This window comes from Elaeis guineensis, chromosome 15, assembly GCF_000442705.2.
Source record: "Elaeis guineensis isolate ETL-2024a chromosome 15, EG11, whole genome shotgun sequence".
NCBI lineage: Eukaryota > Viridiplantae > Streptophyta > Magnoliopsida > Arecales > Arecaceae > Elaeis > Elaeis guineensis.
In genome coordinates this window covers 52033611-52177789 of record NC_026007.2, presented here as the reverse complement: position 1 = coordinate 52177789, position 144179 = coordinate 52033611, and the positions used below count along the sequence as shown (strand labels likewise).

Genomic DNA, 144179 nt, shown 5'->3' with positions numbered 1-144179 from the left:
GATCCTTTGATCTGTAGTGTTATGACTGTTCACAGCAAGGCTATTGAGTTTGACTGCACATTCTCTTGATCCATAGCCATTCAGATTCTTACCGTATATGTTGGCTACAGTAGGTTCAGGTTCACTGTTAGGAGTAAGATGCATCTAAAAGGAATCTATCGGTCTTGGTAGAAAAAGAGAAGTCCTATGTGATTCACGAGACTGAGTTCAGAAAGTCTTTAGTCAAAGCATGTGTGAATACTGAAAAAGAATTTTCATGAAATTCACAAGTAAACTCGAGTCGAGCCAATCTAGCATATGACTGATGATGGGATCTGACGAGTTTTTCATGACCTCCATCAAGTCAGAACTAACGATAGAAAAATTGAATCATACAATAAGTATACTTAGGAATTCACACTTTTATTCTACTGGATTGCTACTACATACTGCTAGGTGTCACTAATGGATTGTAGGACTCATCAGATGTCATCTTGATGATCAATGATCTTTAAAGGATAGAGTTGGAATTGTTCCAATCCATTGAAAGGAGTTTTGATGATATTGTGATGGAGATCATAGTATATCTCACTACTAGATAGAATGAAGCCTATGAGATCACACATTAAGGGATTTAATCTTGAATTAACTAATTAGACTTGTGAAGTTCTAATTGGATCAAGATTTAGTGAAATCCTATTAGATTTAAGAGAACCATGCTAGCACATAGTTAAATCCAATTCTTCTCTGAACTTTGATTCCTTATTAGATAAGGATTAGATCAAGTCCATAGCCTTGAATCTAATCTAAATTCATTTTGATTTGGATTTAGCTGAGCACCTATTTGTGGGCCCAAAAAGATTAGATTAGGCCAATTAGTTGGCAAAAAAATCTTCTTATCTTCTCCCTGGATTTTTCTTTTGTGGTGAGGATTAATTGGAAAGAAAGAGGAGGCGCATGCCTCTCTTTTTGAAAAGATCAAGGGTGCATATTCTTGAAGTAGGCGAATGAAGGAAAGAGGGCCCCATCCCTCTTTTGTTTGGATGTGGAAGGAGAGAGAGAGAGGGGGGCCACGCCTCCTCTATTGTGTGCTTAAAACCCTAAGGGGGTGTCAAGAGTTGGCACCCCAACTACCTACCTTAAACATCATATGGCACCTCCTCATCTTGCCTTATAAGATGAGGGCACCACATCCACTTGACTTTTAAGGCAAGGATCTTTTCAATTTGATCTGATTTTTTTGAAAAAAAAAAATTAGATTAAAAGGCAAATGACCTTATGAGATAAAGACCAACCTTTTTAGCCTGAATGGATAATGATTTGGAATCAAGAAAAGGCCTATTTAAGGAGATAGTCTCTTAAGATTTTTAAAAATTAAATTTTTATGATTTTAGATCTCTCTCTCCTTCTCCATGCTATGTCTCCTTCTTCTTCTCTTTCCAATGCCCAAGTGTTGGGCGTTCCATCTTCTCACACGTCCAAAGGTGAGGGTGATTGCTTCTACATTAAGAACGAGAAGAAAGGTTATTGTTCAAGTGTTGAATTCACAGTCAAAGATTAAAGGTTGATCAAAGATTCAAAAGACTGAGATCCTACTTAGAGAAGAAGGATCTACAACAAAAAAAAGATTTAAGATTAATCTCGATGGATACCTGTAGAGATCGGACACATGTACGGCTCAAGAACCTTCAGATCCAAGATCATTGGTTGCAATGTATTTCAACCTGTATAAAGTATTGAGATCCAATCTCAATTTTAATTTTTAATTTTTAGATTATATGCATATTTTAGATCTAGGGCTCAGATAGATGTAGATTAGATCTATAGCATGTGGGGTTAAAGGGTTTAACCTAGATCTGTTTTCACTGCTGTTTCAAAATGTTTTGAAATGTATGCATCTAACCCTACCTATTTTCTAATAGTGGTATGAGAGTCAGGTTCTTTAAGACATGTATAATTTGATTTTCATGTTAGATCTGAAAGTTTAGAGATTTAATATTGATTTTATGCTGGTATAAGATTGTCCTGGTATAGGGTTTACCTCCTATATTGAAAAAATTATTCTAACATAAGATTGATCGATTTTGAGAATTATTTTTTAAATATGTAAATCAATCTTTTAGATCTAAAAATTAATGTATATGATATATCTTTATTCATATTAGAGAATGATTAAATGTTCGCATCGAACTGGTATAAGATTATCCTAGTATAGGGTTTACCACTTATATTTAAAAGGTTGTCCTAGTTTGATGCGAATCAATTTTTAAAAAATATTTTTAAAAAATTTAATTCATTATTTTAGATCTGATTATGCATATATTTGATATATATAAATTTAATTTTAGATCTAAAAATTAATATATATGTGATATATGTTTATAGTTTAGATCTAAAACTTCATATATATAATATATAACATTTAGTTTAGATCTGAAACTGTTTCAAGATCATAAGTCACTAATGCATGCAATGAAATATAATCTAAAAAAATATTTTTAGAATCTGAAAATTATGTTATTGCATGTGGGTATGGGTTAAACAAATTATATTTAGTGATCAAACTATAATTATGATCAATTGATTAGATCAGGCTAGAACCCATTGTCGATTTTGAGCAATTGATTGAACCTAATCAATTATTGGTTAGGATTAGATCAAAGAGGCTCAAAATCGATTTTAGTTATAGTTGACAATATCGATTCACATTTTGATGTGTATTGATTAACTCAAGACTTAATTTAGCTCAGTGGTTAGGATCCATTTCAATAGGTTAATCAGATCGATTCTAATCGATCAATTTGGTATCTAAGGTAAGTATCTAGATGGTGATTATTTAATTGATTCCATTGTCTGATCTGATCAATTCGTTGGTATCTAAAAAAAGTAATAGGAGGATCCCCACTCATCTTAACTTATCTAATCATTTTTGAGAGATTTAGTTTCGTACTAGGTTACTTATTGACTTGAGTTCACCCATGCTGATTAGGATGATCAGACATATGAATGTGCTGACCTAAACTTGATCAGTTGGATATCATATCTGCTGATATAGAAGAGATCTAAACTTAAATCTTCTTACAAAATATTAAGTCTAGAGGTCTTCCATCGATGTAGAGATGCATGTGCCTTCCTGGCGTTGGTCATTCTCAGCTAGCTATAATGATTCAGTTGCATCGAAAAGGTACAATCACTTTATTGACATTTGATGTCCTGGGATAGAGATAGGGTTAGGCCCAATAACTATTAGGTGAGCATCCCAATGACGGTTTTGCGCCCACTAGTGAATGATGGGTCAGACTTAACTAAAAAATATGCTAATAACTGTTAGGTAAGGCCACAGGACTTAGAGATAAAACTCACTGCATCTTACTTAGTAAAGCAATGGACAAGATGTTGTCCACTCATTCATCTATGCTCATCAATAACTGTTAGGTAAGGTGTGTATAAATCAGTGAGATCGCGTACCTATTAGAAATTGATTGTATATAGATTTTTATTTCTCCATCCGATAAGTGTGAGAGATTCAAAAAAATAATGAGAGTCTTATTTATTTTTTAAAATCTCTAGAATAAATATTTAATAAGTACAAATATCTAACTAGAAACTATTCTCTCTGCAAATAATCATGTTGAGTTCCAACCCTTTAGTCCGTATTCTTGACACAAATAGGTTGATCGAAACGAACTACAAAGACTGACTCTAAAATTTGAGAATCATTCTCAGTTCTAAGAAACTAACTCATGTCCTAGATCAGGATGCACCTATATTATTGGCTCATCCATCCCCTAATCAATAAGCCACACTTGAAAAATGGGTGGATAAGGACAATAAGATGAAGTGTTACATTCTAGCGTTCATGTCCAATGATTTTCAACAACAGCATAAAGACACGAGAACTCTCAAGGAGATACTGACTCATCTGCAAGAGTTGTATGGTGAGCAGAGTCACACAGCTTACTTTGAGATCTCTCGAAAATTATTTAGAGTAAAAATGCATGATCGACAGTCCGTCAATGATCATTGTTTGACAATAATTAAGGATATCGAAGAGCTTCAGAAGCTCAAGATGAACATGGATAAGAAATTACAGATGGATCTGATTCTTCAGTCTCTTCCTAATTCATATGGATAGTTCATTATGAACTACGATATGAATATGATTGATAGCACTTTAGCCGAATTGCTGAACATATTAGTAATAGCTAAAGGCATCTTGAAAGGTTCAAGAGGTATGGTTCTGACTGTGGAGCAGACTTTCTCTAAGAGAAAGTCTTCTTTCAAGAAAAAAAAGAAGCCTGTAAAGAAGCAAAAGAATGAGACCAAGCTCAAAAAATAAGTTTCGAAGAAGGCTGATGATAAGAAAAAGTATTTCCATTGTAATATCGAAGGTCACTAGAGAAGGAACTGTTCGGCATACCTGACGACTATGAAGAATAGAAAGAATGATGGGCTTTCTAAAGGTACATCTGATTTACTCATAATTAAAACTAATCTAATGATTTTCTCTTCTTCTAGTTGGGTTCTAGATTCTGCTTCAAGTGCTCATTTGTGCACTTCTATACAGGGTCTTAAAGAAGGTAAAGGACTGAGGGAAGGTGAGACCACCCTCTGGGTTAGCAACGGAGCAAGAATTGCTGCTGCAACCGTCGGAATCTACTCTCTGTGATTACCATTAAAAATTAGCTTAATTGGGAAAGACTTATTGGAAAACGTAGGCGATTTTATCCATGTATTTTAAAAATTTTTCAAATAAATTATAGTAGAAAGCAAATAGATTAATCAAATTAATCTAACATGCATATGATCTAATCATCAAATCAACCTACTCTAGGATCTATGACATGATATGTTGCATATAAAATCTGAAAAATATTGAAAATAAAATCTGCATGCATGGATGTAAGCAGTAGATCATATCTATAACTATCTGAATTCAGAACTCGATATCTAAGCGTGGATTGATGATCGTCGCTGCTGGAAGATATGGTAAAGATGATTCTTACTGGTTGCTCAAAGCTGCACATGCATCTGGCCACTACGAAAAATCCACTCAAAGCTCCGATCTGATCGGTCTTCTCGGAAGTGCTAGCTCGTGCTAATATCTTCTTCTTGACTGATCTAAATTTTTTTTTTAAATCTCTAAAACTTTTTTAGAGATTGAAGATGGACTTCTAGAAAAGATGAGGATCTAAAAAAATATGGAGAAAAAAACTATTTTTTCTCTTATTTTTTCTCTCTTCCCAAACCCTTAGGACCAAAATCTTAGAAACTAGATTTTTGCGCACACCTAAGAGAGAGGACTCTCCTCTTTTTTTTTCACAAAGAACCCATGACCCAAAGCTTCCTCATGTGAAGCCCTCTTCCTCTGGTGTCTTACACACACAAGAATGAAATAAAACTCTTTTTATTTCAACATGTAAGGAGATGGTGATGAAGAGTCCTAGACATCTTGGACTCTTCCATAGTTATCGCACCTTCATAATTTTCATGACCAAAATAAATATGGGACACCCCAAGACTTATTTTTTCATGTGAAAATAGATCCTAATCTGATTTTTCATAGTGAAAAACCTTATTTTGTTGCACAAAATAATGGAATAAAAAGCAAGTGGCAGCAAGAGTTGTAGATAAAGTCAAACCTTATCTTATATGATATCCTATTCAAATCAAATTTGACATACCATATAACATCAGATTTTATTAAAATTTGGATGTGAGATAGAGAAGGAAAAGAGCTATTTGCCCTATAAAAATCTCACACAAAAACTATTTGTGCATGGAGAAAATTGGCATCAAAAGTAGAAGGCATAAGGGAGAAGAGTCTAATGTAATATGGACTCTTAAATTCCTAATTTGAATCCAAACCAAATCACATCTGGTTTAGCCCAAATAAAATATATGAAATCCAATCTAATTAGGTTCATAAATTCTTAATCAAATCTTAATCAAATTAAAATTTGATTAAATCAAGTCTTAATCAAATCAGAGATAATTCTTCCTTAGCAATTAGGTCATCTCATAACCTAAATGGGTCAAACCTAATTGAATCTAATTCAATTAGATTTTATCTAATCCTCTACTTAATTAAATTAAGTTAATTAGTAATTTAATTATTAATTAATCTTTTATTAATTTACTAATACTTGGTGAATAAATTTATTGTAACTTTTGCATAAGGTTAATCATCAATCGAATTGACGATTAAGCCCTTGAATGATTCTCAATCATTGATCAGTCACATGATCAGTCAAAAAATTTTTTTGAGTGTGATCCCATAGGTTCGAACCTAAATTGATAGTACAAAAATAAATTTTTGAACCAATCGATGTAACCATCCAGCAATGGTGACCCGACATCCAGATAGGTCGAATGATGGTGAAGCAACATTCAAGAACCTATTGACGTATGGTTATCGTATAATTTATCCCTTTAATTTTTATGCTTGAGGATAACTTAGAATTTAATTGTCAATCCTAGATAAGTCATCCATATTGTATTTCAATCTTTCAAATCTATCATATAGATTATCTGAGCTTATGTTTGGCTAAATTGAAATACATTGATACATCAAGTTCTACTAATTCGAAGGGGTCAATCCCATCTTGACTCACATACCGACTTGACAAATACTTGACTATACCCAATAACCTTTCATTACTGAATTTAAAACTCAGTTAGTTCGGTATCAAAGTACAGTGAGTTGCTTGCAAGTCACCATGGTGATCTCAGATCAGAGGGATACTTATACCGTATCCTTCGTGAGCTACTCTTGACAGCAGAGTGCTCCATAGTTGGTCACATTCAGTGACGATGTACTCATACATCTCACTTGCATGCCATACCAGTATCTCTACATCATTTGATTATGAGGACAACCAACGCATATAGCACACAATGATCCTATACTTGATATCGCTATCATCCTAATAATAGCATATCATTTGATCGCGAACCAGTTTAAGAATTATACGATAAATCTTCCTTTATCAATTAAAATAATCCTAAAGACTTCATCACAATATAGGAGTTCGTTAAAAAATATAACCTTATGATGAAGATGGCCAAATAACTTTTATTATTGATCAATTCACATTCATTTATAATTAGCACAATTGATAAACACTTAATTTAAGTCATTTAAAATAGAAAATTATATTTAATTTATTTTATTTATTAAAAATTTGATGCTTCTTTTTATATTTTATAGGAAAGGTGATTGTTGATACAAAAAATCTGATTTGCAGATCAAAAAGACTCAAGTTTGAAGAAAATTGGACTTAAAATAAAATTAAAATAAAAGAAAGACGCATACGGTATTATAGAAAATGAAGATACTATGCGAAGAACCCAAAAAAGATATAGGCGTCATTTTAAAGAAATAAAAGTTTCTTTTTGTAATCAAAAAAGCCTAACAGCGAGCGCGAGCATGCGGCAGCGCGGGCGCGAGCGCGAGCGCACGGCAGTGCGGGCGCACGGCATGGCAGGTTCGCGGACGTGCAGTAGCGCAGGCACGCGGCATGGCAGGTTCGCTGACGTGCAGCAGCGCGGGTGCGCGGCAGTGCGGGCGTGGGCGCACGGCATGGCGGGTTCGCGGAGAGTTGTGCTGGCGGACACAATGGCGAACAAACGGACGGTAGATGGATCTAAAAATTAAAGAAAAAAATATAATATTTGAAAATACTTCAAGAGAAAAAATTTGTATTTTCTTTATCTGCTTGTGATCTTTCCATCTCATCCATCCATCTTTTAGTCCTTAGTATTTTCTTTAGTCCCACATCTGAAAATCATGTAAAACTCCTCCCTCCTAACACCTATAAAAAGGTTCTTGTACTCCCATTTGAGGATCATCCCAGAAATCCTTCTAGAGCCTTGCATAGAGGAAGAGAAAGGGACTACTCCATGAGCAGCTAGGCTAGCAGTCTCGGGAGTGGAGAAGAAATTTTGTAACGACACAGAGTTGATTTATTATTCTAAACTTTCTTGTATTTCTTTATATGTAATAAAGATTATGCTTTTTATTTAAATTGTCATGAGTTCTTTATTTGCTCTCTTTCATATGCTTTTATTTATGCTTTTCTATTAGATTAATATTAGGAACAACTTTTACTTTCCAAAGATGCACCATGATCTATAGGTACGGGGCGTGCCGATGAAAGAAGAATTATTTACCTAGTACTTTTCGGAGACGCACTGTGATCTACGGATACGGGGTGTGCCGATGAAAGATAGGTATTTTTTTTAAGATTAATCGCATCTATTTAATTAAAAAAAAGAGATACAACTCTACTAGTATAAAATTAATTCAAAACTCCCGAGCTCTTTATTTTCTAATTACATCAATTTTAAGATAATTTATTTTCTAAATCAAAACAATGCTTCTTTCTTTTATTTTGCAATCTCAACTTAGCCCAAGATCCCTGAGGATACGATCTCGACTCATCCTACCTACGTAGTGAGTAGAGTTATTTTTGGTGCTATCAACAACTACGCATCAAATTTTGACACCGTTGTCGAAGATCTTGGCACGGTTGAATTAAAAAAAAAAAATCATTGACATTTCATAACACTTAACTAAAATAGCGTAACCTCAAATATAAAAATTTCTAACTTGATTGGATACTTTGTTTCTTTACATTGCATCTCCATAATTAACTTTAAGGGCGCAACCCAGTAACTAAGATAAGGTGGGGATTTGATCACCCTTTCTTGGCCCACAAGTCACTCCCTTATATTTGCATAAGCTAGACCTTAATCTAAAATTAATTAGATGTTAACCCCTAAGGATTTCGAGCTCATTAGGACAAGTGACCCTGAGAGTTGAACCAGGTTAGACTTGGTTAGCTAGCTGGTGTCTAGGCAAGTGGTTTGCAGGACGACTGGGCCCGAAGGAAGGTGATTTTTAATTGGTTCCATTCGCTGACCTGACTAATTTAATTAATGTCTAAGGAAAGCAACGAGGGGACTCCCACCAACCTTACACTTATCTGGCCAGTTGGTTGGTCAAGTTCCGACTTGGAGGGCTTGAAGGCTAACTACAGTTAGGAGCTGTCTAGAACTAGAGTAACTTTAGGATAGAGAGTCCACTGCGTACTAACTTGATTGTAATTAAAATCTAACCACAACTAATTCTTCAATTAGTTTTAGGACTTCTTAGGATCTCTTCTTTAGAAATCTTTTCTCTCTTCTCTTCTCCTCTTAATAAAAAAATAATAATAATCCTTAATAGACTAGGATAGTCCTATATAGACCTTTTAGTTGCATGTTAGGTCGACGATCACTAAAATCCGACTTGCAACCATTAGACGAAGAATTAGAAAAGATACTTAGGACTATCCGAGTTAGAAACATGGCTGCACCTGGTGAGGCTAATCCTCCACGCTCATTGAGAGAATATTTCACTCTATCCTCGTATACCTACTCTCCATGCATTCAAGCACCTCCAGTAGAAGCTACCCAATATGAAATTAAGTCTAGCATTATTCAAATGTTACCATCATTCTATGGACTTAGTAACGAAGACCCATACAAACACTTGGATGAATTTCTTAAAATTTGTTCCACAGTAAAAATTCAAAACTTCTCCGATGATGCCCTAAGGTTGAAACTGTTCCCTTTCTCACTTAAGGACAAAGTCAAGCATTGGTTAAACTCCTTAGACTCTATAACCATTTCAACTTGGGAACATCTTCAGAGAGAATTTCTCAAGAAGTACTTTCTAATTAGAAAAATAAATCAAATTAGAAAAGCTATCACTAGTTTTTCCCAATTGGAGGGTAAACTTTTTCATGAGATATGGGAAAGGTTAAGGGACCTTATTCGTAAATGTCCACACCATGCTGTCCCTAAATGGCAACTTTGTCAGTATTTTTATGATGGTCTATCGGAGAAACACCGACAAATGGTTGATGCATCATGTGGTGGGACATTCATGCTAAAGAGTGAGGATGAAGCCTGGCAGCTCTTTGAAATACTTAGTGAGAATTTCCTATATCATATGTTTGCCACCTCTAGAGAACAACCCATGCTTCAACAAAAAAAAAGTAGAATTTATTAGATTGGAAACGTCATAGATATCCACAGTAAGGTAGATGAACTGTCCCAAAAATTAGACCGTATTCTAAATACTGGACAATCCCCGATTCCACCTAACTCAATCCAAGAAGTTTATGCATTATGTGCAAGTCTGAACCATTTTGTTAGTGAATGCCCAGCCGCACCTCAATTTCTTGAGTTTGTGCACGAGCAGGTTCAGCAAGCTCAAGTCCAACAAGCTCGCAGATCAGAAAATGATCCATATTCGAACACTTATAACCCCGGCTGGAGAAACCATCCAAATTTTTTTTGGAGACCACAACCAGTGGTTGGCCCTACCGCATCTCGACCTCAATATCAGGACCCAACATATAGGCATGGACCATACCATCAATTTCAAAATGCTCCTCAACCATCTACTACTGGTCACAGCTCAGCTTTTAAGAAAAAAGTTCTGAAAGCACTAGAACGATTAGAAGTCAACACTCAGACCCTTAACTCCCACACACAATCCATTGCTAAGCTGGAGACCCAAATAGGTCAACTAGCGACTGCATTCAGTAGGAGGGAAGGAGAAAAATTATCTAGCCAACCCAAGAGCAATCCAAGAGGGTAATTTGTGATTGAGAGCTCTAATACCCCAGAAGCTTTTTCTGAACACACCAAATCAATCATGACTCTGAGAAGTGGGAAGGTCATTAAACACACTAGTAAAACCAATGAGACCGATCCTAAACCTCTAACCGAAGCCAAATCACCCAAGAACAAGGAGGACCTTAAAATAGAGAATGAACCAACTGCACTGGAATCATCTTACTTGCCTAAAACCCCATTTCTGGATGCCCTGAAAAGTCCTATTCCTGTAGATAAGAAGGGAGAAAAACTCGACGAGATGTTGGAATTGTTTAAGCAAGTCTAAATTAATCTTCCCCTTCTAGACGCAATCAAACAGGTCCCTGCTTATGCTAAATTTTTGAAAGATTTATGCATCCAAAAACGTAAATCTAGATCACAAATCCCAAAGAAAGTACGCCTCACTGAACAGGCTAGTTCTCTCTTCTAGCATGCCACTCCTCCAAAGCTTAAGGACCCAGGAGCCCCCATCATTTTCTATGTTATAAAAGATTATCACATTGAAAAAGCTCTTCTGGACTTAGGGGCAAGTGTGAATCTTTTACCTAGTTCGGTGTATGAACTTTTTAGATTCGAAGAACTGAAACCCACATCAGTCACACTGCAATTAGCCGACAGATCAATTAAGGAACCACATGGAATGCTTGAGGATGTCTTGATCAAGGTAGATGAGTTTTACTTTTCAGTTAATTTTCTGGTTCTCGACATGAAACTAAGTGACAACCCAAGATAAATTCCCATTATCTTAGGACGACCCTTCCTAGCTATGGCAAATGCATGCATTAATTGTAGGACAGGAGTCATGGATGTATCATTTGAGAATAAGAAACTGAGACTGAATGTGTTTGGTGCTTCTCAAGGACCATCAATGGATAGTTGCTTCGAAGTAGATACACTAGAAGACATTATAGAAGATGCAACACCCATAATTCTAGCACCAGACCCCTTAGATACTTGCTTGGCTCACTTTGGAGTGTATGACTTTAAGGGATATATGAAAGAAGTTAACACCTTGTTGGATACACCACACGATAAAACCACTCCTCCATGGACAATCAAGTATGAGCCATTGCCCACATTAGCCAGTACACCAATAGTCCCATCTTTAGAATCATCACCTACGTTAGAATTGAAATCCCTTCCTGCTACGCTCAAGTATGTATTTCTAGGATCCAATGACACCCTCCCGACAATCATTGCATCAGACTTGACCCCTAATTAGGAAGCACAATTGGTTGGTATTCTGAAGGAACACAAAGAGGCTATCAGTTAGTCCATTACCTATTTAAAAGGAATTGACCCCTCCATTTGTATGCACCATATTCATTTTGAGGCAAATGCCAAACCCCATCGAGATATACAGAGGAGATTGAACCCAAACATGCGTGAAGTAGTAAAGAAAGAGGTGGTAAAGTGGTTAGATGCTGGAATTATCTATCCCATATCCGATAGTAAATGGGTCAGTCCCACTCAAGTAGTACCTAAGAAATCAGGTATTACTATGGTTGAGAACAAAGAAGGTGAACTGCTTCCCACTCGCATATCATCTGGATGGCGAGTATGCATAGATTATAGAAAACTAAATGCCGTTACTAGAAAGGATCATTTTTCATTTCCCTTCATCGACCAAATCTTAGAACGATTAGCAGGACAAAGTTTCTTCTATTTTTTTGATGGTTATTCAGCATACAATAAAGTACCTATATTTTTGGATGACCAAGAAAAGACTACCTTCACCTGCCCCTATGGCACCTTCGCTTTTCGGCGTATGCCATTCAGGCTCTGCAATGCACCCGCTACATTTCAACGGTGCATACTGGCCATTTTTTTGGATATGGTGGACAAATATCTTGAAGTTTTTATGGATGATTTTTTTGTATTTGGAACCACCTTTGAGGATTGTTTCCATAATCTTTTCAAAGTTCTTAAACGGTGTATGGAGACAAATCTCGTCCTAAGTTGAAAAAAGAGCCATTTCATGATGCAGAAAGGAATTGTATTAGGACATATTATTTCTGAAAGAGGGATCGAGGTAGATAAAGTCAAAGTTGAGGTCATTTCAAAACTACCACCCCCTACTTCGGTCTGACAAATACGATCCTTCTTAGGTCATGTCGGATTTTATAGACGCTTCATCAAAGATTTTAGCAAGATTTCAAGACCCCTGTGCAATCTGTTGGTCAAGGACACACCATTTGTCTTTGACGAATAACTTTTTGCAATCTCCTCTAGCCATCCTCCATGGTTTGCCCATTTTGTCTTACTTGTCAACAGGACAAGTACCTTCTCACTGGACAAAACAAGAAAAGGATCGATATTTCTCATAAATTAAATATTATTTTTGAGAGGAATCTGAACTATTCAAATACTGTCCTGACCAAGTTATTCGTCGTTGTGTCTCCGAGAGTGAATTCCAAAGCATTCTCACTTTTTGCCATTTTTCGGCATGTGCGGGATATTTTAGTGGAAGAAAAACTGCAGCAAAAGTGCTACAGAGTGGATTTTGTTGGCCAACGCTTTTCAAGGATGCACATGAATTTGGCCAAAGTTGTCTGCAATGTCAGCAAACAGAAAATTTATCCAAGAAGGATATGATGCCATTGACCCCCATTTTAGTAGTAGAAATCTTCGATGTTTGGGGGATTGATTTCATAGGACCTTTTCCAGCCTCATTTGGATTCGAATATATTTTGGTGGCAGTTGATTACGTGTCAAAATGGGTGGAGGCAATAGCTACATGGACTAATGATAATAAAGTTGTAACTAGTTTTATCCAATGAAACATCATTAGTCGATTTGGCTTCCCAAGGGTGATCATTAGTGATGGGGGGACTCATTTTACGAATAAATATTTTGAAGTACTTATGAAAAAATATAATATTATACATAAAGTGGCCACACCATATCACTCCCAAACTAATGATCAGGTAGAGGTGTCAAATAGGGAGATTAAACATATCCTAGAAAAGACGATTAGGTCCGATAGAAAGGATTGGTCTCTTCGCTTAGATGATGCATTATGGGCTTACCGTACAGTTTTTAAAACCTCTATCGGTATGTCACCCTATCGATTAGTTTATGGTAAAGCTTGCCATCTGCCGGTTGAATTAGAACATCATGCATTCTGGGCCATACGAATGTTTAATTTTAACATGAAGAATGCAGGTTCTAATCGAAAGTTGCAAATCAATGAATTGGAAGAACTTCGCAATGATGCATACGAGAGTTCATGAATTTACAAGGCTCAAACCAAAGTATTTCATGACAAATATATCTCTAGAAAATCGTTTGAGCTAAATCAAAAGGTATGGCTTTTCAATTTCAGGTTACGCCTTTTTCTCGGTAAACTTCGATCCCGAAGGGATGGACCTTTCATTGTCACACAAATATTCCCACATGGAACAATTGAAATTCATGACCCCTGGAATGGCAATACATTTAAGCTAAATGGCCAACGTCTGAAGCCATATGTAGATGAAATTGCACATAAAGAACGAATAGACACCATCTATCTGTGTGATCCACTTTATAATGAATAATAAACTTGACGTCTGACTGAAGACATAAAACTTAGCACTTGTTGGGAGGCAACCCAACGATTTCATATTTTTTTTTTTACTTTACTGCAGCTGCAGAAATTTAGAATAAGAGCCTATTAATCAATGAAGCTATCTTCAACTTCCGAAGCAAAATTATCCCAGGTGCACTCTCTCCTTTTATTTTCTTTGCTTTCCTACTCCATTGAGGACAATGTAGATTAAGTTGAGGGGGAAAAAAAATTAATCAAATCCTCAAGTATGGTCAGAAATAATTAGTTTTGTGTATTCGAATTTTATTTTGATTAAGAGTCAATTAGGCATCCTAATCAATGAATAATTAACGGTCAAGATAATTTTAGAGATACTGAGGAATAAATTATTAAGAAAACCCAATGAATGGTAGGGTTTAGACTAGATCAAATTTTAAGAGTGATTCTACAATCCTCTTCTTACTGATCTCAATAAAGAATCTGCTTCATGAGAGATTGGGTGGAAAGGTCGAGGTATGCAAAAAGCCTCCTTAAAATTTACTTTAAAAAAAAAAAAAGCACACACATTGGTTTCCTACTAAGTAATCGGGCCCCTTTGCCTAAGTAAGCGTTGTGGTTCACGTAAAAAGGTGGGCAATGTTAAAAAAAAAAATAATGGATAATAAGGGGACTAAATTGCAAGAAGATAATAAACCTCTCTCACATTAAGTTAGAGAATTTAAAGAGTAAAGTGGGAAGTTGGTGAAAGAAAAGCTCTTAAAATTTTTTTAGTTGATACTCAGCCACTAATTGGGTCAAATGATAATCCAATGAAGTATCTTTTTAATGGTCTGACCAGATATCATCTATCTTTTGGGATGCCTAACCTAACTTTTTATTCAAGATCGAGTCGGTACACAATACTGATATATCTATTTTACTCGAGGATGAGTAAAATTCAAGTTGAAGGGTGTGATAAATACTTAATTTAAGTCATTTAAAGCAAAAAATTATATTTTATTTATTTTATTTATTAAAAATTTGATACTTTTTTTTATGTTTTACAGGAAAGGTGATCGTCGATACAAAGAGTCTGATTCGTAAATCAAAAAGACTCAAGTTTGAAAAAAATTAGACTTAAAATAAAATTAAAATAAAAGAAGGACGCATACGGTATTATAGAAAATGAAGATACTATGCAAGAAATCCAAAAAAGATATAGGCATCATTTTAAAGAAACAAAAGTTTTTTTTTGTAATAAAAAAAGCCTAACAGCGAGTGCGAGCGCACGGCAGTGCGGGCGTGAGCGCGCGGCAGCGCGGGTGTGCGGCAGTGCGGGCGCGGGCATGCGGCATGGCGGGTTCGCGGAGAGTTGTGCTAGCGGACACAGTGGCGAACAGACGGACGGCAGATGGATCTGAAAATTAAAGAAAAAAAAATATAATATTTGAAAATACTTCAAGAGGAAGAATTTATATTTTCTTTATCTGCTTGTGATCTTTCCATCTCATCCATCCATCTTTTAGTCCTTAGTATTTTTTTTAGTCCCACATCTGAAAATCATATAAAACTCCTCCCTCCTAACACCTATAAAAAGGCTCTTGTACTCTCATTTGAGGATCATCCCAAAAATCCTTCTAGAGCCTTGCATAGAGGAAGAGAAAGGGACTACTCCATGAGCAGCTAGGCTAGCAGTCTCGGGAGTGGAGAAAAAATTTTGTAACGACACAGTGGGTTTATTGTTCTAAACTTTCTTATATTTCTTTATATGCAATAAAGATTATGCTTTTTATTTAAATCGTCATGAGTTCTTTATTTGCTCTCTTTTATATGCTTTTATTTATGCTTTCCTGTTAGATTAATATTAGGAATAACTTTTACTTTTCGGAGACGCACCGTGATCTACGGGTATGGGACGTGCCGAGAAAAGAAGAGTTGTTTACCTAGTACTTTCTAGAGACGCATCGTGATCTACGGGTACGGGATTTGTCGAGAAAAGATAGGTATTTTTTCTAAGATTAATCGCATCTATTTAATTAAAAAAAAGAGATACAACTCTACTAGTGTAAAATTAATTCAAAACTCTCGAGCTCTTTATTTTCTAATTACATCAATTTTAAGATAATTTATTTTTTAAATCAAAACAACGCTTCTTTCTTTTATTTTGCAATCTCAACTTAGCCCAAGGTCCCTGAGGATACGATCTCGACTCATCCTACCTACGTAGTGAGTAGAGTTATTTTTGGTGTTATCAACGACTACGCATCAACAATCGTCAAACGATTGACTTTAGGATATATTTCCCAACAACTCCTACTTGGACTAAAGTTAATCAGTATAGTATCATATATCCATCTTCGATTTATCATCTCGAAACTTCTACATACCGAGGCTTTAGTAAATGGTTGATCAGATTCTCCTTTCCGTCGATCTTCTAAAGTTCGACATCATCTCGATCCATAATTTTTCGAATAAGATAGTAGCGATGCAAAATGCTTGATAAACTAATAAGACTTCAGCTCCTTGGCATAAGCTATGGCTTCGATGCTATACAATACAGCAGAACTATCATCGAAAGGTGCCACTCCTAGCTTACCAATGAATCTATACAATCACATAGCTTTCTTGCAAACATCGAATGCTGCAATGCATTCAGCCTTGCAAATTTATCTAGCTATATTGTTCTGCTTGAAACTTTTCCAACAGATTGCTCCACTATTTAGGATAAAGATGTATTCCGATACGTTCTTACTATTATTATATCTAACTAAAAAAATTGAAATCATACTCTATAATTTTTAAGTCAGATTCTCCATAACTGAATCACCAGTCCTTAGTATTTCTCAAATACTTAAGGATGACCTTCCAGTGATTCTCATCCGGATCTTACAGGTATCCACTCACTACCCTAGTGAGTATACCATATCTGATTTCATACATGGTGTACATGATAGAACAAATTCTACTCATAAACACCCTATGTATGTAGATAGGGATAATTTAAGCAGCTTCTTAGATCTATCTCTATAGATCTTCGTCCCTAGGATGAGGGATGCTTTTTTTCAAATTCTTTATGGAGAATAATGATAATAGCGAAATTTTTATTCCCTGTAATATAAAGAATATTATTTTTTATTAAAAAAAAATTATTCATATATAAAATAAGAAATACACTCACAAAACTATTAACCCATTTGTATTTGTAGGATTTTTCTTTATTCTCAATGAAGCCATGCATTTTGATCACTTATCAAAATACATATTCCAACTCTGAAATATTTCAGCATTGCCTCAGGAGAAAATATCTCGTTATGATCAATACCATAATGTTGACGATATCCTTAGGCAACCAGACAAACTTTGTAGGTCTCCACCTTCTTGTCTGTGTTCTCTGATCCTATTGAGGATCCACTTATACCTTATGGATTTTATCCCTTCGAGTGGATCAACGAATGTCCATACACCGTTAACCATTATGGACTCCATTTCAGACTTTATGGTTCCAAGCCACTAATCAGAGTCGGACCTCTGCATGACATTCATATAGGTGATTAGATCTTTGTTGTTCTTATCAAGTTCAACAGGATCACATCTCAGAACTAGAAATCGAAGTATCTATTTGATGGATGTGGTACTCTACCGGATCTCCTTAATGATGCTTTTACAATAGATTCTGAATTTGATCTAATCAAATTCAGTTCTATGGGTTCACAAGATTATGTCGGTTCTTCTTCCTGTCAAACTTCATAAGTTTTACATTAAAGGCATCAGTTCCTTCACCAAGGTACTCCTTTTATAAAAGGAATGCCGAACAACTTTTGTTCATTTAGTAAAGTAGAAGTTATATCTCCTAGATTCTTTAGGGTTATCCTATAAAATAATACATATAGCACCGGGATCCAAGCTAATCGATCTACAAATCTTGGATATAAAATAAACACTTTCAAACCCTAAGGTAAGAAAGTATTGGCTTATGTCAGGTCCATATCTCATATAGAGTCCTTACGACTGATCAGTTTGAAAGTCAGTTCAGAACATGACAAGTAGTCTCAAGAGCATAACCTTAAAAGCAGACTGACAGACTTGTCAACTCCATCATAGATCGAGCTATGTCTAACAAAGTCAATTTCAATAAGAGAAAATTTTATTCTCTTTTAGATATATAAAAAACTCATCAAAAAGGTATACTCCTCTTGGTCTGACCAAAGAGTTTCAATACTCTTTTAGTTTATTTTTCTATCTTATTAAAAAATTATTTGAACATTTCAAATAATTCAAATTGATGGCAAATATATGTTCGTAGATCCAACACATCAGTATGTATCAGATTCAAAACATCATTGGCTTGTTCACTTTTTTCAATAAAAGATGACTTGGTCATCTTACTAAGGAGATAGGATTGACATGTTGACAATGATTCATAATCATTGACTTCGAGAGCTATCTCCTATTGATCCTATTCTTGTTAAATGACCAAATCTAAATTGTCAAAGGTAGGCTTTCATGACATTATCTACTTTAAGGTTTGTTTGGTTGTGTACATTACACTAACAGGCTGTATAAATATCATTTTTTTAGTTATCCATCATGATTTTGAATCATTTATAATGATATCACAAAAATCATTAGATAATAGTGATAATTACTAAAATGATATTGTTAGAATTGAAAATAAGCTCGATGATTTCTAAAATCAGGATTGGAATATAACTTCCATCTTCAATGTTTAGGAACCTCTTACTGTTTTCAAACTTTCTACTAACCTAAAATCCCTGCAACAAATTATATGGACTTTCAGTATCCAATACCTAAGTAGTAGTATTACAGATAGAGAAAACTCAAGGTGTTATCATATAAGTACCTTGTCCAGCAATCTTTTACTGATTTCTCTTCTTTAGCCTGTTTGGGTCAAGGGACTCTGTCAAACTAAGTTAACCTCAGACTCTTTTGTCAGTTTGAGCTCATTAGCCTAAACATGTCTTTTTTATACCTTCTTTTCTTTTTCTTTCTCAAAAAATTATTGCCTCACTAAAGATATATCTTCAGAGGTGCAAAAGAATTCCTTCAATATTTGAAGGATTTTCTCCCACTGAGCATCATCAAATTTACAACTAAATTCATATTTTTCGCTGCTCTCAAAAATATCACATGGTGATATGATCATTTGGCCACTTCTGATAAGTATCTTTGATCACATCATATATGTTGGATGGAAAAATTTTAAGTGCTGAATCTATAATCATATTTAAGATCCATTCGTGCTCTAGAACTATTTTTAACTTTCGATACCATCTATCGAAGTTGGGTCCTATAAATCAGTCACTGTCAAACAGTGAACGGAGCAACAAATAGCTAGCCATAACTGAAAGAAAAATACTAGATCTCTATGTTTATGAATTGATTAAGCCTAAGGATTTGGACTTTAATCTAAAGATTCTCCCACTATTTTAGTCGAATTGGTAGTCTCTATCTCCAATCTAAGAAATTACTCTAATTCCTTAGCAGATACTAGAATCCATACAGATTGCACATGAGCCCAACTTTGACCGGCTCATCCATGTACATCTATAGGTGGGTTCTTAACCAATTATTTTAGTAAATAATTTTTAGTAATTAATTTAGTCTCAGATAACTTTTCAGTTGACTTTGATCTTCTCTGCAAGCCCTAGTTAGATCCAACCATTAACATGAGCGTTCTCAAAAATCTAACTACCAAATGATTAGGTCTGACTTTGACCGGCTAACCTGACCACTTGTTAGAGAGACTCGATTGAGTCATTATATTATAAATGATAATTTCAATAGCAGATGAACATCAGACCTTTGGGCCTCCAATGATCATCATACTAATGGACCTATTATCACCCAACTTAATAGGAGGCTATAATCTAGTTATCATCATAACCAGCTCATTTTAAGAACCTAATAATTTAAAAGATTTAATTTATGAATTGAGAAAAGAAGAAATCAACCAGTAAACCACAATCCTCCTACTGACTTTACCAGGTCATTAAATTGGATTAGAGTCATACTGATTGAATTGGCACCTAGATCAGTCACGCTGTTCAACCTTAATGGTATGGGTCAATTCGAATCACTTAGCAATCTAATCAAGACATAATTCATCAAATTAGCCAGGTTAGTGAGATCGATGGGAGGAACTGTTAAGCTTATCTTAGACACCATCAAAATGACCAAGTAAGTCACTCCCAATTAAAAATCATTAGTTGAAATGCCAAACTTATCTTAAATACTAATTGATTAATTAGTTTCGATTTGATCAGCCTAATGATTTGGATTCAAGCACTGAGCCACAATCAAGATCCATTTGGTCTAATCAAAGATATGGACTTGACCATCTACAACTATTGTATTAGAAAAATCATGATTAATCTAATTCAATATTTGGTTAGACTTAATCAATTTCTCTACATGGTCAATTAATTCTTTGCTTCTAACCTAAGGTCTAACCCAATTAAAAGAACCTAATTTGAGCTAACCCATGCCTTCATATTTTATGCAATATCATTAGATCTTAAATCATAATTCTAGATCTAATCGATTTTATACTTAATTCTTAATTAAGTTTAACATCAACATGGGTTTAGGTTTAGGTTTGAAATAATTTTAATTTTTTATTTTGTAAATAATTTATAATAAATTTTATATAAAAATTTTTATTCTAAAATTAGATCGACTCAATCAATATTGAGCTGACTACGTAACGGGACTGGGTCAACTCAGTTCAAAACTGGGCCAGCTCAGTAATTGTGAGAACACGATTCAAAGAGTTTCAGATCTAAAAAATCTTACATAATTTTAAAATAAAATTAATCATAAATATCTTTTAGATCATATCTAAAATCTTTATGATTTGAAATTTTATTTTTTTTTGATTAAAATAATTTTAATATATAGATTAGATATTTTATTTTTCATACAACTTTGTATCACATATAACAAACCTAGGATTTCAAGATCTAGAATTTTATAGAAAAATAAGTTCTTCCTTTCGCATTCTTCTTCATGGGATCTAATCATATGATATCCCTACATGCTATAAAAATATCCCATCGAATTAAAAGAGAGGGCCTTTAAATTTTTCTTACTTCTATGACCGGACGGCCTGGTGATCAACCCAATCCAAGTACTTGCTCATCAGATCATTTAATCTAATCATATATGCTTGAATTTAGATCTAATCTAAATTATATCAGATCTGATCACAATCTTATATCATATCTAAATCAGATCATAAACATCACATGCAACACATAAAATTAAATTTTATTAAAGATCAATACAAACTAAGATAATCTTTTGACTGTAAGGGATAAACCCTATAGTAGGATAACCTTAAGTCAGTTTGTATGATCAATCATTAATTAAATTTAGATCAAAATATTACATATCAGATCTAAATAAAATTTAAATTTAATATGCACATATAATATGTCATAACAAACTTAAGCTCTAATACCACTGTTAAAAAATGTAGACAATTTTATGTATGTATTTTAAAAATTTTTTGAATAAATTACAGTAGAAAGTAAATAAATTAATCTAACATGCATATGATCTAATCATCAAATCAACCAACTTTAAGATCTATGACATGATATGTTGCATATACAATCGAAAAAATACTGAAGATTAAATCTGCATGCATGGATGTAAGCAGTAGATTATATCTACACTTATCTGAGTTCAGAACTTGAAATCTGAGTGCAGGTTGACGATCACCACTATTGAAAAATATAGTGAAGATGATCTTTACTGGTTGCTTATAGCCGCACACATATCCGATCTCTACAGAAAATCCACTCGAAATCCCGATTTGATCGATCTTCTCGGGAGTGCTAGCTCGTATGAAGACCTTTTTCTTGGCTGATATGGATTCTTTTTTAAATTTTTAAAATTTTTTTAAAGGTTGAAGATGGACTTCTGAAGGAGATGAGGATCTAAAAAAAAATATGAAGAAGAAACTATTTTTTTTCTCTTCCCAAACCCTTAGGACCAAAATCTTAGAAACTAATTTTTTGCGCACACCTAAAAGAGAGGACTCTCCTCTCTTTTTTTCTTAAAGAACCCATGCCCCAAAGCTTCTTCACATGAATCCCTCTTCTTCTGGTGTCTTACACATACAAGAATAAAATAAAACTCTTTTTATTTCAATGTGTAAGCAGGTGGCGATGAAGAGTCCTAGACATCTTGGACTCTTCCATAGTTGTCGCACCTTCACAATTTTCATGCCCAAAATAAATATGGGACACCCCAAGACTTATTTTTCTACATGAAATTAGATCCTAATCTGATTTTTCATGATGAGAAACCTTTTTTTGTCATACAAAATAATGGAATAAAAAAGCAAATGGTGACAAGAGTTGTAGATAAAGTCAAACCTTATCTTATATGGTATCCCATTCAAATCAAATTCGAACATACCATATAATATTAGATTTTACTCAAATTTGGATGTGAGATAGAGAAGGAAAAAGATCTCTTTGGCATAAAAAAATCTCATACAAAAACTATTTGTGCATGGAGAAAAGTGGCATCCAAAGTAGGAGGCACAAGGGAGAAGAGTCCAATGTAATATGGACTCTTAATTACCTAATTTGAATCCAAACCAAATTACATCTAATTTAGCCCAAATAAAATATATAAAACTTAATCTAATTAGGTTCATAAATTTTTAATCAAATTTTAATCAAATTAAAAATTGATTGAACTAAAATTCTGATCAAATCAGAGATAATTCTCTCTTAGTGATTAGATCATCTCATAATCTAATCGGGTCAAACCTAATTAAATCTAATTCAATTAAATTTTATTTAATCCTCTTTGCTCAATCAATTTGAGTTAATCAGCAATCTAATTGCTAATTAATCTTTCATTAATTCACTACACTTGATGAATAAATTTGTTACAACTTTTGCAAGGTTAATCATCAATCGAATTGATGATTAAGTCCTTGAACGATTCTCAATCGTTGATCAGCCACATGATCAGTCAAAAATTTTTTTGAGTGTGACCCCATAGGTTCAAACTTAAGCTGATAGCATAAAAATAAATTTTTGAATCAATCGATATAACCATCTAGCAATAGTGACCCGATGTCCGGATAGGTCATCGAATGATGATGAAGCAACATTCAAGAATCTATTGGCACATGGTTATCGTATAATTCATCTCTTTGATCTTAATACTCGAGAATGATCTAGGATTTAACTGTCAATCCTAGATAAGTCATCCATATTATATTTTAATTTTTCAAATCCATCACATGGATTATCCAGGCTCAGATTTTGTTAAATTGAAATACATTGATACATTAACTCCTACTAATTCGAAAGGATCAATCCCATCTTGACTCACGTACTGACTTAACAAGTACTTGACTACACTCAGTAACTTTTCATCATAAAATTTAAAACTCAGTTAGTCCGACATCAAAGTACAGTGAGTTGCTTGCAAGTCACCATGGTGACCTCAGATCGGAGGGATACTTATACCCATACCCTTCGCAAGCTACTCTTGACAGCAGAGTGCTCTACAGTTAGTCATGTTTAGTGACGATGTACTCCTACATCTCACTTGTATGTCATATCAATATCTCCACACCATTTGGTTATAAGGATAACCAACGCATATGACACACAATGATCTATACTTGATATCGCTATCATCCTAGTAATAGCATATCATTCGGTCGTAAATCAGTTTAAGGACTACACGATAAATCCTCTTTTATCGATCAAATTAATCCTAAGAACTTCATCATAATATGAGAGTTCGTTAGAAGATGTAACCTTGTGATGAAGATGGCCAAATAACTTTTATTATTGATCAATTCACATTCATTTATGATTAACACAATCATCAAATGATTAGCTTTAGGATATATGTTTCAACAAGACTATTATTATGTACTTGTAGTCAGTAAGAATTTAATTTTCATATCTATGATGGCATAGGATAACTATAATTTTTTTTTCAATAAAGATATGTGTGCAATTTATTTTGAAAATAAAATTATTGTACGTACTTTCTTGATTAATGATCCTTATCATTTGCATATGGATGCGAGTGTTAACATTAACGAATAAATTATGAATACCGTGGGGTATAAAAGACCTAAAGATAGAATTAGCTAAAAGTATCTATGGCACTTTAGGCTAGGCCATATAGGAGAAGACAAACTCAACAAATTGGAGAAAGATAGTCTTCTCAGACTATTGACTTTCGAGTCTTATCCAAGTTGTGAGTCCTGTCTTCAAGAAAAAATAGCTAAGCTGCTTTTGTGGGATAAGAGAAAAGGACCACTGAGATATTAGTCCTGGTACACACTGACGTGTACGGTCTATTCGATGTATAAGCTAAAGGAGGCTATATCTATTTTATAACTTTTACTAATGATTATTCGTAGTATGATTTTATATATTTAATGCATCGTAAGTCTGAAATCTTTAAAAAGTTCATAGAGTTTAGACATGAAGTAGAAAAATAGACTGAAAAATTTATAAAGGTTCTTCGATCATATCAAGGAGGAGAATATCTTAGTAAAAAATTTCAGACCTATCTCAAAGATAATGACATAGTCTCATAGTGGACACCTCCAGAGATGCCTCAACTCAACGGAGTATCCGAAAAGAGAAATTAGATCTTATTAGATATGGTCCAGTCCATGATGAGCTTCACAGATTTTTCTGTCTTTCTTTAGAAATATGCATTATTTTCTGCAATTCATCTTTTGAATCGGATTTCCTCTAAATTCATTTCTACCACACCATATGAGTTATAGCATGGTAAGAAGCCAGCTCTTGAGTATCTCAAGATTTGAGAATGTTCGATCCATGTCAAGCGACAATAGGTGGACAAGTTGGAAGCTAGATCTTTTAGGGCTCACTTTATAAGATATCCTAAAGAAATCATGATATACTACTTCTATCTTTCTGAGGATTACAATGTGATTGTGAGCCATCATGCTATGTTCTTAGAAAAGGAGTTTATCCAAGATGGAGGTAGTGGGAGGAGGATTGAGCTCAAAGAGAAGGTCTCCAAAAGGTATCAAGTCCAAAAATCTGAATCCAATAGTGAGCCAGTAGATGTGGTACCTCCTCCACCTCATCAATCAAGTAGGATCTTCCATCCTCCTGAAAGGTACTTAGGTATTCTTATAGAAGATTTAGAGAAAATATTCCTTATAGGAGATAGGGACATTAGGAATGATCTCAAGACCTACGATGAGACGATGTTAGATATTGACTCTGAGAGATGGATGGAAGTGATGAAGTCAGAAATTGACTCCATGCATTCCAATCAGGTTTGATCCTTAATGGATCCACCTGAAGATATAATATCTATTGGGTGTAAATAGATTTACAAAAGAAAAATTGGGTCAGATGATAAGATAGAGACCTATAAGACAAGGCTGGTTGCGAAAGGTTATAGCCAACACGAAGGCATTGACTATCATAAATTTTTTTCATCTGTGGCCATACTGAAATTCATCCACACTCTGCTTGCGATTGCAGTATTTTATGATGATAAAATTTGACAGATGGATGTGAAAACTGTCTTTCTAAATGGATATCTTGAAAAAGATATCTATATGGAGTAACCTTTAGGTTTCATATCTAGTGATAATGATCACATGGTCTGCAAACTACAAAGGTCCATATATGGACTCAAGCAAACATCTCAGAGTTAAAATATTTACTTTAATTATGTGATCAAAATATTTGATTTCATCAAAAATAAGGAACCGTGTGTATATAAAAAAGTCAGTGGGAGCACTGTCACATTCCTCATATTGTACGTGGATGATATCCTTCTGACTAAAAATGATATTTTCATACTGACATCGGTCAAAGTATGATTATCAAAAGAATTCACTATGAAAGACCTAGGAGAAATTTTCTACATTCTTGGTATAAAGATCTATAGGGATAGATCTAAGAGAATGGCAGGACTCTCACAGCAAATGTACATAGAGGAGGTGCTGAAAAGGTTCAGCATAGAAAACTCCAATAGGGGTCTCTTGCCCCTTAGGCATGGTATTCATCTCTCCAAGAAGATGTATCCTAACTCACCTAAAGACATCCAACGCATGAGCAAGATCCCTTATGCTTTGGTAATAGAGAGTCTCATATATATCATTTTATGTACATGATCTGATTTAGCCCTTACTGTGAGTGTCATGAGCAGATATCAGGCGAATCCAGATAAAGAACACTGGATTGCTGTGAAAAATATTCTTAAGTACCTGAGAAGGACTAAAGATTTGTTATTGATTTTTGGTGAACTATCAAAGTTGAAAGTTGAGGGATACACCGATTCAGACTTCATGACTTATGTCAATGATAGAAAGTCTACATCGGAGTATGTTTTCTTGTGTAATAGTGTATGGTTAGTTGGAAGAGTTTCAAGCAGCCAATCATTGCAGATTCGATCATGAAAGTCGAGTACATCACCACCTTTGAAGCTGCTAAGAAAGTTTTTTGGTTCAAAAAGTTTGTTGCGAAGCTGGATGTGATGCTATCAGATGCCATTGCATGGTACTGCAACAACAACGGCATCATAGCCCTAACTAAGGAGCCCAGATCTCACCAGAAGACCAAGCATATAGAGTGATGGTTCCATACCATACGCAAATATCTCGAGAAGAAGTTGGTCGAGGTGTAGAGAGTCGACTCCGTGCAAAATATGACAGACCCGCTGACCAAGCCTCTCAGCTAGCAGAAAATCGAAGCTCACCTTGAGAAGATGAATCTTAAGTATATGGCCAATTGATTTTAGATCAAGTGAAAGTTGGTTAGATGAGTGCCCTAGAAGTCAATTGTTGGTTGACACATTTTGTATTTTCAAGACTTACCTTTATACTTGTAATATTAATAAAGGACTTTTTATTTCAATCATATTTATGTGTCCATGATTTGTCCTAAAAATTAACAAAGATAATTTTGTATATTTTTAAAGGTATTGAGAACTTGAGACATACATTATTAGTGGTTAGTTTTTAAATACTTTCGATCAAAAGATCGTCACGAAGGACAGTGATCAATCTATTTAAAATCGATGCATTATTCACCTTTCTTATGGATAGTTGAGTCTCGAATTTGCAGTGTAGGGATATTAAGGTGAGTGCGGATGATTGTTAGAGAATAACTTACACTAAGCATAACCAACACAAAAAATCACTTGGATGTCTACTTACTCATTAGTAGTTATCTTGATGCTGCAGTGGTGTGAGTGGTCATTTGACCTGCGGTGTCATCGGCTATTCACAGCAAGGCTATTGAGTTTGATTGTACGTTCTCTTGATCCCTAACCATTCGGATCCTTATTGTGTATGTTGGCTACAGTAGGTTCAGATTCGCTGTTAGAAGTAAGATGCATCTAGAAAAAATCTATCAATCTTAATAGAAAAGAAGAAGTCCTATGCGATTTATAAAATTGAGTTCAAAAAGTCTTTAGCCAAAACAAGCATAAATACTGCAAAAAAAAATTTACGAAATTCACAAGTGAACTCGTGTCGAGCCAATCTAGCATATGATCGATGATGGGATCTGACGAGTTTTTTATGACCTCCATCAAGTCGGGACTCATGATAGAAGGATTGAATCATACGATAATTGCACCTAGGGGTTCACACTTTCATTCTACTGGGTTGCCACTAATACTGCTAGGTGTCACTAGTAGATTGTAAAATTTATCAGGCATCGTCTTGACAATCGATGACTCTCGAAGGATAGAGTTGAAATTGTTCAACCCATCGAAAAAAATTTTGATAATATTATGATAGAGATCACAATATATCTCATTATCAGATAGAATGGAATCTATGGGGTCACACATTAAGAGATTTAATCTTGAATTAATCAATTGGACTTATGAAGTTCTAATTGGGTTAGGATTTAGTGAAATCTTATTGGATTTAAGAGAACCATGCTAGCACATGATTAAACCCAATTCTTCTCTGAACTTCGATTCCTTATTAGATAAGGATTAGATTAAGTCCATAGCCTTGAACCTAATCTAAATTCATTTTGATTTAGGTTTAACTGGACATCTATTTATGAGCCCAAAAAGATGGATCAAGCCAATTAGTTGGTAAAAAAATCTTCTTATCTTCTCCCTTGATTTTTCTTTTGTGGCAATGATTAATTGGAAAGAAAGAGGCATGCCTCCTTTTTTGGAAAGATCAAGGGCGCATATTCTTGGAGTGGGCGAATGAAAGAAAGAGGGGCCCACCCCTCTTTTGTTTGGGCATAGAAGGAGAAAGAGAGAGGCCATGCCTTCTCTCTTGTGCACTTAAAACCCTAAGGGGGTGCCAAGAGTTGGCACCCCAACTACCTGCCTTAAACATCATATGACCCCTCCTTATCTTGCCTTATAAGATGAGGATGCCACATCCACTTGACTTTTGAGGCAAGGGCCTTTCTAGTTAGATCTGATTTTTTTGAAAAGAAAATCAGATTAAAAGACAAGTGACCTTATGAAATAAGGACTAACCTTTTAGCCTCATTGGATAATAATTTGGAACCAAGAAAAGGCCTATTTAAGGAGATAGTCTCCTAGGATTTTTAAAAATTGAATTTTTATGATTTTAGATCTCTCTCTCCTTCTCCAAGCCATCTCTCCTTCTTTCTCTCTTTTCAACGTTCAAGTGTTGGGCATCCCATCTTCTCACACGTCCAAAAATGAGGGTGATTGCTTCTATATCAAGAACGAGGAGAAAAGCTGCTGTTCAAGTGTTGAGCTCGTGGTCAAAGATGAAAAGTTGATCAAAAGTTCAAAAGGTTAAGATCCTATTTAAAGAAGAAGGATCTATAATGAAAAAAAGATTCACGATTGATCTCAGTGGATACGTCGAATATATGTGCAGCTCAAGAACTTTCAGATCTAAGATCATCGATTGTGATGTATTTCAACCCACGTAAGGTATTGAGATCCGATCTCAATTTTAATTTTTAATTTTTAGATTATATGTACGTCTGAGATTCAGAGCTCAGGTACATGTAGATTAGATCTATAGTATGTGGGGTTAAAGAGTTTAACCTAGATCTATTTCTGCTGCTATTTCAAAATATTTTGAAATCTATGCATGCAACCCTATCCATTTTCTAACATGGTTTCCATCATGGGATGGAGACTTCGGAGGATCGATTTAGGCCCATGGAGCAGCAGATCTGGGATTGCCTCGAGGATTGGTAAGCCAATACCTTCTTTATGATAGACAGAACTACCCTTGTGAGATCAGTCCTAAGGTCCATTCCGATTTACCTCTTAGTGAACACTATTATGTCGAGCTCTTGTCTTAAGGGGCTGGAGTAGCAGTTTCAAAATTTTCTACGGAGCTCTCGACAGGATGGTCATGGCCTTCACTTGCTAGCCTGGGAGGTGGTCTACCAGCCTATAAAAGATGGAGACCTGGGGATTCAGTCTCTGCTGGTTAAGAAGGAGGCTATAATTGCTAGACCTGTAGCTAGATTCCTCACCTAGCTTGATTGCTTGTGGAGTAAAGTGATGCAAGCTCAGTATGGGACATGGAGCAAGGGGTCCAGATCTGGATTGATCGCGACTACTCCATTTGAAAGAAGATTTGTATCTGTGTCCTGACAGCGGTGGCCCAGTTCAGATGGCTAATTGGAGATGGGACTTCAGTTGATGTGAACCAAGATGCTTGGATTTCTAGCTTCTCCCTCTTAAGATGGCTAACCTATGTCAATATAGAGGTGGATGATGACCTATGGGTTTGTGATTTGATCACTGCTGATTGTAAAGGTTGGAGGGCTCAAGATATCACCCATCTCTTCAGCAGTCAACTTGCTGATAGGATTCTTACTATCTCGATTCCTGTCCATCAAACCCAAGACTTGAGGGTGTGGGGCTGGTCTTACTATCCCAAAGTTCCTGTAAAGGATCTTGTCGAGATGAGTAGACTAATGCCAGATAGGAGGATCGAGGCTGCTTAGATCTCAAAAATAGCTATCCATCCTAGGATTAGACTTTTCCTCTAGAACATTGCTTGGGATCAGCTTCTGACGTGGATGCTTTTTAGGATAGAGGCATGGAGCTTCCGACTACCTGTTCGATCTACGATTGGAGGATGAGTCGATGGAGCATGCCCTGCTTCATTGTTCAAGGATGAGGTTGATCTAGAGGATTGCAGGTGGTCAGCCTTAGGCGATGAGTAGTGTGTTGGGAATAGTGTCCCAAAGCCAATCGTCAGCCTATTGACGGTTGTGCTCCTTTTGTATTAGTACATGAATTATAAATAAATAAAAATTATTTTGATATTTTTTCATCACAAATATTTCATCTTCTAATGAACTCCTGTGTTGTGGTGAAGTCCTTAGGACTATTTAGACTCGACAAAGGAGGATTTGTCGCTTAGTCCTTAAACCTGTTCGCGACCAAATGATACGTTGTTACCAAGGACGACAACATTTATCGAGCATAGGTCATTGTGTGCCATATGGGTTGGTTGTCCTCATAACCAAAGAGTGTGGAGACACTGGTATGGCATACAGGTGAGATGTAATGGTACATCTCCACTGAACGTGACCGACTCCGGAGCTATTTCTGCTGTCAAGATTTGCTCCGATGGGATATGGGTATAAATGTCCCTCTGACTTGAGACTGCCACGGTGACCTGCAAGCAACTCACTGCACTTAGGCACTGGACTACCTGAATTTCTAATTCAGTGACGGAAGGCTACTGGGTGTAGTCAAGTACTTGACTTGTCGGTGCATGTGTCAAGATGGGATTGACCACTCCAGTTTAGGAGCTGTGTACAGTCGTATTTCAATTTAGTAAAACTTTGATCAGGGTAGTCCTAGTGAGGAGTCACAGGACTAATTGAGTTGAGCACGATTCGGATGATCTCATCAGGGTTGACAGTTTAACCCTGAGTCGTCCTAAACACAGGAGTCAAAAGGGATGAATTATATGGTAACCATATTCACGTAGGTTCTGAATGTTGCGATTGTGACTATTCGACCTATCCGATCGTCGGGTATCATTGCTAGATGGTCACTTCGATTAGTACAGAAATTAGTTCCTGTGCTACCGACTTAGGTTCGAACCTGCGGGGTCACACACATTAGAGGTTCCTTTCTGATCTGATGGCTGATTATGAGTCTTATGTGTCTGAGACTCTATGATTCAGAATTAGGATTCTCTGATCATGAGTTCCACACATTTTGGATACCGGGGTCAAAATTTTGAATTTTAAATTTTGAATTTGAAATTTGAACTCTTTGATCAGGATTTCATATCGATGGTCTCTGATGCCTAATTGCCCATCGGATTTGGACTCAATATTTATGAGAGGTTTAATTAGTGATTTGATCGTTAATTAACTTAATTTGATTGAGTAATTATTTTTAGATCAAGTCCAATTGAATTGGATTCAGTTTGGATTGACCCGATTAGGTTAAGTGTTGATCTAATCGCTAAGGTGGTTTAGTCCTTGATTTGATCAGGGGTTAGGCTTAGTTAATTCCTAATTTGATTAGGATTTTATTGAGCCTAATTAAGTCTAATTGTGTTGGATTTAATCTGGTCTAATTATGTTTAACCTATTTTAATTAGGTTGGCTCAATTTGAATCAAACCACCTTGTTTTAAATTTCCTGCGCCACCCAACTTCCTTGCGCCCATTTGAATTCATGAGAAGAAATTTTCTCATGAATTTTCTCCCACACAAAGCTCTCTCACGCTCATATTTTTGCGTGCTAATTATTTGGATTAACTTGGTTTGTTATCCATCCAAATTCAAAGGGGTTTTGAATTTGAATGGATAACCAAATAACCATGCACCAGCTTATCCTCTTTTGTGTGCCCCATATTCCATACGAGAAATGGTTTCTTATGAAAGTCTCCATGCATAAAAAAAAAGGCCACGCCATCTCTTCTTTCTCACACAAATGGATGAGGATAAGATTAGTTGACACTTGAATTCAAATTTGATTTGAATTTAAGTGAGCAACCATCTCTTCTTATCCACTCACATGCTTTCAACATCTCTTGCGATGTTTTATAAAATGAGAAAGGGAGGGGGCATGGGCAATAAAAAGAAAGAAGAGATAAGGGGCGTGGGGAGGTTCTAGAAAAATTTTGAAGTGTTCAAAATTTACCGAGAGGAGAGAAAAAGGAGAGAGAAGTGGGCGCAGGGTTTTTGGTGTGTACCCTAAGGTTTCTACCTAGGGTTCGGGAAGTGAGATTGGTGTGCCACGAGTGTCGTGAGTCCATCAAATTTTAGAGAGAGATCCATCAGCCTCTCAACCAATCGTGCAGATGATTTGAAGCATCCGAGGAGTCGGCACACATCGATCGAAGGAGTTCGATCAACATCAGCCATCAAAAGGGTGAAATCACGAACTAGCATTCGTGAGGAGCCGATCAGACGAAAACTTCATGTGGATGATCTACAGAGGTCAGACACTAGTGTGGCTATTACGTGATGATTAGAGCCCTCCGACGGTGATCAGATTGCGGTGATCGACTACCCGCAAAAGGTGATGTGTTCTGAACACAGTACAGTAAAAAGTTTACTGTTTCAAATTTGAATTTTAAATTTAAATACATGCTGTTGTATCATATTTAGATCCTAGTGTAGGGTTAATTAGTATTAATTAATGAGATTAATTAATAATTTTACTGTAAAATAGTAATATTGAAAAAGTTTTAAAATTACTATTTTGCCCCTGCACTGAATTTTCGCTTCAAATGGTATTAGAGCATGGTTCTAGAATATGATATACATATGCATGTGTAGATTAAGGTGTAATCTGTAAGTTTAAATTTGAAATTCAAAATTTAAAATTTGAAATTTGTTATAAGTTTCAAATTTGAAATTCAAAATTTGAATTTTGAATTTTGAAATTTGAATTTTGAAATTTAAAATTTAAAATTTGAAATTTAAAATTTAAAATTTGAAATTTATTTGAAATTTCAAATTTAAAATTTGAAATTCAAAATTTAAAATTTAAAATTCAAAGATTGAAAATTTAAAATTTAAAATTTGGTTGAAATCTCAAATTTGAAATTTGAAATTTGAAATTTGAAATTTGAAATTCAAAATTCAAAATTTAAATTTTGAAATTGGTATATTTAGATATACTTGATCCAAGTAGCAAGTAATCTAATTGGGTTGGTTGCCATGGCCGTCCGGTCATAGGAGAAAAGTAGAGTTTAAAGGCCCTCTCTTCCCATTCGATGGGGTCTCCTATGGCGGTAGGGGTGCCGATGCAATTATATCCCATACCGATGAAGCAGCGAAAGGACTTAATTATAAAATTTATCATGAATGTGTTAGATTAGATCTAAAAAAAAATTTATGATTTATTTTGAGTTATTTTCTGTTATGAAATGAGCAATAGGATTGCTGTTTATGAATTGTGCTGACCCGTTTGTGAAATGAGTCAACACATTTGGTAAACAGAAAATAAAATCTTTCAAAATTTAAAAATTATTTTCAAAATGCCAAACCCTGACCCATCAGCCCAAGTACTTAATTAAAAGAATTAAGTGTTGTCTAGTAGGTCTAGAATTGTGAATTAAGACCTAAGACAATTGCATAAACTTGTGGGTCAATGGGTTAGATGAATTAGGTCCATAATTGGGTTAGACCTAAGGTTAGCTTAAAAAATGGACTAAATGGAGTAATTGGTCAAATCTAATCAAAAGTTGAATTAAATTAGGTCAAGGATACTCTAGACTCAACTTCAATAGTTGTAGTTGAATGGGTCCATATCTTTAACTAGACCAAGATGGACTTAATTCATGGCTACGCGGTGGAGCCCTATTTACTAAGTTGATCAAAATTAAAACTAATGAACCGGTTGGTGTCTAAGGTAAGTTCGGCAGTTTTGACCAGTGATTCTTAAGCGGGAGCTACTCGCATTGATTCAATCATGGACGAGTTAATGGCAAATCTCCACCACTGATCTCACTTACCTGGCCAATCTGGTAAGTTAGATTTTGATTAGATCATTTGGTGATTAGAGCTCACCCATGTCATTAGGTAAATCAGTGTGACTGATTTAGGTGCTCCTAATGCCAGCTTTAATTAAATCTTTTTTTAATTTGACTTGGTGAAGTTAGTGGGAGGATTGAAATTGGCTGGATGATTTCTTCTCTACTATCCTTTAATAAAATCTTCAAAAATTATTAGGTCCCTAAAATGATTAAGTTATAATGATAACTAAGTCAATGCCTCCCATTAAGTGAGTGATAATGAGTCCATTAGTTCAATGATCATTGGAGGCCCAAAGGCCTGGTGCTCATTGGCTAATGGAATTATCATTCATAATATGATAATTTGGTTGAGTCTTTCTGATGGTGGTTAGGTTGGCCGGCCAAAGTCGGGCCTGATCATTTATTGGTCTGATTCACCAAATTAAGTCATGTTAATGGTTGGACCTAACCAGATCTTTTCAGTGGAGGCCAAAGCCTACTGATTAGGTTCTGGGGCAAAATCAATTACTAGAAGTTGTTTAGAGAAATAACTGGTTAAGAACCTACCCATAGATGCACATAGGTTGACCAACCAAAGTTGGGCTCGTGTGTAGTTTGTGTGGATTCTAGTACCCATTAAGGAATTAAAGTAATTCCTCGAATTGGAGGTTGAGGCTACCAGTTCATAAAAATATTGAGAAAAATTTTAGACTAAAGTCCAAGTCTTTAGTATTAATTTATGTACTAATAGAGGTCTGGTTTTTCTTTATACAACTATGGCCACTACCCTGTCGCTCCGGTCATTATTAGATAATGATAAGCTCATGGGACCTAATTTCGATAGCTGATATCGAAAATTGAAAATCGTTCTTGAGTATGAGCGAATCCTTTATGTAGTAACGGATCCAGCACCTGAGGAGCCAGCTCCGAACACTAGTAAGGTGATCTGAGACACTTACCAGAAGTGGCTCAATGACCGCACCACCGTCCGATGTATTATGTTGGCAGCAATGAATGACGAGTTCAGCCGCAGGTTTGAGAATGCCCAGCCACAGGAGATGCTTCAAATATTGAACGACTCCTTTGGCACGCCTGACGACGTTGAAAGGCACAAAACTAGTTGTGCCATTTTCAATGCTCGGATGAGGGATGGGGCCTCAATCACTGATCATGTACTGTATATGATCGAGATGATTGAGCACCTAAACAAATTGGATTTTCTTCTGCACGAGCAGCTCGGTAAGGATGCAATCCTTAATTCCTTGCGCAAGTCCTTGCTCCCATTCCTTACTCATTTCGAATGACAAAGCCTGCAGTAAACTACCACGGGTTGTTGTGGTTGCTGCAGAATTTTGAGAAGGATCACCAGCTCCATAAGGAGTCGGTGAATGTAGTGGGAGGGTCTTCTTCTTGTCGTCGACCCTTTGGGAAGGGGAAGAAAAACAAGAAGAAGAAGAACAAGAAGGTGCAGCCTCATGCTGGGACGGTTGCACAGGGTCAGACCAAGAAGCGCAAGCCCGACCAGATCCAGGCGGAGTGCTTCTTTTGCAAGAAGCAGGGGCATTGGAAGAGGAACTGTCCTCAATACATTGCCTCCCTGGATCCAAACAGGCCGAAGAAGAAGCAAGGTAATTATATGATAACTCCTTGCTACTTTTCCATTTGTGATACTACTGCCTGGGTATTGGATACCGAAAGCCCTTATCATATTTGTAATTCGATGCAGGGTCTGCAGGTCAGTAGGAGATTTGATGAAGGCGAGAGGTTCCTGAACGTTGGAGATGGAAGCAAAGTTCTAGTTCTAGCTTTAAGAATCATGAGTTTTGTAATCAATTCTCGTAATGTAATTCTAAGTGAATATCACTATTGTCCAAGTTTTTTATTAAATATTATTTCTGTAGACCTTTTGGCCATGTACGGTTATGATTTTTTAATAAAAAGAAATATTTGCCATATCATTTTGAATGGTGTTACAATGTTTGTTGGATAATTAAATAATGGAATTTACTTACTATCACAGCCTGTTAATGTGGTTCAAAACTTCGGTAAACGTCCTAGAATAGATAATGTGTCAGAAGTCTACCTTTGGCACTGTAGGCTAGGTCATATCAATAAGAATAGGATAAACATGTTGGCTCAAGAAGGAATTCTTGAACTTGGTGATTGTGAATCACTTCCAACCTGTGAGTCTTGTCTTCTTGGAAAGATGATCAAGTCACCTTTTACTGAAAAAGGTGAGCGAGCCAGTGAACTCTTGGGTCTGGTACATTCTCATGTATGTGGACCTATGAGCTCAAGTGCAAGAGGTGGATATTCTACTTCATAACCTTCACAGACGACCTATCAAGGTATGGGTATGTCTACTTAATGAAGCATAAGTCGGAGTCGTTTGAAATGTTCAAACTATTCCGAAATGAGGTGAAAAAATAAACTGGAAAGTGTATTAAATTTTCTCGATCTGATCGAGGAGGTGAATACCTTTCCAATGAGTTTCTGACGTATCTAGGGGAGAATGGGATTCTCTCTCAGTGGACTCCTCCTGGAACACCACAGCATAATGGTGTGTCTGAAAGGAGGAATCGGATCTTATTGGACATGGTTCGATCTATGATGGGGTTTGCTGGTCTGCCGATCTTCCTCTGGGGATATGCGCTCAAATCGGCTTGTTACCTTCTAAATAGAGTTCCGAGTAAATCTGTAGCCAAAACGCCATATGAGATATGGATAGGACGTAAGCCAGTACTCTCGCACCTTAGGGTTTGGGGGTGTCCGGCTTATGTTAAACGTTTAATTACAGACAAGCTTGGACCTAGGTCTGACAAGTATAATTTTATAGGGTACCCAAAAGAGACCAAAGGGTATTATTTCTACCTTGCTGATGAGCAAAAGATGTTTGTCAGCCTTAAGACAATCTTTTTAGAAAAGAAGTTCCTTAGTGAAGGAACTGTTGCTTCTAAGGTCGAATTTAACGAAGTTCGACAGGTGAAAAAATCGACACATGTTACTGAACCTGAACCGGATTTGATTAGATCAGATCCGGAGCCCATTGATTATGCACCCTTAAGGCGGTCTGGTAGAGTACCACATCAACCGGACAGATACTATGATTTCTTGATCCGAGATGGCGATCCTGTCGAACTTGATGAAAACGATGAGGATCCGATCACCTACATGGATGCAATGCAGAGACCTGACTCTGAGAAATGGCTAGAGGCCATGAAATCTGAAATGGAGTCCATGAAGGTCAATGATGTGTGGACATTGGTTGACTCACCCGAAGGAGTGAAACCCATAAGGTGTAAGTGGGTCTTCAAGAGGAAGAGGGGCGCAGACGGAAAGGTGGAGACCTATAAAGCCCGTCTGGTTGTCAAGGGATATCGTCAACGTTATGGTATAGACTATGACGAGATGTTTTCTCCTGTGGCAATGCTCAAATTCATTCGGATTATGCTTGCGATAGCTGCCCATCTAGACTATGAAATCTGACAGATAGATGTGAAGACAGCTTTCCTAAACGGAGAGCTGGACGAAGAGGTGTATATGATACAACCTGAAGGGTTCACATCCACAGATGAGTCTAAGGTATGCAAGCTACAAAGGTCCATTTATGGACTTAAGCAGGCATCTCGGAGTTGGAACATACGTTTTGATAGGACGATCAAAACGTATGGCTTCGTTAAGAACGGAGAAGAGCCCTGCATTTATAAGTGGGCTAATGGTCCAGTAGTAGTATTTCTTGTATTGTATGTGGATGACATTCTCTTAATCGGGAATGATGTCCCTGCATTACAGGGAATAAAGATTTGGCTATCGTCACAGTTCTCCATGAAGGATCTGGGAGAAGCTTCCTCATCCTAGGGATGAGGATCTATAGGCATAGATCCAAAAGGTTGCTTGACTTATCCCAGTCCACGTACATTGATACTATGCTGAAAAGGTTCAGCATGGAGAATTCCAAGAAAGGCTATCTATCGATAGGCCATGGAATTTCTCTCTCGAAAAGAGATTGTCCGACAACACCTCAAGAGAGAGAGCGTATGGGTAGGATTCTATATGCTTCGACAGTGGGATCTATCATGTACGCCATGACATGTACACTACCAGATGTGGCATACTCACTAGGGATAGTGAGTAGATACCAATCTGATCCAGGGGAGAATCACTGGAAGGTTGTTAAAACCATCCTGAAGTATTTAAGAAATACTAAGGACCAGTGGCTTGTATATGGTGAATCGGACTTGAGACTTATAGGGTTTACAGACTCTAATTTTCAGTCTGATCACGATGACAGTAAGAGTGTGTTAGGATTTATTTTTACCCTTAATGGTGGGGCTGTCTGCTGGAAGAGTTCCAAGCAGCATACTGTGGCTGATTCAGTATGCGAGGCGGAGTATATTGCTGCATCAGATGCTGCCAAAGAAGCGGTGTGGCTGAGAAAATTCATCACCGAGCTCGGAGTAGTACCCTCCCTTGTTGGTCCAGTTTTACTCTACTGTGACAGCTCTGGAGCCATTGTTCAGGCGAAGGAACCGAAGGCACACCAGCGGACGAAGCATATTCTGCGCTGCTACCATCTCATCCGGAAGATCGTGGATCAAGGTAATGTCGACCTTCAGAAGATCGACAGGAAGGAGAACCTGACCGACCCATTCACTAAAGCCATTGCGGTGAAGGAGTTCAACAACTATAAGTCGAAGATGGGTATTAAATACTGCACCGATTGGCTTTAGGCCAAGTAGGAGATTATTGGGAATAGTATCCCAAAGCCAATCGTCAGCCTGTTGACGGTTGTGCTCCTTTTGTATTAGTACATGAATTATAAATAAATAAAAGTTATTTTGGTATTTTTTCATCACAAATGTTTCATCTTCTAATGAACTCTTGTGTTGTGGTGAAGTCCTTAGGACTATTTAGACTCGATAAAGGAGGATTTGTTGCTTAGTTCTTAAACCTGTTTGCGACCAAATGATACGTTGTTACCAAGGATGACAACGTTTATCGAGCATAGGTCGTTGTGTGTCATATGGGTTGGTTGTCCTCATAACCAAGGAGTGTGGAGACACTGGTATGGCATACAGGTGAGATGTAATGGTACATCTGCACTGAACGTGACCGACTCCGGAGCTATTTCTGCTGTCAAAATTTGCTCCGATGGGATATGGGTATAAATGTCCCTCCGACTTGAAACCTCCACGGTGACTTGCAAGCAACTCACAGCACTTAGGCACTGGACTACCTGAATTTCTAATTCAGTGACGGAAGGCTACTGGGTGTAGTCAAGTACTTGACTTATCGGTGTGTATGTCAAGATGGGATTGACCACTCCAGTTTAGGAGCTGTGTACAGTCGTGTTTCAATTTAGCAAAACCTTGGCCAGGGTAGTCCTAGTGAGGAGTCACAGGACTAATTGAGTTGAGCATGATTCGGATGATTTCATTAGGGTTGACAGTTTAACCCTGAGTCGTCCTAAACACAGGGGTCAAAAGGGATGAATTATACGGTAACCATATTCACATAGGTTCTGAATGTTGCGATTGCGACTATTCGACCTATCCGATCATCGGGTACCATTGCTAGATGGTCACTTCGATTAGTACAGGAATTGGTTCCTGTGCTACCGGCTTAGGTTCGAACATGCGGGGTCACACACATTAGAGGTTCCTTTCTGATCTGATGGCTGATTATGAGTCTTATGTATCTGGGACTCTATGATTGAGAATTAGGATTCTCTAATCATGAGTTCCAGACATTTTGGATACCGGGGTCAAAATTTTGAATTTCAAATTTTGAATTTGAAATTTGAACTTTTTGATCGGGGTTTCATATCGATGGTCTCTGATGCCTAATTGCCCATCGGATTTGGATTCAATATTTATGAGAGGTTTAATTAGTGATTTGATCGCTAATTAACTTAATTTGATAGAGTAATTATTTTTAGATCAAGTCCAATTGAATTGGATTCAGTTTGGATTGACCCGATTAGGTTAAGTGTTGATCTAATTGCTAAGGTGGTTTAGTCCCTGATTTGATCAGAGGTTAGGCTTAGTTAATTCCTGATTTGATTAGGATTTTATTGAGCCTAATTAAGCCTAATTGTGTTGGGTTTAATCTGGTCTAATTGTGCTTCACCTATTTTAATTAGGTTGGCTCAATTTGAATCAAACTACCTTGTTTTAAATTCCCTGCGCCACCCAACTTCCTTGCGCCCATTTGAATTCATGAGAAGAAATTTTCTCGTGAATTTTCTCCCACGCAAAGCTCTCTCATGCCCATGTTTCTGTGCGCCAATTATTTGGATTAACTTGTTTGTTACCCATCCAAATTCAAAGGGGTTTTGAATTTGAATGGATAACCAAATAACCATGCGCCAGCTTATCCTCTTTTGTGTGCCCCATATTCCACACGAAAATGGTTTCTCGTGAAAGTCTCCACGCACAAAAAAAAAAGGCCACGCCATCTCTTCTTTCTCGCACAAATGGATGAGGATAAGATTGGTTGACACTTGAATTCAAATTTGATTTGAATTTAAGTGAGCAACCACCTCTTCTTATCCACTCACATACTTTCAACATCTCTTGCGATGTTTTATAAAATGAGAAAGGGAGGGGGCGTGGGCAATAAAAAGAAAGAAGAGATAAGGGGTGTGGGGAGGTTCTGAAAAAATTTTGAAGTGTTCAAAATTTACCGAGAGGAGAGAAAAAGGAGAGAGAAGTGGGCGCAGGGTTTTTGGTGTGTACCCTAGAGTTTCTACCTAGGGTTCGGAAAGTGAGATTGGTGTGCCACGAGTGTCGTGAGTCCATCAAATTTCAGGGAGAGATCCATCAGCCTCTCAACCAATCGTGCAGACGATCCAGAGCGTCCGAGGAGTCGGCACACATCGATCGAAGGAGTTCGATCAACATCAGCCATCAAAAGGGTGAAATCACAAACTAGCATTCGTGAGGAGCCGATCAGACGGGAGCTTCGTGTGGATGATCCGCAGAGGCCAGACACTAGTGTGGCTGCGACGTGACGATCAGAGCCCCCCGACGGTAATCAGATTGCGGTGATCGACTACCCGCAAAAGGTGATGTGTTCTAAACACAGTACAGTAAAAAGTTTACTGTTTCAAATTTGAATTTCAAATTTAAATATATGCTGTTGTATCATATTTAGATCCTAGTGTAGGGTTAATTAGTATTAATTAATAATTCTGCTATAAAATAGTAATTTTGAAAAAATTTTAAAATTATCATTTTGCCCCTGCACTGAATTTTCGCTTCATAGTGGCCCTTGGCTGTATCTCTTTCTGGATGCGATCCGTCAGAATATGACCAAGGACTCAACCTGGGGTGGTGGGATGGCATACATCACCTATCAAATCTGACCTTTTAGGAATAGCATGGTCTTCGAAGTCGAGGTTGTGCTTGCGCATCGGGTGCTGGAGAGAGCCTATTGCTTGGCTGCGGAGTATAGCCATTTCGATGCCCATAGCCTATCTCTTGATGTCCGAAATTTCTAGGACTCCCTTACTGCACCTGCAGCGACTCGGAGAGTTTTTTTGATTTTTTGAGAGCCCCCTCCTTCAGGATTTGTCAAGGTCAACTTTGATGGCAGTGTTAGGGATGGCAAGGGTAGTGTAAGATATATCATCCAGAGTCTGGATGCCAGACTATTGGCTATGGCATGCTTACATCTTTTGGAGCCTTCCATCCCGAGAGTAAAGCTTCATTGCTGCTTAGACGGGTATCATCTGTGTGAGGCAGGAGTTGTGAACGGAGAGAATTTTCATCAAGGGTGACTTCGTCATAGTCATCGGCTAGATCCAGAATAAGAGAAGTATCTGAAAGCTCATCCGCTCCTCCACAACATCTAGAGATCCCTTCATCATTTCATTGCTACGTCTGTTCAGTATATCTTCTAAGAGGTGAACAACATGATAGATTGGATTGCATATTTTATCACCGAACACATCGAAGATTAGATCTGGCGTCAAAGCGATGTTTGCCCATGAGTCCTATGGGATATTTTTATATTCTGATTTTTTGGATTGTATTCATACTAGAATGGTGTGATCACCCATTTGTACCAAGAAAAATTATGGAGGGTTCTTTTTTTTTTTCTTTTGGAGGGGTAAAGTTTTCATTACACATATCATTCTTTTGTGATGGCATTCTATTTATTTAGTTGTATCTTTTCCTATATCTTATAGAATTTTTTTTTGTTCTTTTTGTGGTGCATATATACTTATGATGCTTACTAAAACTTTGGAATTGTATATTTGCATTCATTATATTTTGAATTCATAAAAGTGATATGTTGGGATATTGGAGGCACCGAGTAAATTTATATCAATTGATAATATTATACTATTTATATATGTCTACGTCTTTTGCACCAATTAACAAGTTTTTTTTCACCAACCACCCTCTTTAATGAAAAGTTATTGAGGATTAGGATTTTTCAACAACTAAATTATTTTTTATATGGTTATGCTTACGGCTGGTTAAATTCTAAAGCTTTTCTCATATATTTTTAGTTAACAATTACTGTAGTTTAATTAAAAGATTGAGCAATGGTATAATTCTATGCATGCATAAAGAAAATTGATTGCTATTTCTTAACTGAAGATTTTTTTTATTGTAATCCAGCTTGATGAAAATTGATTTTTTTTTAATTGTTGCACGTAATGGTTTTTTTTTTTTTTTTTTGGCAGGGTTCTGGATATTAAAGTTCCAGAAAGTAACTCTCGTTGGAGATTACGAGGAAGAGAATTACGGCACATAAGTACATGCACTTGTGCATATTCGTAAAAGCTTGGAGCTTAGCTTTTTATCAAGATGAGCAGAGCACCAAAACCTGTTTGAGCTTGGCTCATTTACCATCTAAGCCGAGTCTTGACCTATCTCCTCAATTACCATACTGGCTGCTACTGATAATATCTTTTATCAATATGCCTGTTCACCATCTTCATGTAGGCATACTTAGCATAAAAATGATGATTAAGATGGCAGACACAAATGTTCAGTTCAGGGACCTTCTCTGTTGCAGCAGAAGATTTTTTTTTTAATAGATAGCTCATTACCCAAACTCGTTCAACCCGTTACGATGTTACCCACAAAGCCAGCAGTGGATGGATTTGTCATACAACCATGAACAGTGATGCCATATGAAAGATCATAAATTACACATTCACATCGAAGCTCCCCAAGTGCACCATCAAAGTTCTGCAGTTCAGAGCATGCCAGCAGACTGCATGTAAATAGCAACATAGAGAATTCCTGATAATCTTAATGTCTGAAGTATGTGCGTGCGCGTATCATGCTTGTCATCCCAAAGAACTCATGCTGGTACTTACTGCATATAAGGTGTAAAGAATGCCATCTTTTGAACGCAGTTGCCTTAAAAACATACAATATTTCAGACAATGAACAAATCTATGCCTCCTAATTACAAGGATCACTAGTGCATATGGCAATTTGTCCAGGTAGTGGACTATAAAATATGATCCTCAACATGTTTTGCCCATCATAAGGCCAATTTGTTCTTGCATAAAAAATACACATCAAATTTTTCCAAAAATTCTGGATTTTCTTTTCGCCCTCTATCTGTATAATTGACAAAGTCATAAACTATTGATTTCCTCAAATTAAAGCGAAGGGAAAAACTTGTTCAGATTGTAAGGGAGGGAATAAAATTCTTCGCTTCTTGGATCTGTTCTATAAGATCTGAACTTTTCCCACCAATGCCAACCTCTATCCCTTCTTGTGGATGCTACCCCAAGCAGGAGAGTGCAATCCAAGAAGTAAGCAACTATAGCTGCCACAGTTGCAGGTGATGAAAATATCACGTTGACAATGTCGTTAAACTGCAACATACAGGGAGTTCTCAGTCCAGCTTCAATGTGAACAAAATCAAACAGGTCAGAGGAAATCAACAAATAAGAGGCAGTAGAGATGCTGCACAGTTGCATCAACATTTGGTGGTGACGCAATGCAACTGCAAAGCATAGGTGGAGATGAACCAACAGCTGGTAAAGATGATTAGCAGGTCCTTAAAAAAAATTATCATTATTGATATTTTTCTTTTCTTAAAAAATTTGAATGGTCAAGGGCAGTTGCTGCACAAGAGAAGCATTTAACAGTTATGCAGTGCATAAAAACTCATCATATGCCTTTAGAAGAAGCGTAAAAAGAAAATATAGGCGTAATCTAAACATTCACTTACTGCTCTTGAACGAGTGCGGGCTGGGCCATAACCAGCCAGTATTTCATATTCCTTGAAGTATTCTGGCACCGACAAGCCCATAAACAAAGAAAAGCCTAGTATAAACTTCGTCCGCAAGCTGTTAAGATTGCAGAACTGAAGGAAGCCAAGCCCAGCAGAAGCTGCTTGCAAAATAATAAATAATGGTCATAAGTTTTAAAAGGTAGAAAAGGATGAAGCAATAATTGACATTGAATGGAATTTCCACACTGATGAGAAAAGTTTTCTACTATATTTCTTCTTTTTTACTTGAGTAATTAAATCATATTTTAAGGAACAAATAAGTTAGCGCATAGAATGATGTATGGCAAACCTGTTGCAATTGAAGTTGATAAGTTTTTTTTTTTTTTCAAATTGCGGGCAACAGTAATGATTATAGATTTAATCAAATGCAAATAGGGCTGAAAACAGATTGGATTTTAGTACATCCATATCTGCATCTATATTTATTCGGTGCAGACAAATATGGAAATGGATATTAAACATGCTAAAATTTATTTCCATATTTGTCCTAAACAGATAGAGATGGGAATTGAATCTTAGTATCTGGATATTCAAATTTGAATCTGAATAAAAACTTAGAATGTGTATCAGTCCCCAAAACTAATCAGTCTGTATCTCTAAATCCAAATGATACATATTTTTATATGCAAACCTAATTCAATCATGATCCAAACTTGGATTGGATTTTATCCAACACATTTTCAGCTGAAGATTCAAATGCCACTAAAAATAAAAATTAATCATATTTTGTAAACAATATTTTAGCAAAAATATATTTGGTGGCATGCAAATAATGACAGGAGGATCAGAATTAGAATCCAGACACAAACCAAACATGCTGCCAGTGAATATAACAGATAATAGATACCTTAAAATTAAAAAAAAAAAAAATTGTTATGTATCAAAGTGCATAGCATCCTGCAGCCCAAAGTGGAAATATTATTATTGGAAGATCATTCTAGATTTCTACCACTAGTGTGAGCACACGTAATGCACCTAAAAGAAACACTCATGGCTATGATGATATGATACCATCTGAGCAGAGAATTTTTCCAACTATTTATGAATCTTTATAACTACAATCCACTTTTTGCAGGTACACTTCACCAGTTTATCTCCCATAAATAAATAGATCGCAAGAACTGAAACAAAAAGACTGCAACTATAAAAGATGCAAGTATCTATTGAATGCGTGGGTTCAGTCATCCAGGATAAGGTGTATGTGTCATAATAGAAGACATGATTACTAAAATGATTCCACTGTTGATTCCTAAAGACATGTTGTCATTGTTAAGAATCACCTGTCAGTGCCATAGAGCTTCAGGTCATTAGTGACATTTTGATTATGTGAATGCATGTATCTTTATAAGTATATAGGCATATGTGTCATAATAGAAGACATGATTACTAAAATGATTCCACTGTTGTTTCCTAAAGACATGTTGTCATTGTTAAGAATCACCTGTCAGTGCCATAGAGCTTCAGGTCATTAGTGACATTTTGATTATGTGAATGCATGTATGTTTATAAGTATATAGGCATAATGCATATACATACATATATACACATACATAGGCAAGTACATGACAGGCCATGTGAACTGTTGTAACAAAATCTCCAAGAACCTTCAATCAATATTTAAACTATAAACGCACTCTTAGAATAAATGAAATTCCACTCCTTCATGGCTGTAGTGTTTTGTCTAACAACCATAACCATTTTTGCTAACCACCATAACCATAATCAACAAGGTTAAATGAAACAATTTAAATTCTGCTTTACATATATTTTTAAGTAAATAGTGCTAATAAAGCTATATGTTATGAATACAAGCCTCTTAAATCCCTTTTCACCACTCCCATCTAGAGTGTATCAGGCCTTACTCTCCTCTTTCCTCACCAAAGTGCACAAATCAAGCCCCTCTTGTTACTGGGCTTCCTCAATCTTTGTTGCACATGTTCACACCATTTTAACCAGTCCATTTTAAAATAGATTTGTTCAACTCCAATGCTTTTTTCCTTGTTTCCCTCTCTATCCTTCCTGGTCCAATAACAGATTCAATTTAGCATTCTTGTCTCTATAGCACAGCTTATTTAACTTGGCTATCTTTATGATCCATTGTTCCAATTTGGAAAGCATGACAAACCTAATCATTGTCTCACATAATTTGATCCCTCATATTTTAAACAAATAAATATGAAAGAAATTATGCTTAAGTGACATCTAATCTGAATAGAACAGTAATATTACCTGTACTAAATTAATTTTGTCAGCCTGAATGAGAAGGTTATAGATGCTTTACAGCCTCCTAAAAATGTGTATTTGAATTAATAAAAATGAAGGAAAAAAGTAACCAAACAAAATCTCGGTTGTAACCAGCATTCGAAATCTACACCACTAATGGCTTGCATGCTTGTCTGAACAAAACAAATAGATGTGCCAATCAGCAACAACACTTTAAACCAAAAAAAGGATATCATGCAGAGAAATGAATAATCACTGGAACATCCATGCAGAGAATCACCTACCAGCATAGGCAAAGAGTATGCAGTACAAAGCAGCAACAATGGGCAACGGTATTGATGCAAGAAGTGCTCCAAACTTTCCTGGTTAATTTTGGACAGTATGCAAATATTGCATCAGAATAACATTACGCAAATAATGGTATCTACTTCCACCATGTATATTAGAAAAGCACCTAAAATGGAGAAGAAAAGCATAAAACAAGCTGCTATATGAATAACTCTCCGGCTTCCAACTCGTGTCAATCCCAAGAGACCTGCATTTTCACTGTTCAAGTAACTCACTAGTAAGTTGTTTCACATTTAGCCACTTGCAAACAATTTTTTCTTTATTCTTTATGAACAACCAGAGCATTTTAGCTTATTACACTGATGCTGCTGAGCCATTTGCAGTACCAAACATTCCATCCAACAATATACCTATTCCCTGAAACCCAAATTGTGTGAGAAACAATAGTAAAAACTGTGCTATAAGTAATGGCAATTAACAGAAGCAGAATATCTTGTCACCTGCCAGCCAATGCCCCGACTAAAAATGGCAGGTGGTACAGGTGTAGCACTTGCAAATCTTGACACCGCAATGAGAGTACCAGTTGACTGAAAATGAAGAAATTGTAATTAGAAAGTTAAAATGGTAATGGGCAAACAATGCAATGGTTCCAACTGGAACCAATTATATTGCCTTCTAGCAAACATACAGTACATTTAACTAATCTTAAAGTGGAAGAAGTGCAAACCGTGCAGAACTAACAAACCTGCAATTATATTTCAATCTTGGCATCTATCCATAGAAAAATCCTGAACTAAAAGGATTGTCAATTTGTCATGCTTCCATAGAAACTACCCAACTTGGACGTCTGTGAGACATCTGTTTTACATGGCCAGCCCCTTTCATGGCAAATACCACTTAGGCATGTCTAAATTTCCTAGAATCCTAGAAAATTTATACATCCAAGTCTAAGGGCATCTTTATACTTGCTAAGCCAAAGCCTTCCAAATTATCAATGTGCTTTCAATTCACAGCCTATTACAGGCCACAAATGAACATTCTCAACACATTTTGTTAGTATAGACTCCAAATACAATTCTTCAACTCTATGTATCATTGATATTATTTAAAACTCATGATAAAGGTAAGAGAGATGCTGATTTGTAATGCAACTCCAATCTAGATAATCAGCAAAAGCTACAGATAAGGCTGAAACAGGAAGATTAAGATATTAAGCGAAGGTATGGTTCAGACAAGAGTGGCAAGGATCTCTAGAAAATGCTTAACTATCTTGGGTAACACAGCAAAACTCAAAAAAGTTGGTCTAAAATGATTAATCAAGCTATTTGTGAATTTATATATCCACTTCAACCTTTAGATATTTGACCAAATTTTCTTTGGTGCCAACCTATAAGTAGAACACATGCATGATTATTTCTATCTGGACTGGCTTTCTGCCATTTGTTCCAATAAAATGTTTTATCCTCCATCAACATAAATACTTTCAAATTAAGGACTAATGTCATTTATTTGAGATAAGCTTTATGTTTTCTTTTAAGACCAGAGGGAGTTGAACTGTTGCACTATGGCCAAGTAGCCTAGAAACAACCTGCTACAGCTTTGCCTAGAAGGCCAGCCAATGGTGTGGGTGCAGCGTAGCAAACCAACTTCATAACTTATCCCCAGGCATATATCCTACCATCATCATAGTATCTCATTTCAACATCCCAAACATTTAGGCCCCACTGCCTCCTTAAATGACAGTCATTCAATGCCATCAATGGAATGATGTTCATCACCTCTAAAATAACAGGGAAAGTTAGAGCTGAAGTGTCAATTGCGACATGATCATGCACAACTTCAGTTCAAGGATTTGCTTAATTTGCAATTCAAATAATCTTGGAACCAAGTTTAAGCAATTCCTGTCCAGCTCATGCACAGCTCAGCATAAACCCCATAAAATGTATGAACATTTTAGATTCTAGATCCAACAATCAAGATGCTGTCTCCAATAACAAATGATGGGTGGGAAACTGAATTTTTTCTCCAAAGGAAGATGTGTGTAAGGAGAAAATGCAACATGAGTGATGAAGCCCTTGAAAGAGCCATGCATGAACAACCCATGTTCTGTTCATGACAATTCTAGTTGTTGTGGAAGTTCTGAAGTAGCAAATTTAATCAAGTTGACCTTGAGTCAAGCAAAGCCTAGCTAGCCAAATCTCGCTTAAGTTGACCTTGAGTTAAGCAAAGCCTAGCTAGCCAAATCTCGCTTGACTAGAGCCCTACAGAGCACAATCTCATGATTTCACATGTAAAAGGAATGATGATTTCATTGTTTGCCACTTTCATTACAGAAAAACATGTAAAACCATCAAACATCTTGCTGCCATTATTGCTACCAGTCAATATGTCAAGCTTGACCCTTCACTGTTATCATCTACCTGCTGTCCTCTTTCAATTTCAGAAATAGGGATTTTATTGTTTCATCTTCATCAGCACAGGTTCAACTTCTATATGCCTTATATATAGTCCATTTATTAATTTGCATCTGTGATTGTCATTGTAAGAATATCTTAACCATGGAAATCCAAGCAAAATATCACAAAAGGTCACTTACAAGAATGTCACACCATGTACAGCAATCCTTTCTGAAAGTAATAACTACCAAGCATCATAATGTTGATCCATGCAAGATGATATATGTTTTGATTCTTCTAAACATTTAGGTGAAGTTCTGTAAAGCTCAAGCATCATAACATTCATAAATGATGGTAATAAACAAATATTCCACCTGGTTATTATTTTTTCCACCATAATTTCCCACTTATAGTTATATGTGATATCTAAAATTAACCATCATGGAAGCCATCAATTCTGAACATAAGCAAACCCGGATAATAATCAATCTCATCCTGATCTTCATCAATCTCATAAGATTTTTTTCTCCATATGTTCTATCAAAACCAAAAATAGGCTACCCAAAACAAGGTGTAGTGTCACAAAATTTACACATTTACAGCATGTATTAGCATTGCAGTCTGCTATTGAATATTAGTATAGTGACCTTTCCTTCATCAATTCTTCTAAGATCCTTTGTGTTGTTATCATTAGTGGTCATGGTATTCACTGCTTCACTACAGTCATCCCACAATACAAAATGAAAGATGTGTTACAAAATACTCCTATCTCAGAACTCATGCATCTGGTATCTTTGGCATTCAAATGCCATTCTATTTTTGGTTCTTAAGTACCATTTTCTTGGTCTCCAAAGGGGTGGTACCATAAGCAGAAGCTAAATGAGGTCCAATGACACCAGAATCAAGTTACATAATGATGATTTATAATTTCCATTGTGAGTTTGACAAACTAGACAAGTCTTAACTAAGCTTAAAATATAAGATGCTTAAGTATTATGAGAATTTTTGGCAGTCTCAGGCCTCAATGTGGATGATTATATATAATATGATTTTACCATAGTATCCATCAATAGGGATCTTTAAACTATTGAAACATTATTATCTAAACTATAAGGGCCTGTTTGGATGGTTGGGCCCAAAATCTTATAGAATTCGTGGCCCAAGCATAAAAAATAATGAACTATAAGCAGGTCAGGCTATTTATTTATAAGTATCCAGAACCATTTTTTGAATGGGCTGGCTCGGATCCCATAGGGAGAAAAAAATGATCTCAGCAGGTCATTTTTTTTCTCCCCATGGGATCCAAGCCAGCCCATCCAAAAATGATGCTAGACACTTATAAATATAAAGCCTGGCCTACTTATAATCCAATATTTTTTATGATTGGGCAATGAATTCCATAGGATTTTAGGCATAACCATCCAAACAGGCCCTAAAAGATTTTCACAGAAAACCCTAACTTATAGCTGGTCACATCAGGTTCAAAAAATAGCTCATCATTCAGGTAAATTCATCATTTGTTCATTTTCCCTCCAGATTATTATCATTATAACTGGTTGACTAAAGCAAAAACATCCATTTATTTAACCAGCTCTGTAAAAAACAGATTCCTGAGACACCAGTTGGAAAAGGAAAGACAAGGAGAAAAAGGCCACTGCAATAGATATTATCATACTTGGAGGGTCAAAAAATGCAAGATGTCTAAACTTCAACTGAATTTAACTGAAATACGGAAAAACTTCCAGTAGAGTCGTACTGGTTCTGCTGGAAATACACTTGTAGAAAAGCAAACAATGGATACGGTCTTGGTAAAAGATTGAGAACATGGCAAAATTGAATGTTCCATAGTCCTTGTTTTGGCATCCGCAAATTTACCAACTAGATTCTTAGAAATCTATGCAATATGATCTGGGATAATCCCACCAATGATACATGCAACATTTGCCGTCTTCAGCAAAAGACAGCAACTGTTGACATAATTCAAAACCGATTCAAGAGAAAATTTTCTTCTGAGTGCACAACAAGAAATAACATAAACAACCTTGTTTCAAGATGTCATAGAAAAGGTTAAGAGACAATCAAATTAATGAATAACAAGTGGAGCTAAGTAGCATCTACAATATACAAACCTCAATTAATGAAGCAAAGGAAGCAGCCATCATAGCAAAAACATCCCCTCCATCAAAAGTGGGACCTCCCCATTGAAATGGATAGGGAACTTTTATCCTGCATGTAATTGTAGAAAAAAATATATTAACCCATTTTTATTTTGAAAGTAACAGTAGTAGTGCCACCTTCCAAATTCAGGCACAAAACCTCTTCCTAGCACATACCCTGAGACACTGCCAACAGGCAGACCCATATCCCATTGGGAGAAAAAAATATCTCATCATCTTAAATATTTATAAAGAAAAGAAATGAAAAAAACCTTTTTTTGTGCAATTGACTTGTATCTGCATTCTAGTGGCAACATTAAGCCACTATTCATTGTTTTTTCTCTCATAAAAGTAACATAACACAATTCACAATATTAATCATATTTAAAGTGCTTCTTCTGATCTACATTTGATACCGCAATCAGCATGTCTCAATGAATAGAAAACCAATTCAAAGTGCATCTAATCAATAGCCATTATTTTTCAAAAGAACATTGATTAAGATTTGTTAAATATTTAATGGAAGAATTACTTTCGAGTCTCACATCAACACTTCCAAATTACTAGCAGAACAGATTAAATAGATATGTGTATGACAAAAGAGAAGTTGCAGCACCACAGCCTATGTTGATGAAAAGATTCAAGTAGATTTCATTAAAGCCCAACTCCCATATAAAGATCTAAGGCTATATTCCCAACGCAAATAAAATCTTGAAAAACTGTTAGGGAAAGTACAAATGAAAGAACCATGTGTTAACTATGTCTTAAGGAAAATCACATCATCAAAAGAAGATAATTCGAAAAGGTATCTCTACAGAAAGTTACAGGATCCAGCTAGTCTATAGTATGGTTGTTGCTTCTATATGAACAATATGGAAAACATAAGGGGGAAAACTACATATGACGTCAATTTGAACAAAAAAGAAAAAGTGAATGCCAAGTAATAAATCCAACCAATTGGAGTTGCAATACCATTCGGAGGCACGTATTAGGCCAGAGCGATCTGTACGGCAACTAAACTGTGTCGCTGGAGGCCTATGTTTATAAGCACCAGCCACAGTCAAAATATGCGCATAAACCCAGACTATTACAATGGTAATTAGCACCGCAAACCGATCAAAGAATACTCTCCCTCTGCTAATTGCATGCGGAACATACTGCAGATCATGAACACCCCAAGTAAACAAAGTCATACAGTAGAACCATTGATATTAGACTGCAAAAGCACTCAAATAGTAATTCCAAACAACGAATCACTTAGGTCATACAAACCCAATTACCTGCGAGAAGAATATTAACAGAACAAGTGCAGGGAGCCCAACTTCAACACATCTTGCCAACTAGAAGCATAAACCAGGAACAGAACACACCAATCCAAGAAATGAGACCATTGTGTTGATCACGAACTAATGAACAGGAGGACCCCTTAAAGAACAGAGATTACTCACATTGGGAAAACCAATGTAGAAAAGTCCAAGGGCGGCAAGAGTCACCATGGGAACTGCTGCAAGGGGGCTAAGAAACCTAACCCCGACGAAAAGAAAATCAATACTAAATGGGAGGGAGAAAAGAGGATCATAAAAACAGAGAAGCAGAATTCAAAAACCAAAACAAAAAAAGAAATTTGCCCAAAGTTTTATTCCCGAAATCCTGATATCCAGTAAACCCAATTACAAAGAAGGATAAGAAAGAAGAAAAAGAAAAGTAAAGAGACCTTATAACGATTCTCCAAATGCCAAAGAACCCAACAATTATCTGAAAACTGGAAGCAGCAATCAGAGCCCCCTGTATCGCCCGCATCGTATGCACAAACCTCTGATGAAAACGAACATAAATCATCCCCAATATATTTACAAAAATAAATGAAGAAAGTTGCATATGATCTAAAAGAAACAAACCTCATATGGATCAATGATGAAAATGAAGCGCCTGCTGAGAATAATAGAGATGGTGGGGAGGAGATAAGTGAAGGAACCCCCAATCACAGCCGGAAGCCGGGTCCCAAAGAAACCCTGCAGCAAAGTGTTGATCCCGGCAACGAAAAGCAGCGTCTGAATCACCCTTGCCTTCTCCTCCTGCAACCATTTCGTCCCAAAAAACAGTTCAAACGGATGAAACAGAGAAAAAGGTGACACCTTTGATTCAAAAAGGTCAAGAGAGAGAAAGATAGAGAGAGAATCAGAGAGAAACTCACGTCGCCGCCGCCCATTTGGGGTACGAGGATCGTAGGGATAAGGACGGTGGTGCCGAGCATCACCAGATAGTGCTGGAATCCCAGAACAATGGCCTCCGCTGGAGATAAAAAGAGAAGCAAATAAGAATTGGCAATGCGAAGGGAAGAAGAGATAGAGAGGGAAAGAGACTGACGCCATGGGGGAGGGCTAGTGATGCAGAAGTCGATGCCGGGAAATTGCTCTTTAACGGGGTGGGGTACGAACTCGTCCAGCTTCGCCGGGGGAGGCGCCATCGCCGCCGCCGCTGCCGCCGCCGCGAGGTCTCTCTCCCTCTCTCTCTCTCTCTCTCGTTCGCTCTCTCTCTCGCACCTCCGGGACTGCGCGCGAGCGTGGAGAAGGGAACGCACGGGAGAGCGTTAGTTTATAGCGCGCTCCCTCCGGCGCTCTTTCTCCCTCCCACTGGAATTAATTAAGAGGATTAATTAGCCTCGTTGGGATGTTTATTCTTGTTAATAAAGTTAATGCTCTTTTTGCCTTCTTATTAAACGTTAACCACGGGAAATGGAGGAGGTAAGAGAAGGCAGGGAGGCTCGAAACCATGGGATCTAGTGGGAAGGAAATTGGTTTAACTACCATTTGACTGATCGTCACACGCATCTTTGACCTGTATTCTGATATTTTCACCTTGCTTTTTATCTGGTGTTCATTAATCTGTCACATTGGATGATTGATGCCCAAAGTAATGTGGGTCGTTTCCACTTTTCCTCACATATGTCATGCATATTCTGAGCATTATAAATTTATAGGCATAATACAGTTATAGAATCCATTATATTTTATGAGAAAGATACGGATATGTAGAATCTTTGAAGTATCCATTGTTTTTCTTAACTTAGCATGCAAAGATGCAAAGCATGGATGCACACATAATTATAGCTGTCTTACAACAATTTCTTTGAAGAAATTTTTGCACGAGATATTAAAATTTTTATAGTTTATAAGGATTTAATTTTTTCGATAAAAACCTCACATAAGTCTCCACATGAAGTACGGGCATAATCCATATATCAAAAACATTGTAATGTGTTTCATGCCATAGATTGACAAATCTGTCACTACTTAAAATTTACAAGCTAAGAAAGAAGCTAACACATCAACTTACAATCACCAAAAACTATTCTAGCTGGATATTTAAGTGAATTTTTTATGTTATAAATGCATAGTTACCTAAATAAAAATATTACTGAGGGGTAAAAATTGATTACCATAAATGGAATAGAAATTAGACGGAAAAGAAAACTGACTGTATCCCATAATATCCTTATTTGCATTTGTATAAATTTAAATTGAAAAATTAATGATCTTTTTCTTTAAGTCTTACAACATTCTTTTACAAAGTTTTTGTAAAAGCAAATGTTGTGAGTCCATAATTTAGATATTACTCTATATTTTGTGAGTTTGTTTGTTGTTATAAAAAAATAGGAATACATTCCTTGAGCCCTCCTTTACAACTTATGTAGATCTAAATGTCTAATAGAGTTTGTAACTTTTTTAGCCTCTGAAAATAAGTAGACCATATTATACTTCCAACATGGTCATACACCTAATCCCACCTATCAAACTCTAGATGATTATACAAGATAAAATAAGTATTAGTATCAATTAAACTCTATGTCAATAGTGGCAAGTGAATAATTAAGTCATCAATTTATTCCCTTAATAATATATATATAGATATAGATAGAGAGGGGGGGACAACTTTCCTCCCCCCCTTTTCTCGTTGTCATCTATTTTGACGCACTCTTCATTCAATCAATATCTTTTTTTATTATTATATATTTTTTAGAGTAACTTACAATGTCCTCCCTTGAAGTTTGAGATAATTACAGATTCTCATCTAATATTTTGAAAATATACATTCTACTATCTAACTTTTGCTATATACATGATATGTAATCCTCTACGAATATTTTTTTGTTAAATAAATTATCAGTCTATTTGATAATTTTTATTAATATCATCACTATCTACTCTATTTGAGTCTTAAAATATCTTATAATTTTTTTAAATTTTTAAATTTTATATTTTATATTTGACTAGGGGGTTATGTGTATATTTTCAAAACGATGGGTGAAATCATGTAATTATCCCAAACCTTGAGAGAGGTCAAAATAATTTATTCTATTTTTTATAATAATTTATAGCAATCAACTATGATAATTTTTTCTATACAACTTTTACATCATATAAAACACATAAGTATGAATGTATACATAGTTGTTCTCAATTTTTTTTCTAATAAAGGCAACTTTGTAAGAGTAACCAATCTCATTACTAAAAAATTATAATCAATTCCATTCAAATGCAATAAAATAACATAAACAACTATTATACATAGATATTTGGTATGTGAAATAATGCATTTTATAGAGAAGAGTGTACATAATAAAACATACAAATGATCAATTTATCTGGAGCAAATATTATTTATACACTCTAGATTAAACACAATCTACTTGTCTTTCTCTTGGTCTTAATATTTATGAAGGGCTGTACTATTCAGAAATGTATAAATTTTAGAAAGAAAAGAGGTGCATATTCTATGGATAAAGGTGGAGTTTAAAAGATATTGATGTATAGACCCCCGTCTCATGAGCTCATACGATGTAAATAGATATAAATAGAAATATATATCATTTTTGAGGTTTTAAGTAGATAACTTTTGATTCTATTTATTTTGTTAATCATCCATCGCATCATTCTTTCTCGTCTAATCTTTCTATTTTTATTGATAAATATGGTGAATAATAAACATATATTAGATCCTGAATTTATGCTCCTAATACACCAAGCTAATAAACATCACAAGTCATAAGAGATCCCAGCCTATAGATTATTTTGCTCAGAGATTGTCCTTAATTTGCTACCATATCCACTTCTTTATTAGCTGCTCCATTAATACAAAAAGTTCATATTATGATAAATCAGAATTGGCCATATATGGAGCACAAGAAATAGCTTTGCATAAGATCTATGGACACCAAATGCTACATGGTGTTATAATATCCCGGAATTTGCATTATAAAAAATGTTATCAATTATTAATTTCTGGCCATATTGTAGAGAGGGGCTGATAACTTTCACTCATTTCTATTCAGGAAATTACTTTACCAAGTATCATGCCAAGTTTGAGATGCATGAATCTGGCTATCATCCATGCTATGCCAATATCCGTGCTATGCCAATCAAAGGAATTAAAAGAGCACAGAAGGGGAGTCTGTCGTTAAATGAGAGTGATTCTATCACTTCCAGGTTTCTTTGGAATGTCCTTCTTGTAATCCTAAAACTAACATGTTGCTCGGAGGTTGGCCAAACCACACCATCCTAAAACTAACTCAACGCCCACGTCAAGTTATAATATCTTATTTGAACGGGCTTTTCTGAGGGACGCCCTTCCGAGTTTCTCTTCTTTATTTGGACTATAATACCCATAGGCAATAAAAATTTACAAGCCAATAAGGCTTTTGGTGACCAGATAGCTATGAAATATACAGTCTTCTTAAGTCATTTGATATGAAGAGAGGTCTCTTTCAAGGGTGATATCATGTACGCATGGAATGAACCGCCATGATGTCGTTGGTTTGGGCGAGAAGGTCCAACAATCGCGTGGCAGAGAGGGATCACGCTTTGACGCTCTAAGTAGGTCGCACGTGACGATGACACTATGGTACCGCACGGTAAGAGTAAGAAACCATTCACAATGATTTATCGTCCAGAGACCGGAGAATCAGAAAATTATAGAAACAATCCCGTACATTAGGAACGGCAACGGATTAAATTGATCGATATTTATATTTATTTTATAATTAAAAATTTTATATTCATATCCATCTTATATTTGATTCGAATCAGATCAAATAGAAGAGTGTGTCAGATTGGATTGCATAGATAAGAAGAATTAAACCAAATCAGATAAGAAACTCATCATATAAATATTATAAAATAATTATAATTTTGAAAAAAAGATTTAAATTAAAATTATATAAGATAAGATTCGAGATGGTATATATCATTACTCGTATTCAATCCGAATCCATTTTGAATGAATTTTTTTAGAACACGTGTCCTGGATTTTAGTTGGATCGAGTAAAAACTCATCTCATTTAGATTGGATTGGATCGACCACCGACAAGTCGGTTAAAATTATCATACCTATTTCTCCTTTTTGAATTTGAAAAATATGAATTAGATCGCATAGGTGATACAATGTGATCCCAAGACATCAGCTATCAATGATGTTAAAGTACCAGCTATCAACGGTATTAAGATACCAGCTAAAATGGCAAAATTATCATTGTCATTATCTTCGATTCAATTTTCAATATTTTCGCAAGCCTTTCATTGATGGTGGATGTGGACCCATTAAAAGCATGGAAGCACTACAAGTCCAACCTAAATGCCTCCATATCTCTTGATCCATGACAGCCTCCTTGAGAACTCTCCTATTCTCCCACTTTTGCCACCTTCCCTGCCTCCTCCTTCCCACCAACTCCAAAACCCCTTCTCATCTCCTCCATCATTGCGGGGCCCATGGATCCCACCTCCTCTGTCCCACTTGTCACCTTTCTACTTCAAGTCCCGACCTTCACGAGTTCGTGACCTGGCCAACATGCTAAGCCACATCGAGCCCTCAACACCGTCCTCATCAGAAAAAGGTGTCTCCCTATTGTTGTGATTCAATTGCATGAAGAAAAATTTTTACTAAGCTGCTCAACTCGAATTAACCTCTCAAAAGAAAATTAGAAATGATAAAAAATTTGATGAAAGTAAGATTTTTGTATCCTATTTTTTTTCACTGATGATCATAAACTGAGATTTATAGCCACATTATAAAAGTGAAGTTCGCTCTTGCATATTTGGGGGTTGGATTTCTTTCTTAGTTCTAATAGGACTTATTTTTTTAAAATAAATATGAATAATACAAATAAATTCAAAAAAAACTAAAATTCTATAAAAATATATCTCGAGTTTCTATATTAACTTTACTTTCTATTGCTCCACTTGATTCTCCTCAAATTAAAAGATATGCTAGTCAAAAATCTTTCACTATAATGAAAATGGCCATTAGTGACATTTTTAAGTATGACTATAAACCAGAAAGAATACCGTAAATATTTTTACCTATATTTTTATGGTATTTTATTATGTACCATCTTAAGATGGTGCTAGCAATTAATTATCAGTATTTTTAAAAAAAATATCGATAAAAATTTTTATTTTAGCGATATATGTAAGTACCTTTAAAATTTTAATATCGATATTTTTTATATATTGATAAAAATTATTTTAAAAAATTAAATATTCTACAATTAAAACAAAGAAAGGATTCAAACCAATAATCTCTTATTTAAATAGCAAATTCTTAACCACCAACCAATAACTTATATTATTAACATATAAATATAATTTATTTAACTTATTAACATACATTCATGTTATTAAATAAGTAATGTTAAGAATATATATATATATAATAATATATTTTATGAGATCGATATGACTAAATCAAGCTCTATATAAAAATTAATAATTTAAAATTTAATGATAATTTTTTAAAATTTTATAAATTATGATATTATTTACTGGTATATTAGTTAAATGCCATAATAATAGTTCTAGTTTTCTACATTTTAAGTAATATGCCGTAAAATATAAATTTATAGCGATATTTATAATGAGTGCTGTTAATAAAAAAAAATTATTAAGAGATAGCGATATTTTTATCAAAATACAGCAAAAAAAAAAAAATTTTAGTGATATTTAATAAGAAATGCCACAAACAATTTACCACAGAAAATCATTTTTATTATAGTATTTCTCGAAAAAAAAAGGTGTGACTAATCCATTTCAAGGCCCAAAAATGTAATTTAGGCCTAATCACTAAGGACGAGGCACCTCTTAGGGGATGGTGCTATATCATATATCTTGAAAAGTTATTGAATTTCAAAAAAAAGATTATCTTGATTAGATATCGTATGATCAAGTTATGACTTTCAAAAGTTTGGTTAATAATATGACTTTTTAATATAATGGATCTTATTGTTGAACACTGTACATTTCTATCTGTAGCAGTTAAAGTGGTCTATATCGAATTCGATGATCTTTCTAGATCAGGTTTTCTCTATTTAGGAAATTAAGTTCTTGCTAAATTAGAACTATAGGTGGAAAAAATGTTTGCTTCCTTATTTCATAACTAAACAACTTGACTTTCCTTAGAGATAGTTTCTACCCTTGATTTTTCTTGCTAGTTGGTAGATATTTATCTATAAACATAAAAGACAGCTTTACTATAAGAGCTGCTAATGCTTATATTGAAAGTGTCACCTATTGAGACACAATTTTGATGAGTTGGGCAATCTTATTTTTTGGTTGTATGATACATCCTTTTGTCTCATCATATCCATCGAAGTAGAACTAGCGATCATATTTGGCTCTATTTTTTGATGTACTTAAAGCATGAATAGCTTTTCCCTTATTTATTTGTATTGATTGCATGTTTGGACTATAAACTAAAGCCTTCACAGATATAGAAAATTGAAGCTCTAATATCAACTTAATCTTATTGGATAGAAAAAAAAATTTCTCAACCCACTCAATTTGAATCTCTCAAAAAAAAAAAAAGAAAAAAATGAAAAAAAAAATGGAAGTAGGGTTTACATCCCCTTTTATTTCATTTATGATGATAAAACCGAGGTATATGTAGCCTCTATCTATATAATGTGAGATCCATTCTTATACAATTCGAGTCAAATTTCTCTCTAGTTCTAATAGAACTTATTTTTTCTAAATAAATATGACTAATAAAAATAAATTCAAACCAGCTAAAATTCTATATGAGGTAGATCTCAACTTTTATACCAATTTTGCCTTCTATTGCTTCATCCGATTCTTTTCATATTAAAACATATGTTTGGTCAAAATATTTAAAAAAATATTTAATTTGATCGATCTATTTTAGGATCCAAATTGTAGAATTTAGACATGATCACTAGAGACATGGCTATCTTTTGGGGGGTGTCATATCGTATATCTATAAAGGTTACTCAATTTTAAAAATGGATCATCTTGATCAGATATTATATGATCAAATTATAGCCTTCAAAAGTTTGATTAATGATTCAGCTTTTCAATGTGATGGATCTCTTTTTTGAATCTTGTATAACCCTATCCATACTAGCTAAAATGGTCTACATTGAATTTGATAATCCTTTTAGATCATCCTGAAGCCTCTATAAGGTAGACCATTTCCATGATGTTTGGATTACTCCACTCTAACCAATTTGATGTTTCGGTCAAGATTTTCGAGCAGCCCTTTCACCATCTTCCACTCTCTTCCATCATCATCGATTACTTCCATCTTTGTTGCTAGGATGGATTTTCAAGAAATTCAGTCTAGTTTAAATCTAATTTTTTGCCTCTTTGCTCTGTGAAGATATATGTTGTGGAATATAGGTATTAGATATTGTTGATTTGGAACTTTGAAAGTTCACTAGGGATTCGGAAAATATTAGTGGCTTCCCATGGTGGGTTGGAGATATTGGGGGAGGATGGCAAAGAGAGTGGAGGATTGATGAGGATGAGGTGTGGGGAATCGATGGTGGCAAAGAGATAGTGGTTTCTAATAGCCTTGAAAATTTATCTGTTGCTTCACCAATTGAAACCACCCATCTCTTGCTAACAATGGTTCTACAGGGAAAGTTCTATCGAAATTAAGCTAGAGATGCAAGACCATCACGGGCTCAACCTATTAGGAAATAAGCTCATTGGTGTGCTACCGTTGATCATTTGGGTACTTTATATAGGTGTCCTTCTCTAGCAATCGCCTTATCAAGTGGATACCATATGGGATTGGAAACCTCTATAGGGTGGATGTTGATGTTTTTAGTGGTGTTGATTGAGGAGTAGGGGATGTTCCGATCATCAATCTTGTCGAAAGTGGGGAAGATGTCAAGGAACTGAGAAGAGAGATAGTTGAGTAGTGTCAAGCAAAAGTTAAAAATTGGAGCTACCAAATTTTTGATAAATCAAGGGTGACCTTATCTCTATGAATTTGTGATATAATCTAATCTACAATTCATGTTGCCTATCAATGAAATCAGAATCTTGTTGTGAAAAAGTCCCACATTGGATAGATTAAGAACTTTAATGATGTTTATATACTCATACATTCATCCACCTACTAGTTTAAGTCTTTGAATTGGATCTTAATATGGTATTAGAGCCCATGATCCTTCTTGCCTACAAATATCTCCATGTTCCTACTTACTAGTCTATGCATTGCCCCTCACTCTAGGTTCTATCCTTCAGGTTTCATATGCGAGAGAGGATGAAAAATAGTCCCATATTGGATAAATTTTAGCTAAATACATCATATATAGATAGTCAAGATAGTTTAATTGCATAACTCAAATGATAGACAGGTGTTTGTATAGCCTTGCCTAAATTTTCGGACTTCGGGACGCAATCCGTTTTAAGTTTAATTTTTCATATTATTGCTTCATAAATAAATGGACGAGCCAATAATTGAACACTCTCCTATAACATAAATAAATGATACATAATATCTTATTTTAAACTAAAATCATTCTAATTTGTCTTTTACTTCTACATCTTTCTTTCCAAATAACAATATATGAAAATAAGAAAATTTTTTTGTACACCACCTGCAGTGTAGAAAATTAGACATAGAGTGCACCGACTTGTCTGATTGGATCACATAGCTACCACTTTTCAACACATATTTTATATCCACAATTCTATTTTTTCGTTTCAAATTTTGAATGACAAAAATTGCCTTCTCTTCTGAAAAAATTATGATATCTTGTACCGATATTATGATATCCTACATTAAAATTATGACTTTTTACACAAGTTGTCATAATTTTTTCACAAAATTTCATAAAGAAAAAAAGATATTTTCATCATTAAAAAATTTTATAAAAATTTTTCAATGACAAAAATATCCCTATCAAAATTATGATATCCTATGAAAAAAAATTATGACATCATATGTGGGAAGTTATAATTTAGTGAAATAGCTGCTAATACTATTATGGAACGTAGAGATACAATATTTTTTGAAGATGTTTTTCCTTTTAAAAATAAAATTTCAAACAAAGTGAATAATAGTTTCGGAAAAACATCTATTTCAGAAATAGAGAAACTTCAAAGTGAAACTGAATTTCAACCCAGGAGAAGCACTAGACCTAGGAAAGAGAAAAAACCTAGGTGATGAATTTATTACCTTTTTGTCAAAGGGAGATCCTATTTCATTTGATGAAGCAAAGGCTTTTAAAGATGCTTCTTTCTGGAAGGAGGCAATAGATAGTGAAATGCAATCTATTACATCTAATAAGACATGGGTTCTAACTGATCTCCCATCTGGGTGTAAAGCCATAGGCTGCAAGTGGATTTTCAAAAAAAAAATTAAAGCCTAATGGAACTATTGATAAATATAAAGCTCGGTTAGTAGCCAAAGGGTATAGCCAAAAAGAAGATATTAATTATATTGATCTTTACTCTCCTGTTTCAAATTTCACTTCCATTCATATGCTTGTTGCTTTGGCTTCTATTTATAAACTTGAAGTGCATCAAATGGATGTTAAAACAGTATTTTTAAATGGTAATTTAGAGGAAAAAATATATATGAAGCAACCTAAAGGATTTGTAATGCCAAGATTGGAAAATAAAGGATGCAAATCAATAAAATCCTTATATGGCCTAGAACAAGCACCTAAACAGTGGCATGCTAAATTTGATAATGTAATTATATCTAACGGTTTTCAAGTTAATGATGCTGATAAATGTCTATATAGCAAGGTAAAAGGAATTGAAGTGTAATTTTATGCCTTTATGTTGATGATATATTGATTTTTGGAACTTGTTTAGACATTATTCTTGAAACTAAATCGTTTTTAGCAAGCCAATTTGACATGAAAGATATGGGCCAAGCAGATGTAATTTTAGGCATCAAATTGATTAAAACATCTGAAGGATACATTATGTCTTAGTCTCATTATGTTGAAAAACTATTAAAGAATTATAACTTCCTTGATTGTAAATCAGTTTCAACTCCTTATGACCCTAGTTCAAGATTAAAGAAAAATACTGGTGATAGTATAGGACAATTAAAATATTCTCAAATGATAAGTCTTAATTATTTAGCTAACAAAACAAGACCCAATATTGCCTATGCTGTAGGAGGGCTTAGTAGATATACTAATAATCCAAATCAAGAACACTGGAATGCACTTGAAAGAATTTTTAAATATCTTAAAGGAATTTTGAATTATGGATTACATTATATTGGCTACCCATCAGTTTTAGAAGGCTACACCAATGCAAATTGGATAGCTGACACCGATGAAACCAAATCCACGTGGATACTTATTCATGTTAGCACGTGGAGCTATTGATTGGAAGTCGTGTAGGCAAAAAATTATTGCAAGATCTACTATGGAGGCTGAATCTATTGTCCTAGATTCAGCAGCGAATCAAGCCACTTGACATAAAGATCTTTTGGGAGGTATACTTTTTGTTCCTCATCCAATTTCAACTGTGCCTATTTATTGTGATAATCAAGCAACAATTGCTGTATATAATCAAGTAAACTTTAATAGTAAAATTAGGCACATTAGAATGAGACAAAAATCCATAAAAAAACTAAGAGATTGTGGGACAATAAGTTATGACTTTCTAAAGTTAGAAAAGAATTTAGCTGATCCTTTCACAAAAGGGTTAGCAAGAAAGCAAGTAGTCGATTCATCAAGGGGAATGGGGCTTAAACCCATAATTTAAGCATTCGTCGGTGGCAACCCAACTTCTTTGGATGGAAAAGCCTACCTAGAGGTTCAATGGGTGAAAACAAACCGATTGGAATGCCTGTAGAAGCCCTTATCTTATGCCCCTTCCTCTGGTGAAAGTGCTGGACTGTAATAGTGATAGGATGAGCTATGCTCTTAATAAGACCAAGGCATATATTTATGCAGGGTTAGAGTTACAGGAACCCTTGGAGGTCTTACCCATGTGAGTGTGATTGTGGGGATGCAATCTATGGGAAATGGGACAATCCCTAAAGAAGTCATGAGACAAGATACATGCGCAAACCCATCTAGAACTCAATGACAGATGACTATACTGTGTGTGCTTTGGTTTTATGTCTGCACAGGAGAGTTCAAGGTTCAAGACTTCGTTCACTTTGACTCATGTCGATGTGGGCTATTGTCACTAAGAGAAGGTTCAAGTTTGGAAGACACCCTTTTCTGATGCATAATATCAGCTGCTTGAATATTTCTTTTGTTATGTAATTTTATCAAAAGTTTAATCAAATGTGGGGTTTGTTAGAAACTATAGGTTTCTTTGGCTTGATTTAAAATTGTCCTCTTGTATTGTATGCTACTTTACTTTTGTCCCATATTGGATGGTTGCAAAGCTTTGCATGTGCTTATATATTGTCTTGCTCTATCCCTACTTGGTCGATGTTTTATAGGTTTTGGTGTGCTCAACAACATATGCACACATGCATGCAGCACGGCATGGCCGTTTGGACGGGCGGCACGTGCACGAGAGCCGACCTTTTAAGATATTCTTTTTCCCAAATTTATTTTTAAATATTAGAAATGTATTATGTCGCCTTACCTGCCAGAGGCCTTTTTTGCCACCTTATTTAATTGTTACTGGACCATTTGGAATTTGAAGTGTCAAGAGACGCTTCCCTGTCCATTTGACTTCCTAGAGACGTCCAGACGCCTCTTGCCTGCTCAGCCTTCCCACCTCTTCGCCTACCCTCCACATCCTATAAAAAGCCTACCCCGATTTCCCCTACAGGCACTCATTTTGTTCCTTCTTCTCCCCTGTCTCTCTGGTTCTTTTCTCTTAACTTTGGTGTTCCTTTTCTTTTTGCAAGCAGCTTGAAGTTCTGTCGAGTTCGACGCTTCTCCGGTGTTGCACCGAGGAGAAGTCCGAGAAAGGAGGTTGGCGTATCTTGGGAGAAGCATGCCGTGAAGCCCTGTGCACTACAAGGGGGCACTAATCTTCTCCAAAGACAGCAACCATACGTGCCCTTCCTCTTTGATCTCGGTAACAGTAACTCTTTCTTTTTGCAGGAATTATCTATCTTGCAGATTTTATTGCCTTCATCAAATTATTTTTCTATCAATTACAAACAATGAAAATCATCTTACAATGCTCTTTTCTTCTAGTAGGAAATAATTTAGAGATGACAAGAAAATATTAAATATGGCTAAGCTCTCAATATGAGATAAGAGGCATGAGAGAAGCACATCAGAAAACTCAGGTGCTTTGTGTAAATCAAGGATGATATCGTGATTACATACTTTGGTTGAGAAAGATTTGCAGTTAACCAAGAAATATGGTCCCATTTAAGAACTAAAGTTTTCTCATGCACAAGAAATAGGAAATTTACAGCATGTCATAAAACCGAACTTAAGTTATGTTGTGCACATTGTCAGTAGATATAGTTACCTTGGTGCCTCTCACTGGAAAGTAATTAAAAGAATTTATGCATCAAATGAATTAGAAGCTAAAATTTGCACTTCAATCTAATGAGCTTAAGATAAAACACTATTCATATGTTCTTCTTCATCAAGTTGCGGAGAGAAATTAATCATACATATAATACATTTGATCCATCAAGGAGATAATTCCACAAAAATATGTCATAGTAACTGGCGACAATCCACATCGTACCAATTGCGGGTCATGGAAAATTTTGGTGATATGAACAAGAATTCTCGTAATTATTGGCCTTGGGGTGCATTCAATTACAACCGGAACTTAATAATAGATTTCCATTGTTTAAGTATAACATGACTCTTGTAACGAAGAGAAACCAAAATCAAATGCTGCCAACTTGGTAAATGTGCTGCGACGGGGAATAGGTGGAAGAGATGGGCGTACCTTCGCTGTCTTAAGGAGCTCCCAGATCGAACTGATGGCCGTCGTCGTGTCCAGCGGCGGCGAAAAGGAGGAAGAGAAGCGAAGAAGACTGGCGAAAAGCGGGCGGTGTGACTTTTAGAAGAGTAGCAGAAGAGAAGGCGGATCATTGGTAGTGGGCTGGGACCTGGGGACCCACATATTTGCTCTTTAATTGAAACCGGCCTTGAGCTGGAGACCAGGGCAAATGTTGGAGCGTATGCACGGTGGATATCGCGCAATCAAGAATGTGGCGTGTTATCCACCGTGGGATTTGGCAGGGTTCGTTGGACCTGGTCCATTTAATAATTAGAGCTTGGGCTGGGTCGAGTACTGAAAAGCCTCTTGTATCAGTTGGCCGGGCGCAAGTATCCAATAACGATAACCAAAATAAAAATAAATAAATAAAGTAGAAGAAGAGAGAAGCAAATAATAGCAGAAGGAATAATGGAAGAAAGAAAGAAAGACGGGAGGTTGGGAGGGAGACGGGGATTTTGGTTCAAATTATAAAATCAAATATAATTCATTTTATTGGTTGGATTGGTTCAAATTAAAATTCGCCATCTTGATAGTAAATTTCGTATCCGTATCATTTTATTATATAATTGATATATAGTATAGTACCAGATGACAAGATATATGAAATATTGATATGATATGTGATTGTATATCAATTTAGTAATAATGATCGGTACATTCAGTATGATATGGTATTAGGTATTACAGCAAATTTTAGTTCCAATTTCTAAGCTGAATTTATTAGCATCTAAAATTTATGAGCTTATATCCAACTTTTTTTAAAAAAATAAAACATATTTTCAACCTATTTTATTTTTATTTTCATAATTTTGGACTTCTTTTATTTACATAATTGAATTTTTCAGACACTTTTTCTTTGACCAGCGGGATAAACTCTAGCATTCGACATCCAACCTTTGTCCACATCCATTTAATCTTATTTTTAGTGTTATGTACATATTCGATATACGGATGGATTAATATGTCCAAGATGGCCAACAACACAAGCGGCCAGAAGATTTTTAAATTTATCCACTTTTGCGAAAATGAGTAAGTAAATAAAAATGGCTCTGGTTAGTAGAAACCAAAAAAAAAGATAGAAAATGCAAAATCTCCTTTAGCGTGAGTGAACCTGTCATTAAACCCTCACCTGACATATCTTGGGCCCAACCCTATCTTCACCCCACAACAGTAGAGTGATTGCTTCTCTTCTAATGCAACTGAACCACTGTATCCAATCAAGAACAATCAATATTGAAGAGGACATAACACTCTACAATGATGTAAGATCCCTCGACTTAATATTATTAAGGAGATTTTATTTAGGTCTCTTCTACATAGTCACATACGTCTTATATAAATGATTGGTCTAGTTCAGATCAGCACATCTCATATTTGACTAACCAAGTTTAAGTTAGCATATCTTATGTCTGATCAAGCTTAGTCAGGTCAGCACATCTTATGTCTGATCCAACCTAGTCGGCATGGGTGAACTCGAGTCAACAAGTAACCTAATACAAAACATAATCTCTCAAAATGGCCAGATAAGTTCAGATGAGTGGGGTCCCCCCGTTACTTTTCTTAGACACCAACAAATTGGTTAGGTCAGACAATAGAATCAATTAAATAACCACCATCTAAATACTTATCTTAGACACTAAATTTGTTGATTAGAATCGATCAGGTTAGCCTATTGATCTGGATCCAAAATACTGAGCCAAATTCGATCTTGAATCAATCAATTTACATCAAAATATGACTCGATGCGACCGACTATAAATAAACTCGATTTTGAGCCTCTTTGGTCTAATTCTGATCAATAATTGATCAGATTCGATCAATTGCTCAAATCGATAAGGATTCTAACCTGATCTAATCAAAGAACTTAATTATAGTCAATCACTAGACCTAATTTATTCAGTCCATACCCAAAACCCTATATTTTATACAATAAATTTTAGATCTTAAATTCTCAATATTAGATCTTTTATAATTCATATCTTAATTCTCAATTAAGTGCATTATGATCATGGGTTTAGTTTAAATGTTCAAATAATTTTAGATCTAAACTACATTAGATTGTATCTCATACAACATTTTGTCTATAAAATTAATCGACTCACCTTGGACTCAAGTCAACTCATCTGTGATGAATAGAAATTCTATAGCCTCAGCCTGCATAATCGAGTTAGCTCATCAGTAAATCGAGTCAGCTCACTAGGATCTCGAGTCGATTCAAATAAAAATTGAGTTGACTCGGTTGGTTGAATCGCTACCCATTTCATGAAAATCGATCCAATTACCAATTTGATTTATGTGTGATTAAATTATTTTATGGATCAGATAATTTTAATTTTAATTAACAGTCGATCTAGTCTCATCCTAAGACAATCATACGGCATAACACAAGTTATGTCAGGACAATCTTATGTCAGGATGATTCTAGATTAATCTTAAAGACTATGACTTATATAATAAATCTAATTTACAGCCATTAATTAAAATATCTAACATAAATATGATTTAATCAAAATCATACATCATACATCACATGTATATCAAATCTAAATGTCTCATGTTTCATATAAAAGAGATTGCAATGATGATTTTCAGATCTATGCATCGCATGCAAAAATAGGATCCCATACATCTCATGCATTGTTAATATCCAATACATCTCATGTATTATTAATTAGATCTAATCTAATTTTATAATCTGATTTTCCAGATCTAAAATAGAAAATTAACTTTTCATGTATGTAAAAACGATGTGACTCTGATACCACTTGAAGAAAATCTAAGTGATCGGCATGCTGGAATTTTTATCTCATGAAAACAGGACAACGAAAGCATAAATTAAAATAATTTTAATTTATGGTTTACAAAAGATCTAATCCTAATATCATCTAAGGATCTAGTTTAGACATGTATGAAAAGTATTCAGATCTAAAAAATAGAAATAAAGAAAAAGGAAAGATCAATTACCTTAATCGCTTTTTAATCTTCCTATCGGATCCTACGGATACTCGAAATTTTTGATGTAGCCACGCAAGTGCCCAGTTTCTGCTAGTATCCACATGGAGTTGATCTGATTGGAGCATCGAGGCCATTGGAGTGCTAGCACCATACAGACCTCACTCCTTTGCTTGGATCTGGATTCGTTTTTCAACACCTTGAAGAACAGAGATACAGCATGATCTCATCATGTTGATCTAATCAGATCAGATCTAGATCACCAAGAAGAGAAGAAGAATCTTTCTTCTTCTCTTTCTCGAAGAAGAATATTTCTTCTTCTCTTTCTCTCTCTTAACTCTCCTATCAGGTCTGATCTAGAGGATATAGAAGTGGTATGACATGGAAGGAAGGAGGGAAGGGCAATGAGAAACATGGCTTGTGGTAGCCAGAATTCACCACAAAAAAATTTTCACACGCCAATTATATTTTCTCTTAATATTTGTCGCACAAAAATTAGCTCAACCCCTTCCTTATCAAATATGATCCCTTTTCTAGTTTGAATTAAATTCAAATGGGAAAGAAAGATCAAAACAGGAAAGGAAGACCAAGTGATAAGAGGCGCCAACTATTGGCATCCCCTTTTTTTTATTTCATGCACACAAACGCATGTCCTCCCTTTTTCATCAGATTTTTATTACACAAAAATCTCAATTCTCATGTCCTTACCAGATTAGGATAACCCCTATTTGATTCAAATTCAAATAGGATAAAATCCACGAAGAGAAAGACTCTCAGATAAGGTAGTTGGAGCCTCCTTTCTTTTCACGCAAACAAGGGCGCACGTAAAGATGCACGCCCTCTCTCTTTTTCTGTGAAATCAGAGAGAGAGTCCCCAAAAAAATAGACTTTGGCTTTCCAACTAAGTTGGATTTTAAATTGGGTTTGATTCGAGTTCGATTCGAATCAAATTAAAAAAAGGCTATAAACCCTGATCTAATCAGGATTATAATCCAAGTCCTACTTAAATAATTAAACCTAATTAGCCTTAAATTAAGTCAAAGTTAATTAAATTAAATCTGATTTAAATTAATTAAGGCTTGATCTATAATTTAATCAGACCTAATTAAATTATAATATTTACAATAAAATCTCTTATACTAATAATTAGCAGTTTTCAAATTTGTAACTCTTTACAAATTGATCCAAATCATCAATCTAATTGATAATTTAATCTGATCCAAGCTATTGATCAGGACGAGCTCCTTTTGTAAGTGACTCTTCAGATTTTATTCTATCTGATAGTGAGATATACCATGATCTTCATCACCATATTATCGAAACTCTTTTCGATGGGCTGAAACAATTTCAACTCACCCCATCAAGGATTGTTGTTCCAAAAACTATCCTAATGAATTCTCACGATCCATCAGTGATGCCTAACAGTATATAATGGCAACCCCACATGACAGAAAGATGAATCCCTAGGTATAGTTATTGTGTGATCAAATTTCTCTATCGAGAGTTTCGACAGGATGCAGATCATGGAAGCTCGTCAAACCCTAAGCATCCGTCATATGCTAGACGTAATCAGCTCGAGTCCAATCATAAATCTCATAGAAATTCTTTTTCATAATTACGCTGCTGTGGTCACAGACTTATGGACTCGGCCTCTTAGATCGTATAAGACTGCTCCTCAACTACCAAGATCGATAGATCTCCTATACGTGTACTCCTACTCCTATGGTGAACCTACTGCATCCAACATTCACTACAAAGACTCATATGGCTAGGGACTATGTTTATATATAGTCAAACTACAGCAATTTCATTGTGAATAGTCAAGACACCGTAGGTCAAAAAATTACTCACACAATTATAATATCGAGAAGTCACTGACGAGTGAGTAGGTATCCATATGACTTCTTATTTTTGATCATTCTGAGTACCGTTGTTCTCTAACAACCACCTGCACTCTCACTTCAGTGTCTGCACACTATAGACTCAAGATCCGTCTATCCAAAAGAGAAGCGATCCATGCACCAGTCTACTTGGATCCATCACCATCTCCGTGATGATCATTGACTGGGAGCATTTAGGAATTAATGTATAATGATGCATGTTTTAAATCCTTAACTCTTGAGAATATATGCCATTAACCATTAACTCCATATACGATTCTAGGACACATTACTCTAGAATAGAAATATTGCCCATAATTTTAATTTTAATAAATCAAGTACAAACTTATATCCTGAAAAATTATAATGTGTCAGTCAACAATTGACTTTCCAGATCACACATCTAACATGGACAAGTTCCACCGATTGTGCTTTGATTTAATAATCTTGAGTAACATTAATTTTATTTATTCATAAGAAAATAAGTCAAAGAAATATCAAGAAATATCTCAATAAATTTTTTTTTTAAAATTATATAAAAAGTAAGACATGATTTATGAATTACGTTCCCAAACTCTTCCAATGTAGCTTTCCTTCGAACATCTATTATTTTTTGGCTTCAAGGTTAGCAAGGGCAAGCGTGTAGGAGTGGGGTGTTCACCACCTAAGTTAATAGCTATTAGCTAGAGCGGCAAAGATTGTTTGAAATCGGAAGCTTTTCAGTTAATTGGGAGAAACTATGAGATAACAATAGATCAAATCACTGCACAATTTAAGAAAGCTTGTGCGTATAATTATTTATAGATCCATGTTTGGCCCCCCCAAAATGCAATTGGGTCGATTAGACCCTGATCCTGGATTTTACTAGAATTCATACCACCATTCACTAGACTTGGTTGTAATTTATAAATTGCATAATTGGCTTTTGGGCTTCCATCTGGACAACATTTTTAACCTCGTTGGATTTGGAATTGCAAAGCTACAGAAGGCCAATTGTAGCCAAGACCTTGTCAAGTTCAGGCCTTGCAATGCTAGAGGAGCAATTGTACCAAAGACACAAGCGAGCTCCATCGAGCTTCTCTTCTTTCTTTAAGAGAGCTCCTCCGAGCAGTTTAGAGTATAAGTTTGATCGATTTGGAATCTATTCAGTGTGTCTGCACTGGCTTAATAAACAAGCGCAGCATATATCTCCAGGCTAACCATATATCTCACCATATGTTTGGTAGCATCTACATACCAAATCTAACATATAGTGAAAAACTCTTATCCCAGCATGGCTAACCTGCTTTCTTGCACCCAATTAGGCGAGACTACATATTTTTTTCAACAAAAGAAGAGATTTTGCATTTTCTATCTTTTTTTTTGGTTTCTACTAACCAGAGCCATTTTTATTTACTTACTCATTTTCGCAAAAGTGGATAAATTTAAAAATCTTCTGGCCGCTTGTGTTGTTGGCCATCTTGGACATATTAATCCATCCGTATATCGAATATGTACATAACACTAAAAATAAGATTAAATGGATGTGGACAAAGGTTGGATGTCGAATGCTAGAGTTTATCCTGCTGGTCAAAGAAAAAGTGTCTGAAAAATTCAATTATGTAAATAAAAGAAGTCCAAAATTATGAAAATAAAAATAAAATAGGATGAAAATATGTTTTATTTTTTTTAAAAAAATTGGATATAAGCTCATAAATTTCAGATGCTAATAAATTCAGCTTAGAAATTGGAATTAAAATTTGCTGTAATACCTAATACCATATCATACTGAATGTACTGATCATTATTACTAAATTGATATACAATCACATATCATATCAATATTTTATATATCTTGTCATCTGGTACTATACTATATACTGATTATATAATAAAATGATACGGATATGAAATTTACTATCAAGATGGAGAATCTTAATTTGAACCAATCCAACCAATAAAATAAATTATATTTGATTTTATAATTTGAACCAAAATCCCCGTCTCCCTCCCAACCTCCCGTCTTTCTTTCTTTCTTCCATTATTCCTTCTGCTATTTTTTGCTTTTCTCTTCTTCTACTTTATTTATTTATTTTTATTTTGGTTATCGTTATTGGATACTTGCGCCCGGCCAACTGATACAAGAGGCTTTTCAGTACTCGACCCAGCCCAAGCTCTAATTATTACTTGGACCAGGTCCAACGAACCCTGCCAAATCCCACGGTGGATAACACGCCACATTCTTGATTGCGCGATATCCACCGTGCATACGCTCCAACATTTGCCCTGGTCTCCAGCTCAAGGCCGGTTTCAATTAAAGAGCAAATATGTGGGTCCCCAGTTCCCAGCCCACTACCAATGATCCGCCTTCTCTTCTGCTACTCTTCTAAAAGTCACACCGCCCGCTTTTCGCCTGTCTTCTTCGCTTCTCTTCCTCCTTTTCGCCGCCGCTGGACACGACGACGGCCATCAGTTCGATCTGGGAGCTCCTTAAGACAGCGAAGGTACGCCCATCTCTTCCACCTATTCCCCGTCGCAGCACATTTACCAAGTTGGCAGCATTTGATTTTGGTTTCTCTTCGTTACAAGAGTCATGTTATACTTAAACAATGGAAATCTATTATTAAGTTCCGGTTGTAATTGAATGCACCCCAAGGCCAATAATTACGAGAATTCTTGTTCATATCACCAAAATTTTCCATGACCCGCAATTGGTACGATGTGGATTGTCGCCAGTTACTATGACATATTTTTGTGGAATTATCTCCTTGATGGATCAAATGTATTATATGTATGATTAATTTCTCTCCGCAACTTGATGAAGAAGAACATATGAATAGTGTTTTATCTTAAGCTCATTAGATTGAAGTGCAAATTTTAGCTTCTAATTCATTTGATGCATAAATTCTTTTAATTACTTTCCAGTGAGAGGCACCAAGGTAACTATATCTACTGACAATGTGCACAACATAACTTAAGTTCGGTTTTATGACATGCTGTAAATTTCCTATTTCTTGTGCATGAGAAAACTTTAGTTCTTAAATGGGACCATATTTCTTGGTTAACTGCAAATCTTTCTCAACCAAAGTATGTAATCACGATATCATCCTTGATTTACACAAAGCACCTGAGTTTTCTGATGTGCTTCTCTCATGCCTCTTATCTCATATTGAGAGCTTAGCCATATTTAATATTTTCTTGTCATCTCTAAATTATTTCCTACTAGAAGAAAAGAGCATTGTAAGATGATTTTCATTGTTTGTAATTGATAGAAAAATAATTTGATGAAGGCAATAAAATCTGCAAGATAGATAATTCCTGCAAAAAGAAAGAGTTACTGTTACCGAGATCAAAGAGGAAGGGCACGTATGGTTGCTGTCTTTGGAGAAGATTCGTGCCCCCTTGTAGTGCACAGGGCTTCACGGCATGCTTCTCCCAAGATACGCCAACCTCCTTTCTCGGACTTCTCCTCGGTGCAACACCGGAGAAGCGTCGAACTCGACAGAACTTCAAGCTGCTTGCAAAAAGAAAAGGAACACCAAAGTTAACAGAGAAAAGAACCAGAGAGACAGGGGAGAAGAAGGAACAAAATGAGTGCCTGTAGGGGAAATCGGGGTAGGCTTTTTATAGGATGTGGAGGGTAGGTGAAGAGGTGGGAAGGCTGAGCAGGCAAGAGGCATCTGGACGTCTCTAGGAAGTCAAATGGACAGGGAAGCGTCTCTTGACACTTCAAATTCCAAATGGTCCAGTAACAATTAAATAAGGTGGCAAAAAAGGCCTCTGGCAGGTAAGGCGACATAATACATTTCTAATATTTAAAAATAAATTTGGGAAAAAGAATATCTTAAAAGGTCGGCTCTCGTGCACGCGCCGCCCGTCCAAACGGCCATGCCGTGCTTCATGCATGTGTGCATATGTTGTTGAGCACACCAAAACCTATAAAACATCGACCAAGTAGGGATAGAGCAAGACAATATATAAGCACATGCAAAACTTTGCAACCATCCAATATGGGACAAAAGTAAAGTAGCATACAATACAAGAGGACAATTTTAAATCAAACCAAAGAAACCTATAGTTTCTAACAAACTCCACATTTGATTAAACTTTTGATAAAATTACATAACAAAATAAATATTCAAGCAGCTGATATTATGCATCAGAAAAGGGTGTCTTCCAAACTTGAACCTTCTCTTAGTGACAATAGCCCACATCTACATGAGTCAAAGTGAACGAAGTCTTGAACCTTGAACTCTCCTGTGCAGACATAAAACCAAAGCACACACAGTATAGTCATCTGTCATTGAGTTCTAGATGGGTTTGCGCATGTATCTTGTCTCATGAGTTCTTTAGGGATTGTCCCATTTCCCATAGATTGCATCCCCACAATCACACTCACATGGGTAAGACCTCCAAGGGTTCCTGTAACTCTAACCCTGCATAAATATATGCCTTGGTCTTATTAAGAGCATAGCTCATCCTATCACTATTACAGTCCAGCACTTTCACCAGAGGAAGGGGCATAAGATAAGGGCTTCTACAGGCATTCCAATCGGTTTGTTTTCACCCATTGAACCTCTAGGTAGGCTTTTCCATCCAAAGAAGTTGGGTTGCCACCGACGAATGCTTAAATTATGGGTTTAAGCCCCATTCCCCTTGATGAATCGACTATTTGCTTTCTTGCTAACCCTTTTGTGAAAGGATCAGCTAAATTCTTTTCTAACTTTAGAAAGTCATAACTTATTGTCCCACAATCTCTTAGTTCTTTTATGGATTTTTGTCTCATTCTAATGTGCCTAATTTTACTATTAAAGTTTACTTGATTATATACAGCAATTGTTGCTTGATTATCACAATAAATAGGCACAGTTGAAATTGGATGAGGAACAAAAAGTATACCTCCCAAAAGATCTTTATGTCAAGTGGCTTGATTCGCTGCTCAATCTAGGACAATGGATTCAGCCTCCATAGTAGATCTTGCAATAATTTTTTGCCTACATGACTTCCAATCAATAGCTCCACGTGCTAACATGAATAAGTATCCACTTGTGGATTTGGTTTCATCGGTGTCAGCTATCCAATTTGCATTGGTGTAGCCTTCTAAAACTGATGGGTAGCCAATATAATGTAATCCATAATTCAAAATTCCTTTAAGATATTTAAAAATTCTTTCAAGTGCATTCCAGTGTTCTTGATTTGGATTATTAGTATATCTACTAAGCCCTCCTACAGCATAGGCAATATCGGGTCTTGTTTTGTTAGCTAAATAATTAAGACTTATCATTTGAGAATATTTTAATTGTCCTATACTATCACCAGTATTTTTCTTTAATCTTGAACTAGGGTCATAAGGAGTTGAAACTGATTTACAATCAAGGAAGTTATAATTCTTTAATAGTTTTTCAACATAATGAGACTAAGACATAATGTATCCTTCAGATGTTTTAATCAATTTGATGCCTAAAATTACATCTGCTTGGCCCATATCTTTCATGTCAAATTGGCTTGCTAAAAACGATTTAGTTTCAAGAATAATGTCTAAACAAGTTCCAAAAATCAATATATCATCAACATAAAGGCATAAAATTACACTTCAATTCCTTTTACCTTGCTATATAGACATTTATCAGCATCATTAACTTGAAAACCGTTAGATATAATTACATTATCAAATTTAGCATGCCACTGTTTAGGTGCTTGTTCTAGGCCATATAAGGATTTTATTGATTTGCATCCTTTATTTTCCAATCTTGGCATTACAAATCCTTTAGGTTGCTTCATATATATTTTTTCCTCTAAATTACCATTTAAAAATACTGTTTTAACATCCATTTGATGCACTTCAAGTTTATAAATAGAAGCCAAAGCAACAAGCATATGAATGGAAGTGAAATTTGAAACAGGAGAGTAAAGATCAATATAATTAATATCTTCTTTTTGGCTATACCCTTTGGCTACTAACCGAGCTTTATATTTATCAATAGTTCCATTAGGCTTTAATTTTTTTTTTGAAAATCCACTTGCAGCCTATGGCTTTACACCCAGATGGGAGATCAGTTAGAACCCATGTCTTATTAGACGTAATAGATTGCATTTCACTATCTATTGCCTCCTTCCAGAAAGAAGCATCTTTAAAAGCCTTTGCTTCATCAAATGAAATAGGATCTCCCTTTGACAAAAAGGTAATAAATTCATCACCTAGGTTTTTTCTCTTTCCTAGGTCTAGTGCTTCTCCTGGGTTGAAAATCAGTTTCACTTTGAAGTTTCTCTATTTCTGAAATAGATGTTTTTCCGAAACTATTATTCACTTTGTTTGAAATTTTATTTTTAAAAGGAAAAACATCTTCAAAAAATATTGTATCTCTACGTTCCATAATAGTATTAGCAGCTATTTCACTACTTTCAGATTTAATTACAAGAAATCTATATGTAGCACTATGAAATGCATATCCAATAAAAGCGCAATCAACAGTTTTATGTCCTAACTTTCTTTTTTTATTTTGAGAAATATTCACTTTAACTAAACATCCCCACACTTTGAAATATTTTAAGTTAGGCTTCCTATTTTTCCAAATTTCATATGGAGTCTTTATTAAGATCTTTGTGGGGTATCCTATTAAGTATATAACAAGAAGTTACAAGAGCTTCACCCCAAAGATTTTCTAGTAATCCAAAATATGCAAGCGTACTATTAATCATGTCAGTGAATGTTCTATTTTTTCTTTTTGCTACCCCATTTGATTGAGGAGCATAAGGAGCAGTCATCTCATGAAATATACCATGATCTTCGCAAAATTTATCAAACTCATGTGATCTATATTCTCCACCTCTATTAGATCTAAGGATTTTGATTTTTGTTCTTCTAATTGATTCTCAACCTCAGTTTTATATGAAATGAATTTGTTAAGCGCCTCATCTTTGGTTTTAACAATATACACATAACAATATTTACTATGATCATCTATAAGGGGGTGTTTGGTTCGTAATCGAAATCAAAATGGGAATAGGAATCGGAATGGCTTGAAATCAGAATCGGAATGGCCAAATCCTCCGAAGCATTTGGTTCGTGATCAGAATCGAAATCGGAATCGGAATGAAAATTTGAATCCATAGAGGAGAGTAGGGATTGAGTTCTATATAGATTGAGCCATTCCCATTTCACCCTGGAATCGGAATTGGAATGGGACTCCTCCCAACCAAACGGTTGGAATGGGAGTCACGCATTCTGATTCCGATTCTAGACCCCCACTCTCTCCAACCAAACACCCCCTAAAAGATATGAAATATCTGTTACTACCTCTAGTTAGAACACCATTCATTTCACATAAATCACTGTGAATCAATTCAAGCAATACACTATCTCTTTTAAATGCATGAAAGGCTTTCTAGGCTGCTTAGCTTCTACACATATTTCACATTTCTTATTGCGAATTATAATTGAATTCGAATCAATTCTAGATTCATCATCCTCTTCAATGTATTATAGTTGACATGTCCTAATATATAATGCCATAAGTCACAACATTCAACAGCATATGCAACTGAAGATGTATTATAATTGGGAGAAACACAAGATCTTTCATTGCATAAACTCAATACATTAAGTTTGAATAATCCATCAGATACATAACCTTTTCCTACAAAAGACCCCTTATAGGTGATTATCACCTTACTAGACTCAAACACTAACTTATAACCTTGTTGAATAAGAAGAGACCTACTAATAAGATTTTTCCTAACTCCAGGCACATGCTGCACATTCTCCAAAGTTAAGATCTTCCCTGAGGTGAGTTTCAGGTTAACCCTTCCTTTTCCTACAATTTCTGCAGCACTAGAATTCCCCATAGTCACGGTTCTTCCATAATCGGCCTGGTAAAATGAAAAGACATCCTTATTAGTGCACAGATGAATATATGCTCCTATATCCAACCACCAGTCAGTGGATAGACACACAAAAAGGGATTCTAGGTTAAGGTTAACTAACCTCTCAGAAGAGGACGATGAACCTATCATCATGTTGGCTTGAGGTTTTGATGGTTTAGGCTAAGACTTTTGTGCACCTTTGGTATTTTGAGGACGATGATTATTATCCTTCCTATGGAAGCACTGAGCAGCCTTATGTCCAGCTTTTCCACAAACAAAGCAAGCTCCTTGAACTTTAGCATTCTTGATGATTTTGGTCTTTGGCTTAAGATGTTTTTTGAATGGATTTTGATGCTGAGGTTTAGAGCCCTTTCGGTGTCCTTCTATTAGATTGGCCTTGGGAAAAGACTCTGTAGGTTCAGGTGGCTTAAGATCCTTTTCATGCTCGCGGTGATTTTCCTCAATTCAAAGTGATCTCATGAGTTCCTCTATTGAAAGTATTTCAATTTTATGATTAAGGCTTTGAGCAAATTGAATCCAGGAGGTAAGCAATTTTTCTATTATGGTATGAACTTGAAATTTCTCACTAATTGCAATGTCACATTGGTTCAACTCATGCGCTAAACCTTGCAATTCATGCACTTGTTCTATAATAGACTTAGAATCTATCATGACAAACCTCAAATATTTTCCAAGTGCATACCTTTCGATCCCGCTACTTTCTTTCCCATACTTGTTATCAAGAGTATTCCATAAGATCTTAGCAGATTCTATGCCATAATACAAATCATATAATTTATTAGATAAAGCAGATAAGATTCTCCCTGTACCCAAGAAATCTTTTTCTTGAAATTTTATGAATTCATCCCTATTTTCCTTTGGAGAAGGATCCATAGAAATAACTTGGAACAGGTTTAATAATGTTAACCAGTATTTAGTTTGTTGCTTCCACCTCTTAAAGTTTTGGCCATTAAACTTTTTAGGTTTCGCAGATGCAACATCTTCCATATCAGCCATATCTAAATCAACGAAAATGAAAATGCAGACCTTAAGCAATGAATCTTCTCTAAAATTGATAGAAAAATAATTTGATGAAGGCAATAAAATCTGCAAGATAGATAATTTCTGCAAAAAGAAAGAGTAACTGTTACCAAGATCAAAGAGGAAGCGCACGTATGGTCGCTGTCTTTTGAGAACATTTGTGCCCCCTTGTAGTACATAGGGCTGCACAGCACGCTTCTCCCAAGATATGCCAACCTTCTTTCTCGGACTTCTCCTCGATGCACATGTGGGAGAAGCATCGAACTCGACAGAACTTCAGTCCGCTCGCAAAAAGAAAAGGAACACCAAAGAAAAGGCCTCTAGCGGGTAAGGCGAAACGACACGTTTGTAATATTTAAAAATAAATTTGGAAAAAAGAATATCTTAAATGGTCCGCGTGCCCGCCGCCGCTTGCCCGACTGGCTGTGCCGTGCCGCACGTGTGCGTGCGTGTGTTGTTGAGCACACCAAAACCCATAAAACATCAACCAAGTAGGGATAGAGCAAGACAATATACAAGCACATGCAAAGCTTTGCAACTATCCAATATGAGACTAAAGAAAAGTAGTATACAACACAAGAGGACAACAATTTAAATCAAACCAAAGAAACCTATAGTTTCTAACATGTAACATACATGATGATCTAATTCTAGCCTATTTACCATAAATTCTAACTTTAGCATGTTAAATAACATTGATGGGAGGATTGTTTTAAACCACATAAGGAATTCTTAAATATATATTGTATGGATCATTGAACCATGGTGAATCAACTGCCTCAGAACATACCAAATCAGACTGGTCAGTTACCAGCACAGTTCATTCATTCAATTCGGAATAGAAGCCTTACCTGTGCCTATGAAGGGAGAGAGAGGAAGAGAAAGAGAGAGAGAGGAAGAGAGGAGGGAGGAAGAGGGAGAGAAAGGTGGGAGAGAGAGATAGAGAGCTCAAAAGCCCTCATCAGAAGTTCAGAATAGGGGATTCTTTGTTTCATTTTGATATAGGGAATCCTTATATATTTTTTCCATTTTCATAAAATTGGCAAAAATAAATAGGCCCAGGTTTTTGCTGATTAAGTGTAATTGAAGTCAGCAAACCATTTGCCAACTTCAATTTGGAATTGGCAAAAAGAAAATAGGCCTTGTTGTTATGTCCTAAAACAATATGGTACAGACCTATACCATATTGTGCTGATCGCCGATAGGGATGGACCTTGGTACCTATTTGGTGAACCTTGCTATATGCTTTATTTTTTCTTGTACTTTCATAAAACCCTTGACTTGTTTCATGTGGATTGTTTCATTTAATTTAACCTTAAGAAGAGCAGTTTATAATTCATTTCTTTGAGAAATAAAATACGAAAAGCAAAATTTATTTTAATAGATGCCTATATGTATGTTGCCATTGGAGAGTAAGTGCTTGTAACTTCATACCCTGTTGTTGAGTGAAACCATTAGTGAATCACCAGATAAATTTCACCATTAATACCCATTCACAACCTATGGTTTTTCTATTTTTTGGCAAATCACTCAATTCTCTGGACTTGGTTTTCCTTAGATGATTCAATTTATTCATTCATCAAAATCATCTAAATTGGTAGGATCTTCTAATTCTTTCTGCAAATGAACATAATAATGATACATATGGTGGAGGTTCTCCTGGTCTTTTTTTTTTAAATTTATTTTTTATAAATGTGAAAAAATTGATTTTGATTGTTATTCTTTATCTTTCAATTCAAATGAATTTATTCCCTCTATTACTTCTAGAGGGTCTTTTATTACTAGCTGATCATTCTAATGAGGATTTTCCAGGAATATTGAATCTCTGCTTTTTATCTAGCCCTTTTGCTCATGATAAAAGCCTGTACTATTTTAAACCTTCTATGTATTCTAGAGAGATGGTTTTTAGACCTAAGGTCTAGCTAATTTCTAAGTGGTTTGATAAAACACATAGGCAAACGTCCCCATTTTATCAAGTTACTTAAATCAGCCTTCTTTCTTGTCTATAATTTATAAGGAGCTGAATAATAGATTTGGTAGGGATCCAATTTAAGGTGTAAGTTGCTGGATGTAATGCTGCAATCTAGAAAATTTTAAGGAAGCTATCATTGCTAAAGTTCATCCAGTCATGCCTAAAAGAGTCCTCTTGCACCTCTAGATGTTGTGCCATGTAAGCAAAATTGTTTTGTGTACCTTTTCTTTTGTCTCTGCAAATTGGTTCAAATTTTGTAAACTCATATTCACCACCTATGATAGTTTTAAGGACTTCATTGCTTTCCTAGTTGGCCTTTTACTTTTTCATATTCCTTAAATAATAATAAATATTTTGTTCTTTACTAATTCAGTCCATATAATCAGAAGTGGAAGATCATCAATAAATATACGAAATATTATGTATTTCTGTGTTTTCACATGAAGAGGTTTACAAATATCAGGTCGAATAAGATCTGGCTATTCACTTACTCTAACCCTTTCCAGAAGAGGAAGTCTGTTCATTTTTCTCAATAACAATGTTCATGTGTTTTGACATTCAACTTTCTATATAATGTATATGATATTGAACCTTTACGAGACCACATTTTCTATTTATCCTTACCTGTTTTCCAAGCCTAATATGCCATTACAAGAACCAAAAATCATAGCAGAATCAATGTAAGCATGAGAGACACATAGGTATAATGATTAACCAAAACAAGCAGGAAAAAAATTGCAACCACTATCAAGTTGACATGTGCATAATGACAACCATCTTTTCATTGGATTCTTTTCCTGATTGAGAATATGTCGGAAGTAATAATTTTTTTCATGTTAGGCATAAAATATAATTGATTAAAAGAATTTTTTCCTAAAAAAAAAATGACAATTTGCATAACATGTTTTTGCACCCAATACTTTTGAATGGGTGATTTTTCTTAGAAAAATCTTTCACTGGTCCTGAACTTCTTGAAGCTTTTGAAGAGATCTTTGGAGCAAGAGATGTGGCAATTTGTCCCTGAATCAGTCCACCATCTTCTGATTCCCTGTCGAAAGAAAGTCACTAAGATATGACATAAACAAGTTCCCATTATAAATCATGATTTACTATTTTCTTGCTCATTACTTCATCTTCATTTTGTTTTATTGATCAAATTGCTTTCAAAATGTTTGGACTGTGATAATATACATTTGGTTTGATATGGTTTATTTTTCTGAAAATGCTGACTTTTATCCTAATCTAAATCGCTCCTGATTTTTTTCATTATCATGTTGCTTTGGGTTTCTTGCAAGGGGACATTCCGTGGGCATTAGGATGGGATATCATCCAAGGGCAGAACCATCCTGCCATTGCCCCAATTGGCATGTCTCGAGACATTCCCTGTCTCAAGTGTAGGGATGGGGCGTGATGATGGCACGTCTCATTCCACGGAAAAATCGGGATAGTCCCATTCCACAGGATTTAAAACCTTGGTTTCTTGGACAACTAAGAAGCTCTAAAGATTTTGCCATTCCTATTACAAAGTTTTGAAAAATTTTATGTGTTTGCTCTCTTATCTGCCCCACTTTTTGAGCCTTGGGTGCATGCTTAAGTGAAGTTTTATTATACTATTTATTAACTCAATTTATCTTCTGGTTGCTGATTTATGACCAAATATTTCATGTTTGCCTTACTCAAATATTTTTCCATAACTTATAGCCATATTTTATGGTAACTAATGAATTCAACCACCACATTTTGGTTCAAAATTCTGTGTGATTAAATTGGCTTCTAGCTTTAGAAGGGTGAATGGGCTCTTATGGAGGATGCTTCATAAAAATCAAGAAAATATTCCTTGCCAACTGATTATAGGAACCAAAAGAATCTTTCATGCAAATCTACATTAGATGAATTGCTGCTTCATGGGATATAAGAGGTATTTCAGTAACAAATAAAAAAAAAAAACGACCAACTTTATGCAAAAATTGTAAGAGAAAAATCTTAGACTTTGAATGTTATATATAATCAATCTGAGTGATTTCTGGAGTTAACATACTGTTGAAATATGATGGCCTGGAGATTGATGAAGTAGCTGAATATTTTTCCATATATTTGTATTTTGATGACCTTTTTTATAGAATGGTTCATTACAAATACTAGCTAACCTTATTGGAAGGACCATGCAGTAAACTGGAAAATGATGATTGAGACAAGGAACACATTTCAAGAACAGGATACTCCCAACTCCCAAGCTTTCTGATCTAAATCTCACTCATGGAACAGTTGGAAGATTTGGTGCTTCATTAATGTGCTTAGTTTGTGTTTGTGCACATCAAGAAAGAAGTCTGAAATAAAAGCATTGAGTGCATATACATTGGCCATTATCAGTATGTCAAAGTGTAAATGCTCTAGAATTTCACCCCCATGGAGGTGGTTCTTAGTAAGATCAGGAATTATGATGCAAAATTGCAGGATTGAAGAAACAAGAAAGTCAAGGGCATGGCATGAGCCACTATTTTCAGGAGAACATGTTTAATCCTCCATTAGTCCCACTTTAGTCACCTTCCTCGCTAAGTCACCCTCAACCATTTTTCACACATAAATTTGAAGAGATTATCTACCTTTATCTCATTTGCCTAAATGGTTGATGAATTTGTGATTTGGACTGATGTGATTATTAATATGATTCATATATGTTCTTTTGATTATTATGTTTCAGTTAGGTTTAATAAAGCCACCTAAGATGCAAACTGCATGATAGCTATAAACATAATCATGTAAAGATCAAATGGTTGAGAACAATAAGAGGAGTGACACAAAGGCTATGCTAAACTCTCTAAGGAACAAGGCTTCTGGTGTAAAGTGGGCAGATACATGAAAGAAGAACCAAACTACTCTTTGGGATAATTATTGGAAATTAACTAATTGTCTCTCTATACAATGTTTTGGAAAGCTATGCATAAGAGGATCACTATAGATGGTTGGGGAAATCAATTAAAGGTGCAATAACAACTACAACAGTTGCGTGGTTACTAATAATGATGCAACTCATGCACTTTTTGATGATGAATATGACAACCAGTCTGGAATTTTACAATCTGATGATTGATTCCGCCAAAATCTCCTTTTGAGGATTTCTATTCTTCATATTCATGTTACAATATCAGCAATATCAAGCTTTGATGTGCTCTGATTGATGTCAGTTTATAGATGATCGGGAAGGGTAGGAACAAAAGGACAGTTGAGTGACTTTTGGAAGGTCTTGGCAATGCTGCTTTAAGGTATGTTGCCAATGTCATTGACATCTTCAGTCATAATTACCAGTGAGATGTCATAGTTGTCAAGTATGATGGTCAGAGCATGAATCTAAATAATTGGAAAGTACTCATGTTGATGTAACCTTCAATATTAAAAGTAAACACTATAAGATGTTCTGCGTCAGAAAACCTTTCCCCTAAGGAATCTGAGGAAAACACACTATATGCGCTTAGAGTTCCTGAACCAACATGATTTAGATAAGCATGATCATTCTTTGTCTGCCTAAGCCTCCTAACAACCATTTAGAAGGATGCCCAAAGACTAACTCTTGGTTGTTTCATGGATATCAATGATGCGAAATAGAGTACAATGTGGCTGTGATACTTTTGCAAGTGTTGGCTTCATCTGTTGACATCAATGATAATGATATTATGAGTGGCCTGGGGTTATTGTAGATAAATAGAGACAGATGTTAGATTTTAAATTTTTAAGGCAGATAATTTTGTTTGTTGATTTATGTGTCCACTTTTAGCTGACCCCCTTCCCCCCTCAGAAAAAAGAGGATCTACTCATTAGCTAGCAATCAAGGGTTGCGAACAGATGCTGACTATTAAATACTTTGCATCTTCTTCTATTATAAAATTTTCATTTATGGGTTTGTTGCTTGCATTGGTAGAAAGGAATTGATAAAATCTACATTAGATAAAAAATAAAAATTTGCTTTTCTCATGGACTTTCTTATGAAGTCTTTGTAGAATAATCTTCAAATTATGTATAGTAGCCTTATGAAGTCAAGGATTAAGGTGTCACATATGATGCCAGATAGGGACCATAATGATATATGTATCAGTACTTGTCGATCCTTATGATGCACCAAAACACAACATTTCTAAAATATACACTAAAATATTTTTTTTTGCCTTTTCCCCTAATGTAGAATTGTTTTCTAATGTGAATTTGATGTGTGGCACTCAAAACATTATATCTAAATCACCTCAAATAGATTTTTTATACCGTGCCATACTACAAAATATGTTTGTTGCAATAAGAATCTATTGAATATTTTACTACTTTGCCAAATAAAACTGCAATGTATCAACCAACATCAACACCCATGTTTATCAAACTAAAAAAAGGTACGCCATTACTTTTAATGTCATGTTTGTGGTATTGTATTGTGAGTAGGGATGGCAATAGGTGGGTTAGGTTGGGTTCAAGTAGGACTTAGCTCATATATCAAGGCTTTATGGGCTTGAGCCAAACGCAACCCGACATGCTAGCAGGACTCAGGGATGCTTAACCCGAGTTCAACCCATAGGCAACCTTGCTAAACCGCATTTGACTTGCTGACTTTTTAATTGGCCTAGGTCCACAAGTATCCCTTCTACGTCTGTGTCTTTAGCTTTGTCATCCTTCCTGCACATGCCACATTGGTACTTGCTTCCTTCCTCTTTGCTGCCGGCTGTGGCCAGCTGCCGATCTGCCCTTCTCCTCCTCATCCTCATCCCAGTCATCTGATTGTCAATCATCTTCTTCCTTTGCTACGGACTTGTACCTCATCCAAAGGTCACAGGACAGCATGATGAGGGAGAGGGTGTGATGCAGACTAAAAATTTGCAAAATGTTCAATAACATGAAATTTTTTAATTTGAAGCTCCTAGATGCAAGTTTTAGATTGGAATTTTAGGTTTTCTAATTTGTTTGGAATCCAATAATGACAATCAACATTGTGTCATACTATCTTTAAGTCCCTAACTTCGGGAGCTCTACAAGGAGAGAGATTAGGTAAACGAAGAGGTTGGTTATTGTTCATATTACTATAGCATGATTACTGATGCGACAATACTCATGTGTGTTAGGAGTCAATAAGTGTCTTGTTTGTTTCTCTACAAGTAGAGAGTCCCAAAAGGACTTAAATTCAGTAACTTGTGGGTCAAGCTTGTGAATCTTCAATGGCCAACAGGATATATGTGGTGGAGGGGAAGCACTGACTTTAGTGGAAAGACAGAGTTCAGCTCGAGGTGATCTTCAGAAAGATCACCTCCTAATGGATGGAGGGACTGCTTTTTGGTGGCTATTGCTTCTGAAACAGGATAGCCTTTTGGCTTCTCTAGCTGGCTGATTCTTAATAGACGATATCTAACCCAAAGCCCAACTTTCTTACTCAACATCCACAGCTGGTTCTATCCCCTAGCGAAGCAAGGAAATTAAAGAGAGTTAAGCAAAAGGCAATATATGTTGATTTTTCTTGTGAAAGGAATTGAAGGTTTTGGGACGAGGTTTGGTCCTCTCTCTCTCTCTCTCTCTCTCTCTCTCTCTCTCTCTCCATCCATCCATCCTCTCCTTTAGCTGTCCATCCATCCATCCCTCTCCATCCTCTCCTTTAGCTTTAGTTCTCTTCTTGGGCTAAATCAAATTTGGTACCAAAGCTAGAGGATCCTGCTACTTTTTTCCTTTCTTTTGTTGGATCTTCTTTCTACTCCCTCCGTTGTTACTTCCTTTGTTATCATGTTATTAAACAGCAACTTTCAACATCGACATTCTTCATCAACATGTCAAATATAAGGAGAAAATCTTTGGGCATCCAGACACAAAATTGACATCTATCAATAATTATGTGACATCAATACGTACTACACTACAAGCAATTGCAGCAGCCTAGACATTGAAAAGCTCTCTAAGGCTGGAATCATAAAGATAAGGAAGCTAAAGAATCATTGCATGAAGATCCTAGAATCGAAGCTTTTCCATATGAAGAGCATATAATAAAATTCCATCATGCAAGGATGTTGCAATTGCAGATTGTCAATCCGGAAACTGGCAATCGAGGATCCATATAATATCCTAATTGAAGAAGATAAAAATTATGAAGATTCACACGAGGAAAGCACATCCCCAAATCATATTATTGCCATGAAGTTAGTAATTGCAGCCGATCATTATCTTGAGAATTTATTCGAGCTGGACTTGAATAATCCTGTTGTTTGCTTCAATTGTGGTCAATCAAATGGTGCATGATTATAGAAGGAGAGATAACACATCATCTATCAAATTTTTTTCGATTGTGAGGGAGTCTGGCATTGGTCTTAAACAACAAATATTGAAGATCCAGTGATAGAGTATTATGATAGAAGTCATCAAGAAAAAATCAGGGATGTGATCCATATAGTGGAAGTGAATGACTGACAGGGTGTATATTGCAACACATTCAATAGCCTGAAATAATGCTGATTTAAAGTTCGTTAATTGCAGGCCTTGGATTGGAATTATTAGGGCTTTTGGATCCAATAATAGCTAATCAAGGTTGTTTCATTTGATCTTTAAATCCCTAATTTTTGGATGTCCAAAAGGAATTAGGTTAGGTAAGTGAAGGGGTCGTTTATAGTTTACACCTCGGTAGATGAATAGTAATGCTACAATACCCATGGGTCGTTTGGAGTCAATAAATGGCTTGTTTGGAATTTTTACATGGGATTTGTTTTTTTCTTTGTTGAGAGTCCATGAGGACTCAAATTCAATAATTTGCGGGTCAAATTTGTGAATCTTTATTACAAGATCCGCTGTGTCAATATCGAGATCCATGGTTGGCCGAAGGCACGGTTCGGTATATGCCCCCATGCTGTTCTATGCCTGGCCCAAACTGATATAGCAAAAAGAGTGGGGAAGAGGAAGAACTAGAGAGGGGAGAAGAGACGGGGGGAGGGGAGGAGTAAGGGAGGGTGGGAAGGTCAGTGATGGCCGTCAAATGGCCACGAGGCCCTTGGATGGTTGGATTGCTTCTTCGGAGCCAAGGAGGGAGAGGGAAGCATCGCCCGTGTCTTCATCCAGCAAATGCTAGGGAGTCAAATCTGGCCATCCAAAGGCCTCTGTGGCTCTTCTTCCCTCCCTTCCCCCTCTCTCTATTTCTCTCTCTCTCTCTCTCTCTATTTTCCTCTCTATAGGAGGGCGGAGCTCTGGAACCCTCGATAGCCTCCACAGCCTTTGCTTCTCCTTCCCTCCCCCTTTTTTTCTCTTTCCTTCTCTCTCCCCTATTCCTCACTGGTGTTTTGTTTTGAATGCCGGAACCATTCCAGTCGGCCATCAGTATGGTTCGGCACATCGCAAACTAGATGGTTCGGGATGGTTTGGCAAACTTTAGTCTGTAAAAAGGGTCAGGCAAAAGGTGATGTATGTTTTTTTTTTTCTCCTTGTATGTGTGAAAGGAATTGAAGGTTTGAGGCAGGGTTTAGCCCATCAAGACAATCTGAATATCATATTGTGTACCATTTTGGAACATAACACATGCCAATAAAGAAAGATACGTAATAACACCAAGGCAAAATGACCACTACAGAAAACACAATGAGAACCTTTTTCTTTTCCGTTATCCGATTTCTGCAATTTTAATTGCTTCAAAATGGGAAATAGACTTGTTTTAGGACTCAATTTGATGTAAGATCATTCTATACATAAGACATGTCCTGATAGTAATTGCTAGAGTATAAAAACAAATAAAACTAGCCTTATGAGATTAAACAAAAAATAAGTCAGAAAAGAATCTAGTTAAAGGTGAAAAATATAAAAATTCAATTTTGACAAACAATTAATGCAGAACAAATTGAGAGCCAAAGCACATGAAGATAATTCTGCTCATCATTGTATTGAATGTCCAAGAGGGGATATGGAGACCTGCCTTGCGGCAGATGGTTAATAACAAGAGAAGGTGGGGCCATTGCATGCAGTGTTAATGAACAAGAGAAGCTTATGCATTATACCATTACTTATTTATGTACCACCATACTTGCGGCATCTAGCAAGGATAAAGCTAAAAGTGGGTGGGTGCACTATAATTGTGGATGCATGATTGACATATGTTGGCAATAGAGGGTCTGACATTGCTTGTGTTGGTGGCTAGTAAGTGTAGTTACCATGGTGGGATTGATTCTTGGCTACTTAGACTTACAAACCACATTTACAGTATTGAAGGTCCCCAAAATATTGACAGATGTCTATTACCATGCGGACAAACCTGAAATCCTTTTCTTACCCCTGTAATTTTATCTTCTTCATTTCAAGATCCATCCTTAATGTGGATCAAAGCCCAAAACTTCAGGATGGTTCAGCTTGGCTTTTTATCCTATGTTGTACATCTGCTTGGGTTGCCATACTGATACGCAACACAACGAGATAATGCTCTTGAGTACGTGACGCGTCATTCTATTGTGTTGCTGATTTTTCATCCATACTATATGAGTTCTATTTTCTTCTGTCTTTTCTTTCTTTTTTTTGCTTCATGAATTGACAGAGGACTAACGTTTTTTGCATTGTTAAATGAACATTATGTATTTGAGTTCCATTGGTGACAATGCTTAAGAACCATTTCAGTTTTGTCCTAAGAGGGGCTCGAACTTAATCCCTGTTCGGAAACTAATTAAAGAACTTGTTTGGCACGTACTAATATGATTGGAGGGACCAGATTGGTTTTTGATAAACCAGTGTTGATCCAAGAAGGTTCATTACTCTTATAGCTTGAAAATAGCAATTGCAAATTTACAAGGGATCGTATTCATGATGATGCAAGCATATTGGTGCCTATTCACTTGATACAGAGAAACATGGCGAAAAGGAATAACAGTTCTAAAGTAATGTGCAAAGACAAAGGTAAAGTGTAATTGTGTCATGAAACTCTAAACTTGCATGGCATTTTTTGTAAGTGCAGTAAAATCTAAGGATGATAGAAGTGACTATTTAGTTATTTCACAATTTAAAACCCGTCAAAGTTTATTAGTGTCCATGCCCATGGGCATATACAGGTGAAGTTCAGGTTAGATCTAAGCAAAATCCACATCCAAATCTGGTAAGATAATCAAGTCAGATTCAGTTTTTATTTCTCCTCATGTCTTCTATTTGAGTTCTAATTCACAATTGTAGATTTAATAATTTTATAATAACTGTTGGAAGATTGTTAGAATTGTTGGGAAATTCAGTGCAGGGGTAAAATGATAATTTTAAAACTTTTCAAAATCACTATTTTACAGTGAAAATTATTAATTAATCTAATTAATTAATAAGAATTTATCCTACACTAGGATCTAAATATGATATATAGCATGCATGTATTTAAATTTGAAATTTGAATTTGAACAGTAAACAGTTTACTGTAATGTGTTCAGAACACAATACCTTTGTGCGGGTAGTAGATCGCCGCAATCTGATCACCGTCGGGAGAGTCTGATCGTCGCGATGCAGCCACACGGTGTGTCTGCCTCTGCGGATCGTCCATATGAAGCTTCCGGTCTGATCGACTCCTCACGAGTGCTAGCTTGTTGTAGAGCCCTTTCGACGGCCGATGCTGATCGAACTCCTTCGATCGATGTCTGTCGATTCTTCGGACGCTTCGAATCGTCAGCAGACGTGCTTGAGAGGATGTTGAAGATCTCCCTGAAATTTGGTGGGCTCACGACACTCGTAGCTCACCTTCTCACTTCCCGAACTCCAGACTGAAATCCTGAAGAACTCACTGAAATCCTGCGCACACTTTTTCTTTCTTTTCTTTCTTTTTCTCTCGGAAGGATATAGACCTTCACCTTGCACACAAGGATTCCTCACGCCCAAATTTTCTCTCCAAATTTTTTTTTTTTTCCACACGCCCTGCTCTTCTCCTCCTTTTAAAACAATGTCAAACGTCTTATCCATGTAAGAGGATAAAGATGAGTAATTGCACATTTGAATTCAAATCAAATTTTGAATTCAAATGGAAACCAATTTATTCCTATCCACTAAGGGCGTGAGAAGAGGAGGGCGTGGCTTAATTTGTGCGTGAGTAATTTCATGAGAAACATTTTCTCGTGTAATAAATGGGGCGTTAAAAAAGGATAAAGTCAAGGCGCTAAGATTAGTTGCTCATTCAAATTCAAACTTTGTTTTGAATTTGAATGGCCAACCAATCATCCTTATCCACTCATTTGGCGCATTAAAGTAGGGCGTGATGAGGGCTTTGCGTGAGGAAAAATTCATGAGAACTTCCTTCTCGTGAATTCAAATGGGCGCAGTGGAAGTGAGGTGGCGCAGGGAGAATGGGTCAAGGTGGTTTCATTATTTAAACCAACCTAATTGAACCAAATAAGTTAGGCCCAATTAGACTAATTTAAACCCAACTAAATTAGGCTCAATAAAATTCTAATCAAATCAGAAATTAATTAAGCCCAACCCTTGATCAAATCAGGGACCAAACCATCTCGACGATTAGGTCAACTCTTAACCTAATCGGATCAAACCCAACTGAATCCAATTCAATTGGACTTGATCTAAAAATAATTACTCAATCAAATTGAGTTAATTAGCGATCAAATCACTAATTAAACCTCTCATAAATATTGAGTCCAAATCCGATGGATAATCGGACATCAGAATTCATCGATATGTAACCCTGATCGGAGAGTCCCAAACCAGTGGGACTCTTGACCCCGGTACCCAAAATGTGTGGGACTCATGATCAGAGAATCCTGATTCTCGATCACAGAGTCCCAGACACGTAGGACTCATAGTCCCCGAGCATTAGGACTCTTCATCAGCCATCAGATCAGATAGGAACCTCTAATGTGTGTGACCCCGCAGGTTCGAATCTAAGCCGGTAGCACAGGAATCAATTTCTGTACTAATCGAAGTGACCATCTAGCAATGGTATCCGATGACCGGATAGGTCGAATAGTCGCAATTACAACACTCAAAACCTACGTGAATATGGTTACTATATAATTCATCCTTTTGACCTCTGTGTTTAGGACGACTCAGGGTTAAACTGTCAACCCTGATTAAATCATCCGAATCGTGCTCAACTCAAACAGTCGTGTGACTCCTCACAAGGACTACCCTGGTCAAGGTTTTGCTAAATTGAAACACGACTGTACACAGCTCCTAAACTGGAGTGGTCAATCCCATCTTGACACACGCACCGACAAGTCAAGTACTTGACTACACCCAGCAGCCTTCCATCACTGAATTAGAAATTCAGGTAGTCCAGTGCCTAAGTGCAGTGAGTTGCTTGCAAGTCACCGTGGCGGTCTCAGGTCGGAGGGACATTTATACCCATATTCCATCGGAGCAAATCTTGACAGCAGAAATAGCTCCGGAGTCGGTCACATTCAGTGCAGATGTACCCTTACATCTCACCTGTATGCCATACCAGTGTCTCCACACATTGGTTAAGAGGACAACCAAACTATATGGCACACAACGACCTATGCTTGATAAACGTTGTCGTCTTTGGTAACAACGTATCATTTGATCGCGAACAGATTTAAGGACTAAACGACAAATCCTCCTTTGTCGAGTCTAAATAGTCCTAAGGACTTCACCACAACATAGGAGTTCATTAGAAGATGAAACATTTTGTGATGAAAAATGCCAAAATAATTTTTATTAATTTATAATTCATGTACATATACAAAAATGAGCACAACCGTCAACAGGTTGACGATTGGCTTTGGGACACTATTCCCAACAATCTCCCACTTGACCTAAAGCCAATCGGTGCAGTATCTAATATCCATCTTCGACTTGTAGTCGTCGAACTCCTTCACCGCAATGGCTTTAGTGAATGGGTCGGCCAGGTTCTCCTTTCCGTTGATTTTCTGAAGGTCGACGTCACCTCGATCCACAATTTTTCGGATGAGATAGTAGCGGCGCAGAATATGCTTCGTCCGCTGGTGTGCCTTGGGTTCCTTCGCCTGAGCAATGGCTCCAGAGCTGTCACAGTAGAGCAGAACTGGACCAATAAGGGAGGGTGCTACTCTGAACTCGATGATGAATTTTCTCAGCCACACCGTTTCTTTGGCAGCATCTGATGCAGCGACATACTCTGCCTCGCAAACTGAATCAGTCACTGTGTTGCTTGGAACTCTTCCAGCAGATAGCTCCACATTAAGGATAAAAATAAATCCCGACACACTTTTGCTGTCATCGTGATCAGACTGGAAACTAGAGTCTGTAAACCCTATAAGTCTCAAGTCCGATTCACCATAAACAAGCCACTGGTCCTTAGTATTTCTTAAATACTTGAAGATGGTTTTAACAATCTTCCAGTGATTCTCCCCTGGATCATATTGGTATCTACTCACTACCCCTAGTGAGTATGCCACATCTGGTCGTGTACATGTCATGGCGTACATGATAGATCCCACTGTCGAAGCATATGAAATTCTACTCATACGCTCTCTCTCTTGAGGTGTTGTCGGACAATCCCTCTTCGAAAGAGAAATTCCATGGCCTATCGGTAGATAGCCTTTCTTGGAATTCTCCATGCTGAACCTCTTCAGCATAGTATCTATGTACGTAGACTGGGATAAACCAAGTAACTTTTTAGATCTATCCCTATAGATTCTCATTCCTAGGATGTAGGAAGCTTCTCCCAGATCCTTTATGGAGAACTGTGACGATAGCCAAACCTTTATTCCCTGTAATGCAGGGACACATTCCCGATTAAGAGAATATCATGCACATACAATACAAGAAATACCACTACTGGACCATTAGCCCACTTATAAATGCAGGGCTCTTCTCCGTTCTTAACGAAGCCATACATCTTGATCGTCCTATCAAAACGTATGTTCCAACTTCGGGATGCCTGCTTAAGTCCATAAATGGACCTCTGTAGTCTGCACATCTTAGACTCATCAGTGGATGTGAATCCTTCAGGTTGTATCATATACACCTCTTCATCCAGCTCTTCATTTAGGAAAGCTGTCTTCACATCCATCTGCCAGATTTTGTAGTCCAGATGGGCAGCTATCGCAAGCATAATCCGAATGGATTTGAGCATTGCCACAAGAGAAAACGTCTCGTCATAGTCTATACCATAACGTTGACGATATCCCTTGGCAACTAGACGGGCTTTATAGGTTTCCATCTTTCCGTCTGCGCCCCTTTTCCTCTTGATGACCCACTTACACCCTATGGGTTTTACTCCTTCGGGTGGGTCAACCAATGTCTACACATTGTTGACCTTCATGGACTCCATTTCGGATTTCATGGCCTTTAGCTATTTCTCAGAGTCGGGTCTCTGCATTGCATCCATGTAGGTGATCGGATCCTCATCGTTTTCATCAAGTTCGATAGGATCGTCGTCTCGAACCAAGAAACCATAGTATCTGTCCGGTTGACGTGGTACTCTACCAGATCGCCTTAAGGATGCTTGAACAATGGGCTCCGGATCTAATCTAATCAAATCCGGTTCAGGTTCAGCAACTTGTGTCGGTTTTTCCACCTGTCGAACTTCGTCCAGTTCGACCTTAGAGGCAACAGTCCCTTCATCAAGGAACTCTTTTTCCAAAAAGATTGCCTTAAGTCTGACAAACACCTTTTGCTCATCAGCCAGGTAGAAATAATATCCTTTGGTCTCTTTTGGGTATCCTATAAAATTACACTTGTCAGACCTAGGTCCTAGCTTGTCCGTAATTAAACATTTAACATAAGCCGGACACCCCCAAACCCTAAGGTGCGAGAGTACTGGCTTACGTCCTATCCATATCTCATATGGCGTTTTGGTTACAGACTTACTCAAAACTCTATTTAGAAGGTAACAAGCCGATTCGAGCGCATATCCCCAAAGGGAGATCGGCAGACCAGCAAACCCCATCATGGATCGAACCATGTCCAACAAGGTCCGATTCCTCCTTTCAGACACCATTATGCTGTGGTGTTCCAGGAGGAGTCCATTGAGAGAGAATCCCATTCTCTCCAAGATATGTCAGAAACTCATTGGAAAGGCATTCACCTTCTCGATCAGATCGAAGAGTTTTAATACACTTTCCAGTTTATTTTTCTACCTCATTTCGGAATAGTTTGAATATTTCAAACGACTCCGACTTATGCTTCATTAAATAGACATACCCATACCTCGATAGGTCGTCTGTGAAGGTTATGAAGTAGAAATATCCACCTCTTGCACTTGAGCTCATGGGTCCACATACATCAGAATGTACCAGACCCAAGAGTTCACTGGCTCGCTCACCTTTTCCAGTAAAAGGTGACTTGGTTATTTTACCAAGAAGACAGGATTCACAGGTTGGAAGTGATTCACAATCATCTACTTCAAGAATTCCTTCTTGAGCCAACCTGTTTATCCTGTTCTTATTGATATGACCTAGCCTACAGTACCAAAGGTAGACTTCTGACATATTATCTATTCTAGGGCGTTTACCGAAGGTTTGAACCACATTAACAGGTTGTAATAGAAAGTAAATTCTATTATTAAGTTATCCAACAAACATTGTAACACCATTCAAAATGATATTGCAAACGTTTTCTTTTATTAAAAATTGATAACCGTACATGGCCAAAAGGCCTATAGAAATAATATTTAATAAAAAGTTTGGACAATAGTGATATTCACTCAGAATTACATTTCGAGAATTGATTACAAGGTTCATGATTCCTAATGCTAGAACTGGAACTTTGCTTCCATCTCCAACATTCAGGAACCTCTCGCCTTCATCAAATCTCCTACTGACCTGCAGACCCTGCATGGAATTGCAAATATGATAAGGGCTTCCGGTATCCAATATCCAGGCAGTAGTATCACAAATGAAAAAGTTGCAAGGTGTTATCATATAAGTACCTTGCTTCTTCTTTGGCCTGTTCGGGTCCAATGAGGCAATGTATAGAGGACAGTTCCTCTTCCAGTGCCCCTGCTTCTTGCAAAAGAAGCACTCCACCTAGCTCTGGTCAGGCTTGCGTTTCTTGATCTGATCCTGTGCAGACGTCCCAGCATGCAGCTGCACCTTATTCTTCTTCTTCTTGTTCTTCTTCTCTTTCTTAAAGGGTCGACGACCAGAAGAAGATCCTCCCACAACATTCACCGACTCCTTATGGAGCCGGTGATCCTTCTCAAAGTTCTGCAGCAACCCCAACAAGCCGTGGTAGTTCACTGCAGGCTTTGTCATTTGAAAATGAGTAAGGAAGGGAAGGAAGGACTTGGGCAGAGAATTAAAGATCGCATCCTTACCGAGCTGCTCGTGCAGGAGAAAATCCAGTTTACTTAGGCGCTCAATCATTTCGATCATGTACAGTACATGATCAGTGACTGAGGCTCCATCCCTCATCCGAGCATTGAAAATGGCACTAGTTTTGTGCCTTTCAACGTCGTCAAGCGTGCCAAAAGAGTCGTTCAACATTTGAAGCATCTCCTGTGGTTGGGCGTTCTCGAACCTGTGGCTGAACTTATCATTCATTGCCGCCAGCATTATGCATCGGACGGTGGTGCGGTCGTTGAGCCACTTCTGGTTAGTGTCTCGGACCGTCCCTCTAACGTTCAGGGCTGGCTTCTCAGGTGCTGGATCCATTACTACATAAAGGATCCGCTCATGCTCAAGGATGATTTTTAATTTTCGATACCAGCTATCGAAATTAGGTCCCATGAGCTTGTCATTATCTAATAATGACCGGAGCGACAGGGTAGTGGCCATAGCTGCATAAAGGAAAACCAGACCTATATTAGTACATAAATTATTAATACTAAAGACTTGGACTTTAGTCTAAAGTTTCTCCCAGTATTTTTACGAATTGGTAGCCTCAACCTTCAATTCGAAGAATTACTTTAATTCCTTAATGGATACTAGAATCCACACAGACTACACACGAGCCCAACTTTGGTTGGTCAATCCATGTGTATCTATGGGTAGGTTCAAAACCAGTTGTTTCTCTAAACAACTTCTAATAGTTGATTTTGCCCCAGAACCTAATCAGTAGGCTTTGGCCTACACTGGAAAGATCTGATTAGGTCCAACCATTAACATGATTTGATTTGGTGAATCGGACCAATAAATGATCAGGTCCGACTTTGGCCGGCCAACCTGACCACCATCAGAAAGACTCAAACCAAATTATCATATTATGAATGATAATTCTATTAGTCAATAAGCACCAGGCCTTTGGGCCTCCAATGATTATTAAACTAATGGACTCATTATCACTCAATGGGAGGCTATGACTTAGTTATCAATATAACTTAATCATTTTTAGGACCTAATACTTTTTGAGGATTTTATTAAAGAATAGATGAGAAGATAAATTACCAGCCAATTTCAATCCTCCCACTGACTTCACCAAGTCAGATTAAAAAGGATTTAATTAAGCCAGCATTAGGAGCACCTAAATCAGTCAAACTGATTTACCTAATGACATGGGTGAGCCCTAATCACCAAGTGATCTAATCAAAACCTAATTCACCAGGTTGACCAGGTAAGTGAGATCAGTGGTGGGGATAAGCCATTAACTCGTCAGAGATCGAATCACTACGAGTAGCTCCCGCTTAAAAACCACTGGTCAAACTGCCAAACTTACCTTAGACACCAACCGATTCATTAGTTTTAATTTGATCAACTTAGTAAATTGGGTTCCACCGCGTAGCCATGAATTAAGTCCATCTTGGTTTAGTTAAAGACATGGACCCATTCAACTACAACTATTGGAGTTGAGTCTAGAGTATCCTTGACCTAATCTAATTCAACTTTTGATTAGATTTGATCAATTACTCTAATTTAGTCCATTTCTTTAAGCTAACCTTAGGTCTAACCCAATTATGGACCTAATCTATCTAACCCATTGACCCACAAGTTTATGCAATTGTCTTAGATCTTAATTCACAATTCTAGACCTACCAGACAACACTTAATTCTTTTAATTAAGTATTTGGACTGATGGGTCAGGGTTTGGCATTTCGAAAATAATTTTCAAATTTGAAAGGTTTTATTTTCTGTTCACTAAATATGTTGACTCATTACACAAATATATCAGTATATTTCATAAATAGCAATCCTATTGCTAATTACATAACAGAAAATAACTCAATCAAAATAAATCATGAATATTCTTTTTGCTACTTCATCTGCATGGGATATAATCGCATCGGCACCCTTACCGCCATAGGAGACCCCATCGAATGGGAAGAGAGGGCCTTTAAACCCTACTTTTCTCCTATGACCGGACGGCCATGGCAACCAACCCAATTCGATTAATTGCTACTTGGATCAAGTATATCTAAATATACCAATTTCAAAATTTAAATTTTAAATTTTAAAATTTTAAATTTTGAATTTCAAAATTCAAACAAATTTCAAATTTTTAAATTTCAAATTTTGAATTTCAAAATTTGAATTTTAAATTTTGAATTTCAAATTTGAAATTTCAACCGAATTTCAAATTTGAAATTTCAACCAAATTTCAAATTTCAAATTTTGAATTTCAAATTTTTTGAATTTTTAAATTTTGAATTTCAAAATTCAAAATTCAAAATTCAAATTTTGAATTTCAAATTTTTGAATTTTGAATTTCAAATTTCAAAATTCAAATTTTGAATTTCAAATTTTTGAATTTTAAATTTTGAACAACTTTCAAAATTCAAATTTTAAATTTTGAATTTCAAATTTTAAATTTAAACATTTAGATTACAATTTAATGTACACATGCAAATATATATATCATATCTAAAAACCTTGCTCTGATACCATTTGTTGGAAAATTCAGTGTAGGGGTAAAATGGTAATTTTAAAATTTTTTCAAAATCACTATTTTACAGTGAAAATTATTAATTAATCTAATTAATTAATAAAAATTTATCCTACACTAGGATCTAAATATGATATATAGCATGCATGCATTTAAATTTGAAATTTGAATTTGAATAGTAAACACTTTACTGTAATGTGTTCAGAACACAATACCTTTGTGTGGGTAGTAGATCGTCGGAATCTGATCACCATCGGGAGAGTCTGATCGTCGCGATGCAGCCACAGTGTCTGGCCTCTGTGGATCGTCCACACGAAGCTCCCGGTCTGATCGACTCCTCACGAGTACTAGCTCGTTATAGAGCTTTTTCGACGGTCGATGCTGATCGAACTCCTTCGATCGATGTCTGCCGATTCTTCAGATACTTCGGATCGTCAGCAGACGTACTTGAGAGGATGTTAAAGATCTTCCTAAAATTTGGTGGGTTCACGACACTCATAGCTCACCTTCTCACTTCCCGAACTCCAGGCTGAAACCCTGAAGAACTCATTGAAACCCTGCGCACACTTTTTCTTTCTTTTTCTCTTGGAAGGATATAGACCTTCACCTTGCACACAAGGATTCCTCACGCCCAAATTTTCTCTCCAAAATTTTTTTTTTTACACGCCCTACTCTTCTCCTCCTTTTAAAACAATGTCAAACGTCTTATCCATGTAAGAGGATAAAGATGTGTAATTGCATATTTGAATTCAAATCAAATTTTGAATTCAAATGGAAACCAATTTATTTCTATCCACTAAGGGCGTGAGAAGAGGAGGGCGTGGCTTAATTTGTGCGTGAGTGATTTCATGAGAAATATTTTCTCGTGTAATAAATGGGGCGTTAAAAGAGGATAAGGTCAACGCGCTCAGATTGGTTGCTCATTCAAATTCAAATTTTATTTTGAATTTGAATGGCCAACCAATCATCCTTATCCACTCATTTGGCGCATTAAAGTAGGGCGTGATGAGGGCTTTGCATGAGGAAAAATTTATGAGAACTTTCTTGTGAATTCAAATGGGTGCAGTGGAAGTGAGGTGGCGCAGGGAGAATGGGTCAAGGTGGTTTCATTATTTAAACCAACATAATTGAACCAAATAAGTTAGGCCCAATTAGACTAATTTAAACCCAACTAAATTAGGCTTAATTAGGCTCAATAAAATCCTAATCAAATCAGAAATTGATTAAGTCCAACCCTTGATCAAATCAGGGACCAAACCATCTCGACGATTAGGTCAACTCTTAACCTAATCGGGTCAAATCCAACTGAATCCAATTCAATTGGACTTGATCCAAAAATAATTATTCAATCAAATTGAGTTAATTAGCGATCAAATCACTAATTAAACCTCTCATAAATATTGAGTCCAAATCCGATGGGTAATCGGACATCAGAATTCATCGATATGTAACCCAGATCGAAGAGTCCCAAACCAGTGGGACTCTTGACCCCGATACCCAAAATATGTGGGACTCGTGATCAGAGAATCCTGATTCTTGATCACAGAGTTCCAGACATGTAGGACTCATAGTCCATGAGCATTAGGACTCTTCATCAGCCATCAGATCAGATAGGAACCTCTAATGTGTGTGACCCCGCAGGTTCGAACCTAAGTCGGTAGCACAGGAACCAATTCCTGTACAAATCGAAGTGACCATCTAGCAATGGTACCCGACGACCGGATAGGTCGAATAGTCGCAATCGCAACACTCAGAACCTACGTGAATATGGTTACTGTATAATTCATCTTTTTGACCTCTGTGTTTAGGATGACTCAGGGTTAAATTGTCAACCCTGATTAGATCATCCGAATCGTGCTCAACTCAAACAGTTCTGTGACTCACAAGGACTACCCTGGCCAAGGTTTTGCTAAATTGAAACACGACTGTACACAGCTTCTAAACTGGAGTGGTCAATCCCATCTTGACACGCACCAACAAGTCAAGTACTTGACTACACCCAGCAGCCTTCCGTCACTGAATTAGAAATTCAGGTAGTCCAGTGCCTAAGTGCAGTGAGTTGCTTGCAAGTCACCGTGGCGGTCTCAGGTCAGAAGAACATTTATACCCATATTCCATCGGAGCAAATTTTGACAGCAGAAATAGCTCCGGAGTCGGTCACATTCAGTGCAGATGTACCCTTACATCTCACCTGTATGCCATACCAGTGTCTCCACACTCATTGGTTAAGAGGACAACCAACCTATATGGCACACAACGATCTATGCTTGATAAACATTGTCGTCCTTGGTAACAACGTATCATTTGGTCGCGAACGGATTTAAAGACTAAACGACAAATCCTCCTTTGTCGAGTCTAAATAGTCCTAAGGACTTCACCACAACATAGGAGTTCATTAGAAGATGAAATATTTTGCGATGAAAAATGTCAAAATATTTTTTATTAATTCATAATTCATGTACATATACAAAAATGAGTACAACCGTCAACAGACTGACGATTGACTTTGGGATACTATTCCCAACAAGAATCCTATGAATCTCAAGCAAATATGACAGAATAAGACAAAAATCATAATGATATCATAGAATCAAGCCAAAGAAAGATAGAATCAAGCCATAATCTCGACAATCAAAGGTCAACTATGATTTCAGCAAATAAAAAAATCTATTAAGAAAATTTATCACAACCAACAGTACTATCTTTGAATATTTTTTCTATGATTTCTCACCTTTTATTGTATAGTTGTTTACTATTTTTATATAGCCATACTTATCTTTTTTTTATGGCCCATTGTATTTAAATTTTGACCCATACATTGGAAGAATACAACTTCTGTAATTAAAATTATTTCCTCCATTTTTTCTTCTTCTTAACAGGATCTTTTTCCACATGGTATCAAAGCTGGCCAACCTTAGCCGTGCTCCACCATAGCTATCGGCCACTCTCAAAAAATATTCTACCGCCGCCAACAAGCCCTGAAAGAGGCTTCCTTGCCGTCAGCCAGCCGTTGTCCAGCCTCTATCGATTCTTGTTCTGCTATTGATCATCTTTGTTCTATTTTTTTCTGCTGCAACAGATCTTGGTTCAGTAATATTTTTTGATCTAAGATGGTGAAGATAGTGATGACGAGATCAATTAGAGACAAAAGAGACTTCTCATCCAGAGCCATAACAGAGGAGTAATATTATCACCGGCACACCTTTTGGGGCAGATTATTCCATTGGATCTGCTCTTTCACTTATCATTCATACAGAACTGAATGGTACAAATTATTTGAAATCATGAAATGCTGTACCGTATCGAACCAGCCGATACATCTGTATCGAGTTAGATCGATGGAGAACTGGCACGGTTCGGTCGGTTCAAACGGTATACCGGCAGAGGAGGGAGGGAAAGAGAGAGGGAGGTGGGAGCCGTTGGAGGCCGGCGGTGGCCCACTATAGCCATCGGAGGGCCGCAAAAGTATCCATGGCTCGTCGGTTCACCCGATAAGGCTTTAAAATGAGCGAGAAAAAGAGAGAGGGGGGGAGATCACCGAAGATAGGAGCGACGGCATCGTGGTCGCAGATGCAGGCTTCGTTGAGGCCGGGGGAGGGGGGTGGCGAAAGCGGCATCACGATCATGGAACAGGGGCTGTCGCCCCTATTCACACAACCTCTTTTTTTAAAAATGAAGATCAACAGTGAAACCGGCAAACCATTTACCGATTTCACTGTTTAAAATTTTTTTTAAAAAAATTAAAATCAATGAAGCCGGCAAACCATTTGCCAGCTTCACTTAAGTTTTGATTTTTAAAAAAAAACATAAAACAGGGGCGTCGCTCCTATTTCACGCCCACGGCACCGTGCACGTGGACTGTGCCGTCCAACGGCCACGATAGCCAGCCAGAGGCCGTCCGACGGTGCCACCCCCTCCTTCCCCTCTTTTTCTTTCTTCCTATCTCTATTTCTCTCTTTCTCTTCTCCCAGTTCGGGTCCGATGCCTTCGTCGGTTCACTGCTGGTTTGGTACGGTATGAAATCATATCGAACCGTATTGTCGATCAGTCGAAATGGCCGTCGGTACCAAGATGGCGAACCTTGCTTGGAATGGTCGCAATCGGTCAAGTTGGTTGTGAAAGGTCGGGCCAAGTTTGGATATCTGACGGGTAGTATCAAAGAGCCCGTTGAAACTGATCCCAATTTTTCAGACTTGGACAACAGAGAACGTAGTGGTTATGGACATGGCTCCTCAATTTCGTAGAGCCGACCATTGCAAAGACCTATCTATTTTTCTCAGCAGCGAAAGAAATCTGGGATGCTGTTTAAGAGACATTCTGATCGAAAAAATTATTCTCAAATCTTCGAGTTGAAGTCCAAGTTATGGCGATCGACATAGGGAGATCGAGATGTTACCACCTACTATAATGAAATGGTAATACTGTGGCAGGAGTTGGACTTATATCGCACAGTTGAGTTAAAGAATCCCGAAGAATGTGCAAGGCATAAAAAGGGTGAAGATGCTAATAGGGTGTATATGTTCTTAGCTGGTGTAAACCAAGAATTTGATAAGGCAAAGGGGAGAATCTTGAGTCGAAAGCCACTGCCCTCTATTAGAAAAGTGTTCTCTAAGATCTGACTAGAAGAGAGCCGGAGAAAGGTTATGCTTCATTCATCCTCGTCTCGTGTTACTCCTAGAGCTGAAAGTTCAGCCCTTGCAATCCAAAATCGGAGGCAGAAGGAGAAAAGAAAAAGTGGCCATGGTGTGACCATTGCAGGAAGCCGGGGCAGACTCAGGAGACTTGCGGTACCTTCATGGCAAGCCTCCTAACCAAAAAAAGAAGCCCAATGGGAGAGCTCTTCAAACCACTACTAATAAACTCAGGAGCAATCGGTCGAATCTGACTCGGCCAACTTCACGAAGGAACAACTGGAGCAACTGTATCGGTTGTTTAAATCTTCACAATTGTCCACCACTCCTTGTTCTTTAGCCCACCAAGATAACTCAATTGTGTTATTCAATACCTTGATTTTCAGAATCCTTGGATTATTGACTCTGGGGCAACAGATCATATGACCAGTTGCTCAGTTGTTTTCATCTTATAGTCTCTATGCGGGCAATTAAAAAATCAAGATTGCTGATGGATCTTTTTCGATAATTGTCAGGAAGGGCTCGGTCATGGTCTCACCTATATTGACCCTTCATAATGTCCTTCATATTCTCAAATTATCCTATAATTTATTGTCTATCAGTAAACTTACCTATGATCTAAATTGTCGTGCTAATTTTCACCATTCTCACTGTGAATTTCAGGATCTGACAACGAAGAGGACGATTAGTATTACAAGAGAAAGAGGACTTTATTTCCTTGAAGATGGATCATGATCTAGTAAATTTGTTTAGGGTATCTGTTTAGAGTTTGTTTTTTTTTTCTACTGATCATGAAATAATGTTGTAGCATTATAGATTAGGCCATCCGAGTTTTCACTATTTAAAATATTTATACCCAAATTTATGTTTGAATAAAGATCCATCTTCATTTAAATGTAAAATTTACACTTTGGCAAAATTACATAGGGCTGTTTTTCCCTCACAACCATATAGGTCAATACAATCATTTTCATTAGTTCACAGTGACATGTGGGACCCTAAAGGATTTTTATAGTTTTAGAAAAAAATAATTTGTCTTTCATTAATGACCATATTAGAATTAGTTGGATGCACCTATTAAAGGAAAAATCTGAAGTTGCTAAAATTTTTAAAAATTTTTACTCTATGGTTCATACCCAATTTAACAAAAAAATTCAGATATTTTGGAGTGACAATGGCAGGGAATTTTTTAATTCAACTTTAGAGCAATTTTTTTTGAAAAAGGATATTGTTCACCAAAGTTCTTGTACTAATACCCCACAACAAAATGGGATTGTGGAAAGAAAAAATAGATATCTTTTGAAAATTGCTAGAGCCCTTCTTTTTGCAACTAATGTTCCTCACTATCTTTGGGGTGAAGCAATTATTACAGCCACGCATCTCATTAATCGCATGCCCTCAAAAATTTTGAATTTTAAAACTTTCTTGCATATTTTCACAAAAATTTTTCCTACCTCTCAAATACCCTCTGGTCTCCCTATTTGACTGTTTGATTGCACTGTTTATATCTGTTGGGTATAAAAATACCCCCCAGCTGAAGTTCGTGATAGGAGTGACCCTCCGGGGATTCTATCGACTTCCGACCTTCGGCGACATCTTTCCGAACCTTTCTGACGGCCGAGCCTCCACAACACTCCCAAGTTTTGCCGACGGATAAGCCTCCACCAGCGTCGACCGGATTCTTCGCGACGGACGGACTCCACCCAAGTTTCTACGATGATCGACCACCTTCTAGACTGCATCCGGACTCCTACGGGAGCCGGACTTCGTCTCCGACTGCAGGAAGACTTCGTCCGGACTCCTATGGGAGCTGGACTTCATCCCCGACTTCAATTGCAGGTAGACTTCGTCCGGACTCCTACGGGAGCCGGACTTCGTCTCCGACTCCAGCTGCAGGAAGACTTCGTCCGGACTCCTACAGGAGCCAGACTTCGTCCCCAACTTCAGCTGCAGGTAGACTTCGTCCGGACTCCTACGAGAGCCGGACTTCGTCCCCGACTTCAATTGCAGGTAGACTTTGTCCGGACTTCTACGGGAGCCGGACTTCGTCCCCGACTCCGGCTGCAGGAAGACTTCGTCCGGACTCCTACGGGAGCCGGACTTCGTCCCCGACTTCAATTGCAGGTAGACTTCGTCCGGACTCCTACGGGAGTCGGACTTCGTCCCCGACTCCGGCTACATGAAGACTTCGTCCGGACTCCTACGGGAGCCGGACTTCGTCCCTGACTTCAATTGCAGGTAGACTTCGTCCGGACTCCTACGGGAGCCGGACTTCGTCCGGACTCCTACGGGAGCCGGACTTCGTCCCCGACTCCGGCTGCAGGAAGACTTCGTCCGGACTCCTACGGAAGCCGGACTTCGTCCCCGACTTCAATTGCAGGTAGACTTCGTCCGGACTCCTACGGGAGCCGGACTTCGTCCCCGACTCCGGCTGCAGGAAGACTTCATCCGGACTCCTACGGGAGCCGGACTTCGTCTCCGACTTCAATTGCAGGTAGACTTCGTCCGGACTCCTACGGGAGTCGGACTTCGTCCCCGACTCCGGCTGCAGGAAGACGTCGCCCGGACTCCTACGGGAGCCGGACTTCGTCCCCGACTCCGGCTGCAGGAAGACTTCGCCCGGACTCCTACGGGAGCCGGACTTCGTCCCCGACTCCGACTGCAGGAAGACTTCGTCCGGACTCCTACGGGAGCCGGACTTCGTCTCGGACTTCAATTGCAGGTAGATCTCACCCCGAACTCCTACAAGGATCGGACTCCGAGCTTCTATTGCAAGCGACCCACTCCGAGTTTCCGCTGCAAACGATCTACTTCAAATTTCTACCACGAGCGGTCCGTGCCGGTTTCCCACCGTAAGCCTTCACCTGAGCTTCCATTATGAACGAATTCCTTTCGGATCTCTGTTGCAGACAGGCCTTGGCCGAGACTCCTCGACAAATGATCCCCATCCGGACTTCTACGGAGATCGGACTCCGATCGAACTTTTTTAAGCGGGCAAATGCCGTGCTCACGGAATCCAGTAGCTGGACCCCTCCGGCGGATGAACATCTCCAGCGCCATCCGGCATCTATCGCCAGTCGACCCTCTGCCGAAGTCTGCGCGAAACTGGATTGTGTCTGCGGAAAGCCTCTGACCGAGCTCCCACGGCAAGTGGTCCTCGCCTGCAGCCTTAACGCCCAAGGCACCCAACAGGATTTGCAACATTCGAGCTCCTCTCGGATGGATGGCTACCTCTTTTCGCCAGGCACTTCAACCGAACTTCGGTCGGCAGGCCCGGACCCCCTGGCAGCCCACAGTAATGGCCACGACTCTGCTCCACTTCCTGCGACGGATCCCTCGCGGCCCCATCACTCCCTGGCAAGCCTCAGTAACGGCCACGACTATGCTTCACTTCCTGCGACGGATCCCACGCGGCTCCACCACTCCCTAGCAGACCACTGTAACGGCCACGACTCTGCTCCACTTCCTGCGACGGATACCGCACGGCTCCTCCACCCTCTGGCAAGTCGCGACAACGGACGCCGCTCCACTCCCCGCAACAGACTCCACGTGGCAGGTCCCGGTGATGGCCACGATTCCACTCCACTACTCTTCACAACAAACTCCTCCTGACCCCGAGCGGCCCACTGCCAGACGGTTACAAACATCGCTATCAATCTGTTGCACCCTCCGCCTATAAAATGGGGACCCCAGATACGTTATTCTCTAAGCTCTAATTTCTATCCCAAAACTCTGCTAAAATTTTCGTTCGAGCACTCCATTCTTGTTGAGGCAGAGAACTGACTTGAGCATCGGAGGGTCTTGCCGGAGCACCCCCAACTCCGGTTTAGACTTCTTTTGCAGGTCCCGGCGGCGACCGCGACTCCCTCGACTCCAGCTTCTCCGACACAGGCGGATTTTTGCACCAACAGGATTGGCGCTAGAGGAAGGGTCCTGTGTCTTCGCAGTACCCTTGTTCTTAAAGGAGCGCTCAACGGGACCGCCTCTGGTCATCTTTTCCGACATCCACTCCTTCCCCCATTAGGTCTTCGCCCGATGCTTCCCCGCAAAGCATCCACACGGCGATCCATGGCCTCCGCGGTCAGATCTCAGGCTCCGGCCTCACCTCCAGTTTCCCAGCATCTTCCCCCTCCTCCGGCAACGGCGGTTGGCGCGGAGCAATTCGACCTGCTGGTGCAGCAGGTCAGAGGCCTTACTGAAGCTGTGCAGGCCATACAACAGCAGCAGCAGCCGCAGGCATCAGTGCGACTGGAGAGAGCGTCACTAGAACTCCAAAATCCGGCGGTAGGACGGGCCACTTGGGCCAGCCGCCCCGTCTTTCCCGAAAAGACGAATCCAAGGGTGGAGAGCCCTCAGTCAGATCACGATTCCACCCTTGGAAGATCTCTACCTCCATTCTGCCAGAAGATCCTCGAGACCCGTAGTCGAGAGGATTTCCTGGACCGAAGGCTCCAGGAGATGAACCGGCGGATCGAAGAACTCCGCCACGCTCCTCCTGCTTATGGTGAGGACATTTGTACTGACCCTCCCTTTTCTCAAATGATCATGCAGGAACCCATCCCGCCGAACTTCAAGCTCCCTCAGTTTGAGAGCTACGATGGGACTTCGGACCCAGTTGACCACCTGGAGGTCTTCCGGACAATGATGCTGCTTCATGGTGCACCCGACGCCATCCTGTGCCGAGCTTTCCCATCCACTTTAAAGGGAGCGGCGAGAAATTGATACTCGGCGCTGAAGCCGGGCACCATCTTTTCCTTTGATCAGATAAGCCACCAGTTAACTGGTGGCCCATTTTGTTAGCAGCCGGCGTCCCCAGAGGGGTTCGGAGTCCCTCATCAACATCAAGCAGAGAGAGGGGGAGTCCATTCGGGCTTACGTCAACCGTTTCAATATCGCCGCGTTGGAGGTCCGGAACTTGGACCAATCGGTCACGATGGCCGCTCTGAAAGGCGGCCTTTAGAAGAACGACCTTCTATTCTCTCTGGAAAAGAAGTACCCCAAGGATTTTGCTGATTTGTTGGCCCGGGCTGAGGGGTACGCCCGAGCAGAAGAAGCCTTCAAGATGAAGGACGAGGAGACTGCGAGAGAGCGGCAGGCGGGGGACTCGAGTAAGCCCGCAGTCGAAAAAGGGGCGAGAGAAGCTCGGTCGCATTCTCGGACTCCCCCCGGGCACAAGCGCGCCCAGACTCCTCCCCGAGCGCGCAGACAGAGAAGCCCGGAGCACCGAGTCTGCCGGGGGTCTCCCCCAGGGAGATTCCGCAGCTATGCCCCCCTCAACGCATCGAAGATCCAGGTGCTGATGGAAGTCAGAGAGCAGCTCCCAAGGCCAGAAAGGATGCGCACGCACCCCGGGAAGCGCAATCCTAATAAGTTCTGCCTCTACCATCGTGACCATGGCCACGACACGGAGGAATGCATTCAGCTCCGAGACGAGATCGAGGAGCTCATCAGACAAGGTTGGCTCGACAGGTTCATTCGACGCCGGCCTGAGGGTAGAGAGGATCGACCAAGGGTCCTGCCGCAGCTTGAACCGCCGAGGAGGGAAGAGCAGCCCGGAGATCGGCCTCCAATTGGGATCATCAACTCCGTCTCCGGAGGACCTTGACAGGAAGCAGACCTTCTACAGCTCTGGGATTTGAAAAGCTTGTAAATGTATTACGAACGATCCCGCTTTAAATCAAGATTCCTTCCAGACTTGCATATCTTTCTCTTTTTGGCATAGACTTGTAACGACAGGGGACGACCCCATCGGACAATGAAAACAAACCCTAATGTGGGCAAAGCTGAAAGTCCGATTACTTTTAGACCGGATGGGGGGAGAGGCCACACAGCGCCCATATGCGCCCCCACAGCCATGTTAGGGACAGGAGGAGAACCTCGCCCTAATATGAGCAAGGTCGAAGGTCCGATTACTTGTAGATCGGATGGGGAGAGAGGCCATACAGCGCCCATATGCGCCCCCACAGCCATGTTAGGGACAGGAGGAGAACCTCGCCCTAACATGAGCAAGGTCGAAGGCCCGGTTACTTGTAGACCGGATGGGGGGAGAGGCCATACAGCGCCCATATGCGTCCCCACAGCCATGTTAGGGACAGGAGGAGAACCTCGCCCTAACATGAGCAAGGTCGAAGGCCCGGTTACTTTTAGACCGGATGGGTGGAGAGGCCACACACCGCCCATATGCGCCCCCACAGCCATGATAGGGACAGGAGGAGAACCTCGCCCTAACATGAGCAAGATCGAAGGCCCGGTTACTTGTAGATCGGATGGGGGGAGAGGCCACACAGCGCCCATATGAGCCCCCGCAGCTCTGTTAGGAACAGAAGGAGAACCTCATCCTAACCTGAGCTGAAACCAATCACATCAGAAATAGGAAAGAACCTCGTCTCGACACCAATTAAGGTCCGGCCGTTCGAGACCCGGCAAGAAAGAAGAAAACCTTCTCGGCGACCCTTCTACGCTACCGCGACTCCGTAAAAAGCTAGGGAGAATCCTTGCCTAAAAAAAAAAAAGAGGGAGGGAAATGTGAAGGAACAGTGGCGGGCTACCCCAGCGAAAAACGGAGGCCGAACTACGCTAAAAGCACAAAGGACCTCATCTCCATGAAGAAGGAGGAAGATAAAATAAGATCTACGGTCACGAACAAAAAGGCAAATCAACACGGCAATGGCTAGAAACCTCCAAGCGGTGTCGACACCGAACCAATCAAAAGCACAAGAAACTCGGTAATGACGACCTAATACAAAGATGAACAAGGAACCTTCGAACAACATCGACATCGCACGGGACAAAAATGAAAGAAGTCCGGTGCACGACAATTCAACACGACGTACGGGTAAGGTAACAAAGACCTTTTCATTTCATTAGTAAAATGTGCGTTACAGAGCCTGGAAGGCCGAAAAAAAAAAAACAAAAACAACGGCAACAACCACGACAACAAACAGACAAGCGGCAAAAGAAGACACTTAGAGGGACGAAAGACAAAAAGAGCCCTAAGGGGGCCCGGCTTCCTCCGACTTCGAACTTTCGGCTTCGACCCTCATCAGGGAGTGCCTTAAGCTCTCGACTTCTTCCTCCAATTCCTTCTCTCTCATTAGCATTTCCATATATCTCCGATGAAGCCGCTGGCTTTCGTTCTCCGCCTCTCGGCGTCTTTTTCTCAGGACCTCAGATTCTGCCTCTGCGTCCTTGACTGCCCGCTGCTCGTATACCAGCTGGATCTTCAATTGCTGCAGTTCGGCCTTCCCCTCCCCAAGGGCGACAGATAGCTCTTCTACGGTTCTTCTCAGGGATTGGAGTTCGTCGGGATCTCCGATGAAGCCGCTGGCTTTCGTTCTCCGCCTCTCGGCGCTTTTTTCTCAGGATCTCAGATTCTGCCTCTGCGTCCTTGACTGCCCGCTGCTCGTATACCAGTTGGATCTTCAATTGCTGCAGTTCGGCCTTCCCCTCCCCAAGGGCGATAGATAGCTCTTCTACGGTTCTTCTCAGGGATTGGAGTTCGTCGGGATCCCGAACGGGAGCAAACTGAGCTCCTTCGGCTAGCTGTCTTTGAAGGCGGGCAACCTCGTCGGTCGCCATCCTGAGCTTCCCCCTATAGTCGTCCACCTGCTTGCACCAGCCAGCCCGATACGCGTTATAGCTCACCTCGACATCCTGGAGCTGTTGCTGAAGGTCGGAGAACTTCTTCGACCATTCCCGGTCGCTGTCGGCCCGAGTCGAAGGCCGGGACGAGCTTCCTGCCAACTGGTTAATCCTCTCCTGTGCAGCCGACAGCTCCACTCTGAGAGAGCTGATCTTGGCAGCTTGGGCCCAAGATCGGTCGCTGGCGCACTTCTTATGTTCCTCGAGCTCCTTCTCGAAGTTCGCTTTCCTCCGGCTGTACTCCATGATCCCCTTCACGTGGAGGTTCCGAAAGTAGGTGGCCTCCGCGGTGGCCTCAGAGTGGCTCTCCCTCAACTTGCGAAGTTCGCCCTCCATCTCCTTCGCCCCTTTTGTTAAATGACGAACTTTCTTCCTCAGACGTTGGATTGTGGACTTCAGCAGAATCCCCTGCGGCAGGGGAAGCGCTTCGGCAGGACACTGCCATCGGGAGACAAAAGCGTCAAGGCGCGTCTCATTGCAGAAAGCAAAACAAAAAAAAAAGGGGGAGCAGAGTGGAGAAGCCCACCAAAAGGAGAAATCCAATTTTATTGATTGAATGTTTCTTCAAGACGAGGGAAAAGAAAAATTGCAATAAAAGAAAAATACAAAGTCAGAGGTCTCAGACCTCTGAAATAGGAGTTGGGGAGCTCGGTGTTCTCGGAAGGGGGGCTGCGGTGGCAGTAGCAGTGGGAGAGGGACCGGCTTCGTCTTCAGACACCTCGTCTAAGAAGCTGAGGTCGAGCTCGGGAAATTTCTTGACCACCTTCTCTTAACAGAGCTCGAATCCTTTGATGAATGCTTCTTGGCCGAACTTGACGTTCAGATCCCTCATCTCCGTAGAGGCCTTGAACTCCACCGCTAGAACCCTAGCCTCTGAGACCAGGACCGGAATCTGCTCCGTCAAATTCGCGACCTCGGCCTCCGCCTTCCTCACCGTCTCCTCCGAGGCCTGATTTTCTTTCTTAAGGGCCTCTTGGAGGGTGACTACCTCGGCAGCCTTTTCTTTGAGGCGAGCAACTTCGGCCCGATGACTCTCCTTCGCCTGGATGGCGTCCCTCCTCGCCCGATTCGTCGCCTCGATATTGGCGAGGAGCTGGTGCCCGATCTGCAAGGGCGGCTAGGAGGTCAGAACGGAGGTTGAGAAGCTAATCAAATGAAGGTGCGAAGGGAAGGAGGAAGGTGAATCTGTTTACCTCGAGAAAGGACCCTAGGGAGTCTCAAACCCGCTGTTCGGGATCGGTGCGATCAATCCTCTGGACGACTTCGGACAGGATGCAGCCGTCGATCAGTCGCTTTATCAGGTCCCTGTCATTAAAGGGATTCTCCCCCGGCTCTCCTTCGGAACCAAGGGACTCTTCGATGGCGGCTCGGCGGCTACTCACCCTGCGGGCCATCGATTTCCTTCTCCTCCCCCTCTTAACCCCTGGCGCCTCCTCGAGGCAGACCCCCGAAGTGGGAGCCTCAGCGGGGGAACTCCTTGAAGAGGCCCAGGGAGCCGGAGGTTCGGCGTCTGAAGGAACGTCAACCGCGGGGGCCGCTCGGGCAGGGGTGGCTGAGCTCGTCTCCTCCGTTCTGGCCTTCTTTGCCGATCCGGAGGCCGCGGCGCCTTTTTTTTTGTGAGCCTTGAGGCCCCTGGAGAGTATCCGTGCTGCTTCGGCGTCCATTCTTAAGAAAAAAGAAGAAGAGAGAGGAAAAGAGATCAGTAATGGAGTGAAAAAGGAAGAAGTGACGCGTAAAAAAAAAAAAAAAGAGAGAGAGAAGAAGAGCGGGAGAAAAGAAAAGGAAAGGAAAGATGGGATGCTCGCAGGGTCCAGGGGGCTCAAGCCGATGTTGAACAAAAACTACTCCTTCAGAAGGTTGGGAAGGCAAGGAGTTGAGTAACTAAGAAGTTTCCGGGCGGCCTGGAGGTCGTCCTCCCCCAGGCTAGGAGCCCTGCGGACAGAGTCCCTTAGGGAGCCTCAAGGGGGCAATCCCAGCCTCAAGGTCGGGCATTGGACGAAGAAGTACTTCCCCTTCCAGTTGTGGATTGAAGAGGGAGCACCTTTCAGCAACCCCTTCTTGCCAAACTGGGGGGAGAAATACCACCAGTCCTTCGTCGAGGGATGGCGCTTGAAGGTGTAAAAATATCTAAACAAAGAAAGAGATGGCTGAACTTCGACTACGTGGCAAAGAGAGAGGAATCCTATCAAAAACCTAAAGGAATTCGGCGCAACTGAAGCTAAAGAAATATCTAAAAAACGAAAAAGGGTGATGACGAAGGGCGGAAGCGGAAGTCGGAGTCCGGCACGGAAGGCCTCCTGATACAGGCAGAAACGGCCAGGTGGGGGGGTGCTAGCCCGGTCGGCGGGATCAGGAAGCTCCAGATCGTACTCCGGAGGAACTCCATACTGAACCCTTATCAGTAAAAGTTTATCCGGAGTCAGAGAACAGGAAATGGCATCCGGCGCAAAAATTAGGTGAGGCCCAGCCCTAGATGTGGGTTCGTCTACAGTGTGGGGGTTCTGGGGGACTGAGGCGGACGAACTCCTGGAACCACTAGAGGCGGAGGTGCCAGAAGACATTTCAAACAAAGACCCTAAAAATCTCAGAGAAATCAGGCGGGACAAGAGGCGAAAGGTTTGCGGGGGACCAAACCAGAGGAATGTGGCAGAAGAAAAATGGAGGAGAAAGGGCACCTAGATGGCAAGAAGAGAAACGAAAGTTCCGGGACTAACCTAGATCGCTCCGAAGGATGCAGAGGGGCGAGGACAGGGATGACTCGAAGAATGCTTAGGGCCAAGATGGATGCCAAAGAGGGTTAGAGCTCTCGGAGAGAAGGCAGACACCGATAGAACTCTCAGGCGGAATGAGACTCTTGAAGGCGGAAAGGCGGGTTTAAATAGACCTTGGGATCTGGTGCTATAATGATCGCGGATCTCCCCAGGCCGACCCACGCTCGCCACGTGTCCCACTCGTCACCGCAGGCGGCTAAAAGCGGCTGACAGCTGACAGAGCCATTACTGCGCCGTACCTGGGCCAACGCTCCAGAGAGAATTTTGAAAGGTCCCTTCGGATCGCCCCGATTTGAAAAGACTCCAGCACGTGCACATTAAATACCAGAATATCTGAGGGCGATCGTGCATAGGATTCAAGGGGACAACTTCGGCTGTGAAAATTTCTCTGTACTTCATTCGAAACTCGAATTCGGAAGTAGGGGGACTGGTGTTGGGTATAAAAATACCCCCCAGCCGAAGTTCGTGACAGGAGTGACCCTTCGGGGATTCTATCGACTTCCGACCTTCGGCGACATCTTTCCGAACCTCTCTGGCGGCCGAGCCTCCGCAACACTCCCAAGTTTTGCCGACGAATAAGCCCCCACCAGCGTCGATCGGATTCTTCGCGACGGACGGACTCCACCCAAGTTTTTACGATGATCGACCACCTTCTAGACTGCATCCGGACTCCTACGGGAGCCGGACTTCATCCCCGACTTCAATTGCAGGTAGACTTCGTCCGAACTCCTACGGGAGTCGGACTTCGTCCCCGACTCCGATTGCAGGTAGACTTCGTCCGGACTCCTGCGGGAGCCGGACTTCGTCCCCGACTTCAATTGCAGGTAGACTTCGTCCGAACTCCTACGGGAGCCGGACTTTGTCCCCGACTCCGACTGCAGGAAGACTTCGTCCGGACTCCTATGGGAGTCGGACTTCGTCCCCGACTTCAATTGCAGGTAGACTTCGTCCGGACTCCTACGGGAGCCGGACTTCGTCCCCGACTCCAGCTGCAGGAAGACTTCGTCCGGACTCCTACAGGAGCCGGACTTCGTCCCCAACTTCAATTGCAGGTAGACTTCGTCCGGACTCCTACGAGAGCCGGTCTTCGTCCCCGACTTCAATTGCAGGTAGACTTTGTCCGGACTCCTACGGGAGCTGGACTTCGTCCCCGACTCCGGCTGCAGGAAGACTTCGTCCGGACTCCTACGGGAGCCGAACTTCATCCCCGACTTCAATTGCAGGTAGACTTCGTCCGGACTCCTACGGGAGCCGGACTTCGTCCCCGACTCCGGCTGCATGAAGACTTCGTCCGGACTCCTATGGGAGCCGGACTTCGTCCCCGACTTCAATTGCAGGTAGACTTCGTCCGGACTCCTACGGGAGCCGGACTTCGTCCCCGACTCCGACTGCAGGAAGACTTCGTCCGGACTTCTACGGGAGCCGGACTTCGTCCCCGACTTCAATTGCAGGTAGACTTCGCCCGGACTCCTACGGGAGCCGGACTTCATCCCCGACTCTGGCTGCAGGAAGACGTCGCCCGGACTCCTATGGGAGCGGGACTTCGTCTCCGACTCTGGCTGCAGGAAGACTTCACCCGGACTCCTACGGGAGCCGGACTTCGTCCCCGACTCCGGCTGCAGGAAGACTTCGCCCGGACTCCTACGGGAGCCGGACTTCGTCCCCGACTCCAGCTGCAGGAAGACTTCGTCCGGACTCCTACGGGAGCCAGACTTAACCTCAATTGGCCATTACAGTAGCTGGACATTAAAAATGCATTCTTGAATAAAGATTTGGAAGAGGAAGTTTATATGGCTGCACCTCCTGGCTTTGCTACAGAGTTTGGGTCCCAAGTTTGTAGACTCAAGAAGTCTTTATATGGCCTTAAATAATCTCTAAGGGCCTAGTTCGACAAATTCACTAGATTAGTGAAGAATCAGGGATATTGCCAAGCACAATCAGGCCATACCATGCTCTATGAGCATGGAGGGCAAGAAGATTACTGTTCTCATTATGTATGTAGATAATATCATCCTAACTGGGGATGATGTTGCTGAGATAGAATGATTGAAGAGTAGCTAGGCCAAGGAGTTTGAAATCAAAGATTTATGGCCGATCAAATATTTTCTTAGAATGGAAGTTGCTCGCTCTCAGAAGGGGTTAGTTATGAATTAAAGGAAGTATATTTTTGATCTTCTCAAAGAAACTGGAATGAGTGGTGTAGACCTGCAGATACTCCCATTGACTCTAATGTCAAATTAGAGGACTGAAAAAGATGAGGCGGTTGAGACTTTTAGATATTAGAGACTAGTGGGGAAGTTAATTTACTTATCTCACACAAGACCTGACATTGCATTTGCTGTGAGTAGAGTAAGTCAGTTTATGCATTCTCCTCGGAAAGCACATCTTGATGCGGTTTATAGGATCTTGCGATACTTGAAGAGCTCCTCTGAAAAAGGTTTATTTTTTTAGAAACATTCTCAGAGAAATATAGAGGCTTTTATGGATGCTGATTGGGCAGGTTCTTTAACCGATCGGAAATCCACCACTGGCTACTATACTTATGTTGGGGGGAATCTGGTTACTTGGAGGAGCAAGAAGTAAAATATTATATCTAGGAGCAGTGCTGAAGCCAAATATAGAGCCATGGCAAATGATGTTTGTGAGTTACTTTGGTTGCAACGAATTCTAGGTGAATTACATCTTTCCATAAATTTGCCTATGAAGTTGTACTGCGATAATAAGGCTGCAATCAGTATTGCCCATAATCCAATTCAGCATGACCGCACCAAACATGTGGAGGTTGACCGGCACTTTATCAAGGAGAAGCTTGAAGCTAGAGTTATTTACATGCCGTTTGTTTCCACTCACAACAAACGGCCGACTTATCAAAGGACTGTCCTCTCATTTTTTCAATTTTCTCATAGGCAAGTTGGGCTGGCTTGACATCTATGTGCGAACTTAAGGGAGAGTGTTGGAAGATTGTTAGAATCTCATAAATCTCAAATAAATCTGATAGAATAATACAAAAGTCATAATGATATCATAGAATCAAGCCAAAGAAGGATAGAATCAAGCCAAAGAAAGATAGAATCAAGCCATGATCTCGACAATCAAAGGTCAACTATGATCTCAGCAAATAAGATAATCTAAATAAGAAAATTTCTCAAGAAAATTTGTCATAACCAGCAATACTATCTTTGAATATTTTTTCTATGATTTCTCACCTTTTATTGTATAGTTGTTTACTATTTTTGTATAGCCATACTTATCTTTTTTTTATGGCTCATTGTATTTAAATTTTGACCCATACATTAGAAGAATATAATTTCTGTAATTGAAATTATTTCCTCCATTTTTCCTTCTCAACAGGACCTTTTTCCACAATAACTTTATAATATATGTTTTTTCCAACAACTTTTTATCCTAACCTTGTAAGGATGAAATATCAATGAGTGTGATATCATTTCTTTTATTATGATTTTTAATAGTTTGATCCAATTAATGATAAACCTTTCATGCAAATTATCAATTGTAATTAACTGTACATTTATAGGATCGCTGCACCGATATCGGTACCCGTACCGGCATCGGGCCGATATGGTATGGTATTGGTACTGTATCGTACCGACACACGGTATGCTCCAGCATACCGATTCAGTACTGGTACAAATTTTTTTTATTTTGTTTCATTTTTTGGGTCTCTAAGTTATTAATTCATAATTATAATCCCAAAATTATATTATATTGCATATTATTGACATATTTGAGTTCAATTTTTGAGTTCGGTAGTGGTATAGGAAATTTTGATCCAAATTTCAAATATATATTTATTTACATTATATTACAACTCTATCATCTTAAAATTTTAAAAATAATATATAAATATGCATTAAAATGTATCTAAACTTTTAAAGTATAAAGCACAAAGAATGATATACTAACCTCGAGATCTGCTCTATATTTAATATCTCATCGAGTGTTTGTGACGCTCGTAGATATTTGGATCATTAGCATAGTCTAGAAGAACATCAGTCCATCTCTCTAATCAAGAAGCATTGTACTCTTGAATATTCATTCCATAAGGTATCCTCTCTGGATAATAAGACATCTCAGATCTTTCACTCAAACTCTGACTCTGAGAAGTATCCTCGGGACGATGGTATGGCTGTGAAGGAGCCCATCTAAATATGTCGGTAGTAAAATCTGATTCGTAAGATGCTCTAGACTGTCTAGGATAGTAACCACTAGAAGACGATGTCTCAGATGCATTATATCCATATGGTTCATAAGGTGGCTGCGGGTAATAGGATCTATAATGCGAGGATGATTCAGATATATTCATGGATCCTACTCCACGTGTAAGATCGTTTACAACTGCATCATGTGCTGGATGACCTCTAAGAGCCCGTCATCTATATAAAATTGACTCTCCATGGTCTCTACCGACTTATCCATCATGGTTCTTATGTTATGTGGCATATATAAATTGGGACTCACTGGTGAATTGAATATTATCCTGCGGCTGTCTCATAAGCAATGGTCTCTTGTCCTCCAGTTTCTCTCTGATCATCAGATCTATGACTACTACTAGTACCATCATCACTCTTTCTGATCTTCGAATCTGAGTTAGATAGCTCATGTACTCTTGAAAGTGGTGCATGTACAACTATCTTTTCTTTTTCTTTCCTTATGCCCCTCTGTGATTGGAAGGATGGATGTCTTGTTGCTGACCGCCGACCTCGTCTAAATATTTCTCACTCAAACATTTATGAGGATGTATCGGATATCAAGTCATGTGATGAACGAGTTCTCTGTGTCCCCTCAGATTATAGCTGATCAGCTGGAACGTTATGTGGAATATTTCTTTCTGTCCATTGTCCTGGATCCACCCTGATCTCCCTAGCTACCACACTGGCTGGTCATGGAGGGGATCCCGGCTCATCAAGCTCTGGCTCCTACTGCTGACCTACAAGATATCTGATGATCGGATTGTCGTCCTAGTCAGCATAATCATCTACTATCGGATCAGTGTACTTCAGTTGTACTTTTTTGTGAATGCATTTTAACCTCAGCCTTAGATTATAATAAACATATACAAGATCATTAAGGTGCTTTTGTGTCAGACGATTTCTCTGTTTGCTGTGGATAAGGGAGAAAGTCGATCAATTATGCTCACAGCCGCTAGCATAGACCGTCTGAGAAAGAATATGGACAGCCACACCTCTCAAATATTATGCAGACATTCCAAAATAAATCCACCATTCAGCTGCAAAAGCAAAATTACATATCCAATTTCATGATATTATTAGGCATATGATGTCAATCTATGATGCTTATTATTGATATGTAATTTTTCTGGATTCATCTTCTTTTTACTTATGACAGCTGATGGGACTCCAAAACTGTCTGATCCCTCTCTAAACTGTTTCATCTATAAAAAATATGTGTATTAAATTTATAAATATATCGTTGAGTACAGATCGAATTCAGTTGAATAATCACATCTATTTTAAACTAGCATACCTCTTGTAGACATAAGGATGAGATTTTTGGATCGGATACCATCATATATATCACATTACGAAGAGCAGCAAAAAGCTTGTTATTTATATCTATCCCAAGAATGGTATACCGGAATCTCAAATTCAAATAGTAAGCTACAGATAAATTTCATAATTGATTAAGTATATTTTTATAGGTATAAAAAAAAATATTTTAAAGTATTTTTGAATCTGTGATTACCGGTTAGATGCAAATTTCTACCCATCTGATAGTTCCAACGGTGCACAATGATGTTAATGAATTTCTGAGCATGCTTCGGGTCATTCTCACTGATCTATTTTTTTGTCCTCTCTATCATGTAATATAAGAAGCCTATTTGGAGGTATTTTTTACTATCCACAGTGCGAAGCACCTCGTATAATGGCTTAATAGCCTTTACTATCTTCTCAGTCCGCTGTCAGACTGACTAACTTATCACCAAATTTTTCATATGACCTCTATTAGTGCCGGCCCTTGCATATCTGTTCTCTTGCTATTTGGCACTGACAAACATTTGACGTAAGGCTGTTTTTTTCTGAAGAAGACTATTAAGTGCTATATAGTTGGTAGCAAATTGTGTAACATCCGATCTCAAGATCTCCCTCCAGTATACGTCCGCATGAATGAAAGGATTCATGTGTGATCGTAGATGAATCTAATAATAGTTTGGGCAATCTCCACTACCTGCTGCACCCTACGAATCTTTCCAGTATCCATTAATATAAGATCAATGCAATGTGTAGCACATGGGGTCCAGTATATCTGCGGTCACTGCTCCATCAGCAACTCTCCAACAGCCTTATATTGTGGCCCATTATCTGTGATGACTTGCACGATATACTGCTCACCCACTGAATCAATCACCTCCATCAGATCAAGGATATATACAGCATCGTGCATCTTATCTGAAGTATCAATTGATTTGTGAAAAAATATTTTTTCATCGTAATATATCAAAAAATTAATGATGCTTCATCTAATAGGATCGGTCCAACCATCACACATCATTGTCAGTCCGTATGTGGGTCATTTATTCTTATAAGAAGCAATCCATCTCTGTAGATCCTCCTTGTTACTGTCAAGAAGCTGACCATAGATGTCCTTAGGTCCTGACGGATCTGCACACTGATCGACAGCCTCTATGACTGAAATGGCAGATCGAAAGTAAGGATTGCCTGCTGTATTTGCTAGAATATGGCTGAAATAAAATCATGATCCAATAGCTCGTCACATATCCTTCTTCTTATCCTTTTTCACTATAGTGTCAATTCTCTGCTGCTTTGAATCCTTGCTGGGAAAAGCATGTAGATCCAAATCATGGATGGTGGCTCCTACTAAAATATCTTTGGAGGATTTTTTTCTACTGCCAAAAGCTCCCAACAAAGAAATACTGTGTCTGCTCCGTCTACCACCAGGCTCTCTGACTGAGGTAGTTCTGAACTCAGATTCTCCCCCATCGGTTGCTGATCCAGATTCCAATTCATAGTATAATGGTCCAAATCATTCTCTATATCTGACCATCTCTTCCTGCCGGTATTGATCATCCAAGCTTGCTGAAATGGCAGCCTCAATCTGTGCCTCATCATTTGGAGCGAAAGCCTCCTCTGACTCTCTAGAGTGATAGAAAGGTGGCTCTGTAGCTTGACGGTCCACCTCTGCCCTCTTCTGTTTTGTCTTTCTTTCGCTGCTCTTGAATCAGCGAAGTACTTTTTCATCAACTGTCGAACCTCCCGTGGATATTTCTGACATACGGACACATCAGGATAACCATCAGTTAGGTGCTGCTTCAACCTAGTCACCTCTCCTCTCTTGAACTTTGTGTTGCACCATTTGCATTTCTAATGATACCAAGCCGAGAGCATCTCGCCATGATTCTAACCAATGTCACGCTCTGAATCTTTCTGCTTACTCATTTCTACAAGTATAACAAAATACGACAGTTTAATAATTATTAAAAAATATTATATATTATATATAAATTTAAAAAATTTAAATAATAATTTTAAAACTCATAAATTCAAAAAATATGTTATATGCTTCAAATAATATTTCTGAATTAGCTAAAATATAGTACTAATTTTATATATTTTTTATTTGATTATATTTTTTATTATTTAAATAATTATAAAAATATTTTTTAATTTCAAAAATTTTAAAAAAAATCTGAGATTAGATTCAAGTAGCTTGAATCATTCTAAACATGATTCAGAATCTCTGATTTTATTTTTTTTTGAATTTATTTTTTTAATAATTTTTTACAAATAAATATATATATTTAAAAAATATATAATTAATGAAAATCAACGATTTTAGTGTCATCATGTAGATTTTTCAAAAATCTATCACATATGATCAAATCATATCCAAATCATAAAATTTTTGTATGATTTTCTCTTATTTCCTTATTTCTTCGTTCTTATCTTTTTTTAGCCACAAAAACATAAAAATAAAATATTTATTAAAAAAATAATACATTACCTTACTCCCAATCGAAAATCATCGTCTCCTTGAAGAAATACTGCAATTTGATGGTATTTTTTCTCTTTTTTCTAATTTTTTTGGAAGGCTTCGTGTCGTCGAAAGCCTGAGAGCGTCTCTTGGAAGTTCCAAGAGAGTTCTTGGATTTCTATCAGAGAAAGAATCCTGGCTGCCACTAAACGACAGCCTAGGTCCCACCACACCCCCCCACACCCCTTGACCCCCATGTGATATGTCGGTACGATTCGGTTCAATGCCGAACCATACCGAACCAAGCCATACCGCCAGGTTTTGGGTGGTAAGGCTCCAAACCATGCCGAACTGTCCGATTCGATGCGGTTCGGATGATTTTTCGAAAAAAAAGGCCGACCTGGATCGGCTGGCCGTCGGTCTAGTTCGGTACACCCCGTACCGGGTGGTTCGGCCCAGTACGGCATTCCTTGGTACATTAATAGTATATATGTAAAGCCAAAATATCATATGGGTATATATATATATATATATATATATATATAATGGATTGACATGCAAAATCTGAATCTGAGTATCATGTGTATATGTTGACATATGTGAAATTTCTATGAATAGATAATAGATATCTACATATTTGTGGATGAAATTATTATCAGATAATTTATTGGTTTATTGGTTCAGATGTGCATTGCATCCCACTTCTATTGGATTATTGGAACAGGCTATCAAATATTGAGCATCATTTATTAGCTCCATCCATGTCTGAATATGAGGTTCTTTTTATTATGTAGTTTCTGTAACTTCTTGTGGCAAGATAGTTGGCTAAGTCATGGAATGGGGACAGTTTATTTTATATTTATGTTTGTTACTTTTGTAGGTATGTAGGGTTACAGGGGTGTTTCTCTGATTTCTCTATCTTGTTCCACTGTAATTATCTTAACAAAAAATCCCAATATAGTTCAATTTCAATTGTAGACTTTATTAACATCCCCTCGAGTACTATGGAGTATGGATGATTAATTATTCCAAGGCATCTAACATGCTTCTGCATATAGTTTGGTATCCATACTTTGCATAATCGGAAGGTTTGAATCTCTTTCAATTTTAACTGGGCTAAATAAGTTTGGGTTTGAGTAATTAAGGTAGTTTTAATTTGAATATTGGCCATAAAAATTAAAAAAATATAAAAAAAATCATATATGATAGAATATCTATTAGGATATTCTGTGATATTAAGAATCATGCAGATTATATTCCGGAGATTATGCATATCTGTTAAGATATTCTGTGATATCAAGAATCATACAGATTATATTTCGGAGATCATGCCGATGTTATGTCGATCCTTGATATCTCTTGATATCTCTTTTTGTATTCTCTTGTGGACAATCATAATTCTAGCCTAGATTCATTGTATCCCTTTCCTATACATTGTACTATACTGTATCACCATGAAATCATTGAAATCAAATACACTTACATTATTCATTTGTGATTTCTAACTTGGTATCAGAGCTTCAACGATGTTGTCAGATCCTCACACATGCACCACCGACTGCCACATCCGTTCAGCCCCTGACCATGCTGCTTGCGCCATTCTCTGATCCCACATGCAGACCGGTTCTTGAAGTTCTCAGATCGGTTCCCTAAGTTTTCCGGCCTGTTCTCCAATCTTTAGGTCGGTTTGGTCTAAATCAGCCTCGAAAGGTACTATTTATTATGGTTTTCTACTTGATCTACATCAATCTGTCATTTTTTGAGGTATATTTGTCAAGTCGATGGATAAATCAGATGTTTCTATACCTATTAGCACTATTTTGGATGGATCAAATTATATTTTGTGGGCACAAGAAATGTCTAGTTTCTTGAAAGGATGCAAACTCTAGTGCTATATCACCAGTTCTATCAAGAAGCCCACTAAGAACAATGATGAGGAAGATGAAGATTTTGAAGAACGTCTGGAAACTTAGGAGAGTAAGAATCATCAGATTCTCACTTGGTTTTGGAATACCTTAGTTCCGACCATTAAGCTCCAGTTCGGCTGATATCAAATGGCTAAGGAAGTGTGGGATCTGCTTTCCAATTACTATACTTCTGACATTGCTCACCGGTATCAGTTGCTTGGCACTCTTCACAGCATGTGATAGGAGGTTGGTCAATCTATTTATGATTTTTTATCAAAAATGCATGCAATCTAGGATCAATTGGCCTTGTGTGAACCTACCTTTTTGAATGATGCCGATGTACTCAAATTTGCTGACTATCGAGATCGTCTAAGGGTAATGAAATTTCTAATGGCATTACATGATGATTTTGAGTCTATACATGCTTCACTTCTTCAAGATTCTTTTCCTAAACTTGAGATAGTTGTGGCGGAACTTATCATAGAGGAAACCTGACTTGCTACTATGCAATCACAACATACTCCATCCAGTGTTTCTACATAATCTGTGATGGCTGTTGCAAACTCATCTTCATCAGATTCCTCCAAGACAAGATTCGCTGTACCGGTACCGGACGGCGTGCCGGTCCCGAACCGGTATGGTACGATGCCAGTACCGTACCATACCGACATACGGTACGCCTAGGCATACCGATCCAATACCGGTACACTATTTTTTTCGATTTTCAATTTTTTTTTGGATTTTTGAAGTTAATAATTGATAAATACAACTTCAATATGGTATTATATTGCATATTATTGACATATTTGGGTTCAATTTGGAGTTCGGTTGCGGTACGAAGATTTTTGATCCAAAATTTCAAATATATATTTATTTACATTATATTTCAACTATGTCATCTTAAAACTAAAGAAAAAATATATAAAATACGTATTAAAATGTATCTAAATATTTAAGTACAAAACGCAATAACTGATATACGAACCTTAAGATGTACTCTATATTTAATTTCTTGTCGAATGTCTGTGATGCTCGTAGATGTCTGGATCATCAACATAGTCTGAAGGGATATCAGTCCAACTCTCTAGCCAAGCTGCACCATACTCTCGAATATTTATCATCCCATAAGGCATCCTCTCTGGATTGTAAGATATCTCAGACCTCTCGTTAAAATTCTGACTCTGAAAAGTATCCTCGAGATGATGGTACGGTTGTGGAGGAGCCCATCCAAATATGCCAGTAGCAAAATCTGATCCGTAAGATGCTCCATGCTGCATAGGGTAGTAACCACTAGAAGATGATGCCTCGGATGCACCATATGCATATGGATCATAATGTGGCTATGGATAATAGGATCCATAATGCGAGGATGATCCAGATACATCCATGGACCCTACACCACGTGCAAGATCGTCCGCAGTATATATATATAATTAAAATATATACAAGTATAACAAAACACGATAGTTTTATGATAATTAAAATAATTATATATAATTTTAAAATAATTTTAATAATTATTTTAAAACTTATAAATTCAAAATAAATATGTTATATGCTTCAAATAATATTTTTAAATTATCTAAAATATAACACTATTTTTATATATTTTTTATTTTATAATTAAATTTTTTAATTTAAATAATTAAAAAATAATTTTTTAATTTCAAATATTTGAAAAAAATTTAAAATTAGATTTAAGTAGCTTGAATCATTCTAAACATGATTCCCAAACTCTAATTTTTTTTCTAAAATTTAAATTTTTTTATTTTTAAATAAATAAATATTTAAAAATATTTAAAAAAAATATAATTAACAAAAATTAATAATTTTGGTGTCATCATGTAGATCTTCCAAAGATCTATCATATATAATTAAATCATACCAAAATCATAAGATTTTGGCATGATTTTTTTCTATTTTTATTTTACCTCATTTTTATCCTATTTCTAACAACAAAAATAAAAAAAAAATATTTACTAACAAAATAACAGATTATTTTACCTCCAGCCAAAGATCAGTCTCTTCTTAAATCATTCCAATTTCACGAAATTTTGCCTTCTTTTCTAATTTTTTGGAGGTCTCAACGATTAAGTTGCCCACGACCATGGGTGTTCTCTAAGAACTCTCAAAGAACACCGAAGGCCTGGTGCTTATTAAAGCACCAGGCCCTCCCCCCATGTGAAGTGGGCCACGCCCATTTCTCTCCCCCTCCCTCCCCCCAACCATGTGAAAAGGCCCCCACCTTCCCCCCTCCCCCTCCTTTGGGTGGTACGGTTCGGTTCACCTCGAACCGGTCCAGAACCGAGCTGTACCGCTCGATTCCGGGCGGTATGGGCCCGAACCGGGCGGTTCGGTGCGGTTCGGAGTCTTTTTCCGAAAAACAGGTCCGAACCGGATCGGTAAGGGACCGGTCCGGCTCGGTACGCCCCGTACCGGGCGGTTCGGCCCGGTACGGCGAACCATGCTCCAAGAAGTACTGTAAGTATTGTGGTAGACCCGGTCATCTCATTACAGAGTGCTTCTGATTGCAACGTAAGCAGACTACGGGGTTAGGTCATCAATACCAAGGTAAGTCTTTTAGATAAGATTATGCTATAAATTCTTCTACGGAATCTTCTGCTATTGTTGATATTACTGATACTTCTTCTGTAAGCTCTTCTATCACTGTTTCTTTAGATGATCTTCACACAATCTTGAGGGAAGTTTGCCCTTCTCCTTCTGCCCTTTCTACCACTTCTGGTATTCTTAGTTCCTGATACTTTGATTCTGGTTGCTGTAACCATATGACTTCACATAAAGATGTTTTGCAATCTATAAAGTTCCTTCTATTGCACCTGTTGTTCATACTGCTGATAACTCACAAATGTCAGTCATTCATATAGGAACTGTTTGTAATGCAGACTTATCTTTACTAGAGACCTTAGTTCCAAAATTAACTCTGAATCTTATTTTTATTGGACAATTATGTGAGCTTGGTCTTAATTTATATTTTTCTTCTTATGGTTGCATTGTGCAGGATCCAAGGACGGGACACTCTTAGGATAGGCCATAGAGTAGGTTTCCTTTTCGAACTTGTTTCTCTCAAGATTCCATCCAATCTTCTATTGCCTTGTGCTGCCGCCACTTCTCTTGCTATGTGGCATTATCGTCTTGGTCATGTTTTATCTTCTAAGTTACGTCCTTTAATTTCTCGTGGTGTTTTAGGTTCTGTTAGTAATGAACAATTTGATTGTGTATCCTGTCAATTGGGAAAACATCATACTTTGCCCTTTAATAATAGTGACTGTACTTCATCTGCACCATTTGACCTGATTCACTCTAATATTTGGGGACCGCATCTACACCAACTATGGGGGGATCCAAATATTTTGTGATTTTTTTGGATGATTTCTCTCGCTTTATATAGCTTTATTTCATATGTAATCATTCAAAACTTGTTCTGATTTATCGACAATTTGTTTCCATGGTTCAAACATAATTTTCCTGCAACATCAAAATTTTTCGCACAGATAATGCCATGGAATATAAGGAAAAAGAGTTTTTTGATTGTCTTTCCCAAAATGGTACTATTGTTCATCGCTCTTGTCCTGGCACCTCTCAACAAAATGAACGTGCTGAAAGAAAACATAGACATATCCTTGATACTGTACGAACTCTTCTGGTTTCTTCTACCTATCTTAAGCAGTTTTGGGGTAAGGCTTCTCTCACAGCGATCTCCATCATTAATAGAGTTCCATCATCCATAATTGAAAACTTATCCCCATATAAGCGATTTTATGGTTCTGTTCCCAGTTATGATCTCCTTAAGGTTTTTGGGTGTGTTTGTTTTGTTCATCTTCAATCTCATGAACGAATAAAGTGAGAACCTAGAGCTCATCTCTGTTATTTTCTTGGGTATGGAATTGAGCACAAGGGTTATAGATGTTGGGATCCTATATCTAAATGTCTTCGTGTATCTTGACATGTCACCTTTTGGGAACACAAGATGTTTTCTGACATCTAAAAATTTGAGATCTCAACATCACATAATCCTTTGTTTACTAATCCCTCTGCAGAATTGTTTTCAGGAGATTTTTCTACAGAGTTCTCTGTCGAGTCTCCCCAGGCTCCTTTGTCTCCCAGTGCAACAGAAGATAATGCTTCTACTATGATTGCCCATGGTTCTTCTATCTCTTCCAAGGATCCTACATAGCCTACCACATCCATTTCTTCTTCCCTTCGACGATCCACTTGGGTAAGTCAACTATTTGCTCTTCTTCATGATTTCCATTGTTATTCTACTACTGCTACTTTACATGAGCCTCAAACATTCAGAGAAGCACAATACGATCCTCTGTGGCAAGAAGCTATGGCAGAAGAATTAATAGCACTTGATAAGACTCACACTTGGGATTTGGTTGACCTGCCACCTAGAAAGTCTGCTATGCATTGCAAATGGGTGTACAAGATTAAGACCAGGTCGGATGGTTCTGTAGAGTGCTATAAGGCATGGCTTGTAACCAAGGAATTCACACAGGAATATGGCATCAATTATGAGGAGAAATTCGCTCCTGTTGCATGACTCACCTCTGTGCGTGCTCCTCTGGCCCTGGCTGCTGGTAAATGCTGGAGCCTCTTTTAGATGGATCTCAAAAATGCTTTTCTGAATGGTGATCTAGAAGGAGTCTACATGAGTCCTCCTCCAGGCTATTCTCATCCTCTGAACAAGGTTTGTTGGCTTCGTCGCGCACTTTATGGTCTCAAGTAGGCTCCCCAAGCATGGTTTTCTAAGTTTAGCTTGACTATTCAAGGACTTGGATTCTCTTCTAATCCTTATGACAATGTCTTGTTCATTCAGTGAACACCTCAGGGATGTATTCTCCTACTGCTTTATGTGGATGATATGATTATTACAGGTGATGATTTGAGCGGTATTGACTCACTTAAGAGAGACCTCAGTCAGCATTTTGAAATGAAAGATCTTGGTTTGCTCAGCTACTTCTTGGGTCTGGAGGTTAATTCTGCCGATATTGGATATTATCTTTCTCAGGCCAAGTATGCTACGGATCTTATTTCCAAAGCTGGACTTACTGACAGCAAGATTGAGTCAACTTCTCTTGATTCGGATGTGAAACTCACAGCCTCTGATGGACAACCACTCAGTAATCCTACATTATATCGGCAACTGGTGGGCAGTCTTGTCTATCTCACAGTTACTCATTCGGATATAGCATATGCTGTTCATTTGGTCAGTCAGTTTATGGCTGCACCTCGCACAATACATTATACTGCAATTCTTTGCATCATTCGCTATGTGAAGGGCACTCTTTTTCATGGACTTCATTTCTCTTCTGAGTCCTCATTGACTCGCGAGGTTATTCCGATGCAGACTGGTTAGGAGATCCCTCTGATCGATGCTTTACCACTGGTTACTGCTTCTTCCTTGACGATTTTCTCATCTCTTGGCGAAGCAAGAAGCAAACCGTGGTTACCAGATCTAGTACAGAGTCTGAGTATCGGGCTTTGGGGGATGCTGCTGCTGAACTTCTCTGGTTGCATTAGTTATTGCAGGACACGGGAATAGTTCGTGAAGGCGTTATGGTTTTCTTTTGTGACAACCGCAGTGCTATTTAGATTGCACATAATGATGTCTTCCACGAACGCATCAGGCATATTGAGATTGATTGTCACTTTGTGCGACAACATATTTGGCAGGGTACTATCTCTTTAGGTTTTGTCTCTTCTGCTGATCAGATTGCTGATATTTTCACTAAATCTCATGCTCCAGGATGTTTCCGAGATCTACATAGCAAACTCAAGTTATCTGCTTCACTGCCACCTTGAGTTTGAGGGGGGATGATAGAATATCTGTTAAGATATTCTGTAATATTAAGAATCATGCAGATTATATTCCGGAGATTATGCATATCTGTTAAGATATTTTATGATATCAAGAATCATGCAGATTATATTCCGGAGATCATGCCGATATTATGCTGATCCTTGATATCTCTTGATATCTCCTTACTTTTGCATTCTCTTGTATACATAGTCATAATTCTAGCCTAGATTCATTGTATCCCTTTCCTATATATTGTACTCTACTATATCACCATGAAATCATTGAAATCAAATACGCTTATATTATTTATTCGTGATTTCTAACTATATAAATAAAATAAAAGACAAGTGTATCAGTATCATTTTTAGATTATGTATTGTTTGAAACCATTGGGTGCATCATATAGAGTTTCAATGGTTGGACAACTGTTAGAATCTACTTAAAGAACTCTTAGAGAATGACTCAGAATCAGAAGAAAAATAATGAGGGGAAAAAGAACAGTTAGAAAAATAGATTAGGTACCTCATAACCCAATTCCTGTCTGCTTTCATATCTGGTCAAAAGACACAAAATATAAGTTTAATCCTGTCATAATGCTTTCTAGAAGCTCAATATATCACCCAGGATTAAGTTTGGCTAAGACAGCCTCAAAGGTTGGCATTCCATTTTAAATTTGTCGATTGTGGTCTGAACTAACTGAATCTGGACTGAAATTGATTAGTCCCAGCCAGAATTGATTGTAGTTACCAAACTACCTAAATTCAAGCAATATGGATCAGTTTCAGCCGAAATGTTTAAAAAGATAAATAACTTAAAACTTTAGACGTAGAAGAGTATAGCATGACACTTTATGGTTTTTTCTCCAGTGTTCTATATGATTATATGTTTTTAATATAAATATATACTAGGTCATTAATGAAATGAGTTCAATTCTATTCCTAGTGCAGTTTATGAGATCTATTTTGTGAATAAGGTGATTGCTAATGAATATTGCTTTATTTATTAAATTCTGGTATCAATCCATATATGCATTGCTTGTCTATGTATTCTATAGTTTAATGCTTACAGAAACATCTAGTGAGTGAGTACATTATTGGATGCAGATGATATTTTTCACAACCGATCATAAATTTATTGCATACAAACCCCTTAGGGTATGCACTAGTTGGAATGTTCTTTTGTGCTCTTTGAAGATTCATCGGCAACCATGAATATGATAGAAATGCCAATCCGTATTTAAAACTTGATGACTTCATGACATTATTTGTAAGGATTATTGTGTTCAAAGGTTGGGATAGCTAAATATTATTATTCTAGCACCAAAAGATTATTCATTATTGGAATATATTTTTTTTGAAGTCCATTCACTTCTATTTTTCTATCTGAACATGATTTTATTTCTTATGTATACCGCTTGTTTGCCCAACCACTAATTTAACATGTTATCTAATGAATGACCAATAAATCAAAAACCACAGTGGCTAATAATTTGGAATGTTTAACTAATGAGAGCCTTTCAAACTTCTGTAGTATTTTCGATTGTCAAGTTAGAAGTTTGTGGGCTCTCACAACTGGTTTTGGTGTCATTTAATTTTTATTGTCTTTTCATGCTAGTAAATTTATTTGTTTATTTATTTATTTTCAAGGAAAAAGGAATGTTATGATTTTTGGTCTATACCAAAAAGAAAGTTTCTCGTTGAATACATTATAGAAATGTATATTAATTTTATAAAACATGAAAGAAAGCTTGATAGATTTACATCTCTTCTTCTTTGGACAGCTTGAGCTATGACATCTAATGTATGTTCTGTCAGTTTACTAAGCATATTGTTCTCTTCTCTTTTTTAATTCTTTTTAACTATTTATTGTATTTTGTTTATTGGTAATTTAGAAGTACTTTATTTGATGCCAAACAAAGTGATATACAAATGCATCCTTAATTTTGCAACATCAAATATTTTGCCGGTAAGTGGCAGCTAATTTGCTATAGAAAGACCAAAAAGGATCTTGTGTCTTTTCTAAAGCATTCATTTTGCACAAAAAAGAAAATGAAAAATAACAAAATGTCCCTTCCAATCTTACTATATATATCATAGTTCACTTTTAATAGCTTGTAGACTTTAGATATTTATTGCACTAAAGCATGTTGGGTTTGCACATGCAAAAACATTGTTTTAATGCATTCAGTGGTGCACACTATATCTGGCTGATTGGACACTTATCATCTATATCCTATTTGTTGAACTGGTATTGAAGATTTCAAGCTTACAATTAAACTCGTAATAGGAGAAATGGTAGGGAAGTTTCTCGATCAAGATTTGCGATCTCAGTATCGGATCTGCACCGGCACCATCTTGATATAGTATTGGTACACCCAGTATGGGGTCGGCTCGGTGTATTAATACTCGGTACACCTTCCATACCATGTATCGTGCTGCTAAGATATAGTATGCCTGGTACAGATCAATATGGTGTATCGTGTTCTAGATTGTTTTTGTTTTTCTGCTCAAAGAAAAAGTGCCCGTTGTTTTGGTACAGTAGGAGGTATGGAATCTCAAGAAACTAAAAACGACAAAAAAATAAGGACTGAGCATCAGCATTAAGGAGCAAGGATAGCTGCACGGGGATTTCATCACTGGCCTACAGATTCAGAGGATCATCACTTACAGAAACTAGTCTGCAGCTTGTTGTCTTCACCATACACGTGGGAGGCTCGAAAGCAATTACAGGTTGAAGCTAAGTGCAGCAGATCATAAAGGAGAGGATGAATCTATATGGAGTCTTTGGGAGGATGGTTGAACCAATGAGTCACACTAGTGGAATCACCCTCAATCCATATATCCTTGTGAAACATGTGGCATAAATTGTACAGTGATAGATATCCTTCTATTTGCCATATGTGAGAATCTGCCCTTAGATTGCGAGAAATACAAAATAAAATACAGGTGGTTGGGGATCAGCTTTCGTGTTTGAATCCAGATCGGACGAAAAATCTGTTTAGCAAAGTCCAGACCTACTCTGCTGGGTCTGGAGACCATCAGATGAACTTTCACTTTCATTGAATTTATTGGGATTGGTGACCTTATCATCTATTGTCTTTTCATGTACTAATTCTGTAGCAGCACTATGAACACCAGGTGCTACATGAACGAACAAAGTGTCAGTTAATACACATGCATTTGTAGATTCCAGCTCTTCTTTTTTATCATTTACCATGATGATCACTGAGTCCTTGCTGACACTGCTATTTGTGTTGAAAGATTTTGTATTGAATGTTCTGATACTAACATCTTTAGTTCCAAGAGCCATATATACAAGGAAGTCTCACCACTGTTCCACTTTCTATGGCAGGCAATATGCTGCAACTGTGAAGAAAGTGTATCTGTTACGTAGATCAACATTGAATAGAGTATCTTGACCGAATAGTATGCAACCTATCTTTGATTAGACACTATGCAGATGGAAGTGATTTCCAGTATAGCTAGAAGTTCTTTTTGTTGGTATACTATTTTTTTAATAATTTTGGTTTGTAAAACTGCAGATAACTGTGACAACAAATTCTGATCATACATAAACCTTGATCAGCAATTGCAGATAAATTGGTACAGTTAATGGATACTCAGTTGCTACAAAGAATCCTATCGATACATTGTTCTTTCTATATGAATTGTAAAAGTAACCTATGCTGCCTGCATATATTTGTGGTTGTTGATTTCAGTATCTGTGATTAAGGATGTTTTGTTGAGTGGAAGCCGGGGGTGTTGGTGAAGGTTCTTTATATTCAAGTGTCATTGCTTGTTCAGTCTTGGAATCCAAGACTGGAGAAAAATCCGAAAATAAGATAATTAAATGAATGCAAGCGAAAAATAACAGAATGGTTGGTATGCAGCATTTGGCATTTTAAGTTATTATAGGGCATTCGTTGTTAAACATGATTTTTCACAACCCAATATAATGGTAATGATCAATTAGCAAAAGCTGCAGGCTCTGTTGATTAATTGTTTCAGTGGTCAAGTATAACTAGGCGTGCACATTTTCTGCTCCGAATACACCTTCCAGAATATTAGATATTCTTTCATGAAACTTGTTGCCTGCTAAAGCATTGTTCTATCAATATAAATGTCAGGGTCCAGTGAAGGTTTACAAAAAAGTTTCTCATCTAAACATAGATAAATAATTTTCCATTCATCTGAATACCAGATATTAGCCTTCAAATTTGCTGGAACATCTGAATTAACAGAGGGTCAAGAGTGTCAAACAGGGACAGAATAAAAGTGTGTGAGAACATTGGGAGGAGGTTCATGATTTGAATATTGAGAGGTGCTTCCAAATTTTTGGCTGTACTAATTCTGAGGGTGGTGTTCCTGCTGTTCTTAGAAAAAGAAATGAGCCATAATACAACAGCTACAAAATATAACACAGTTAAGACATGGAATGGCAACATATTAAAACTGTATTTTCAAATTTCAACGGTATACTTTCCATCAAACAATTTTTTATCATTTGAACTCGATTCTCTATCAGATTTTTGCACTGCCGAGTGAAGCGGGATTCCCTCTGCTAGGGTCACGATACTTTTTGTATTTTTTGGTTCAAAGTTCCAACAAGCTGGTACCTATCCTTGTTGGAATTCCCCCCCTAAAAGTCTATGAACCAGCTCATAAGATTACAGCTGCCTTAAGGACCCCACAACATGCAAATTATATCCTACGGGGCATGCACCACATGGCCATGCATGCCGATTGTCACAACCATGCATTTCTATAGCGGAGCACCGAGATAAGTGTCTGATAAACGGAGCCTATAGGAACAAACGGCTTTAATTGGCGGCATGCACAACTTTGTGGTCCATACAGTGTAGATAATAATTCCTCCCCCACAACATGGATCTTTTAAGTGTGGTACAAGTCAAATCCTCTAATTTTTGTTAATTACAGTCTTGTTTATGTATCGAGCTGCATTTGTCCAATCTCTAACTCTGTCACAATATGCAGTTCTCTCTTTTAAATGTGCCGCTTGTGTGATGCATGTTTTGAGATCTAGTGTCTACAATCCTTTTGTATATTACAAGTAAAAGGAGCATAACACAAGAGTAGCTTAATCTTAATCTCTACAACATTACCTTCTTATAATGTGGGAAAAAATAGATAGGATCCACAGGACCCAATCTAATAATTGGGTGGAAAGGCCGTGGACCAGGTCTCAGAAAAGATCATTGAATGGGGTTCACGAGATGGTGATGTGTTGTGGGCCTTCAAGAGTACCCCTTGTCTATTTTTCAACAGGTGTAGTTAAGCTTCACTGAGAGACTCAGTGATTAGCAATAGTCGGCTATGTTTCCCAAATCATTCCATTCATCACTGTTAGTATCAGTTCCAAACAGCAGTGCCAACTGCCGCTGTACCCCATGCTCCCATATCATGCAATTGTGAAGGCAGCAGGAGTTCCTCCTGCGAGCCACAACAAGATGTGACAGATCAGGTGGACCATAGGGGGATGCAGAACATGTTCATGTGGCAAATCGGTGCTCCGCACATCAGATGCACCAATGGAGACTGCTCTTTCCTAGCAACTGTGGGTATTTCTCTGGCATTGAGTTGCATTGGTACAACAGTATATTCTAAAAGAGCACCTCATGCAGTGGGGTCATATACTCATTTAGGTTCTTGGATCTTTGCCACTAATCTAGCTAGTGTAATTTTCTCTTGGCCAAGGACATGCTATTAGATTTGTGCATTGTAAAGCACATCTTAGATTGTCATGTGTCACACCTGGCCCTTTAGTAGGAATACAATATCGGCTATGCAATAAGGTACAATGTAGGGCATGATACACCTACTTGGCAGGCTGGCTGCCCTGCAAGTAAGGCATGCTCAACATGAGGCTGCTAACTAAAACAACATAGAACATGTGGGCCCATGAGACATGGCATTGGGCCAAGGCCCAAGATTAGACCAAGCTGACTTGGATGGGAAACAGGGAAGGGCCACTAGCAGAGATCTCAAGGTAAGAGGGTGGTGTGGTGATGGTCGAACTAAAGAGCAAGGATCCTCTGTGGTGCATGCATGGCATTACTACTACTATGCACGAGGGGTGGCAATTGATCTAATATGAATGGGGTTGATCGATACCCATACTCATTTCGTCAGTAAAAAATCCATATCCATATCCATCTCAGATCGGATCAGGCTCCAAGAACGGATCGAATCAGGCTCCAAAAAAGCTCTATAAATTTGTGTTAAGGATACCCAAAGTCCTAGTATAGTTTAAAAAGAAAGAATTATGTAATGGGGCAGAGCTCCATAAATTGAGAATTTTGTAGCCAAAGAAGAATCTTTTCGATCAAAAATCTACAACCATACAAAATATCATTTTAATAGAATCCTATATATTTAGAAAAAAAATCCAATCAGGAGTCCTAATCAGGTGGGAGGCTTGGAGTGTCGGAACATGCAAGCTTAAGAGAGGTGAAGCAAACGAATGTTGGGTATTGGATGTCTGTGTGTGTGTAAATCAGATCGATTTCGGAATGGGGCATATTATTATTCGTATCCAACCCATACAATTTTTTTTTAAAAAAATCTATACTCATCTCAGATTTTAATCGAATCGAATAAAATCCTTTTCCATTCAGATTGAAAGGAATTCGATACCCGACGGGTTGAATCAAATTGCCACCCCTATTGTGCAGCCATGGATGATGGCCATCAAGAGATGGATGGCCTAAGACAATTCACAAATATATGTCATGTATGAGGTTGTTTATGGTTGTCCATCTTCTGATGGATGGTCTTCGAAGGATGCATAGTATCTTGCGGTGCGCATGCAACACCGCAAATACTGGTTGGGAACTAAAATAGTTGGCGAATGTATAGAGCAAAGGAAACTTTTCTACCACCGGGCAACAGGACCGGTAGAGAGGTACGTAGGTGAGGGCAAGAAAGAGCAAGAGAGGGTACAATTACAAAACTTTGTTAATAATGTCTGTCTCTTGCCCTTGCTTCTTTCCAAGGACCCCCCCTTCCCTTCTCATCTAAAGGTCTTCTCTCTCAGCTCTGGAATGGGGCCCTTGGCACTGTTCTGGCCAGGCCTCACATGCCCCTCTCAACAGTGCCCACATCACTGCATCCAGCCTGGAGCCTGGCCCTCTCTTGTCAATTGTCCTGCTCTGCTGAGGCCCTTAGGCTATGACCCTCTTGGAGCCAAACGATTTGGTTTCTGAGGAAAAGGGGCAGTCCCTTGACCTTTCTTTCTCCTCCTCTTCTGCCTTGGACTCTTTGAGGAGTAGGTTTCTCAAGGACTATAGGTTGAAAGGGACGTAAAGCTAGCCCTTTAGCTTTTCAGTGGGAGCAAAGGTGGCAAGGGATTAGGATTTCAACATTTAGAGTAATTGTACATTGGTGGAAAGCATGGTTATCTAGACCGTTTGTAGCTCTGTTGTTGGAACTTGGAAACCAGGAGCTTTGGCCTTTCCATGGTGCCTTGGGTTGTGGAGGTGACCACAGCGTCAGCGGATTGGGTCCATAAAAATCCCAACATTTTGGACAAGAATCCTGAATATTTTGTGGTCCTTGATTAGGATCTCATTTTTCTCATTAGTTTATGTGCCACTATGTGAAACATTTTGTTGAGAGACTACATTTATATATATAATACTATGGTAAATCCATATATAACGTGATGTATCATTTTGGCTCTCAGTGGAAACTACTTAATGGTGAACCCGTTTACACAAAATATTGTAGCTTTCTGATCATGCTTCCAGATATATCAGTATTCATAATGTTATTTTGTTGTACCCTCTGAACAAGTGGCTCCATCCAACTAGGTTGCTAAATTCACCATTAGAACTCTTTGCGCCTCCATGAGACCTACTTGGACGCATGAATACTATATCCTCACGCCAGAGAAATAGTTTGGGAGCATCTGCTTGTTAACTCCCTCTACGTATGTGACATGGATAAATTTATTCTGTCTGATCATGCCCTCAATAAAATTGATGCATACCCATACATATCCGCACTTGCTAGAAACCATGTTTCAGGCCCAGGTTTTCCATTGGATTTGTCTGGCAAGATGACCAACACAACACAAGAAATGTCTCCAAAACTGCATGGAAAACTAGCAAGTTTTAGTGTCTTATTATATGTTTTCCTCATGATTTTCAATGTTCCTCATCTTAGATTGAGGCCATTTTACAAGTGTAGTGCACATCACCTTCTGAATATATGCATCTCTCCAACGTCTCATCATGCCATCTACAGCAGCTTTAGGATGTCAGAATTAATGAATAAATTATCATTCTATTAATTGAACCTCCCCTGCTTCTCTCTAAAAAAGTAGTTAAAAGAGTTTTTCTACTGAGAAAGGAGACCCATTTAAAAATACCAAGCATGCTCATATAACTATACAGAACTCTCAGATTAATCATTATAAGCCATTCACATGTAATAGTGCAAACACTTGCAAGAAAACGTTGCATGCATCATGCATGCCTGATAATGTGTACTTGCTTTTCTATGATGTTGCTTCCACTCATTCTAGTCATCAAAAATCAATGTTCAGTTATCTTTTTGTTGAATTAGCTACCAAGAACTTTGAATTTCATACTACAAGATCCTTTTTTATAAAAATAATAACAATAATGTTGCGCCCACCAATCTAAATACTCGGATTTTTAGATTAGAATCTTAACATGGTATCAGAGTTCACTGATTCTTCTTACTTCATGAAACTCCCACGCTCTTATACTTACTGATCCACATGTCATCCTTTATTCCGGATCCCACATATTAAGAGGGGTGTTGAGAAATAATAGTTCTACATCAAAAAGGTTAAAAGACTAGCGGCATACCCTTGATCCATCCACCTAAACACCCGGATATTTTAGATAAAACGTTAGCAAAAAAAAAAATAAAAATAATAATAAAAAAATAATAATAATAATAATTTGAGCTAATCATTTAACATCGATGGCAAGAAATAGTCTACAATGAATTTTTGGTAACATATTTGCATGACATCAGGCACTATTTACATATTACCACCTTCCAGAAACTTCAGATCCCTTTCAAGTTTTTATTCTATGACCAATTCACATTAAGCCTCCATCATTTAACTGAATTAAGCTTCTGGACAACAGAGCATTAAACATGGGGACAGTCTGGGCCCTAGGTACCACCCTAAAGATGTGGGCTAAAACAATGAGGCTCACTTCACATTTCCCATGTCACCCAAAGCCCGAAAAAGAGCATAAAAATATTAAAAGCTAAAGTGACACATCATACAAGAACAAAAAAAAAAAAAAAAAAAATCCCATGGTGGTGTGCGCGTTTAAAAGTCAAGTCCCACGACCTCCAACGTAGAAAACCACACCGTTCCATGATGTTGGGTTGCTGCTCCGCCACCAGCCACCCATTTCCATTATTAGAATATAAGAAACCACCACCAAAGCATGCACAGAGAGACAAATATGGAACCCACTCGACCAGCACTGTAATTATAAACCCACCCTATCGGACTCCAACACCCATAGCTTTCGGTCTGATTTGATGGGTCGTAGGACTAGGGGTGTTCTTGTAATTACGCTCCAAAGCGATGGGCCCGGCATGCGGCCTCCGTAACGAAGGAGGGTGGCGGGAAACGACGAATGGAGTCTTTTTCCGTCCACAACCACACCGTCACGCGGCAAACCGTAAGATGCTCCTTTCTGAAGCCAGCGACTTCCAGCCGTTTGATGCTGCCTCTTTCCACGTTGACGGTTGCGATCCTCCCTCTTAGCTGGCTCGCAGTTTGATGGAATGATGACTTCACCTCCACATCCGGTCACTCAAACTAGGAGATCAGGAGCCGTCCATCAGCGGGCGACGTAGACGAGTAAGGAAACGGTAGGCGAGCCTGTCATCGAGTACGGAGTGAATACCTGACGGTTCCTTCTGGAGGACAGGAAACGGCCGATGAGATCTCTCGGCGAGGATTCGGACGGACGAGGCGCGATTGCTACAGCCGAGGTCCAGCAGAACCATCCGAAGGACCACCGGTACACGACAGGAGGAAGTTAAAGCTCCTTGCGCGGGAACGTTAATACCACGCCATTATTATCATCGACAGCCGCTAGCTTCGAGGAAACTGTGTGACAGAGTAGCCGGAAAAGGGGGCGTGAGAATATCGCTACAGGGGGACGATAAAAGTTCGAGCATCACGGGGTCCACCCCGACGCCGCGGCATAGCGCGGGCAGCGGATGCGGGACACACGCTACTTTTTCTGTCACGAGACCACGTGTCTCAAAACCATTGGCTCAAGTTAAAAGCTCATCATCGTCCTTGCAGTACTACCGGGAATTAGGAAACAAAAGATTTCGCGCCACAATGCCCGTTTTACCCCTAATCGTCGTTCAAATTAAAACGAGAGCACGCCGCGTTTAATCGAACCCACCAGCGCTGCTCCAAGCGCACCACGCCTGCCACCTCGGTCTTGGGAAAGCGGGCACGGGGGCAACTGCGGAATCCAAAATTACACTGGGCTCCAAAAACTAATCCTATCACATGATTAGAATATTTTGGGAATAATAATTACTGCATCATGAGATCTTGACAACCGATTAATTAACGAGATTGTTCTTAATCTCTCGTCAAAGAATTATTATTAAATAGAGATGGGAACAAAAAGAGCAGCACAACAGTCCCTAGCTGTGAGGGCCCTAAGCTAATCTTGCATCCAAAATCTATTCCATATTATATTATAAAAAGAACTACTAGTTTTTTCTCTCCCAACTTATAATAAAGCTTCAGAGATTTTTACCATCATTGCCCGTATCTATACTCTCTATACAACGGCCCTCAGCCAGACGCCGGCGCTTGGGAGGCGGCTCGGGCATGGGCGCGGCGGAGGATTTCTGGGTGTCGCAGCTACCGCACGCCGCGGCGTCCAGCACGCCGACCGGGCTCTGTGGAGTCGGCGGCTCGCGCCCCGGCTTCGCCCGCCTAGCCGAAGGGCACGTGTCTATCAGGTACTCCTCCATTAGCTGGCGACACCCAAGCACCGTTTCCTGAACCTCCAAAAAAAAATATAAAAAACAAAATTATTACAATATTTTACCGTCCCCTCACCAAGAAAAATTTTACTGTCGGAATTGACCGGCAAAAAGATGAAATAAAAAACGCACCCAGACTTCGGGGTCCGGTCACCATCCGTTAAAGTTACATTCTTCCACATAAAGTTGGTCAAGACTTTTCTTTCTTATCTATGTATTTTCGCTTTAGAAATAATACCAATCTGGTAAATTCTCTTTTTCCGGTCAGTGAGGATGAGTGCCAACGCGACTCGCACGCAGCGAGCGACGGAAAATGTTGGCATGCAATGGGGTAATTTTACCGGCGCGTGACCGGGATCCGACACTTAAACGAGAGGAAATTACCTTGTTCACCCACTCGTCGAAGCGGCTCGATGAATCGCCGTGGTCTAGGGCCGGGACGTCGGCGATCTCGTCCGCGGCGCAGAGGACGGCCGCGGCGGCGATGGCCGACGGCCGGTAAGCCAAGAAATCCACCACTGTCAATAATCAAAAACAAGCATTTTAATAATAAGCCAAGGACAACAATTAAAGCACATGTTGACAGCTAATAAATGGATAAAAATGAGATTTTTTTGGTAAATAAAAGGTTTCCGTTAATACCACGGTGGGTGCTGAGGATGAGATCGGCGGCGCGGGAGAGGAGGGCGGCGGAGGAGGGGAGGGCGGCGGCGAGGTGGGGGAGGAAATCGAAGGGGGTGATGGAGCGCATCCGCCAGCGGAGAGCGGCCATGAGAAGGAGCTCCATCCGACGGACGGTGCGGGGCTCGAACACGAAGTGCGGGTCCAGGACCTGGAGGTCCAGCAGCAGCGGCACGTGCGTCTCCTCCATCTTCGCCGCCACCGACACGCACGCCACCGAAAGCAGTTGTATCGGCCACCCGCTTTTCTGACCCTGCATCGTCTTCCATATTTACCCCAAAATCAAAAACAGTTGAAAAAAAAAAAAAAAAAAGAAATCACACCATCTCGACGCCACGAGTTTAGATTTTGATGACAGATATATATAAAAAAAAAAAATCACATCGCATACCGGGAGGTTATGCGAGGAGAGAAATCGGTCGAGGTAGTTGACGGAAAGGTACGCTGTCACCGGCCGGAAGCGGTAGAACTCGTTCACCTGATGACATTGTTATAAAACAAAACAAAAAAAAAAAAGGGAAGATAACTAGATTAATAATGGAAGAAAGAAATGGGAATAAAAAAAGGTGGGCACTTGGGGAGAGAGAAGACCTTGAGAATCCAATTGATGGCGTCCTGACGGGCGGTGGAGTCGAGGGCGCGGGCGAGGAAGCGGGAGAGGTAGTCGGGACGGGGCATGTGGTCGGGCTCGGCGGCGAGAAGGGCGGCTACGGGACGGTCGCCGGGGGAGACAGGAAGGTTCCACTCCTCGTCGACGACGGCCACGCCGTCGTCATCCCACGAGGCCACGTCATCGGCGTCCTCGGCGCAGAACAGATTAGAGGACGCGGAGAGAAGCTCCGGGGAGAGCACCATCGGAAGGAGGAGCAAGAGGAGGAGGAGGCGGCGGGAGAGAAAGGAAAATAGGGGATGAAGGTAATGGGGTGTTCAGGGGGATGGCATTCGCGTTTCCCGGGCTGGGGAAACGACGGAGGAGGCGGAGGCGGGTGGTCCGGGGGGAGGCGGAGCAGCCGGCGGCGGCGATGGGTTTGGGCATGGAAGAGAGGAGGAGGAGAGAGAAAGGGTCTCTCTCTCACTCACTCACTGAAGCGCTCGCTCGCTCGCTTTCTCTGGCGCAGTGCTGGCTGGCTTTTGACGGCCGGTTTCGAATGGCAAGATGTATTGCGTGGACCGAAGGGGAAAGAGGCGTTTCTCTTCGGGGAATTTATATATAATCCGCATATTTTGTGTTGTTATTTAGGTTTTTTTATTTTAAGGTAAAATTGGGAAATAACCTTTTTGCCCATTGTTTTAATTGAAGATTTGGTGCTTATTATCCGTCTGTTAAGCTGTTGGCCGGGTTTAGTAATTTTGACGGCACAAGAAGAGCTGGCCAAGAATAATCCATGATGGGCCCGAAATTGGAGAGGGCAGATAGGAGAAGGAGAAATTTTTTATTCATTGCACGCATTGTTATGATAAAATTAACATAGAGTACATTATTTATTTATATTAGATCATGTAATATAATTAATAATAAAATAAATATTTAATATTATTTAAATTTTTTATCAAATTTTTATTGATAAAATTATTTTTTTCTATAAAATAAAAAAAATAATATTATTATTTTCTAATGTCTTGCATGACTTTATGAAATATATATGGC

The 144179-nt window shown here is 38.3% G+C and overlaps 2 protein-coding genes, 2 long non-coding RNA genes and 1 other non-coding gene across 7 annotated transcripts; 2 read left to right on the top strand and 3 right to left on the bottom strand.

Annotated features, from left to right (window-relative positions):
• Positions 1 to 9716: 9716 nt before the first annotated feature.
• On the bottom strand, positions 9717 to 9822 carry LOC140854192 (small nucleolar RNA R71). The gene has a single exon (XR_012137326.1). It is a non-coding gene; the product is annotated as a small nucleolar RNA R71 (small nucleolar RNA).
• A 33524-nt stretch (positions 9823 to 43346) lies between these two features.
• Positions 43347 to 75043, bottom strand: LOC105057965 (nucleobase-ascorbate transporter LPE1). The gene is made up of 15 exons (XM_073249493.1): positions 74817 to 75043; positions 53823 to 54088; positions 53650 to 53747; positions 53354 to 53530; positions 53170 to 53270; positions 52904 to 52979; positions 52736 to 52795; positions 52428 to 52612; positions 51429 to 51525; positions 47404 to 47490; positions 47262 to 47320; positions 47070 to 47161; positions 46900 to 46977; positions 44330 to 44490; positions 43347 to 43970 (listed from the first exon to the last, which is right to left on the bottom strand). Exons 2-15 carry the CDS (start codon positions 53920 to 53922, stop codon positions 43752 to 43754), a joined length of 1590 nt encoding a protein of 529 aa, XP_073105594.1. The 5' UTR covers positions 53923 to 54088; positions 74817 to 75043; the 3' UTR covers positions 43347 to 43751.
• On the top strand, positions 73841 to 134739 carry LOC140854081 (uncharacterized). Its single transcript, XR_012137212.1, has 3 exons — positions 73841 to 73976; positions 124603 to 124796; positions 134169 to 134739. It is a non-coding gene; the product is annotated as an uncharacterized lncRNA (long non-coding RNA).
• On the top strand, positions 127229 to 134066 carry LOC140854082 (uncharacterized). The gene is made up of 2 exons (XR_012137213.1): positions 127229 to 129230; positions 129311 to 134066. It is a non-coding gene; the product is annotated as an uncharacterized lncRNA (long non-coding RNA).
• Positions 134740 to 141434: 6695 nt separating the features above from the next.
• Positions 141435 to 143697, bottom strand: LOC105057966 (cyclin-D2-1). Of its 3 annotated transcripts, none has more exons than XM_010940707.4 (5): positions 143123 to 143697; positions 142923 to 143009; positions 142493 to 142793; positions 142235 to 142368; positions 141435 to 141871 (listed from the first exon to the last, which is right to left on the bottom strand). In XM_010940707.4, the coding sequence occupies exons 1-5, from the start codon at positions 143384 to 143386 to the stop codon at positions 141605 to 141607; spliced, it is 1053 nt and encodes a 350-aa protein (XP_010939009.1). In that variant the 5' UTR covers positions 143387 to 143697; the 3' UTR covers positions 141435 to 141604. The 3 variants fall into 3 exon arrangements, with proteins under 3 accessions (XP_010939009.1, XP_010939011.1, XP_010939010.1); XM_010940709.4 differs by having other exon boundaries at positions 142493 to 142784; XM_010940708.4 differs by having other exon boundaries at positions 141437 to 141865.
• Positions 143698 to 144179: the final 482 nt, after the last annotated feature.

What these genes read in the sequence shown, in the direction of transcription:
- LOC105057965 (XM_073249493.1), bottom strand. Translation starts at nt 53,922, where the DNA reads ATGGCGCCTCCCCCGGCGAAGCTGGACGAGTTCGTACCCCACCCCGTT. An exon ending in TCTACATTGGTTTTCCCAAT is followed by an intron (nt 52,796 to 52,903) that starts GTGAGTAATCTC and finishes TTATGCTTCTAG; the next exon opens with TTGGCAAGATGTGTTGAAGT. An exon ending in GTCGGGGCATTGGCTGGCAG is followed by an intron (nt 47,321 to 47,403) that starts GTGACAAGATAT and finishes TTTGGGTTTCAG; the next exon opens with GGAATAGGTATATTGTTGGA.
- LOC105057966 (XM_010940707.4), bottom strand. Translation starts at nt 143,386, where the DNA reads ATGGTGCTCTCCCCGGAGCTTCTCTCCGCGTCCTCTAATCTGTTCTGC. An exon ending in TCTCCTCGCATAACCTCCCG is followed by an intron (nt 142,794 to 142,922) that starts GTATGCGATGTG and finishes TAAATATGGAAG; the next exon opens with ACGATGCAGGGTCAGAAAAG. An exon ending in CATCCTCAGCACCCACCGTG is followed by an intron (nt 142,369 to 142,492) that starts GTATTAACGGAA and finishes GATTATTGACAG; the next exon opens with TGGTGGATTTCTTGGCTTAC.